Here is a 144,179-nt window from a genome sequence, read left to right on the forward strand (position 1 = left end):
CCACAACTTTTTCTTTTTAAGTCCAGAAACGCTGAGCAACTTTTCCAGTGGCCCTGGAGCCCCGCCATGGCCGGAGCCTCTGGTTCTTCCCATTTCAGAAGACCAGCGCATGACGAGGACCACTGAGCCCTGAGAGGTAGAGGGAGGAGGGCCGGGAAGCCCCGTAGTGCACACCCGCGCTGCCGCGCGCTGCTGGGGGTGGGGGGGTAGTGTGTGTGTTGGGGGGGGAGGGGAGGAGTGTCCAGGCAACCCCGGAACGCGCCTCGGTGGAGGTGCAGGCGGCAGCCTTGACCCCTCCAGCCTTTGGCTCTCGGTTCCGGTTCCTCGCTAGGCATCCGGCAGTTCGGCCGCCAGTTGGTGAGTTGATCTCACCGCATCTTCCCTGCGTAGAGCCAGGGGTGGCGGGTAGGGGGTGGGGGTGGAGGTGGGGGTGGGGGACATCCAAACCGAGAAACACCAGGGAAGCTCTAATGAAGAGGCCAGCCCTGCCCTCTTGACTTTCAATGGCTCGCCGAGTTTGTTTGTTTTGATGGCTACCTTTCTTACAAATGTGTGTTCTTTGTCTCCTGGTTGCTTGCTCGCTCATTCATTCATTCATTCATTCTTTTTGCTTGTTTGTTTTTCAGAGAGGAAGGGAGAGGAAGAGAGAAATAGAAACATCCATTATGAGAGAGAATTATAGATCGGTTGCCTCCTGCACACCCTCTACTGGGGATCAGCCCACAAACCAGCGGGGAATCAAGCCCTGACCTCCTGGTTCATAGGTCCATGCTCAACCACTGAGCCACACCCAGCCTGGCTCCCGGTTGCTTTAAATATTTAAAATCAACAGGTGCATAGATGAGTCCATATAGGGGAAACCACTCACCGGGCTGTCATCTCCCCTCCAGCTCCACAGCGACCTACAGGGAGAAGGTTCAAAAGGAAGGAGACTCCGGCATGACCCCGGTGGAGAGGGGACACAGTTGAGTTTAGAAAATGGGGAGGACCGTGTGTGGATTTGATCGTCATATCCAAGTATATTAAAGCCAGGAGACACCATTTCACGTTTTAAAGGAGGCTAGTTTGGGGGCATAAAACCCCCCACCTACTTGTATAGTAGCTTATGTCTTTACTAGAGGCCTGGTGCATGAAATTCGTGCACGAAGGGGTGGTCCCCTCAACCCAGCCTGCACCCTCTCCAATCCGGGACCCCTCAGGGGATGTCTGACTGCCAGTTTAGGCCTGGTCCCGGGGATCAGGCCTAAACCGGCAGTCAGACATCCCTCTCACAATCCTGGACTGCTGGATTCTAATTGCTCACCTTCCTGCCTGCCTGGTTGCCCCTAACTGCCCCGCCCCCCTGCTGGCCTGATGGCCCCTAACTGCCCCCTCTGCCGGCCTGGTTGCCCCTCACGCCACGCCCCCCCCCCCCCCCCCCCCCCCCGCCGGCCTGGTGGCTCCACGCAGCCTGCTGTTCAGTCGTTTAGTCATCCCTCACTAAACCCCCTGCCAGCCTGGTCATAGGCAGCCATCTTGTGAGGGTATGAGGGTTAATTTGCATATTATCTCTATTATATAGGATTAACCCAACATCTGTAAGGCAGAGAACCACATCAAAGCGGCGTCTCATAAATGACCTCTCTGGACCGCATAGCCCCTGGAGTATATTACAAATGAGTACAGGGAGCCAGGGTTTGACCTGCCCAGTGCTTCAGTCAATAAATGGTGAAGCTGGGATTTGACACGAGTCTTCTGGTCTCCAAAGTCCACAGTCTTCTTGGCTCAATTATTAGCAGATTTGTGGCGGTGGTTTTTTTTTGGATGGGACAGAACAGGTAGAAATTATGACCACTGTAAGGAAAGGTTTACATTAAATAATGGATGATAGTCCCACAATTGGTTCTTAAGACTGAGGAGGATGTTTGGGGACACATTTGCCTTGAGAGAACAGTGTCATGGAGCAGAACAGCCACAGTTTCTCAGAAAACGTCAGAGTGAGTATTTGCCCAGGATGACATTTACTTGTTATCGGTGAGTGGCCTGTGTGCTGCAAAAAGGGACTGTAAAGCCCTGACCGGTTTGGCTCAGTGGATAGAGCATTGGCCTGCGGACTCAAGGGTCCCGGGTTCGATTCCAGTCAAGGGCATGTACCCTGGCTGTGGGCACATCCCCAGTGGGGAGTGTGCAGGAGGCAGCTGATCGATGTTTCTTTCTCATTGATGTTTCTAACTCCCTATCCCTCTCCCTTCCTCTCTGTAAAAAAATCAATAAAATATATATTTTTAAAAAGGGATTGTAAAATATTCTGTCTTCCCCATCAGATCTTAGCTTGGTCCCTGGTCTTCTGTATGCAGGTCTGTGAGCTTTCTTTTGTTTTTAAAATATATTTTAATTGATTTCAGAGAGGAAGGGAGAGGGAGGGAGAGATAGAAACATCAATGATGAGAGAGAATCATTGATTGGCTGCCTCTGCATGCCCCCCACTGGGGATCGAGCCTACAACCCAGGCATGTGCCCTTCACCAGAATTGAACCCAAGACTCTTTGGTCCTCAGGCCAATGCTCTATCCACTGAGCCAAACGGGCCAGGGCCAGGTGTGTGATGTCTTCGTTCTCTTTTATAAGTGCAGGGAGAGGAGGGAGCTAGGACTCACCACAACCACTTACACGTGGGGCCAGTGGGGCAGGGGGCAGTGGAATCATTAATTGCAATGTGCCTAGGGCAGCGAGGAGAAAAAGTTTCTGAAATTTTAACTTTAAGCTCCAGACTTCTCTATAGTTTCCAGGTGGATCTGGGTTAAGGAGGGGGCTATTATTTTAAGGTGGGATAGAGGGGGGGCTCCATGTTTCTGAGTTAGGGGCACTAGCCCCTGAGATCTCCAAACCACAGATTCATGGCTTCCTTTTCTGCTCTGTAGGTATGTCCACTTAGGGGGCCACCCCAGAGCTCATGGGGTTCAGGAATGAGTGGCTCCAAAAACCAGCTGAGGATGAACACACAGCTGTGGGCGTAGATGCATTTTTCCAGCAGAGAGGGCCCATTGCTTTCATTACTTCGCAGGGGAGTCTGTGATTTAAAAAAAAGGGGGGGGGGTGGTTAAAAACCACTGTCCTAGATCCTCGGGTTATTTTTTGAGCAGATAAGCAGGTGTGGACACTGAATATTTAGTTAAAGAGTTTCCACATTAAGCTAACTTGGTTTGATGTGTCATTTTCTCCCTTCCAGACAGGGCTATTGTGCAGATCAGCTGAGATGACAAGTGTGTGACAGAGCCTTGTTATGTAAGGTGTTGTTCCTGCCTAAAGAAAGGGAAATAATGATTCCGAATTCTACAGATGGTACCAGAGAAACAGAACTTCTTCCAAACTCCCCTTTCCCCCCGGAATTCCTTTCTAGTCACCAGAACCATCACTGGGTCCTTTGGCTGCACTGTCTTTCTTCATCTCATAGTATTTTAGCGACTTGTCCGAGTTCCTTGTCTTACGGCTTGCTGGATATTTATCGCAGTCGAGTAGCAATTGTCATGATAAATGGTGACCCTTTGAAGAAGGATGCACCCAAGCTTATTTGTTCTTCACCCCAGCCTCGTGAGCTGCATAGGAGGTGGGGCAGCCCTGGGAGCTGGGCACGGAGAGGTAACTGACCTGCTTAAAGTTACTGGATGTGCCTCTACATGCGGGAGCATGGGTATTGGAGTGGAAAGCTCAGACCTTTCTACCAGAGCAGAGGTGGAGAGGCAGCTTGAGGCCACGTTCAAGTGTCTCCCGGTCGTGTTTGAGGCTGGGTTACTTCTGGAAAGATCCTGTAGTCAGTTCCATCTGGAGAACGTGCTGTTTGCCAGTTTAGCAAAGAGACTGCTCTTTTGTCCTTATCTGTCAGATGTCTTCCCTGTTATAGCAGCCACAGGCCTTATTTATTCATTCATTCGTTCGTTCATTTATGGTGAAAAACATATAACATACAATTTTCCATCTTTCTTTTCAATTATAGTTCACATTCAATATTATTCTGTATTAGTTTCAGGTGTACAATATAGTGGTTAGACAATCATATACTTTACGGAGTGGTCCCCCTGATATTTCAAGTACCCCCCTGGCCCATACATAGCTATTACAATATAATTTTCTCCCCATTGACCTCTCCCCGGCCACTCCCACCCCCCAGCACATGCCCTCACCCCCCTGGTGTCTGTGTCCGTTGGTCATGCTCATATGCATGCATACAAATCCTTTGGTTGATCTCTTATCCCCCTTCTCACCCCCCACTCCTTCCCTCTGAGGTTTGACAGCCAGTTCAATGCTTCTCTGTCTCTGGATCGGGATCTGTTTTTGTTCATCAGTTTATGTTGTTCACTATATTCCGCAAATGAGTGAGATCACGTGGTATTTATCTTCCTCCGACTGGCTCATTTCGTTTGGCATAGTGCTCTCCAGGCCCACCCATGCCACAGGCCACTTGTGTTGTCAAAACAAAACTTCTTAAACAAACAAGGAAACATGCCAAACCGGTAGATGTGATTTCACTGCTCACTGCTCAGGGTTATGTAATACATTCAAAGTTCCTCCTAAAACAAAACAAAACAAAACAAAAAAACTTGTGAAGGGACCCCTCTGATACCTTCTGTAGCAACCAATTCTTACTTTGGTGAACTTTCAAGTCCTCTAGTGGCAAATATACAATTAAAATGTTTACATGCTATGAAAAGGCCATAGCTGTTAAAGCCTATGGGCAAAATGATCATAAGTCAATGCTGTAATAAATAACGGAGAACTTATATATGAGAATCAACCTAGATGACATCTCTGCCCTGGATCTTATTTCTTCTCCACATGTGTCGGTTCTTTCTGCATCTTAGACATAAACTCTGTACCTTTTACATGCTGGCAGATATGTTTCTAGAAGTAGAATCATTGGGCCAAAAGCGCACTTCCCATAGCTTCAGAGGACACTGATGGCCAAAGGCTCCTTAGTAAGGTGGAGACATTTCCACCAGCAATGTACAAGAATGCCATTTCTCCAAGCGGGAGCAACCTCGGGTATTTGCAAACTGATGGCAAATAATAGTACCTCATTTTAAATTCAGCCTTTTGATTATTAGGAAAGCTGAACTTTTCCCCAAATTTATGTATGTGTGTATTTTATTTAATGAAACTAGGGGCCCAATGCACGAATTCCTGCACCTTGAAAGGAACTGTGGGCCACGAGGCTGTGGTGGGCCCTGGGGCGGGTCTCGGCCCACCCTCAGTGCCCCCACCTGGCCCCTCCCACCATGGCCTCCAGTCCCCTGTCTGCTGGCAGCCCTGCCCTGCTGCCACTGCTCCCACGCGCTGACGGCCCGGCCCCGCTCACACCCGCTGCCGGTGCGGAGCAATTGGGACCTGCGCCAGCAGCAGGTGCAAGCAGTGGCTGCTGCCCTGATCGCCCCTCAGGAGCAGGGGGAGGTGGAGAAGCCCTCAGGGGCGGTCAGGGCCAGCAGCCGCTGCTTGCACCTGCTGATGGCGCCGAGTGATCGGAGCCAGCACCAGGCACTAACAGCAGGTGTGAGCGGTAGCTCCGGTGCCAGCAGTGGGTGTGAGTGCTGGGCTGGACCGAGGCACGTGGGAGCAGAGAATTTTCAGTAACCGCCAGAGGCTCGCCCCAGTGACAGCAACCGACGCCTTGCCTTGGTCTGGTGCCCCCACTCACCTGCTCCACTACCCCACCACGGCCGGCGCCCGCCATGTTCTGCGCTCTGCAGCCTGCTGCTGATGTCCATCATGTTTCATGCGTGCCCCATGGTGGTCAGAGCATGTCATAGCGACTGGTGGTTTGGTTGTTTTGCAGTTCGATCTATTTGCATATTAGGGTTTTATATATAGATACCCAGTCATATCTTTTGCCCATTTTTTAATCTTTGGCTATTTATTTTAATATTAAACATTCATAAAAACTCATAGGTTGTTTCTGGCCTAGTGGCTCAATTGATTGGAGCTTTGTCCCATACACCAAAAGGTTTCTGGCTTGATCCCTGGTCAGGGAGTGTATGGTTGATGTTTCTCTCACATCGATGCTTCTCTCTTTCTCTCTCTCTCCCTTCCTCTCTCTCTAAAAATCAATAAAAACATATCCTTGGGTGAGGATTTTAAAAAAACCCTCATAACTTGTCATGCCTATTAACTCTTGATTTCAGAGAGGAAGGGAGAGGGAGAGTTTCAAGCTTATGGATGCTTCTGGTTGTCTTTTATTATTGATCTCTAATTGTATTGCATTGTGATCAGAGAGTGTGGAAGATTTTATATTTCTTGCCACTACTTTGGAGGCTCAGTATATGGGTGGTTACTCCTTTAGCTTCTGGGGACCTGTGCTCTCCTTTTCACAGCTCTGCTCCTTTCTCAACCCTCCACTGGGCTCCATTCCATCCCAACTACTCACACCTTCACTGTCCTTGTGGCTGCTCTGGGCCCTACAGCATGTTCCAGAACAATATGTTCTTTCCACACTTGTCTGGCCCTGAAAATCAAACACCTGAGGTGCTTTCTTGTTTTAAAAAAATACATTTTTATTGATTTCAGAGAGGAAGGGAGAGGGTGAGAGAGATAAAAACATCAATGATGAGAGAGAATCATTGATTGGCTGCCTCCTGCATGCCCTCTACTGGGGATTGAGCCCGCAACCAGGGCATGCGCCCTTCACTGGAATCAAACCCAGGACCCTTCAGTCCTCAGGCCAACGCTCTATCTACTGAGCCAAACTGGCCAGGGCCTGAGGTGCTTCTTAAACACACTGATTCCCAGGTCTTCCTTGGAAGATCTGGGTCAAAGCCCTGGAATCTGCATGTTATTGAACAAGGGCCCAAAGGTGGTTCTCATGACCGGCAAATGCGGGCCATACTGTACAGCTGGGAATCAAGGCGTAGGACAGGATGGAATGCAGTGCTGGGTAGGAGCACCTGTTTTGTGCCCGGCTGTGTTGTGAGCTACTACGATGGCTAAGACACAGGCTGGTGGGAAAGTTGTGTATATAAATGAAAGATGACATGACCATGTGAGGGGAACCCATGGGAGTTTCTGAGGACAGTTCTTTGGGTTCTGATCCCCAGCAATATTCATTAGTCTTTCCATGAACAAACCCTTCGGAAAATTGTAACGAGATGCTCAGTAAACGTACAGTGACGTACAGCTCAAGTCAGATCTTATCTCTCTCACTTAGTTCAGAGTAGACTAGGAGGAGGTGCAAGTAATAAACATAATGGTTGGGATTTTAGACTGTGCTGTCATGAGAACTGTGATCAGATCTGGGCCAAGACGTTTACTTTCTATGTGGTTTTAGGCAAGTTGCTTAACCTTCTGAGCCTCAGTTTCCTCATCTGTAAAATGGAAGGATAACAATACCTACGTCTGTGCGTAGTTATGAGAATTAAATGGGGAAAATGTGTGTAAGATGTCAACATAATATCCAGTACACAATATGTACTCAAAAAATGTTAATTAAAAAAAGAAGGCACTTTTACCCTTTGCAACAGCATAGGTGGACCTGGAGTGTATTATGCTAAGTGAAATAAGCCAGTCAGAGAAAGATAAATACCATGTGATCTCACTGATATGTGGAATCTAATGAACAAAACAAACTGACAAACAAAATGGAACCAGAAGCATGGATACATGGAACAGACTGGCCGGTGCCCGAGGAGAGGGTGGTGGTGGTGACTGGATAAAGAAGGTGAGGGGATGAGTTCCAGAACATATATGCATACCCCATGGACACGGACAGTAGTTTGGTGAAGGCCAAGGGAATGAAAGGTGGGGGTGGGGGGGGGGTGAGGTGGGCAAAAGGCATGGAAAAGGGGGACACCTGCAATTATGTCAACATTAAACATTTTTAATTAAAAATTGTAATCTAGGGAACAAGATAGAGTGGAAAGTATTGTCATTAATGTAATCAAGTGGTGGTATCTATGTGTTGCAGGTACTAGACACAAGGATTCTCTGGAGTCTAAGGGATGCTCTGCCAGCACAACACAATGTCCTCTGGCCAAAGGGTCAGCCCCTCGTCTCCTGTTGTCACAGGTCCAAGTGTCAGTGAGCCTCCGGGCCCCTGCGGAGTGTCTGCTCACCCAGCGTAAGTAAGGATCCGGTGAGGAGCCACTGACAGTGGGGCAAACTCTGACCAGGGAGCCAACAGTCTGACGGGTAGCTCGACATCTTTGGGAAGAACATGGATTCTGGAGCCAGGCCAGGTTAAAATCCCAGCTCTCCCTCTTAGCATCTGTGTGAATGTGGGCCAGTGATTAGCTGGCTCCCTGGCATATAATAAGTGCTGTGCCAGTGCTTGCTACTATGAAGTTCAAAAGCAGGTGAAACGAAACTCTGTTTTTTAGGAATACATACATACACACATAGGTGGCAAATCTTAAAGAAAAGCAAAGAAATGATTACTGTGAGGGTCCGAGTCAGGATAGTGGTTACCTCTCTGGGAAAGGTAAGCCATTGGGCTTCTGGGGAGCAGGCGGGGAGGGCTGGCCTTGCTTTGTTTCTTGTCCTGGATGTTGGCTCTATAATTATTTATAATAGTGTGTTTATATTTTATGTTTTGTGTATTTTTCTCTGTGTATATATCTTTTACAGTAAAAATTTTGAAAACCTGCCGGAACCGGTTTGGCTCAGTGGATAGAGCGTCGGCCTGCGGACTGAAAGGTCCCAGGTTTGATTCCGGTCAAGGGCATGTACCTGGGTTGCGGGCATATCCCCAGTAGGAGATGTGCAGGAGGCAGCCGATCGATATTTCTCTCTCATCGATGTTTCTAACTCTCTATCTCTCTCCCTTCCTCTCTGTAAAAAATCAATAAAATATAAAAAAAATTTTTTTTGAAAACCTTATTTTAACAAATTTTGTTATAATCAAAGTAATTTCAATTCATTGTGAAAATTTTGAAAATATAAAACCAGCATTAAAAAAAAATCACAATAGCTCGGCCAGTATGGCTCAGTGGTTGAGCATTGACCTAGGAACCAGGAGGTCATGGTTTGATTCCTGGTCAGAGCACATGCCAGGGTTGCACGCTTGATCCCCAGCAGGGGGTGTGCAGGAGACAACTGATCAATGATTCTCATCATTGATGTTTCTCTCTCTCTTTCTCTCCCTCCCTTCCTCCCTCTCTAATATCAATAATCCTATGTAATAAAAGCCTAATATGTTAAGTGTCCAGTTGTCCATTCCATTCAACCAATCAAAGCATAATATGCTAATGATATGCTAAGGCTGCTCAACCGCTCACTATGATGTGCACTAACCACCAGGGTTCAGTCACTCCGACTGGTAGGTTAGCTTGCTGCTGGGGTCTGGCTGATTAGGACTGAGTGAGATGGGCTGGACACGCCCTGGAGCCCTCCTGTGATCCCTCCCCAGCTGGCCAACCTCCCGCGTCCCTCCCTGACCGATCCCTGCAGGCCAGGCCAAGGGACCCCACTGGTGCACGAATCTGAGCACCAGGCCTCTACTATGCATATAAGATCTTTGGTTAATCTCTTCCTCCCCTCGCCCCTCTTAGATTCATCAGTCTGTTCCATGTTTCCATGCCTGTGCATTGATCGTCAGCCCCCTGGTCAGTGTGCATCAATCATAACTACAGGTCGAACAATCGGATGGTCACTTAGGCTTTTATATATATATATAGATAGTGATGTTTTTAATATGCATAAGAATAAGACTTTGATTTCTTTCTTATTCATATAAATATGCATTTATTTGACACAATTAAGATCATATTATACTATTCTTTTTAAAACCTGTTTTTCCCATGCTGTACTTACTCACTCTTCCACCATCACCTGTTTATCTGTCATGTCCTCTGCGCCTTGACTCTAAGCTCCTGGAGACCAGGGACTGTGTTTGGCTCCCCAGTGTCTAGAACACTGCCCACCACAAAATGTATTCAGATAAATGTTTGTGCAGCAAACAAAGGAGGTGAATACTTGTAAAGTTCTTCTAGAAAGTTTCCTCTATCCTTGCAATCTTTTAATGCAGTTGGTTTAGCAAAGCCTTTTCAAAAATATTTAGGGGAGATTTATTTTATCCCAATGTCAAAATGACCATATGTTCTGAACTGGGGGTTCTGAGTTATTGTATTTTTTATTTTTTGCTCTACTGCACACCACCAAAGTTCACAGATATGTTTATTTAAAACTTGTGAGTTATTGCACTAGGATTTGTTACGATTTTTGAAGCAACACAGTCTAGAGTGTGACTGCAGATCAAGCTCTGACCCTGCCTAGGTGTGTTTTATCCTTAACTTCTCTGAAGGTCCATTTTCCTTTTAGGTGGAAATGACTCTATTGGCCCAACGTGCATCACAAGATTGTTGGTAGGGAGCAAACACAAGCATATGAAGTTGCTTTGAAGCTATTCAAATATAAGGGTGATGTAATCTTATGAAAAAAGGGCCCACGACCTGATAGCAGATACTGAAAACATTGGCCAGGGCCATCCATCCCATGCAAAGCTGCTTACACCAGCTGCCTTTTCTGCTGACGCCCACAGTACCTTGCTGTAGGTCCTTTCGACTGCCAAGAAGTTCAGTACCAAGCATTCTGCTCCATTATTACAGAGCCATTTCAATCTAGGTTTGATTTTGAGTATTTCCTCTTCTTTTCATAGTTATTGCTTTTTAATTTCCACTTAATGGTCTTATTGAACATGCATCTTTTTTGTCTGCTACCCCCCAGCCTTAGGCAACCACTAATCTACTTTTTATCTCTACAGATTTGCCTATTCTGGACATTTCATATAAATGGAATCACCTATATGTGGGTTTTGGTGTCTAACTTTTTAAATCTAACACAATGTTTTCAAGGTTCATCAATGTAGTAACATGTATCAGTACATCATCCCTTCTTTAAAAAAATGTGGTAAAATATACATAGTCGAACATTTACCTTTTATCCATATTTTATTTATTTTAAAATATGCTTTTATTGACTTCAGAGAGAGGACAGGAGAGGAAGAGAGAGAGAGAAACATCAATGATGAGAATCATGGATTGGCTGCCTCCTGCACGCCCCCTACTGGGATCAAGCCTGCAATCCCAGGCATGTGTCCCAACCAGGAATTGAACTGTGACCTCCTGGTTCATAGGTTGACGCTCAACCACTGCGCCACACCGGCTGGGCTATCTGTTTTGAGTGTACAGTTCAGTGTCATTAATTACACTTACAGTGTTGTGCAATTATCACTACTATTTTTAAAATACTTTGACTACCCCAAACAGAAACTCTGTATCTAATAAGCAACAGTTACCAATTCTGCCCTCTCCTCAGCCCCTGGTACTCAATCTACCTTCTGTCTCTCTGAGTTTACCTATTCTAGATATTTAATGTAAGTGGGATCATACAGTATTTGTCCTTTTGTGTTTTGGCTTATTTCACTTAACATAATGTTTTTAATGTTCATCTATGTGTAGTATATGTCAGAACTTCATTCCATGTTATGTCTGTATAATATTCCATTGTATGTCTACGCGACATTTTGCTTATCCATTCATCTGTTGATGGACATTTGAGTGTTTTCTACTTTTGGGTTGTTATGAATAATGCTGCTATTAATATTTATGTACATATATCTGTTTGAGTGTCTGTTTCAGATTTTTTTTTTAAGTCCTCACCTGAGGATATGTTGAGAGAGAGAGAGAGAGAGAGAGAGAGAGATCAATGTGAGAGAGAAACATTGATCGGTTGCCTCCCCTATGCACCCCAGTCGGAGACTGAACCTGTAACCTAGGTATGTGCCCAGATGGGGAATCGAACCTGCAACCGTTTGGTGTATGGGACGACGCTCAAACCCACTGAGCTTGTTTTCAATTCTTTTGGGTAAACCCCAAATGCCTAGGAGTGGAATTGCTGGGTTTTATGGTAATTCTATATTACATTTTTGAGAACCCACCAAACGGTTTTTAAGCATGCGTCCTTTGAATATGTTTTAGTCTCTCAAATTGTGAGTAAATGAATTACATGCTCATGGGTGTGTATGGAAGGGCAGGCCTAATCATCCTAAGTGCGGGTAATTCTGGTGTAAGATGTGTAAGGTCGGGTTCTGAGCACCTGGAAGACTCTCACCCTTCCGCTTCCTTGCCAGCCCTGCTGCAGATTTGGACCTGAAATCCTCCGGCTCGCATTCTGATCACTCCTCTGAAACCTCATTGCCTGAAATCCAAAAGGATAAATACCTCAAGGAGTGTAGCCTGCTAAAGCCGCAGACAAGTGAGTGAGTCCTAGCTCCTCCTCCACGTGCCTCCAAGCCCAGGGTCTGTCCAGAAGTCCGCCATACTGCTGGGCACCATGCACCGAAGACCCACTAGGCGCCAGGCATTTGACACGCTTCATCTCTAACTCTCACAACAACTATGCTGGGGAAAGCATCGTCACACGTTCTCCAAAAATAAAATGCCTTTATATAAAAAACCATAAAAGAACGGTATCGAAATGCTAAAATAATAAAGTAGATAGCCCTGGCTGGGTGGCTCAGTTGGTTGGAGCATTGTCCCATACACGAAAGGCTGCGAGTTTGACTCCCCATCAGGGCATATACCTAGGTTGTGGCCTCGATTTCTAGTCAGGGCACATATGGGAGGGAAGCAATCAATGTTTCTTTCTCACATCAATGTTTCTCTCTCTTTCTCTCTCTCTCAAATCAATAAAACAAATCCTTGGATAAGGATAAAAAAAAAGAAATATATAAAATACATAAAGAAACCGCTTCCCCAGTGTTCTCCAGCAATATCCCCATTCTGCCCAAAAGCTGTGAAGAGTTTAATATATACACTATTCTTCCAAAAATGTGAAATGCGTATGTTCGTATGCATAGATCACTGATGGCGAACCTTTTGAGCTCAGCGTGTCAGCATTTTGAAAAACCCTAACTTAACTCTGGTGCCATGTCACATATAGAAATTTTTTGATATTTGCAACCATAGTAAAACAAAGACTTACATTTTTGATATTGATTGTATATATCTAAATGCCATTTAACAAAGAAAAATCAACCAAAAAAATGAGTTCGCGTGTCACCTCTGACATGCGTGTCATAGGTTCGCCATCACTGGCATAGATGGAGGGGTGGTAGTATTCGACCATATTTTCACTAGTAGAAAATAGGATACAAACTATTTTCACTCAAAGTAAATAGATCCTGAAGCTCTTTCTGTGTCAATACATATAGATCCATGCGGCTAATAATTTCACACAGAAGGAGTCTGAGGCTGGGAGAGATGCAGTGACCCACAAGTACACATAGCGAGCGAGTAGAGTGATGGGATCAGAACCCAAACTTGCCTGCTTCCAAAGCCTTTGTTCTTTCTTGGCGACCTCAGAGCCCAAGTGCTCAAGCAACCATAGAGCGTTCAGGGGATCTTTCATTGTGTAAAATCCCTTCAGCAATTTTATAGGGAAAGTATAGGATGAGGAGACAAAGGCACTGAGAGGTTCAGTAAGTTGCCTGAGGTATCGCAGCAGCCTTTCTCATTTGCACAATCACATGTACACACATTCCAGTGTCACTGTCGTGCATGCATAGCCCACTGCTGCTGCCAACACCATATTCCACCCAGTTAAGTTGTCAGGGCTGGCCCAGCCCTTCCCTGGTTTTTGGGCATTTCCTTCTTCCTACCCGCTCATCAGCGTGAAGGTTGGACCACAGGGGCTTGCAAAACTGTCTCTGAGCTTCCCAACCCATACATCACTTCCAGGCATAAAAATTGGCTTCATTTTTGGAGGAGAGGGTAAAAAGGAAAAAAAAAAAAAAAGAGGCCTCTTAGCTTTCTCCCCACTTCCCTTCCTTTCCTGTCTAGTCCCACAGTGGCCAACCTGCCCTGATGTAGGACCAAGGAATTCTGCATGTGGATAACGGGTGTACAGCCGAGGGTGCCCGGGGAGTTTTCTCGACCCCTGGTCGTCCCGTTGCATTCTGGGGCTGGCAGCGGTGCTAACGGAAGGCTTTCTGATGTCCTGCAGAAGACGGGCAGCGTCCAGAGTGGACATTTTACCCGCGGCTTAGCGGCAACATCCACACCTACCACGTCGGGAAGCAGTGCTTCTTCCAGGGCGTCTTCCTCGGCAACAGGAGGTCTCTGGCAGAGAGGACGGTGGACAAGTGCCTCGGGAGGAAGAAATGTGGTAATGTGGTCCCCCTGGGCCTTAACTGTGCAACGCCTGAAAACACCCTTGAGCCCTAACCGGTTTGGCTCAGTGGATAGAGCGTCGGCCTACGGACTGAAGGGTCCCAGGTTCGATTCCCGTCAGTTCGATTCCCGTCAAGGGCATGTACTTGGTTGCGGGCACATCCCTCAGTAGGGGGTGTGCAGGAGGCAGCTGATCGATGTTTCTCTCTCATTGATGTTTCTAACTCTCTCTTCCTCTCCCTTTCTCTCTGTAAAAAATCAATTATATATATATATATATATATATATATATATATATATATATATATGAAAACACCCTTGAGTGGTGGTTCGGCAGGCCCAGCATTTCGTGGCCGGGGCATCCCTGGGAGGCTACCGTGCCAGCCCAGTGCAGCCAGGATGATAGGCGAGTGAAGGGGATGGTTGGCAGGCTGCACTTTTCAGCAAAGAACTCACAGCAGACGCTGATCCACGTTTTTGTTTTTCTCTGAATCTCATGAAATGCTAATGTGACATTTCAGCCAGCAGATAAGTTCTCCCAGATACTTATTAATAGGAACCTTCATGGGAGTTTGAAGGAAATCATGTATGTTTCAGTTAGATGCTGTCTGTCACATGCATGTACACTGCACTTGATATTTTTCACAAGGAAAACATCCCATACACCTTAGCCTGAAGTGTGTATTATTACATAGCCTATTTAATTAAAGGTCATTGTCATGAGCATATCTATCTATCTACCTACCTATCTAACTTGGTGGGTTCTGTGTCTCATAATTTATTAAAGACTCTAAAGTGTTGCTGAGTACCAGCAGACCTTTTATGGCACATTCTTCTACAAAAATACCAGTGTGGGAGGCAGCCACAGTTTCAGGGATGAATAGAATCACTGTAGCAGGAATACAAAGAGAAAGAAATAGGAAGTTCTCATTTTTTGTTTTGTTTTAAAATAGGCTTTTAAACTCATATATCAGCAACAAATAGCTTTGGAAGCCAAGGATTTTGTTTAGGTATAAAATACATGAAAAGCCAGACTAGAGGAGGTAGGAGTGTAGTCACTGATAGGGGGGCGTTGAGGAGCCCAACTCCTGAGATCAAAATCTAGTGGGTGATTGGGACATGAAAATAGCGGGGGCTTCTGCCCCCGAGTGTGACTGGGGGTTGACCTCGAGCGTCAGAGGGAGGTGGCCTCTGCCCTGACTCTGAGCTGGAGGCAGTGGAAGCTGTGGGCAATGGAAGGACAGAAAGCCAGCCTCAGGGCTTGCCCGCCCAGGAGGTGGGGAAGAATAGCTGCCTTTCGGTGCCCTGTGAAGGCTGTGGAGGTTGGGACAGAGCGAAGGAATGAGGGAATGAGAGAAAGAGAGAGAACAAGCCAGGAGAGCTCACCCTGGGATGCGGGAGGCCCCAGTGTAATGCACCATGAATCGCCAGGCCAGGGATCTTACGAGAATAAGTTTATGCTTCACCTGATGCACTGTGGAGGGGATAGCTTCCTGAGGCTCAGACTGGATGTCACATTTCAGCAGACACAGAAATAAATGCCAACTCTCAGAGGAGCAGCAGATAGCAGTGTGGTGTGCAGAGAGTAGCCCGGGACCCAAAGCCTGGACGTCATGTAAGCCTGCTGTGCACACCCCTACTTCCCACTCCCAACTGAGATGTAGCCATAGGGTAGAACAAGACGGACAGATTTAACTGTTTTTCTAAAAAATATATTTCTCCCTTCTCAGAGAGGAAGGGAGAAGGAGAGAGCAACACCAATAATGAGAGAGAATCACTGATTGGCTGCCTCCTGCACACCCCGCACTGGGGATTGAGCCCGCAACCCAGGCATGTGACCCTGGCCGGAATCGAACCTGGGACCCTTCAGTCTGCAGGCTGATGCTCCATCCACTGAACCAAACTGGCCAGGGCAACTGGTTTAAATCTGAAACAACTGAGAAAAACCAAGAAGGGACCAAGTTTAGGTGTGTATTACTTAGGAATGCTCTTGGCTGCAAGTAAGAGAAAAGCCAAATTATCAGAGGCTTAAATCGTAAGATATTTATTATGTGTCTAATAAGAAGCTTTGACATCTAGGTGGCCTGTATGGTGTAGTTGCCCAGTAATGTCATCAAAGATATGGGCTCATTCTGTCTTTAGGCACTGTCATTCTTAATAGTGTTGGAGTTGGTCTTATCAAAAATGCTTATCATTTATGGTCACAAGATAACCATTGCTGTTCCAAGCACCGTGTCTATATTTATGACCAGAAAAAGAGGAAACTCTCTTGTTGCCGGCCCCTTTCAGGAGGAAGGAAACGTTTTACCATGTGGTCCTTAGGAGACCTTCTTCCACTCATGTCTCGCTGACCAGACTGGGCCAGTGACAGTATGTAGCCAAAGTGAATGGGATGCCCTGGCCGGCATGGCTCAGTGGTAGAGCGTCTGACTGCGCCCAGAAGGGTCGAGAGTTCGATTATCAGTCAAAGGCATGTACCTGGGTTGCAGGTTCATTTGCCCCAGGTGCGGGGGGGTGAGGTGAGGGAGGCAGGGAGGCAACCAATTGATGTGTCTTTCTCATATCAGTCTCTCTTTCTCTTCCCCTAAAAATCAATGGGAAAAAAATCCTCTTCCTCTCTAAAATCAATAAAAACATATTTTTTAAAAAAGTGAAGGAGATTATCAGTATGATCCAAGTCCTAACCCCAACCCATCACTTTCCTCCTAACTCAACATTATCCTAAATTTTGTGATTGTTCCTTTTCCTTTCTTCCTTTTATGTTTAAAAATAAATAAATACTGAGTTATATTTATTGACTATATAGAATAAAATTCCAAAACACGTATATGCTTCTCACTCCATTTAAGAACTGGCATATTATCTTTATATTTGAAGCCTCCAATAGGTCCCTCCCTAAATACAACACCTCTTATAAACAGATATCTGATTTGTCTTAGTTGGATTACTTCTTCTTAGGTGATTGTGCAATGACTTCTTTTTTGGTTGCTAATCCTCACTCCAGGATATTTTTCCATTGATTTTTAGAGAGAGTGGAAAGGATGAGAGAGACACAGAGAGAGGAACATCGATGTGAGAGAGACACATCGATTAGTTGCCTCCTGCATGCACCCCCACCCCGGCCAGGGATTGAGCCTGCAACTTTGACTAGAATCAAACCCCAGGCCCTTCAGTCCGAGGGCCGATGCTCTATCCACTAAGCCAAACTGACCAAGGCCTTTTAAAAAATATATATTTTGTATTGATTTCAGTTTGCTCCTTGATATGGATCTTTAATTTAATGTGTATGTCCATTTTCTACCTCCTGCACATCTTTCTCGATAGGAGATTGGCTGGTTTACCTGAAAGCATAAACAGGCACGATGTGTTATGGATCCATCAGCTGTTGATACACAGTGGCCAGCACCTTGGGCTGATACCCGTTTTTGTGGAATACTCAGAAATTATATCAGGATCCCATAATATACCTAACCAGAGTCCCGATGCACGAAATTCTTGCAAGAGTAGGCCTTCCTTCCCCTGGCTGGACTTCCCTCCGGCCCTGGCTTGGTCCGTCAGGTCTAATTAGCATATTACCCTTTATTATTATACATAGCTTAAACAAGTGTATGCTCTCAGAGGTGCTGTTTGGGAGATTTTCCCTAAAAGTAACATCTTATACTTGGATACAAGCCATTGGTTGTTTTTCTGCTTGCTGACATTATCTTGTGAAATTTAGTAGATTCGAAGTTGTCCTCAGACCATCTGTATCAAAATCAACTGAGAGTTTGTTTTAAAAAAATGCTGGTTCTGGCCCAGCCAGCTTGGCTCAGTGGTTGAGCGTTGACCTATGAACCAGGAGGTCAGGGCTCGACTCCCAGTCAGGGCACATGCCCAGGTTGCGGGCTCGATCCCCAGTGGAGGGCGTACAGGAGGCAGCCGATGATGGTTCTCTCTCATCATGGATGTTTCTATCTCTCTCTCCCTCTCCCTTCCTCTCTGAAATCAATACAAATATATTTTTTTAAAATGCTGGTTCTGGGAACAATTCCAGATCTTCTGAAACAGAATTTCGTAGGATCTAGGAGGTGGCATTTTTAACAAGTTCCGTAGGGGATGCTGAGGTGTGCTAAAATGTTAGGATTACTATCCTATAGTATATGGCATTTACCACCTAATATAATGTTCTTTAACTTCCTTATATACATGTCTTATTTCCCCGTCTAGATAAGATTCCCTAGGCAAAGGTTTATACCTTTGCTAGATGGTAATCGCATTTTCCAAATTAAAAAACAGATTTGGAATGGGGGTGCTATTAGCCTCGTCCTGATTTCCAATGATAATAACAAATGCTACCTGAGTGCTTACTACGGGGCCAGGTTATTCTCATTAAGTATTCATGACGACTCTGCAAAGTGGACATTTGAAAGAAACAATTTATAAACAAGGCATAGGGAAGTTACATAAGTAGCTGGAGGGCAGGGAACTAGCAACTGCAGAACTGAATTTGTACTCCTGCACGACTGACTCCAAAGTCCCAGCCCTTCTCACCACCACCCCCCCTCCCCCTGCTGTCACCTCCTCTTTACTTCTCAGTGTCCTGGTTTGGGAGTCAAAAGATAGGGTCACTCCACTCTCCCTGCTTGGAACCCTCTGCGCTCAGACCCAGCAGGCACTCCACACGGGGGTGTGGTTGATGCAATTGCATTACTCTTAAGAGCTAATAAAAAATTTAGGTCAAGAGTCGTAGCAACTGAAAAGGCTTTTGAAAAAGAATGGTAAAATAATTAAATTCTCCAGTAATTCCGCCTGTTGGGAGGTGGCTTTTCTGAGTCTGGTGGAGGAATTTGGGAAAGTTGGAAGCAGTTTATCAAAAACCTTCCCTAGCTCTTCCTTTGGTTCGCCTCATAGGTACAGTTGAACGGAGTGATATCCAAGCCAGCATTTAAAAGGAAGACAATGAGCCCTGTTCACCGGGTGCCTCTAGCCCTGCTTCTGATTGTAACAGCCCAGAAGCCGTATTTGTTTTAAATCTGCCCTTCCCCTTTGACTCAAACTGGCTTCACTCAGGGTCTTGGCTCACTCACCTCCTGCTCCCTTGCTTACGCATGAAGCCTCGGACGGTGAGGCCCTGGTCAGCATCCACTCGTCTTAGGAACAAGGTCCTGGGCTTACTGACTACAGAGTCAGAGTTTTCAGTCAAACGAAAGATAACGTCTTAGCCCTCGCCGGTTTGGCTCAGCGGAAAGAGCATCGATGCCAGTCAAGGCCACGTACCTCGGCTGCAGGCTCTGGCGGTAGGAATCCAATCCATGTGCCTCTTTCACCTCGATGTTTCCCTCTCTCCCCCTCCCTTCCACTCTCTCTAAAAATCAATGGAAAAATATCCTCAGGTGAAGATTAACAACAAATAAATAAACTAATTAATAAAAAAAGAGAGATGCTTAAAAAAAAAAAAGATAATGTCTTGGCCTCAGTTGTTAGCTCAGCGCCCAGAAAAGCAGAACAGATCACGATGAACAAATCCTTGCAAATTCAGAAAGAAGAACTCCATGGCTAACATCAGGACCAGAAGCAACGATCAATTACCCCTAGCCTCAACCCATCAGTAGAGATCATGATTGATGATTTTTTCTCTATATAATCCATCTTCCTGGAAGCCATCGGGGAGCCAGGTCTTTGAGCATTAGCACTTGTGACTCTTGGGCATGGGGCCATTTCCTTAATGAATCCTTACTTTCTTGGCTTCAAACTCCTGTTCGTGTCTTATTGGGCTTTGATGCGCACAAACGGACCACTTCCGTCCGGTGCCCGTAACATGATCCAAGGCCGGTTCGTCTTGCGGTCCAGGCTTGTTCTCTCTTGCATCTGGTGTCAGATAGGTGGGTTTAAGTGACTATCTTGTACCAGCTGTCTCCTTTCGAGCTCAGGTGATTACTCATCTGTTACTTGTTCCCGGGTGTTGGAAGGGGCTGAGTTGGGTGTCATAGTTCTAGCTGAACAAGCAGTGTGGCTCCTCCTCACGGGGAAGGCCACCTCCTGGTGCAGCACAGCCCCAGTACTTGAAGCAGAGGGAGGAGCAGGACTCTCGTTACCTATTTTCCCCCTGAGAGACACGGCCCCAAAGACAGTTGTTTCTCAAGCTTTATAGGATTCAGGGACTCAAAGGGCACTCATGCTCAGGGATGAAAGACTTAAGTTAGAGTTTTTAAAAAATGGCCCTGACCGGTTTGGCTCAGTGGATAGAGCGTCAGCCTGTGGACTGAGGGGTCCCGGGTTCAATTCTGGTCATGGGCATGTACCTTGGTTGTGGGCACATCCCCAGTAGGAGGTGTGCGGGAGGCAGCTGATCGATGTTTCTAACTCTCTATCCCTCTCCCTTCCTCTCTGTAAAAAATCAATAAAATATATTTTTAAAAAATGCATATTTTTATTGATTTTACAGAGGAGAGGAGAGGGAGAGATGGAAACATCAACGATGAGAAAATCATTGATCAGCAGCCTCCTACATACCCCACACGGGGGATCAAGCCTGCAACCCGGGCATGTACCCTGACCGGGAATTGAACTGTAACCTCCTGGTTCCTAGGTTGATGCTCAACCACTGAGTTATGCCGGCTGGGCTAAGCTCATGGTGCAGAGATGTCTCAGATCCATCATTCATTTTAATCCAAATCTCAGCTATTCTTCTTTCCCAAGGTGAGGTAATCATAACACCTTTCAGAAAATGTCCCCAACATAGGCTCACACTTTTGTCATCTTCTCAAGGGAAGCCACGTATAAACAGAACTTTAAGACACCCTTATGTACCTCACAATAAAGCACTACATTATCTTATTTCCATCATCACATCAATCCTTAAAGCAAATCTGTAGATCATTTTTAGGCATTTTAATGATTTTGTTTTAAAACATTGTTCACAGATATTGATCCCAGGAATGGAATCCCAACGTTAACTCCAGGAGATAATCCATATATGTACCCAGAACAGAGTAAGGACTTCTACAAAGTAGGAGCAACTCTCCCACCAGTGAATTTTTCACTGTAAGTATATGCTAATACTAGGGTTATTTAGTTAAATTTAAAGGAATTGTATCTTTCTTTACTACATATAAATTCTATTTTAAAAAGGGTAGATCTCAACAAAACATGGTTGCTGAAAATTCCTAAAAATGTCCATATGTAGTTCATTAGTGTATGCACACATATGAGTATATAATTAAAATTATACGTAGGATCTTTACTACAAAAAGTGGTTGTTAATTTTACTCTTATTATTATTACCACAACTTTTAAGACTTTTCTATTTTCATACTGAATCAGGTTTTTGATTAGTGACTACTAGTTGGGTTCACTTATACTTGGAACTAAACTTAGACCAAAGTGACTAAGGAAAAAGGGAGGGTCATTAAATTAAAAGAAAAATAGTTGGTGTATTACATTAAAAATACCAATTAAAGCCGAAACCGGTTTGGCTCAGTGGATAGAGCGTCGGCCTGCGGACTGAAAGGTCCCAGGTTCGATTCCGGTCGGGGGCATGTACCTGGGTTGCGGGCATATCCCCAGTAGGAGATGTGCAGGAGGCAGCTGATCGATGTTTCTCTCTCATCGATGTTTCTAGCTCTCTATCTCTCTCTCCCTTCCACTCTGTAAAAAATCAATAAAATATATTTTAAGAAAAAAATAAAAATAAAAATACCAATTAAAAATTAACTGTTTGATTTAATGATGTTCATTAAAAATTATAAAATAGGAATTACGGTCCTTAAAGTTTTGAAGCCCATAGATGACAATTAAAATGAGAAAATAAGACATCTTATTGAACACAATGATGTATTTACTTCTTTGCTGAAGATGCAAGTCAATTTTATGACCACCTTTCTGTTTTTTCAGAGTGCCTTATGAAAAGAAACTTGATACATTTATTCCACTTGAGCCTCTTCCACCAATTCCCAAGTGAGTTCTCCCACCACGTTTTTTTAAATTATCATATTAGAGGCCTGGTGCACAAAATTCGTGCACTTGCGGGGGCAGGTCCCTCAACCCGGCCTGCATCCTCTCCTAGTCCAGGAGCCCTTGGGGGTGTCTGACTGACGGCTTAGGGGAGTGGGCCTAAGCTGTCAGTCGGACATCCTTAGTGCTGCCACGGAGGCAGGAGAGGCTCCCACCACTGCCACTGCGCTCGCCAGTCATGAACCTGGCTTCTGGCTGAGTGGCGCTCCCCTGGTGGGAACACACTGACCACCAGGGGGCAGCTCCTGCATTGAGCTTCCTGCCCTCTGGTGGTCAGTGCACATCATAGTAAGCAGTTGAGCGGCCTTAGCATTCTTAGCATATCATTAACATATTACACTTTGATTGGTTGAATGAATGACCGGAAGACCGGACACTTGGCATATTAGGCTTTTATTATATAGGATCTTTATGAAAATATCAATTATTATTTTCTCCTATGGAGGAACTCATAGACACCCAACACACAGGGACCTTTTGAATCCCAGCAGGTAGTCAGGGCAGTTTGTATAGAGGGTTGTTGGTGAGACACTTGGAGGCAAGTCTCTGTGGATTCTGACAGCTGAGTTGCTCACAAGATATAACTGACAAACTACCAGATGCCAGGTGGTGTGCTAGGTATGCACTGTGTGTGTGTGTGTGGGGGGGCGGGGGCGGGGGGGCGGGCGTAAATGGAGCAAAAAGACAAGGTCCCTGATTTCTGAAACATAAGAGAATGTTGGCAAAGAAAGACACATCCTTAAATGAGTGCAGCCAGGGAGGATGGTTAGAGTGTGAAAAGGCAGAGAGGAAGCCATGGGAGTATTCCTGTATTTGAATAAAGTATCATTCATCTGATCTCATATTTTTGCTTAGTTCCATTCTGAACTTTATTTACTGAAGTAAGGTTCCAACCTAGAAAGAGTGTCAGTATATTACTTTTTGTTCTGCTATTTTTACTTGGGCTTCTATTATTTGGGTTTGTCTTTAAATGATAGCTTTAAATGATAACCTTCATGCCCAATATTGTCTACATCAAGCATGTCAAACTCAAAGACTAACACGGGCCAAATAAACAAGGTTTAAGTTTATGTGGGCTGCAAAAAAAAATCCAAAAGCTTCAGTTTTCAAAGAAACGTAGGTTTATTTCAATAGAGACAAGCTCAATACAAAGGGCTGAAATAAATGAGTCATCGTTAACATAAAATAATAGTACATTTTAATAAAAATTAATATTTTTTCTTGAACATTAATTTACCAGACACTGAATAACCGCACAAATTAATAAGCATAACACAAATAAACCTATTTTTCTTGTTCTCTAAAATCGAAATATTTCCTGTTGCGCACACCAAACAAGTCAGTAAAGACTAATGATGTGGCCATCGGCTGCTAAAATATTTGCTGCTAGTATTGGTGGAGAGAAATGGTGTGCCTGGATGTAAGGTACGTAAAGGAAATGAATGCAACACAGTTATGGTAATTGGTCATTAGCAAACATTGTAGTTTGTTATTAATAATTATGTAGAACAGGATATTGTAAAAATTAAGTTATGAAATTTTTATTAAAACGTATCTTACATACCGTTATATTGGCTGGGCCGCAAAAATATTCACTGTGGGCCGCATGTGGCCTTCGGGCTGCGAGTTTGACATGCTTTGGTCTACATGGTACTTCTCTTTCTCCTTGCAGGCTCTTCCCTACCCTCAACAGGTTTATCAGGGCCTTCCCCCACCCATGGTGCATTTCTCCTTAATACAGCGGTTCTCAACCTGTGGGTCGCGACCCCTTTGGCGGTCAAACGACCCTTTCACAGGGGTCGCCTAAGACCATCCTGCATCTCAGATATTTACATTATGATTCATAACAGTAGCAACATTACATTATGAAGTAGCAACGAAAATAATTTTATGGTTGGCTCACAACATGAGGAACCGTATTTAAAGGGCCAGAAGGTTGAGAACCACTGCCTTAAAATAATGGAAGTTCTGGCTACCAAAACATAAAAACATTCTTAGTCTCACTGCCTGATAGGGCTGCACACACAGCCCAGCCCAGCATATGTCATTTCAAATCTCAACAGGTCTGGGAGGACCCTGGGTGTTTGCATTAGCTGAAGTCCCGGCAGAAAACAGAAGGCACACTCAGCTGGGATTCTGAAGGCAGTTTAATGAAGGAAGTGTTTACAGATGTGTGAGCAAGTTTCGAGAGCTCACATGGGAGGGTGAAGCACCCAGGGGCTCCCGGCAGTGGGAGTTTTACTACTCCTAAGCTGAGTAGCAAGAGGGGGAATCATGGTTTGCAGAGCAGTGGGAGTAGAGGGGCTGTTCAGAAGGAGTTGTGGCAGTGGAGAATGTGGCCGCTGCCAGAACTGGGGTACCTCAGGAGACAGGGCAGGAATTAGGTCAGAAATATCCCACCCTGTCTCTTCACCTTCTCATCTTCGGTTGGTGCCTCTCATTAGCCAAGCCCAACTCAGAGAGGAGTCAAGCTAATGACAGCTGCAGGGGTCAGCTTCCCGGACAGAGAAGGGCAGAAGAAGAAAGATCTGGGTGTGGGGCAGGGGCAAATGGTGAACAATTGGCATGGTGTTTTATTTTGACACTGATCTTCCAAATGGGAGGCCTTTTTACTGACCATGCTTATAAATTTTGCATCAGACAAATGCAAACTCAGGGTGTTGTTTTCTCCTTACAGCTTGCCTTTCTGGGTAAAGGAGAAGGCCAACATGCTGAAGAATGAGATAAGAGAAGTTAAGGAGCTGGACAGTTGGCAGTCATCGATCCCTTTGATACAGAGTTTGTACTCGACTGGTGGGTTAAAAAACCTTCAAAAAATAGCATCAAAACTGGAGGCCAGCCCAGAAGAGCAGGCTTTTGAGCAGCTTCTCCGTGGAGAGGAGAAAAGGCAGAGCCTCTCCCAGAGTGGATGGTGTCTTTTGCCCCAGGTGGTCCCAGGTGGCCCCACTTCATGGGTTGAGTGTGTTGGTTGGGAACTCTTAGTCTTGTTGTTTGTTGTTACTCCTCACCCACGGATATTTTTTCCCATGCATATTTAGAGAGTGGAAGGCACGGGGAGAAACAAAGAGAGAGAAAGATGGATGAGGGAGAGACACATTGATCGGTTGCCTCCCGTATGAACCCCGACTAGGGCCAGGAATTGAGCCTGCAATGAGGTACGTGCCCTTGACCGGAATCAAACCGGGACCTTTTAGTCCATGGGCCAACGCTCTACCCACCAAGCCAAACCGGCTAGGGCAGAGAACTAAGTCTGTTAATGGAACACAACCTTTAACTCCATGCCTCTGTCCACAGGTACTTTGGACCTTCCAAGACAATCCTGAGAGAAACAGGCCCAGAGAGCATGCACCGGGCCCTCTGGGGAGCTTCTTCCAGTTGCTTGCATCTGTCTGTGTGGCTGTTCTCAATCAAATGTCTGACTGATAAGGAATCATTGTGCCTTGCCTTTTTTAACTTTATATTTTGAAAACTTTTAAACTTACAGAAAAATTGCAAAAATCTACAAATACCTACATATCCTTCACCTAGATTCTATGAATGCTGACATCCGTCCAAATTTGTATGCATGCTCTCTCTCATATTATTGCTATTATTATTTTGCTGAATTATTCTAGAGTGAGTGGCAGACATTGTAACCCTTTATCTCTCCACACCTGTAAACTTTAGTATATATCTCCTATGGTCAAGGATATTCTCCAACAACCACAATGCAAATATCAAATTCAGAAAATTTTAACATTGATACAATGCCCCCACTATACAGTCCATTCTCAGTTTTATTCTGTTAAATTTAATTTTCTAAGGATGCCCTCAAAGTGATGGTAAAATGCAGACATGTGAGCTTTCATTAATTTTGGTAAAATTATTTTTACTTCATTAATTCCTTTTGAGATTTTCTCTATTATCCACTCAATACATGTCAGAAAAACATGAAGGCTGGCTCTCCATCAGGTAATTAATGCTAGTAGCTCCATTCCCCACTTCCGTATTGTCTGCCTACACAGCCAAGCAGGATGACAGCTCAGTGAGCACCAGCCATGAGTCTTAGGATCTCTCATCAATCAGGCAAGAAGCAAACATTTGGAGGAGGTGGATACAAAAGCCACCCCTGTACAGCCAGGCTGTGACTCTCAGCAGTCAAACCAATGGCTCAGCATTTTCATAGCCAATCTCCTTCTCCACTGAGACCACACTGGTTGGCTAATGAAGGGCACAAATCTGGTCTCCCTAAAACCTTAGAGTGGAAAGAGAGAATTTGGCCCATGAAGAGACTCAGAGTACCCAAGACATGAGACACAATTTCTTTTCCTGTCAAACATTGTTTTCATGTTCTTGGTGGAAGCTGGGTATCCCTCTCCCCACTGAGTGCTGGGGGTTGGGTCCTTATGATATCTCGAGAAGGAATATTTTCTGAGACTTGCACGGGAGGATGAGTAATCTTTATTTGCATGGAATTACATCTCTAGGTTTGCGAAGTCCCATTACCCTTAAACCATCCTGGAAGATGGGCAGCTGGGGATTCAGAAGAGCTAAGAGTGAAGCCAGTGTCCAGAGTTTCCGTTCCATGGTAGAACTGGGTCCGGTGTAGCATTAGGCCAATTATAGTCCTTAGTCCATTATGTGGGGTCTACATGGCTGTGGGCGAATGCAGGTGTGAGAGAGTCCTGCAGGCCAGGTGTCAGGCCTGAGCAAGCAAGAGAGCAAGAGCAACAAGAGAGGGAATTCCTTAGTTTAGGTGTTTATATACCTCAAATCTTCCTGCACTTGCAGTGGCCATGTGTACTCTGGCCACTGACCTGTTCCCAGGTGTGATGGACAGGCAAGTACCTTCCCTAGGTCACCCAGACTTTACTGGGCATGCATCTATATTGCAGCGGTCTGGCAAAGCTGCACAAATGGCATTCCTATAAAATTTGGCCTTCCTTTTGCTCCTTTCCAGTTATTTAATAACCAGGTTCATTCCAACAGTGTCATTCAGACCCAGCCAAAGCGATGAGGCAGGCTTAGAGCACGGCACATTCATGCTCTCGTCATACATGCCTTCAGACAATGAGCATAAAACACGTGGCTACTGCCAGCACCCGCACCTGACCCCCCCCCCCCCCCCTCAGGTTAACATCAGCCTATCTCTGTGCTGATTCTCTTACCCCGGGACACAAGGCCCACCCTGCTCCCCAACAAAACCCAGGAAAGAAAATAAAACGAAATAATGTAGAAACAGGAAAAAAAAGAGATTGCCAACAGATTTTTCTCAAAGACATCGACTTCTGTAAAAACTAATATTTGTGCCCTTCTGTTACTTAAAGTTTAAGTATGTCAACTGCAGCCTCCTGTGTGGGTGGGTAAGGGAGAACGCAACCTACTAGTAGATGAGCACGAAGGCTCTGCAGGACACTCCGGATGGGATTATTCACGCAGAACAGGAAACTGCTTGGAAGGCAGGGGTCCCACACTGGAGCGGGATTAAGAAAAACAACCGAAATACACTTTCAGAAGATTGGTAGTCGTCTTTACATTCCCAAGAGGTCTATATAATTCCTAGGTGCTGTTCTAAGCTGGAGTAGATATGATTTAAACATATTATCAAATGCATACATTTCTGAAGTTGCAGGGCCACATTCCATCCCCTGGAAATCAGGGAAATTTTTACTGGATTTGTGAATTTCTGTGGGCACTTATTCTCCGTGGCCAGGCCTTCCTCCACGGCACTCCTGACCGCTGACAGGTGAAGAGCTCCATCACTCACCCTCACCCACATGTTTGTGCTCACCCGTGGGTGTTTTGAGGAGACTAAGTGTGGGAATAAACAAGTCATCCCTTCTGTCAAAGAACAGTTTAGACAGCTGCCATTTTGGACTGTGTGACTTGCAGCTCCCCTGGGGGCCAACCCCTCCCTTTGAATTAGCCAGTCACGAAAGACTGTGAGCCTGAGCGCCAATCAAGAGTGAGGGACAGGTTGTGTGTGTCAGGATTAAAAAGCCGAGCAGACCGCCTGCTCAATGTGCGCATGCTCCCAGACCACGTGCTGCATGCCCTCCTGCAGGAGTAAAGGTAGAGAAGCCTAAAAGAGAACAAGGGCAGACAGAGAAACGAGATCCCTTGTCCTGCCTTTCCCACCCTATGTGATTGGGGGACAATCTGCCTTGCTGCCTGGCTCCTGAGTATGCTTTGTGTTCTACCAGGACCTCTGAATTTGGGGACTCGCCTTATTTCTTACAATTTGGGGGTTCGTCTGGGATACCATTGGTCGTCATGGGGGAAATTGGACCCCTCTTCCGAGGAAGTGTGCTCCGCTGCCAAGTTGCGGTGGCCTTGGTGAGGAGGGACAGCCATTACCCCTGGGCTGACTACAAGCTTGGGATCGAGAGTCAGCCAGCAATGCAGGAATGGCCCAAGCAAGAACTGGGGCAGTCAGGTAACCTCATGCATGAGCCAAGGTGGGAAATTGGACTGAGTACTACTGTGGTGATTGTGTATCCTTGGAGGTCAGGTATATGTGACTGGGATGTGTGTTGGACATAAAGTGAGTGTGGAGTTCTGATCTGTGGTTCCATTCTCCTTCGAGGGAAGTGGCCAGAGGGGGACGAAGATGATCTTGGGGAGTATGAGAAACCTCCAACATAGGAGGTTGAGTACATAGTCACAAAGGACCTGCCGAGGATGGGAAACAGAAATTCTAGGCCTAGGGAATACATTCCTCTGAAATAGTCCATTGGGAGAATACCGAGATTCTGGGGAGGGGCAGTTCCTGAACCAGGGACAGAAGAGATTGCTCTGCGTTAGTGGTTCTTAATGTAGGGGATTCTGTGGTGTAAACTTTTAGTGTGTTGTGCGTGCCTGTGTAAGAATTTTTCTGTTGATATTTTATGTCTCTTCATTGTTTGTTTAATTTGTTTAAAGATGGGGCAAGTCCCACTTTGGGGAAGCCCAGTTATGCATGGTTAGGCTGAACACGTGACAGAGATTGCAGAATGTCCCATCAGCTGCCAAGAATCCTTAATCTTGGGGACTCTTCCTGTTCTCCCACTCAGGGTGTTAGCCACCAGAAACTCTTAGCTAGTGAGATTTCTGACTGTGTGTCTGTAATGTAATGTTGGCTTTCTATCTTTTAGTGACTTTAGTTCGCTCTTTCCTGGTTTATGAATATGGGGAAGTAAGCTATGCAGGCTGTGTTGGGCAACAAGGTTAATGCTTCCATGATAATAGGTAGTTCTTGAATGAGGATGGAACGCATTCCAAGGGTGACTCCCAGGTCCCGGAGCATACGACTCCCAGCCAGGTTGGTATGTCCTTTCTTTGAACAGAAAGGGCAATCATAGTTAACAGTATAATTAATACTTCCCATAACCATAACTAGTCATCAATGTTCTGTTTTTCCCCATAACACTGGGAGGAACAGATCTGTAGAAGTACCCTCTAGCAGTGAAGTAGGGGCAGTCCTGTTTTTATAGAGAAAAATAAAATAGTACTTTCACACTGAGTTATCCCTCTTACAAAATTGGTCAAGAAAATGCTTTAGGTAATAATTGGCTTTAAAATCTCATAGTTGTTAAGATATAATAAATAGATGTAACTAAAATGAGGGACTTATGATAAAGCTTTTTAGTAATAATTATAAATAATGTTAATAATAAAAGTCCAGTCACTCAAGAAGAGATTGACTATGCTCTCTGTTGGAGGGAAGGGCCAGTCATCCTTTTCCCTGTAAAAGTAGAGTAGCCTAAAAGAGAACAAGGGCAGACAGAGAAATGAGATCCCTTGTCCTGCCTTTCCCTCCCTATGCGACCAGGGGACAATCTGAGGGAACATCCAAGATTTACAATCCCAGCCTCCCCCTCAGAAGGAGGGCTGTCCTGATAAGGCTCCAACCAGCCCTGAGGCCTCTGCACCACCAGGAACCAGCTTTTCTAGGTTGTGAAAGGAGTTGGAGCCATGTAAAAAAACAAAAAACAAAACAAAACAAAACCAGAGTTAAAACCTCTGCTGGAAGACCCACCTGGCCTAGCTGACCAGCTAGAGCAGCCGTGGGCAAACTACGGCCCGCGGGCCGGATCCGGCCCATTTGAAATGAATAAAACTATCGAAATAAAAGACCGTACCCTTTTTGTAATGATGTTTACTTTGAATTTATATTAGTTCACACAAACACTCCATCCATGCTTTTGTTCCGGCCCTCCGGTCCAGTGTAAGAACCCATTGTGGCCCTCGAGTCAAAAAGTTTGCCCACCCCTGAGCTAGAGTCTAGCTGCTAGACCCATTTTTGGGCCCACAAGTGTATACATAGACCCGAGTCAATGTCTATCTTGGGAATGCTATTCTCAGGAAAAGAAGGGGGAGTGATTTGAAGGTCGGGTATGTCTACCTGGGAAAGGGAGCATATGGGTCACGGGAAAAAGGAAGGGACCCCTCATTGAGCCTTTAGATCCCAAGGCCACATTCTCACCCCCTTCCCAAAGAACATTTCTTTACTTAACAGTCCGGCTACTATCAGAAGCTGAACTCATCGCCCAAACCTTCGCATGTTATCTCTAAGGAAAAATGTGGCAGTTTTGAATCCAGGCAGCTAGAGGTCTGGGAACTGGCTGCGGGCCCTGCTCCCTTCTCCCCCTGCCCTTTCCTCCAGCCTCATAGGTATATACATAATTTTCCGAAGTCTTTGATAACTTAAGGCTATGTAGCATTGCTGGGTTAAATGATAAACATCTAAATATTTTGAAATAACAGGATACTGAAACATTAGTTAGTCTGAATTTGCCTCTTAGGGAAAATATAGAGGATGGATTTGAATCTATTAATGAATAAATCTTGTGTTTTATTTGAAACTAGAGGCCCGGTGCACAAAATTTGTGCACAGGTAGGATCCCTAGGCCTGGCTGGCAATTAGGACCGATCTGTGGGGTGACCGGCTGGGAGATTGGGGGCACCCACCTTGGCTGGCCTGGTGCTGCCTGCTCACCAGCCCCACCCACTGCTGCCACTGCTGGTCGCCTCCCTGTGTGGGGTGACCGGCGGGGCAATCTGGGGGGCCCCCACTGGCACCCGCCTTGGCTGGCCTGAGGCCTGAGGGCTGGGGGAAGCTCCTGCATTGAGTGTTTGATCCCTGGTGGTCAGTGTGCATCATAGTGACCTGTTGTTCTGCCATTTGGTCAATTTGCATATTAGGCTTTTATTATGTAGGACTAGAGGTGCGATGCACGAAATTTGTGCAAGGAGCTCGTCCCTCGAAGCCCCGGCAGGCTCTCGCAGCCCTGGCTGCCTCGGCTGGCCCTCGTATCCCCGGCTTTGTCCAGAAGGTCATCCAGACGGTCATCTGGAAGGTCGACTAGACAGTCATTCTGTTGTTTGGTCTAATTAGCATATTAGTGCTTTATTATATAGGATAGCTCTTAAAATGTGAATGTATTGCTAATCTGTGGAATATTAATTACTTACATGCCACCTAAAAATTAAGTTTCTAAGGGTTAAGAACTCTAAAATTATGGTTTTGGTATAATAGAGAAAGCATGAGGCATGAAAATACATTTTGAAGGAGGAAGAAAGTGGTTTCTAAAGCTGGTTATTTAATGTGTGTAAAAAAAATGTTGAAAAGAAATTGAATAAATAATACAGGCCAGTAAGCGGGGATAAGTAGAATGGGGAAATTGAAATAGTTAAACAGCAATTTGGAGCCATCTAGTAAATCCTATCTTCCCTAAACCAAGGACACTTAAGAGTAAATGATTTGCATTTTGCCTCCCTAAACAGAGAATAAATAGCTTATATCAATGTACTCAGGGAGGCTGATAGCAGAAATCCAAGTAGTGTCATTTGCTGACTGCACCCAAACACAAATGAAGTTAGAAAAATGAAGTGATAAACCTTATTTTGGTTAGTCCTTTTCTGAAGCAAAAGTTCTATATATTATTATATGTTATATTAATCAGATATTTTTAAAAAGGGAAGCTTAATTGGGGGAACTGGAGTTTTACTAGCTTATGTTTGTGGTGAATACCCTCTGTCACTTTGAATGCTGTATCATCTTTTGGTAGAATGGGTTTGACAGTCTTCCTAGGGTTTAAATTTTAATCAAAGTTTTTTTGTTTGTTTGTTTGTTTGTTTGTTTGTTTTTTACCTAGAGCTGACTATAGCTGATTCCCGTGGGCTCCGGAATGACTCGCCATCTTCCCACAGTGAAAATTAAGGACGGAATTTCTTAAGAACTGTACTAGGTATCTCTTCTACTTTACTCTCTCTCAGGTTCGAAGGCCTCCTGACCCAAAGCCCTCTTCTCGAGTTTCCGGCTCTTCACCATCGACCGGAAGACTGTATTTGTTCTAATCCAGACTTGGAAGGGAGGCAAGTTGCAACCCTCCTGGAAAGGACCCTACCTGTCTTGCTTTCCACAGAGACTGCTGTTTGGACTGCAGAGTGAGGTTGGACCCATCACACATGGGTCACGGGCGAACACAACTCAACTTGAATGGCCATACCAGGGCATATCCCCTTGAAATTGATTCTAAAAGCTGTGAGCTGTCTTAATAACCATCATGTACTGAGTTCTATTTGCTTTGGGGATCTGGCAAATTGCAGGGGCTTACAATGTGGGCTGGAGGAAGGTGTACAATCTAAATCGTGCTTACCCAGTTAAATTAATGGTTATAGATAACTTGAATGACTTGACTATTTCAGCCCTTAGGTCAAAAGATTGGCTAGGACTAGACTTAGGAATAGATGTCACAGGACAAGATCCCCTAGACCCGTGGTCGGCAAACTGCGGCTCGCGAGCCATGTGCGGCTCTTTGGCCCCTTGAGTGTGGCTCTTCCACAAAATACCACGTGCAGGCGCGCACATACAGTGCGATTGAAACTTTGTGGCCCACGCACCGAAGTCGGTATTTTGTGGAAGAGCCACACTCAAGGGGCCAAAGAGCCGCATGTGGCTTGCGAGCCGCAGTTTGCTGACCACTGCCATCGCCATGCAAATAGAAGTAGGATATAAGGGAATGAATGCCTGGGTGGAATGGATTAAATATTCTGTATGTGCCCTAAATAAAAGTGACTGTTATGCTTGCGTGGCAGGAAGGCTAGAGGCCCAAGTGGTCCCATTTCCATTTGGAGGGACCTCAGACAGTAATGGGATGGAATATGTGCTTGCCTTGTACCAGGAGGAAACTGCCTGGGGAAATGCTTCCTGTAAGACTCTTTCCCTGTTGTTCCCATTCAACAGAGGTAAAGAGCAAGGACCCCCCAAAACGATTCGGCCCTCATCCTCTGATGTAAATTATAACTCCTGCCTCTCAAGGGTGTGGGGGTGTGTGGGGGGAACAGTACTCGGAGTTTATGAGAAATTTATACTGATGCATAAATAGCCAAGTATCCTCAGAAGCCAACCATGCTGCACTGTTGATACCCCGTGCTGACGTCTGGTGGTGTTATGAGGGACCCTTACTTGTGGCCTTGCCCAGCAAATGGAGTGGAACTTGCGCTCTGATACAATTGGCTATCCCTTTCACTTTGATATATTGTAAACCTTTTTCAATGGACAGATAACGACTAGGAAGAGGAGAGAGAGTCCTGGAGGGTCCTTTGATCCCCATATATACACAGATTCCATTGAGTTTCCAGGAGTGCCAAAGGAGTTTAAGGCTAGAAATCAGATCACTGCAGGATTTGAATCTGTCCTGTTCTGGTGGCCACTGTAAACAGGAATGTGATTGGATTAATTATACTTACTACTAGAGGCCCGGTGCACAAATTCGTGCACCAGTGGGGTCCCTCGGCCTGGCCTGTGGGATTGGGCCGAAACCGGCTCTCCAAGATCCCCCGAGGGGTCCCAGATTGGGAGAGGGTGCAGGCCAGGCCGAGGGCCCCCACCGGTGCAAGATTGGGGCCGTGGAGGGATGGGGGAGGTTGGCCAGGCAGGGAGGGACTGTGGGAGGGCTCCAGGGTGTGTCCCGCCCATCTCACTCAGTCCCAATCAGCCAGACCCCAGCAGCAAGCTAACCTACCAGTCAGAGTTCTGCCCCCTGGTGGTCAATGCATGTAGTAGCGAGTGGTTGAGTGGCCTTAGCATATCATTAGCACATTATGCTTTGATTGGTTGAATGGATGACCGGACACTTAGCATGTTAGGGTTTTATTATCTATAATAATAAAAGCATAATATGCTAATTAGACCAGACATCTTTCCAGATGTCCTTCTGGACGACCTTCCAGACAAAGCTGGGGCTGCGAGGGAAGGCCGGATCCTGGGTACCAGAGGGAAACCGGTGCTGGCAGCTGGGGGAAGGATGGCCTACTCTTGCATGAATTTTGTGCATCGGGCCTCTAGCATAGGCTTGTTAGCTATACTTGAGACACAGTTAAAGGCATAGCTGGACAGCTAGATGCCACCAGCAGGGTGACCTGGGAGAATAGGTTGGCCTTGGATCTGATTCTGACAGAAAACGAAGGAATATGTGTAATGTTGGGGGTCAGTGTTATACATTCATCTTGACAACACAGCAGACGGACTATCACTGAGGCCCCACAGGCAACAGCAGCTTTAGCTGACGAGAGAGCTGGAGCTTGGGACTGAGGATCCTTTCTCTGATTCACTAGAGCCGTGGTCGGCAAACTGCGGCTCGAGAGCCACATGCGGCTCTTTGGCCCCTTGAGTGTGGCTCTTCCACAAAATGCCACGTATGGGCGTGCACGTACAGTGCGATTGAAACTTCGTGGCCCACGCGCAGAAGTTGGTATTTTGTGGAAGAGCCACACTGAAAGGGCCAAAGAGCCACATGTGGCTCGCGAGCCGCAGTTTGCCAACCACTGCACTAGAGCAATGATTTGGAAAGTGGAAGGGAGCAATGGTATCCACGTTCACCCCTGTGATTAGGAGTTACAGCGATGGGATAGTACATCATCCCATGTATTATCCAAAGGTTAATTGAAACTGCACTGACCAAACAGCAACTTAGTCTTCTCCCTAGACACTGTAGAGCATGAAAGTCAATGAATATTAGTCGAGTTTGAAGAAAACAGTTTAAATAAAGAAAAGGGGGGAGTTGCAAGAATAAACAAGTCATCTTTTCTGTCAAAGAACAGTTTAGACAGCTGCCATTTTGGCCGCATGAGTTGCAGCTCCATTGGGGGCCACCATCTTGAAACAGCAAAGGCCAACCCCTCCATTCAAATTAGCAATTGTGAAAGACTGTGCGCCTGAGCTGCAATCAAGAGTGAGGAACAGGTCACGTGCATCAGGATTGAAAAACTGAGCAGACCACCTGCTCCGGGTGCGGGTGCTCCCAGACCACGTGCTGTGCACCCTCCTGCAGGAGTGAAGGTGCTGGCCTTGCTGCCTGGCTCCTGAGTATGCTTTGTGTTCTACCAGGACCCCTGGATGGGGGCTCGCCTGATTTCTTACACTAAGGCACAGACAAAGGCCAAATGGGAAAAATATGTTACAGCTGTTCCAGCCCTTTCTTCTCCTTTTTAAAAATCCTTACCCAAAGATACTTCTTTATTAATTTGAGAGATGTGAGAGAGAAACATCAGTTGCCTCCCATATGCAACCCAATTGGGGATTGAATTGGCAACCTGGGTATGTGCCCTGACCAGGAATCAAACCCATGACCTTTTGGTACACGGGATGACACTCCAACCAACTCAGCCACACTGGCCAGGGCCCAGCCCTTTCTTCTATCTCGGCACAAAGAGGTTGAACTTCATGGATGAATATCCCCTTCATCTCACTTTAGGTTCTTTGGTAAATAATAATGTATGTGTACAGGTGTGTGTGTGTGTGTGTGTGTGTGTGTGTGTGTGTGTGTGTTCATTTTTACTTTATTTAACTGAAGTTTGGAGGTTTAATAAAAACAACCTTTACAGGACATTGACAAGTAAATTCATTAGAATACTGACTTAGAATGCACATAAGGCATTCTACTTTCAGATCCTGAGAAAAATGAAAAAATGGCCTCTGTGGATCAGAGGGAAAATTGTTATACAGCTAGTGGCACCAAAGTCCAAATAAGCTAAAAGAAGACAATTCCAAGACTGATTCTATAGTCTCTGCCAACTACATTTTCAAAATATTAAGTAATTAGGGTATTAAACTTTTTAAATCCCACAACTGACTTAGGGATATTCTGCATGAGTCCATTGTCAATAGTTCTAGTTTCAGGTATTCAGTTTAGTTAGACTGTTTCCTTCTGCTCTTAGGTGTTTGGCTAGGTAGCTCAGTTAGAGCATTGTCCCGGTACACCAAGGTTGGGGGTTCGATCCCCAGTTAGGGCACATGCAAGAAACAATCAGTGAATGCATAAATAAGTGGAACAACAAATCTCTCTCTTTCTCTCTCTCAAAATCAATTTTAAAAAGCAGGTAGGTAAACGCCTTGTTTGTACGATTTGGGTCGTTGAAGTATTTTAGCGTTGGATACTTCAAGATCATGGCAGTGGCTTAGAGAGGCGTTCCTTTCCTGGCTGGACAATCAGGAGCGCATGATACCTCGGCAATGTGCCAGACATGGGTGGTGCACCTTTAAGGGGGATACTCGCCAAGTTCCCAGTGGGCTCTGGGAAAGGATGTGGGAGCCTCTTTGAGATGCCTGGTGTCCTTTCCATGTTGGGAAACTCCAGGAGGGGTTATAGCCTGACTTCACCCTGGGGGAGGGGTAGTCACTAACTTGAGGAGCCAACACCTGGAGTTGGTACAAAATACATACATGACAAGTAAACATTTCCTGTGCATGGAGGGACTCAGCCTAATATCAAATAAGAAACCCTATACCCAATGACTTGTTTTCTGAGGAAATGTATACACCTCCACAAAATATAGAGAGGGTGTGGGGGCAGCTTCCAGTGGTGGTGGTGTGAGCATGGGTATGATCATCTGGCTAGAAATGTGTTCTTCTGGTTGCGTGCAGTGTGGGCGGCAGTAAAAATTGGGGTTCTCTTAGGAAAGGAGGACAATGGATGCATGAGGCATAATTGCACTAAAAATTACTTGTTTATCTGAAGTTTAACTGGGAGTTCTACGTTTTTATTTGCTAAATCTAGCAACTTACAGCCAAGGTGGCACAAACGAGAGGGATTTGATGGCTAACGAGGAGGTAAAAGTGGCTAGACTCGGAGATGGCTTAGATATGGGTGGGGGAAGGTATGGGAGAAGGAGAAGTGGCCAAGGTGGATAGTGCTATTGCCAAGGCAGCACGTGGAGTCTAGCCCATGTGGTATCTTTATAACCTAGAGAAGGATGCCCTCTTTGTGGACAGTCCTGTGGATGTACCTCTTGGTGAGCAGTGTGCAAGACTTCAACTCCATTTGTCCCTGGAGCAGTGAACCACTGACACAACCTGCAGCCTGTGCTATTCACTGGAATAAGAAGTGCTGTGGGGAAATACAGGTTTTCTGTGGGGAGCTCAATTTTGGGAAGTTGAAACCGGGGAAACTGTGACACACACAGGTGAACTGTCCAGGATGTCATTGGGCATCTCAGTCTGGGGTCTGTCACATGCATGTGAAAAAAGTCTCTTGTGAGAAATGAAATCCCAAGCCTGTACCATGTGGATGCAGGGTCTACATGTAAATTACCTGACTGGACTATCAATCCCAAACTGAGAAATGAGTTCAAAAATACTCTTGAACTTCTGGGAGAAAAGCATATTCTGAGAAAAAGCAAATTCTTTTTGGGGACATTCCCTCCTTTCCCTACACACACGCTGGGTTCAGTTGACTCCTTAGAAATAATACCCATGAGCCCTAGCGGGTTTGGCTCAGTGGATAGAGTGTTGGCCTGTGGACTGAAGGGGCCCAGGTTCTATTCCGGTCAGGGGCACATGCCTGGGTTGGGGGCTTGAACCCCAGTAGGGGGCGTGCAGCAGGCAGCCAATCAATGATTCTCTCTCATCATTGATGTTTCTATTTCTCTCTCCCTCTCTTTCCTCTCCGAATTCAATAAAAATGTATTTTTAAAAAATAAATAATACCCATGAAGATAAGTTTCTGAGAAAAAAATTACAAACTATAACTGGACCCACCACAAGGAAATCTCAGTAGGTGAACTGCAAGCCAATTAACATGACTAACCATTTCACATTAATTTCTCCCAATACTAGCTGAGGAATTTCTAAGTGGGAGGGAGGGGTTGAGGGATGGCAATCTGGTAGATGGGGTGGGGGCTAGAAGATGTGTTTTGAAATTCAATTTGCAAAGCAGCATAATGTTGCTACTTAAATTCCATCTGTTTATTGGTGGGGAGGGGGCACGGAGGTTAAGATTATAGGGGTGGCTGACCCCAGTCCCTAGCCATGCCTTGTCCTCACAGGCTTTGGACTCTAATTTTAGCCCTTTCTTGGACAGTTTCTTGATGGCAAAAACTGGATGAAAGGGAGACTAAATTTTGTTGTTTTCTCAGCTAAGCATAGTTAGCTCAGTCAGAACCAGCCCCCCAGAAAGGGATGAGGGGTGGGAAAGAGGGGGGTAATGCAACCTACAAAACCCTCCCACTTACATCTCTCCTTACACCTTGTAAACTGATGGACCTCCAACCTCCTTTCTCTGGGCCAGACCTTCCCAAACTGTGTTTCCTGCATATCAACGGATATAAGAAAAATGGCTTCCAGGGTCAAATGAGCTTGGAAATGTTATATTGTAAAGGGAGTGTATTCATTTCCCAGGGCTGCTATAATAAAGTACCGCAAACTGGGTGGCTGAAGGCAGGATACATTCATTCTCTCATAGCCTTGGAGGCTGGAAGGCTGAGATCAAGGTGTCAGCAAGGTTGGTTCCTTCTTGGAATGCATTCCATGCCTCACTCTTAGCTTCTGGTGTGGCTGGCAATCTTTGGCATTCCTTTGGCTTGTAGACCCATCTCCAACCCATGCCTCCTTCTTCACATACTGTTCTCCCCGTGTGTCCACGTCTTTTCTCATTTAATTAAAAAAAATTTTAAGTCTTCACCGTGGATATTTTTCTATTGATTTTTAAAGAGAGGGAAAGACAGAGTGAAATAATCGATGTGAGAGAAACATTGATTGGTTGCCTCCTGCACATGCCCCGAGCTGGGCTGAAGAAGCCTGCAACCGAGGTACGACGTGCCCTTGACCGGAATCGAACCCCAGACCCTTTGGTCCGCAGGCTGACCACTGATTCAAACCGGCTAGGGCAGTGGTCAGCAAACTGCGGCTAGTGAGCCACATGCGGCTCTTTGGCCCCTTGAGTGTGGCCACGAAGTTTCAATCGCACTGTACGTGCGTGCCCACATGTGGTATTTTGTGGAAGAGCCACACTCAAGGGGCTGCAGTTTGCTGACCACTGGGCTAGGGCAAGACTTGTTTATTTTTAATAGAGTATCCCAGTGTTCTGAGGAACGTATTTGGGTGAATGAGAAAGTGGGTGTACAATGCATGTCTTGAGGGGACACAATTCACATTGTAGACATGGTAGATCCAATTTTCTTGTAATGAGAGTGTCCTGTTCTCAAAACAATTATTTTGTGACAATTTTCCAGTAGGTGTCAATAAACTGCCTTGAAGAAGGGGCACCTTTTCCAGTTGATACAAAGGTGACATATGGTCCTGAGTAGGACGGAGAAGCCATCATCACGGACTCTTGGATGTTAGATCTGAAATGGCTCTTGAGAGAGGCCTGGGTTTGTTGGGAATCTTGCTTACGAATAATAGAAACCCAACTCCAACTGGCTAAAGCCAAAAGGGGAAGTAATCATTGAACTCAAGAATAGGCATGCTTCCAGGGACTCCCACACAGCCAGGACCTGCCTGTCTCTCTGTACTCCCCTTTCTGCTTCTCTCAATGCATCTGGCTCCTGCTGTCTTCCCTTTCTAGCCGACATAGTCCAAAAGATTGCGGCAGACAGCTCCTGGGTGTCACAGTAGAGATTCATAGGCCAGCAGAGCCACTGGCCTCTTCCAGGTTCCGGTGTCAAAATTCCGGGGAGGAGACTTAACTGGCTCAGTTTTGATCACATCAATCACATGGCCAGTATGTGTGTGTGTGAGAGACACATAGCAACCGAGTGGTGTTGGGGATGGAGTGGACAAGAGGTAAAGGTCACCCACCCTACAGGGCGTTTCTGGCACAACCACGGATCACTGAAGGTTGCTATTAAAAAAACACAAAACACCTTTCTTTAAAAAAAATTCTTTTTATTGACTTTAGAGAGAGAAAGGGAGAGGGAGAGGGAGTGGGGGGGGGGGCAGAGAATTATCGATTGATTGCCTCCTGCACGCTCCCTACTGGGAATTCAGCCACAAACCAGGCATGTGCCTTGACTGGGAATTGAACCGTGACCTCTAGGTTCAGGGGTGGACTTCAAGCACTGAGCTGTACCGGCTGGGCTATAGCTGCCATTTTTTTTGTTTGTTTTTTAAGCAGTTATTATGTATCAGAGACTGTGCTTGGTTTATGAGATTTAGTCCTTAGGACAACCCTATGAGGTTGGTACTACTATCTCTACAGGTTAGGACATTTAGGCTTCAATAAGCGACTGTCTTTTCCTGAGTCTTCTGTGCATACATTCCTATTAGTTAAACGCCTAAGCAAGTGCTAAAATTTAGCAGCTAAATGGATCATTAACAAAGCTCTTTTTAAACCGACTGGGCTGAAACTCCACGCGCGTGAGGTTCCCACTCTCTGCCACTAGGTGACGTCACGACCTGTCCACCCCTACATTCCTTGCGGAGAGCCACGGCTGACCTTTCGCCACCTCCGTGTTGTCCGCCAATCAGTTTCGGGTGTGCGCGCGGCGTCCCGCGCTGCAGCCGGAGCGGCCTCCCGGTTTCCTGCCGTCCTCCCGGACTGCCGCCTGCACCACGCTCCGACTTTCCTTTCCGCCACACGAGTTCTCGCGATACTTGCTGCTGGCTGCCCCGCCCACCGCCTTGCGCCTGCGCAGGTCTTCAGATAGCAGAAGGTCGCGCCTGGAGAAAGTGGAGGCTTGGCGTCTCGTGGCCGCGGCGCCGTTGCTACCTCTCGGAAGCTCTCCTCGGCCGCTTGCCGAGACACCCGGCCGCCAAGATGCCTCGAATTATGATTAAAGGGGGCGTGTGGAGGAATACCGAGGTGAGTCCCCCTTTCCCGCCGTCCGCTGCCCTTCGCCCCCGCCGGCAGCTTGTGCGCAGGCGCGTGGAGGTCGCGGAGGCGCGGAGACCTTGCAGGGGGTCTGGGTTGGGGGCGGCGCCGGGCGGACCCTCCGCGCCTTTCCCGGTCCCCGACCCTGTGTTGTCTGAGCACTTCCAGGACAGGGACTGTGACTTAGCCACCTGGGTACCTGCCAGGCACTTGCTAGGCCCCCCAGTGAGCATCCGTTGAGTAGAGGATGCACCCCCCCCACCGGCCCCCCACCACGGAACTCAGTCTGGAGGGGGCGGTAGGACCTCAGCGAGAGTTGGTCTTCTTGGGGGGCACCCTTGCCCCTCAGCCCGGGCACCGTGCCTTTCTTCGATGCTCAAACATAAAGAAGTGCCGTGGCCACAACTTTGTTTCTGTTTTGACTTCCGTGCAGAGGGGAAGCGGCTCGAGTGCCGGGTTTGAAGAGCCCGTTTGTCCCTCTTGTTATCTGTTATCCAGGCGTAACTTTGCCAGTCCTCCCGACAGACCCCATGCGTGTCTCGTCCTGTCGTTCCTCCGCCTGGAAAGAAGGCAGATGGGGCAAACTGATGACAGTAGTTTCGTTGCTTCCAGAAATATAGTGGATCATGCCAGTGGTGAGCCCCTAGAGCAGCGGTTCTCAACCTGTGGGTCGCGACCCCTTTGGCGGTCGAACGACCCTTTCACAGGGGTCGCCTAAGACCATCCTGCATATCAGATATTTACATTACGATTCATAACAGTAGCAACATGACAGTTATGAAGTAGCAACGAAAATAATTTTATGGTTGGGTCACAGCATGAGGAACTGTATTTAAAGGGCCAGAAGGTTGAGAACCACTGCCGTAGAGGGAGAGGAAAAGGAGAAAGATGTCAGTGCAGCTCGTGTTCAGAGTGCACGAAATTTGCCCGTTTCTGGAGCACATTGTATCTTTTCACGAGCTGTGTATTTATACATCTTGTACTTTCTTTAAATAATCCTCCTCCTGCTTGGCCTCTTTCCGACCATCCTTCAAGATCCAGTTTAGAAACTCTTCCTGGAATTTTTGCCCATTTTCCTGTAAAAAAATTAGTTCTACCCCGAGAGTTCTCATCGCCCCTCTTTCACCCGTTTGTTATAGCTTGCTTTGACCTTTTCCAGGCATCACATCCTGCTCTGTGATCCTGGGCAAGCTTCTTAACCTCTCAGAAACTGTTTTCTCATTTTTCTAATGATAATCATTAGTATTCTTTCAGTAAGTGCTGGTTGCTACTGCTTTCCCCCAGCAGACAGCATTGCAAGAGGACCGGATCTTGGTCTCCCTAGAACCTAGGACAGGAACCAACATGATAGTAGGTTGCTTAGTAAAATGTGGAATGCATCTAGTAGGTAGAAAACTGCTAAACAGAGGTGGGCAAAAGTAGGTTTACAGTTGTGAGTACACAAAACAGTTTATTCTTGTATTGTTATGTATTAATTATTGTACTACTTACTTGTATTACCACTTTGTAAACCTATTTTTGCTCATGCCTGTATATACGAAGTTGAAGGAGTGTTTAAGTATAGCAGTACTGCAACAAAGTTACAAGTAAAGTCAGCCACCAGACAACTTTGCCCCACAGCTTGCTCAGAGGGCACCAGGCTGTTTAAATCGGAGAAGAGATGACTTCTGGCGGACAGACAGATGTACAAAATCACGTAGCAGCAGGATTCTGCTGCAGTGGCCTGAGCTCTGAAGTCTTTTGAAGTCTGATGTTGGGAAGGTGCGGTGGGGTGGAGCAGCTCATGTGTGAGGTGTATAGCTCAAGTGGAAAAAACCCTAAAAGCAAAATGCCCAAGTGCATTAATCTATGGCTTTTGTTATCTTTGGTGTCTATGGCTTATCTTGCTGGGCTCCCTTGAGATTGGTGAATTCCATATCAGAATGGGTACCCTGGTGAAATAATATCTGGAGGCTGGAGGGAGAGCCAACTGGTGGGGTGGGAGAGAAATAATTCTCAAGTTACACCTGGATGTGTATTCTAGGGTCAGAGTGGGGGTTATGGGACTGGAGAAAAAATGCTATTCATAAACTGGAGGCAGGAAGCCTGGATTGGATAATGGAGAATCTTGACTTAGGGCTGGGCGTGTCCTGTTGGATTCTCTTTCTCAGGAAATGTCTTTTGATGGAATAAATGTGTGAATGAACTGTACTCTTTTGAGGAGAATAACATATTGGAGAACAGTTTTTTGTTAGTCTCTTTCAAAAGTAGGGTTTCTCAGTTTGGGCTGTTTCCATCCCAATGTATTATGGGGTGGGGTGGGGTTCTGTGTAAGGGAGGGTAGACAGCCTTTCTAAGAGGTGTCTTCTTAATTTCTTGCATTTGGCTGATTCTGGCTTTCTGTTTATTATGATAGTAAATGAGGACTTTGTACCTTTTTAAAAAAATCTAGGACAGTGATTTTCAATTTTCATCTCATGGTACTACTAAGATTCTGAAGCACACCAAAATTATATTATTTTTTTGCCAATTTGACACACACACAAAAAGTATAATTTTGATTCATTCACCCCAGACAGCTATTGTTATGCTGGCTGTTGTCATTTTTTTATTTGGCAATCTAAGGGGAAAAGAGGTCAGTCCCCCTGACTAAATAGTCAGGTACTGCATGTTTTAAAAATTCTTGTGGCACACCGGTTGAAATTCACTGATCTAGGAGGTATGTGTGTGTCTTTCTTCGTCTTTCCAGAAACCCTCTTAGAGTTCATTTAAATTTTGTCTTTTCTCACTTGGAATTTTGTGATTGATTATACTGTTTTTCTTTGACAATTTTTTTTAGGATGAAATTCTTAAAGCAGCGGTAATGAAATATGGGAAAAACCAGTGGTCTAGGATTGCCTCACTGCTGCATAGAAAATCAGCAAAGCAATGCAAAGCCAGATGGTATGTATCAGTTAATGAATGGAAAACAGAAAACAACTTTAATTATTTGAGGAAAATGTCAGTTCTTTGACCCTTACCAAAGAAAGAAGGTGTTGTGATGTAACAGAAAGGATGAAGTGGGAGATGGTAATTTATTTTTTTAATTATGTTTTTATTGATTTCAGGAAGGGAGAGGGAGAGAGAGATAGAAACATCAATAATGAGAGAGAATCATTGACTGGCTGCCTCCTGCACGCCCCCTATTGGGGATCAAGCCCGAAATCCAGACATGTGCCCTGGACTGGAATCGAACCTGGGACCCTCAGTCTGCAGTCTGACACCCTATCCACTGAGTCAAACCAGCTAGGGCGAGATGGGAATTTAGATTTAAGACTTAACTGTCACTTGGTTTCTATGAACTTAGGCAAGGCATTTTTCTATCCTCTATTCTGCCCTGTTTTATCCCATTTGGGGATGATAATACTTGGCTCCATCTGGTGGAGATATGAGGCCCAAGTGAGTTAATGTGTTTGAGACTGCTTTGTGAAGCATAAAATAAATCTGCTTTTAGGTAAAGATGGACTCAAGCTTATAAGTGGATTGTGCTCCAGAAGTTTAAAAGTTGATTAGAACTTTCTTCCCCAAAGAAATGAATGATAAATAATGGTTAACTTCTAGACTGGCTCACAATAGTTGAGTTTCCTCATATTACAGTTGAAATTTTGTATATTTGCTACCCCAAAATGTAGCAAAACCCATCATACACCTGTGGTATCCCTTTTTAAGTCACAAGGTAGTGGACACATTAAACTTTTTACATGTGTCCTTGGCACGGATGATCTGGCCCCAGCCTTGACCTACTTGGTACTAGGATCATATTTTAAATTGTACAAGAAGGACCTAATTTCCTAGGCACCTGAGTAGGGGAACATTATGAGCCACCTAGGGGAAAGGCTCATAATGTAGGGATTGGACCTCAAAGAGGAAGATGGTCCTCAGCCTGAACAAGTGGTTCTGATTTCTGCTTCTCTTAGTGGCGCTAAGTCCCTGCCTGATGTTTGGTAAGGGTTATATCTTACTTGCTAGCCTCTCATCCAGCTAAATAAACTGGATGGAAAAGGTGGGTTGGGTGGGTTGGGAAAGACAGATAATGACAATAGTTCACTTAAATTTAAAAACACCAAACAAAAGCAGTGACTATTCTGTTGTAAAAAAACAGCTTTTATAATTGAAGGATGAGAGTTACCTTTTGTTTTCAGACACTAGAAGTCAGTATATCTAATATGTAAATAGCATATTCATGCTAGGTGACTGATTAATGTATAAAATTGTATGTTTTTAATAGGTATGAGTGGCTCGATCCAAGCATTAAGAAAACAGAATGGTCCAGAGAAGAAGAGGAAAAACTCTTACACTTGGCCAAGTTGATGCCAACTCAGTGGAGAACCATCGCTCCAATCATTGGAAGAACAGCTGCCCAGTGCTTGGAACACTATGAATTTCTTCTGTAAGTGGATCTCCAAAAGCAGTATTAAAATGTGTGTATATCTTCTGAATGAGTCTGAATAAAATTTTAGCATTTTCTGTCTTTAAACATTTAGTTACAGATTTGAGTAAAGATAAAGGAACTAAAGCTATTGGATGGTATACTCCAAATCTCATGTGGTTGATCAGTGTTATTTACTCTGTTATATTCCTTTTTAAAGGAATAATTTAAAAATATACAAACCATACATGTTCATCATAGAAAACCTAGGGAAAAAGTAGTAAAACAAAAATCACTCATAATACTGCTGAGAGTTAACCATTGCAACATTTTATTTCATCACTAATAGTGTGTGTGTGTTTCTTGTATAACTGTACTGCATTTGTGATTAAGGGACTGCTTGGATCCTATTTTATAGTGAATGGAAACATTGAAATTAGAGGTAATTTTAATACCATTTCTTTCAGGTGAAGCAATAGCAGAAATGCTTTATTTTGTTAATGCCCATTCATTGGGGTTATCTTTTTTTTAATTGAATGTATTGGGGTGACATTGGTTGATAAAATTACATAGGTTTCAGGGGTATAATTCTACAACACATCATCTGTACATTATATTGTATGTTCATCACCCCAAGTCAAATCTCCTTCTATCACCATTTATCCTCCCTTTACCCTTTACTTCCTCCCCCCCCAACCCCTTTTTCCCTGGTAATCATCATACTTTTGTCTGTCTATGAAGATTTTTTTTGTTTTGTTTGTTTGTTTTTGCTTAATCTCTTCATGGTTTTCACCCAGCCCCTCTATCCTCTCCCTTCTGACAGCTGTCAGTCTGTTCTCTGTATCTATGAGTCTGTTTCTATTTTGTTTGTTAGTTTAATTTGTTCATTAGATTCTACATGTAAGTGAAGTCATATGGTACTTGTCTTTCTCTGACTGGTTTATTTCGCTTAGCATAATACTCTCCAGCCCATTTATGCCATCCCTTTGGGTTTTTGAAAGAAAATAGTTCCAACGCTAAGAAATTTGGTATTTCTAAGACTAAATGATGTGGTAGAATTACTAACTCATCTGGATTCTTTTCTAGGGATAAAGCGGCCCAAAGAGACAACGAAGAGGAAACAACAGATGATCCACGAAAACTTAAACCTGGAGAAATAGATCCAAATCCAGAAACAAAACCAGCACGGCCTGATCCAATTGATATGGACGAGGGTAAGTGTATGTTTGTGAGGAATTTATTTCTTTGGTAACTTACACATTTCTCAGGCTTCTTTTTAACTCTTTTAATTCCTTCCTAAACACCTCTGACTTTTTAGAATTCCACTTCAATCTGATGTTATTCTGTCTCATTTTAAATGTACTCATTTTAAATGTATAGAGTATTTGTACTCTATAATTTTTGGACAATGTCCCTTTATCTCCTCATTTTTCAATTCATTTAATAAGGTAAGCAATATAATACTACAGGACACATTGCTTGGAGGCTAGAGGTGAGCACTTGAGATCCTGTATTCTTATACCCATTCTGTGGAGAGAGCCAAGAAGTCAGGATATGGGCTCCAGTCCTATTAACTACTTCTTTGACTTTAGGCAGGTAACTTAATCTGTGGATAAGCACTACCACAAGACTGTGATGGAGATTTAGGATGACTCCTTGAGACATTGAATCCAGAATCAGAGGAACTGGATTTTAGACCTGTGTCTGCCATTTATTAGCTGTTTGACCCTAGGCAAGTCGTATAATATCTTTGAACTTTGATTCTATTTCCTGCCAGATGGAGAATAATATCTATCTTACAGGATTGTTGTGAAGTATTCAATGAATATTGAGTTTTTAAATTTCTTTGAGGGTAGTGGTTCCCAAAGGCTTACAGTGGCTGGTCTGGCTGCATTATTGTTACATGGGGAACTTTTAAAAATATAGGTACTAGAACCTCCCCTGGAGATAACCGAGTCAGTAATTTCAGGGTGGAGGGGTGACCCTGGAATCTGAGATTTTTCAAAGTTCCCTTATGAGTTCATTGGACAGCCTTGAATAGGAACTGGCCTAAGGCATCAGTAATGAGGAGAGAAATACGTCTGAGGAAAAAAGGTGTATCTAGTGAAGATGATCAGTTCCTTTATAATTAAACTATAGGCCCAGTGCACGAATTCGTGCACCAGTGGGGTCCCTTGGCCTAGCCTATGGGATCGGGCTGAAACCAGCTCTCCCAGGGACCCCACCAGTGCATGATCGGGGCCAGGGAAGGACATGGGAGGTTGGCCAGCTGGGGAGGGACTGTGGGAGGGCTCCAGGGCGTGTCCGGCCCATCTCCCTCAGCCCCAACCAGCTGGACCCCAGCAGCCAGCTAACCTACCAGTCAGAGCCTCTGCCCTCTGGTGGTCAGTGCACATCATAGCGACCAGTCAACTGCCCCCAGGTGGTCAGTGCCCGTCATAGCGAGCAGTTGAGTGGCCTTAGCATATCATTACCATATTACTCTGATTGGTTGAATGGGTGACTGGACACTTAGCATATTAGGCTTTTATTATATAGGATAGTAGTTGTGCAATATTTCACAATTTGTGCTTTGCCAGTTAGTAGATGATAATGAAGGATATAATTATAGCCACTTTTTACTGAAAAGTTGCTAGATGCTTTTTCTAATTTCATTTTACTTAGCTCTTCTCAAAATACCTGTTATGTAGGAGTTGTTGTGTTTATTTATAGGAGATGATTTTTCTCATCTTATGCACTAGAGTATGTCTCTCACATACCTTGCTTCTGTTGGAGAAGAACTTAGGTTTTCTTCTCTTTATTTTTGTAGATGAACTTGAGATGCTTTCTGAAGCTAGAGCCCGCCTGGCTAATACTCAGGGAAAGAAGGCCAAGAGGAAAGCAAGAGAGAAACAGTTGGAAGAAGCAAGGTATGGTTGTTTCCATTCATAGTTGAACAATTAGTCTGTGCAGCCTTAGTCTGATAAAACTGCATGATTTATCCAACCCTGTTGATGAGTAATAATTAGAATTGTTCAATTCTAGTTTTGGTAATATTCTTTATTGCTTTGGAAATGTCTTACTTTTCCCCCTAATCATTTCAGAATATAGAAAAAAAGACAGATTAAAAGTTTTTTTTTGGTAAGATATGGCAGAAGTAATGCCCAGGTAATCTATTCAGCATGTTGGATTTTTCTGTTAGCACAGGAGTACTTCTTTGTTGTAGCCATCTTGGAGTCGGATGGCTAGAGGACACACAGGCTGTATGACTTTTGCATGATTGCTAGTTAGTTCCTCTCCTTGATTAGTTTTGGGCAGGCACTGACTTAAAACAGGAAACTTGACTGAACTTAGAGGGAGTTAATGATCCTTAAACCATATTTTAGACTTTCACAGAAATGTTTATTTAAAAAGTGAGTTTAGTGTTGCCCTCTATTCAAGGTTTTCTCCACTTTCCCCTTCCTTTTTCCTTTTGATGAGAGCCATGATTGACATCATTCGTAATAGCCCAGAAGTGGATAAAGGGAAGACCTGAACTGTAGAATGCTTATTAGCTTTTGGAGTTTAGGCATTGTAATAACTTCCCTAGCCTACACAGCTGCCTTTTATGGTCCCCAAACCAGGAAGTGCTTCCTCACCTAATGACTAGCATTGTGTTGATGGTTTCCCCAATAATGGCTTTGTAGTGCCAGATCCTGGGATGGAGGATTATTTCATGCTTGAGGATGCTTGTTGGCATAGCTGGCCAGTGACTAGCCCAGAATAGTTATGTATGATGGGAGAATGACTGGGCTGGGACAGGAAGCAAAAACCAAGAGGAGGTACTAAAATTTCTGCCCAGTCTCAGCCACCTTTCTGTATATTTGTTAGGATTAAATAATTTGAGTAAGGTTGAAAAAAATCACTTTTCTGTTTTTGTCTATGGTTGGTTGGGAAACATTTTTTGAGCCTTTTAACCATGTGGATTGGGCTCAGGATGTGGCAAGTGCATATATGAAAAATCTCCAAGTATGGCTGACATTGCTTGCTTTAATGAAAAATTTCCAGCTTGAGCTCGGCCTGCATGGCTCGATGGTTGAGTGTTGACCTATGCACTAGGAGGTCACCGTTTGATTCCTGGTCAGGGCACATGCCAGGTTGCAGGGTTGAAACGTGCAAGAGATAGCCGATCTATGATTCTCTCTCCTCATTGTTGTTTCTCTCTCTCCCTCTCCCTTCCTGAAATCAATAAAAATATATTATAAAAATTTTCACCTTTAAATTTACCCTACACCTTCTTGTAGATTTTCTTGGATGGTCTACACATCTTTATAAGTTATTTTCAACCTTTTTCATCTCATGGCACACATAAACTAATTATTAAAATTTTGCAACATACCAAAAAATATATTTTTTGTTGACCTGACCAAAAAAATAGGTTTAATTTTGATTCACTCACACCAGATGTCTGTTATTGTGTTGGCTGGTGTCATTTTTTAAATTTGACAATCTGAGGCCGTGGTTCTCAACCTGTGGGTCGTGACCCTTTTGGCAGTCGAACGACCCTTTCACAGGGGTCACCTAAGACCATCCTGCATATCAGATATTTATATTACGATTCATAACAGTAGCAACATTACAGTTATGAAGTAGCAACGAAAATAATTTTATGGTTGGGTCACAACATGAGGAACTGTATTTAAAGGGCCAGAAGGTTGAGAACCACTGATCTAAGGGAAAAGAGGTCAGTACCCCTGACTAAGTAGTCAGGTAGCACATATTCTAAAAATTCTTGTAGCACACTGGCTGAAAATCGCTGGACTAGAATGGTCTATATGCAAAATGCAGTGCAGGACTATTTAAATGCTAAATTACTTATCTGTTTTATAGCTTAAAGCTATTTATTGATTACAAAAATAACATTTTTCCTTTAGTATTGTTCTATTTTTCTTTTTGGGGCATGGTTGATATAATGCTATAGAGCTTGGCTATATTCACTTAATATTATATTGCAGAGGTTTTCTAATGTCATTTGAAGTCTTTATTTCCTTTATTTAAAGCAGGGGTGGGGAGCGTCTGGTCTGCGGGCCATATAAGGCCCGCAGAATCATTTGGTCTGGCCCTACTAAGGCATTAGGGGTGAGTTAATAAAATGTTTGACCAAATATAGCAGACTAATTTTAAGGTGATAATTTCTTATGGCCCGTGAATGATGTTATAAATGTCCAAATGGCCCTTGGCAGAAGAAAAAAGGTAACCCACCCCTGATTTAAAGAATGAAGTTATTTTAACTTTTGAAATGTGTCCTTTGAAACCTTCTTCTTTTTTTTTATTATATAGGATTTTATTTGGGTGACATTAGTCTACATGAACATATAGGTTACATGTGTGGGTTACTAAAACCTTTTTTAATATACATGTATATTTATGTGTATGTACACACAAAATAACATATAAGATTAGATCAAACTACGTATAGTGTTTTTTTAAAAAAATTGATTCTTAGAAAGAGGAAGGGAGAAGGATTGGGAGAAACATCTGATCGGCTGCCTCTTGCATGCCCCCTACTAGGGATTCAGCTGGCAACCTTTCCATGCTGGTCAACACCCAACCAGCTGAGCCACACACACTGGTCAGGGCCTATGCATATTGTTTTGATGAGAAGTCAGCTGTTAATTTTGTTAAGGTTCACTTGTAAGTGTTGAGTCAGTTCTCTCTGTTGCTGCTTTCAAGATTTTCTCCTTGTCTTTGGCTTATAGCATTTTTTAAATATGATGTTTCTGTTTGTGGATTTCTTTGTTATGTTTATCTCAGAGTTTTGAACTTTATGGATGTGTAGGTTAATGGTTTTCAGTAAAATTGGGAAATTTTCATTCAGTACTCCTTGAAGTATTTTGCTCCCTTTATTCCTCTCATCTTTTGCTACTCCTTTTGTGTATATATTGGTGCACTTAATGGTGTCCCACATTTCTGTGAGGCACTGTTCATATTTCTTCATTCTTTTTTTCTCTGTTCTTCAGATTGCATAATCTTTGTTTGCTAATTCTTTTGTCAGTTTGAATCTACTGTTGAACCCTTCTATTGAAGTTTTCATTCCAGCTTATACTTTTCAACTCCAGAATTTTCATGTGGTTCTTTTTTTTTTTTTAATCCTCACATGAGGATATTTTTTCCCATTGCTTTCTAGAGAGTGGAAGGGAAGGAGGAGAGGGGGAGAGAGAGAAACATGGATGTGAGAGAGAGATATCAATTGGTTGCCTCTCATACATGCCCTGACCAGAGCTGGGGAACTTGGAACTGAGGTACGTGAGGTATGTGTGGTATATGTTCCCTTGACCGGGAATTGAAAAGTGCATGGGCCGATACCCTAATCACTGAACAACACTGGCCAGGGCTTCTCTTTACTTAATCATTGTTTCCTTTTGTTCTTGGACAATATTTATAATGGCTCTTTGAAGTCTGTCTGTTAAATACAACATCTGGTAGCTCCCACAGACATTTTCTGCTTATTTACTGATGTATGAGTTATGCTTTCCTTTTCTTTGCCCTATCTCGTAACTTTTTGTTGAGGACTGTAGAACTTAGAGGATATATTATAGTAATCTTGGTACTGGTGTTCCTCACACCTTGTTATTGTTATTTGCTTGTTTACTTGTTTGGTGACTCTATTTAGTACAGTCTGTTCTCCCCTTCATCTCAGAAATGTGAAGCCTCCTATCTTACTCCTCTTGGGTATGCCCACAGTCACCCTGGGGTAACATGGTTTGACAGGACTTCATTTGACACCTTTTTTCCTGGGTGCACCCAACTCTAAAATTGCTAGCTGATTGCTTTATTCTTTTCAACAGTGTTTTGGGGCATAAATTACTTCACAGACTGATCCAATCAAATTTGGGCTCCTTTGAAGGGATAGTTTCTGGCTGATATTTGTTGTGACCCCAGGGGGCCTTCTCCCACCTGTCTCTCTGTTTCTCTCTGGCAAACTAGTGGGCGTACTGTTTAGTCTCTATAGTCAACAACAGTTTCTTCCCAGTTACTTCACCCCAACTTTCAGTGTTTTTGAGTACTCATAGGCTTAACTCCTCCATGCTTTGTGGAGTGATTTGGAATTCCTGTTTTACTGCTGCACTCTGATGTGCTTGTCTGAGTGACATCCTTACTTTAGGAGCTGAGTGGTGAGGCGGTGAAGCACTCCAGCTTTCCTCAGCCTGCCTCTCCCAGCATGGAACCCTCATCCCACAGTCTGGGCAAAGGCAGTTGGGGCTCTAGTGTTCTCGGAACCAATGTGTCTGGGCAGAAGAAGGAAGCCAGGACTTCTCAGCTGCTCTGGACGGGACTAGCCTCAGCAGTAGGCGTCTGGAGGCAGGATGAGAAATGCTGCTCCTGGATTAAAAGCCCTCCTACTGGGAGCTGGAGAAGAGACCCAAGAAGCCTGTGTTCTAGGCTGCACTAGTGGAGTTTCCATCTCCCTGAGCTGGGAGGGAGGAAGAGAAGGAGTCTCGCTTTTCTTACCAAGTTTTAGTAGGTTTTCTTGAATAAATGTTTCTTCATTTGTTGTATCCCCTTAGGATCCTTTGCAGAGACTTAAAATTATTTAAAATAAATTTTTTAAAACTAATTTTTGTCTGTTCTGCTAGAGGGGGGTCTACAGAGCCTCTTCAAGCTGGAACTTGCTCCTATACTTGATTACCCCCCCTTAATATTGTGAATAACTTTCTCACCATTAAATCATTAAAATTATGGAATCATAAGAAAGTACAAATAAAGTAAAAAATTAAATAAAATCGCAACTTCCAGTGATAATCACTGTTAATATTTTGGTGGGCATCCTTCATATCTCCCCACACATATATTCATTAATAGATACACATATACTTTTACGTGTTGCTCTGTAACATGTAAACTTGAAAGTTTTTACACGCAGTGTGTCTTCGGCATCTTTCCATGTCAAAATAGATTTAAAGACTTTTTAAAGGTTATATGGATGGCTGTATAATATCCTATCTTATAGCTGTGTATAAATTCATTTAACTAGTTTCTTACTGTTGGATGTTTAGATTATGCTAGTAATCTGCCATTAGAAATAGTGCTTAAAGGACAGTTTTATAGCTAAGTCCTTGTTCATGCTCTTATTTCCTTAGGCTAAGGTTGGGTTAAAAAATGTGAAAAACATTAGTGTTTTAATGTATATTTCTAAATTCTCTTGGGGAAAGCTACACCAGTTTACTTTCTTAACTGCCAGTGTGGGTGAGTGTCTGCTTTTTAGCACCATTGCCATTAAAACAAGACAAAAAGCTGAATGCTAGTAATTAGAAACACAGAAATGGTACTTGTTAATTTAATTCGTGACTTTAAAAGTATTAGTTAAGTAGACCTTTAGCCATTTCAGCAATTTGTATTTTTTTTTCCTTAGTGAACTGTTTATTTCAGTTGGGTTGCATAAATTCTTTATATCTAACCATTCCTAATAATTACAAATATTTTCTCTATTATTTGCTTTTTAATTTTGCTTTATGATTTTTTAAAAATAGTGCTACAGCCCTAGCCGGTTTGGCTCAGTGGATAGAGCGTCAGCCTGTGGACTGAAGGGTCCCAGGTTTGATTCTGGCCAAGGGCACATGCCCGGATTGCGGGCTCGATCCCCGCCAGTAGGGGGCGTGCAGGAGGCAGTCAATCAGTGATTCTCTCTCATTGATGTTTCTATCGCCCTATCTCTCTCCCTTCCTCTCTGAAATAAAAAAAAGAAAGAAATTTCAAATTACAGTTAAAAAAAAGAAATGCATAAAAAATATAGTGCTACAGAGATAAAAAATTTAAGTTTTAAAGCCTTTGTTCTTTTCCTTTGTCTTTTATTTATATTTGGTGAGTACATTTCCACCCAGAGATAAGATACATATTTATTTATACATAGTTTCTTCTGATTTTAATTTTGCTTTTGTGTGTGTGTACTTTAAATTGAAACTGAACTTTATTTTGGGGAATGGAATGAGGTGAGGATTCTATCTCTTTCTCAAATAACCAATTAGTTTTCTTAACACTATTGGATAATCCATCCCTTACCCATGGCATATGATTTTTAAGGTGGTCTTGTGTTCTTTTTCTTCAGACGTCTTGCTGCCCTCCAAAAGAGAAGAGAACTTCGAGCAGCTGGCATAGAAATTCAGAAGAAGAGAAAAAAGAAGAGAGGAGTTGACTATAATGCTGAAATCCCATTTGAAAAAAAGCCTGCTCTTGGTTTCTATGATACTTCAGAGGAAAACTACCAGGCTCTTGATGCAGATTTCAGGAAGTTAAGACAACAGGATCTTGATGGCGAGCTAAGATCGTAAGTGCCTTTCTGATTTTGACAATGGAAAGGTACAGTAGGAATTTAATGGAGGACCAGGTATTATCCTTGTCAGAGTCAGGTTTTTATTATTTAGCACAATGCAGCCTATGTATGCTTTTATTTATTTAATGGGCTCACCTTTCTGAGAAAAATCAGTCCTGTGTTTGGCATAGAATGCTCTTTGGAGCTCTTTTTTTTTTTTTTTTTTTAATATATTTTATTGATTTTTTACAGAGAGGAAGGGAGAGAGATAGAGAGTTAGAAACATCGATGAGAGAGAAGAATCGATCAGCTGCCTCCTGCACATCTCCCACTGGGGATATGCCCGCAACCAAGGTACATGCCCTTGACCGGAATCGAACCCGGGACCCTTCAGTCCGCAGGCCGACGCTCTATCCACTGAGCCAAACCGGTTTTGGCTACTCTTTGGAGCTCTTGAAATGTCAGCACTGCTCTTAGTGAACTGTCTACTCACTGAGTCACAATCTTAATTTAAGATTTATGTACTTTCATAAATAGTTTAGTTGTTTTACTAATAGCCTGAAGGAATCTGTCAATATCAGGTTTATTTTGTTTTTTGTCTTGCATTCTAAAATTTGTACTTAGTGGGGATAAGTAGGTATATTTATAAAATGTTTGAGGGTGCAGAGGGTTTTGCCTATTTCAAGAGATTTTTAGAGTTTCTTTAATCCTTATATCTGAAAATTGTGGGGAGAATCATTTATGATTGTCAAAGATTTTTAGTTTTTCATTTCCTGATTGACATATTATTTTTATTGCCTGAATTATTACTAAACAACTGACATTAGCCATTCTAAAACAGGGTTTTCTTGGATATACTCCATTATATTTATTTCTTAAATTAGGTAGCTTCAACAAATAAAGAGCTTAAAGATGAAAACATTTGAAAGGAATAGACTAGATGGGGAAAAGATGGCACACAGTAGGGAGGAGGCATTCCTGGGCTTCAAAAGTCTGCCTTGAGCCCTGACTGGTTTGGCTCAGTGGATGGAGTGTTGACCTGCGGACTGAAGGGTCCCAGGTTCGATTCTGGTCAAGGGCATGTATGTTGGTTGCGGGTACATCCCCAGTACGGGCTGTGCAGGAGGCAGCTGATCGATGTCTCTCCCTCATCGATGTTTCTAACTCTCCCTCTCCCTTCCTCTCTGTAAAAAAATCAATAAAATATATATATATAAAAAAAAAGTCTGCCTTGAGCCTGTCTTTCAGTTTCCTAATAACTTTTTGGTATAATTTGTCACGACTTAAATATTCTTTTTAAAAATTTTATGAATTTAAAAAGTCAAACAATTGAATAAAAGTTTTAAAGGGAAATTTAAAAATTCACAATATTTTAATTTTATTCCCTTTATATAATTGTTTTTATTTCTATATACTTTATCATTTTTCTATGTACACATATTTTATATAAGTATAATATGATATAGGAATCATTTTATGTTGTTTTGATGTTATATGTAACGCTTAGCTTATAGTCTTTATAGTATACTAGAGGCCCGGTGCACGAAATTCGTGCAAGGGGCTCAGCCCTCGCAGCCATGCTGGCTGCCTCTGCCTCAGCCCTCGCAGCCACGGCAGGTCATCCGGTCTAATTAGCATATTATGCTTTTATTATTATGGACAGCTTTTTTTTTTTTTTTTTAATATCTTTTTATTCATTTCAGAGAGGAAGGGAGAGGGAGAGAGAGAGAGAGAAACTTCCATGATGAGAGAGAATCATGGATCAGCTGCCTCCTGCACGCCCCGTACTGGGATCGAGCCCACAATCCGGGCATGTGTCCCTGACTGGAATCGAACTGGGACCCTTCAGTCCGCAGGCTGATGCTCTATCCACTGAGCCAAACCAACCAGGGCTATAGATAGTTTAATAGTTAATACTTAAATTACTTAGTATATTGTTTTCTTAATCTGTTATTATTCTAAGTCCTCATTCTTCTTGAATTAGTGGGTAGGTAATGGTGTAGGAACCAACTTAATATATATAGTTTTTGTCTGTTAATTAGTAATTTTCTTAGAAATGGGATTATTTTGTTCAAAATGTATGAGTATTTATATGGCTTTCAATGTTATTGCTTTTATGTAACTTAAAAATCTCTTCTCTACCTTGACCCATGACAGTGAAAAAGAAGGAAGAGATAGAAAAAAAGACAAGCAGCATTTGAAAAGGAAAAAAGAATCTGATTTACCATCAGCTATTCTTCAAACAAGTGGTGTTTCTGAATTTACTAAAAAGAGAAGCAAACTAGTACTTCCTGCCCCTCAGGTAATATGACAAAAGCATATTTTTCATTGTGTGAACTCATATACTGATCATTTATTCAGCAAATAATTTGAGGCCTTATATGCTAAGTTTTTGTTAGAAGCTAGATGTCCTTAAGAAATTGACGGCATAGCCCTGGCCGGGTGGCTCAGTTGATTGGAGCCTCATTCTGTACACCAAAATGTTGCCAGTTCGATTCCCGGTTAGGGCACATAACTAGGTTGCTGGTTCGATCCCCGGTTGAGGGAGTGGATGGGAGGCAACCATTTGATGTTTTTCTCTCACATTAATGTTTCACTCTCTCCCTTCCTCTCTCTAAAAAAAATCAATTAAAAAATTCATGGTGTAATTATATCAGGCCTGAAACTGCTCATATAATTCAGTAATTGTCAACTTTTAGCAAGGTGTCAGCAGGTTAGGACTCTAGGCCTTTTTCTTGTGGCAGACCAGAATAAAGGTATTGTTTGACTTTGTGGACTTGAGGCTGCTTACTTTTGGTGAATGTTTTGTCATGTCATATTTATATTTCTGAGGCAGTAGCAGTGAAAACTCAGTGTGGGAATTGTGAAGAAGAGAGAGAAACATTCCTTCACTCAGCTTACCACAGTCTCTATGCTTTTGACTTCATTATGGTTGGTTATTGGGGATATTGAATAAGCTCTTATTTTTTTCAAAGACTCTGCAGATGAAAAATAACTTTATTTAGTTATTTTTTCCATAGGAGTGGAACCAACTAAACTCTTGTTCTGTTTTGAGTAGTACAGCTCTGTAGAATTTATTTATTTATTTAAATATTTTTAATGACTTCAGAGAGGAAGGGAGAGGGAGAGATTGAAACATCAGTGATCAGAATCATTGATTGGCTGCCTCCTGCTCGCCCCCTACTGGGGATGGAGCCCATATCGTGTGTGTGCCCTTGATTGGGAATCGAACCTGGGACCCTATAGCCCACAGGCCAACGCTCTATCCACTGAGACAAACCAGCCAGGGCTGGCTCTGTAGAATTTAGCCAGTTTAGTGGAGCAGAGGGATGGACTTAGGAGGCCAGCGGATCTTCTCTCCCCAAATGAGTGCAACTGGCTGCATCAACACAGTGTTCTTTGGCACAAGCAAAATAATTTGCCAGATGCTGCCATTTCTAGTAGTGATTTTTCTAAAATTGAGATTTTGCCTATTATTTTTTTTTCTTAATACTTCTTAGAATATGTAGTTTGGTAAACCTTGTGGAGGAGTGGACTCTCTGTGTGATATTTTAATTGTTTTTCAGTCACCCTCCCCACCCCCCCAGTATAATAGTTTTGTACAAACACAAGTTTTTGGTATATTAATATGTTGCTTATTGTAAAATATTTTTAGTGTGGAAATACACTCAAGACTTCGTAGCTTGATACCATGGAATTCCCCCCTTCACCCTCTGCCACTCACATTATATAGGAAAGACTTTAAAAAAACTGTGTTATGGAAATTTTCAAATCCACAACAATAAAGAGAGTGGTACAGTGAACCCTGTGTATTCATCACACAGCTTCAGCAAGTTTATCTTTCTGGAATATGGACGTTTTAAGTTGTGTTGTTTTCTGGTTAGAATACTGTTTACTGTGATAACTTCCTTTTTAGATTTCAGATGCAGAACTCCAGGAAGTTGTGAAAGTAGGCCAAGCAAGTGAAATTGCACGTCAGACAGCTGAGGAATCTGGCATAACAAACTCGGCTTCTAGTACTCTTTTGTCTGAGTACAATGTCACCAACAACAGCATCGCTCTTAGAACACCACGAACACCAGCTTCTCAGGACAGAATTCTGCAGGTGAGCTGTCATACAGTAGAATGAGCCTTTCCCTTTTTGTTATTGTAAGGATTATGACGCAGAACGCTGAGTGGTTTGGTTTTGTTTCTTTACAGTTTGAAACTGAATCCTGAATGCATGGATCCTAGAGATCTCTGTAGTAGGGAAGCTAAATCAGCAGATTCAGTAGTTAGGCAGTTTTCTTCCTACGTTTATTAAGTCTTAGTTTTTGGGGTTTTTGTGAAGCTAACCCTTCAATCTTCATTAGTCTTTAGTACCTGTCAGTAAAGCACTGCATTTTAAAATGTTGCCTAGCAATCCTAGAAAGAAGTCAGATGTGTGTGGTCAGTAATTTTTAAAACTTCCGTGCATTTCTGTACTTAGCTTGGCATAGGCTGCCATCCTCCTTCCCTCTCCTTAACCCCTGAGGTATACAGCTCTGTGTGTTTCTAGGGTGTCTGCATTTCAGAGAATAGCCAAACCTAACAAAACACCATTGAGTCTTATTACCCTTACACCTCATTTTCTTTTCTCTAATAGAAATACCGTTTTGTTTTTTTAAAAATATATTTTATTGATTTTTTACAGAGAGGAAGGGAGAGAGAGATAGAAACATCGATGGGAGAGAAACATTGATCAGCCGCCTCCTGCACACTCCTACTGGGGATGTGCCCGCAATCCAGGTACATGCTCTTGACCGGAATTGAACCTGGGACCCTTCAGTCCGCAGGCCGACGCTCTATCCACTGAGCCAAACCGGTTTCGGCAGAAATACCGTTTTAAGGTCTTGAGTCAGGAGTCAAGTAGTCCTGTATGGCTTAGTAAGAAAACAGTTGTGTCCTTCATCACTTGTTCTCTAGAGGCACCAATTACAATTCTCTGTTTTCATTAACTTATTGCTAAGACACTTGTTACATGTTGATTTCCCCAGTTTTAGGCATTATTTTCCAACCAGAAGTTGAACATGTGGCTCCATTACATTCTCTGCCTCTATCATTCATACACATTCTTTCCATTTCCTCATTCTCCATTATAGTTATACTAGAGGCCTGGTGCATGAAAATTCATGCACTGGAGGGGGGTCCCTCAGCCCGGCCTGCCCCCCCCACAGTCCGGGAGCCTTCAGGGGCGGGAGGCAACCCGGCAATCAGGGGAAGGCGACGCCCCATCACACCTCTGCTGCTGCCACTGCCAGCAGTGCAAGCCTCGGCCGGTCCTGGGTACCTGAGCCTCGGGCGGCTCTGGGTGGCTGGGGAGCTGAGAGGACTGGGGGTCTCCGGAGGCAGGCGCGCAGAGGCTTGCTGTGTGCCTGCCACCCCAGTGGGGCTGAGGGGAATGGGTGTCGCCATCTTTGAGGGCTGGGCATTTAGCATATTCCCTCCTTATTGGCTGTGGGCACCACCATCTTTGAGGGTGGGACAGTCACTTAGCATATTCCCTCTTTATTAGATAGGACTAGAGGCCAGATGCATGAAATTAGTGCAAGGGGCTTGGCCCCCACTGTCCTGGCAGCCGTGGGCCTCTGCCTCAGCCCCTGCCTGCTGCGGCTTTGTCCGGAAGGACGTCCAGTCTAATTAGCATATTATGCTTTTATTATTATAGTTATAGTTATATCATGATTTTGGTTAGCTCCACATTCATGGTTTATCTTATGATTATGTAAATCATAGTCCATTATGAGCCACAAAGTGCCTTATAATTACTGCACAGTATTTTCTTTTTTTAGTTAATAACTTGTTTTATCCTATTGTTAAATTATCTGATTACTGAGCACTAATTCAACTCCAGACTATACATTAAGTGTAAATCTCCTATAATTTAGGTATTATTGCCTTTTTGAAGAAGACTTTCCCCAAAATTCTGAACGTTCTAGTCTGGACTGATTACGCTTAAGATCTTGTTTACAGCTTCTTCTCTTGATTTCTTTTCACTGTCACCCTAGAGCAGCTGTGGGCAAACTACGGCCCGTGGGCCGGATCCGGCCCATTTGAAATGAATAAAACTAAAAAAAAAAAAAAAGACTGTACCCTTTTGTGTAATGACTAGAGGCCCGGTGCACAAAAATTTGTGTACTCGGGGGGGGAGGGGGGTCCCTCAGCCCGGCCTGTGCCCTCTCGCAGTCTGGGACCCTTCGGGAGATAATGACCTGCTGGCTTAGGCCTGCTCCCGGGTGGCAGAGGGCAGGCCTAATCCCTAGGAGCAGCCCCTGGTCGGGCTCAGAGCAGGGCCGATTGGGGAGTTGGGGTGCCGCCCCCTGTCATGCACAGAGCAGGGCAGATTGGGAGGTTGCGATGCCACCCTCAGTCACACTCAGGGTAGGGCCGATTGGGGGGTTGGGGCACCGCCCCCTGTCACACTCAAGGCAGGATCAATGGGGAGGTTGCGGTGCCACCTGCTGTCACGCACAGAGCAGGGCCAATCGGGGTTGGGGCGCTGCCCCCTGTCACGCACAGAGCAGGGCCCATCAGGGGGTTGGGGCTCCGTACCCTGTCACTCACAGAGCAGGGCCCATCGGGGTTGAGGAGCTCCCCCCTGTCACACACACAGAGGGCGGATTAGGGGGTTGGGGCGCCGCTACTGTCACACTCAGGGCAGGGCCAATGGGGAGGTTATGGCTCTACCCCGTCACACACAGAGCAGGGCCTGTGGGGTGGGGGGGTTGGGGCGCCGCACCCTGTCACACACAGAGCCGCAGGGTGATCAGGGGGTTGGGGAGCTCCCCCTATCAGGCACAGAGCAGGGCCGATCAGGGGGTTGGGGCGCCTTCCCCTGTCAGGAACAGAGCAGGGCCGATAGAGAGGTTGTGGCCCTGCCCCCTGTCACAGAGCTGCAGGGCGATCAGGGGGTTTGGGTGCTGCCTCCTGTCACGCTGATCCCGGTGCCAGGAGGCCTCGTGGCTCCGCTGATCCTGGTGCCGGGAGGCATATTACCCTTTTACTATATAGGATAGAGGCCTGGTGCATGGGTGGGGGCTGGCTGGTTTGCCCTGAAGGGTGTCCTGGATCAGGGTGGGGGTCCCCACTGGGGTGCCTGGCCAGTCTGGGTGAGGGGCTGAGGGCTGTTTTCAGGTTGGGACTGAAGCTCCCAACTGCTCCTATTTTTCCTTTTTTTTAATTCTGGGCCAGCTTTAGCTCTGGCTCCAGCTCTGAGGCCTCAGCTGCTGAAAGTAGGTATCTGGTTTGTTTAGGTTCTATAATCGAAACTCTGTATCAACTCCAGCTCTGAGATCCCGGGCTTGCTGAAAGCAGGTTTCTGGGGTTTTGTTTAGCTTCTATATTTGTTACAATGTTTCTTAAACTGCAGGCTCAGAGGCCGGCAAGGCAGGTGGGGAACGTTGGTTTCCTCTGTCACTGAAGCAGGCAAGCCTCATGTTAGTTTCAAGCTGCCTGGCTGCCGGCCGCCATCTTGGCTGGCAGTTAATTTGCATATCTCGCTGATTAGCCAATGGGAAGGGTAGCAGTCGTACGCCAATTACCATGTTTCTCTTTATTAGATAGGATGTTTACTTTGAATTTATATTAGTTCACACAAACACTCCATCCATGCTTTTGTTCTGGCCCTCCGGTCCAGTTTAAGAACCCATAGTGGCCCTCGAGTCAAAAAGTTTGCCCACCCCTGGCCTAGACAGTCCCTTGGATGTCCTCTTTCCTGGCTCCCTGTCTTTGGCTGTCTGGGCTTATTCCCTTGTTAGTGAAGCATACCCTTCAGTAGCTTTCTGAGGAGGCGTTCATTGAAAACGGAAGTTTTGAGACCTGGCATATCTGTGAATTACTGTTCTACCTTATATAAGTGGTAGTATAACGGTTTAGAATTCCAAATTGAAATGGTTTTTGTTCAGTTTTGAAGGCAGTGCTCCAGTGTCTTCTAGCTTCCATTATTGCTGTTGAGACCAGTGCCATTCAGGTTAATAGGAAACCTGTGTGTTTCTTTTTGTGGAAGTTTATTTGCGCTTCTCTTTTTCACAAGCATGCTTCTTGGTGTGGGTCTGTTTCTAACCATTGTGCTAGGTACTCTGGATCTTTGCATTCTGGAGACTCATGGCCTTTTATTCTGGGAAGTTACTGTATTTTGAAATTTAACAAAATTTCCTCCCTTTCATTGATCTGTTTTCTCTATGAACCTCAAATTTTCTTATTTGTTTCTATCTGGTTTTCTGTCTTAATTGCCTTTTTGATTTATTGCTAGGAGATTTTCTGAATTTTATCTTTGTTCAGTTTTAAAATTTCTGTTATCATATTTTTAATTTCCAAGAGTTCTTTTTAAAATGTGGTCAATTTTTTAACATTGTGTTTTTATTTATGAATATCTCTTATGTCTCTTAGGCTATTAATAATGGTTTTGTTTTTATAGGTTTTCTTTTCCCTGCATAGTTTTTAAATTCCTTTTGTTAGTTTTATTCTCTATCTTTCATATGAGATGTTTCCTTAAATTTCTTCTGATCTTTGGCTCTCTGCCTATATCTAGGGGGTAGGGGTGGGGCAATTAAAACTGATTCAAAGTTCCTTAGGTGAGGGTGGGGCTCCTTGACTTTAGGCTTGCTTATGGGCTGAACCTGCTGGGTGTTTCACTGGGGAAGCCTTGATGTCAGTATTTCTAGATCTTTTTTCTTGGGTTAGTTGGATTCCCCAGAGAAGTAAGTAGCTTCCACTCTCCTGCCTGGAAGGCATCAAGCTGGCCAGCCTTTTGGGAACCTAGATGGGGAAAAATGCTTTGTACTTGGAATAGCAGAAAGAGCACACACAATTGATAATGTGAAATGTAAGGTTGTTTTCATTAATAACGAATAACGAATTAAGCCTTGCTACAGTTACCTTCATTTGCCCCAGAACTTGGTGGTTTAAAAATTGTTATACTCATGGTTTCTGTGGGTCAGGAATTCAGAGAGGGCATAGAAGGAACAGCTTGTGTCAGCTCCATGTGTCTAGGGCCTCAGCCAGGATGACTCAACATTTGAGGTTGACTTGATAGCTAGGGGGCCTGGAATCATCTTTCCATGTTTGGTGTTTCCTTCTGGCTGTGCTGGGAATGTGGAGTAAATTTACATGTGGTCTTGCCTTTCTCACAGCATGGTGGCATCAAAAGTTGAACTTCTCCCGTAGTCTCTGAGTGCTCCAATGTGAGTTGTTGTAGTGAGTGTGTGGGAAGCTGCATTTTTTTTTTTCTTGCCTTGGAAGGCAAGCAATGTTATTTAGCACTGTGTTCTGTTAGTTATAAGTGAGTCCACCTAGATTCAAGAGGAGGGGATGTAGACTTCACCTCATGATGGTAGGAATGTCAGGGTTGGATTATAACAAGAACATGTGAGATGAGAGATAATGATTTGACTATCTTGAAAAATAACAATCTTACAGACCCTAAATTGGGTATTAAGATACTTGTAGGTATAGTGATAGTAATGAATACAGGCTTATAGTGGAGGGAATGAGTCAAGCAAGACTTCAGAAATGAACCTGCCCATGTGAGTTTTCTTAAGAAATGATAGGCCAGCCGGTAGTGTCTTCACTTCCTAGTGCGAGAATCAGGTTCAAGAGGCTAATGAAAACTAGATATACAATTAATTAGTGATAACACTAGATTAAAGTTTAGTTGTTCTGACATTTAGCCCAAGCTCACATTGGGAAAATTGAATTCTTAGTTCTTTATGATTATAAAGAGGTTTGGCACAGATAGTAGGAGAAGCTTTTAGATAAATGGTAATGCCATATATGAGGCCACAAAAGCAGTTCTTAACATATAAAAATTTGTTCTTAAACTTCTGAGGTGCCATGTTAGGTTGACAGAGGAATGGAAGTACTGAATCTGCCATGACCTAGTAGTCATTTTCTCTCCTGGTTTTAATTGAGAAAATGTATTAGAATTTTGTTTGTTTTAAGATTTGCATAGTAGCACCAGAAACGAGGATTCTGTCTTCTGTCTAAACTGTTGAAATACTTTATTTTCTCATTAATCAGGAAGCCCAGAACCTCATGGCCCTGACCAATGTGGACACCCCATTAAAAGGTGGACTTAACACACCTTTGCACGAGAGTGACTTCTCAGGTGTGACTCCGCAGCGGCAGGTTGTACAGACTCCAAACACAGTTCTTTCAACCCCATTCAGGTATCTATCTTCTATATATATAAAAGGCTAAGCAACTGTCCACTAGCTATGACATGCACTGACCGCCAGGGGGCACTCAACGCAGGAGCTGCTGAGCTGTGGTGACTTAGTGGTGGTTCTTGGGTGACACACCCCGGAACCAGAGAGGAGGGAGCCTGATTCCAGGGTGCGCCACCCGCGAACTGGCCTCTCGAAATCCGGGACCCCTTGGGAAATGTTGGAGACCTGGTTTTGGCCCAATCCCTGCAGGTCAGGCCAAGGGACCCCACCTGCTGGAGGGACCCTGCTCACTTCACAGATGCCCTTCGAGCCTTGGCACCACCCCAGGTGTGGTCGGCTGGGGAAAGATCGTGGGAGGTTGGCTACAGGGTGTGTCCGGCCCCCTCGCCCAGTCACACCCCCCCCTCCCCTAATTAATTTCCTTTCAGTGTGCACGAATCCATGCACTGGGGCACTAGTTATGAATAAGCAGATGTTTTCTCTTTTAGATAAACTTGAATCTGAGAACTTGGACAACATGTTTCCTTTAGTAATGTTAACAGAGTATGGAAATAGTGATCAACTTGTCTTCTTGACTTTTCCTCACTCAGTAGTAAATACCATAATAGTATCCAGGAAATGGTTAAATACTATATGGAGCTTCCTTTCTGCAGTTTCTGATGCTTAACACCTTGTTTCCGAATACGTTTTATCTGATTTAAAAGAGCAAATAAATCCATTATTAGTAATCATTTGGTGAATTTGTTAAAAATTATTATCCTTTTAATGTATGTACTACTATTGCTTTTCCCCAAACATTTTATTATGGAAATTTATAACATGCAAAGAGGTTGAAATAATGGTAAAACAAACATCCCTACACTTACCACCTAGGTTTCTATAGTTGTTAACGTTTTACTGTATTTGTTTTATCACATATCTATTCATCTATCAATTCATCTTATTTTAATGCATTTCAGAATAACTTGCTGTATCAGTTTATTTCACCGCTAAACACTTCCTTGTGTATATCATTAACTAGAGTTTAGAGTTCAGTATCTGTTTGTAATTCTTTTGTTTTAAGCTACTGTGTTTTAAAGAAGAATTTTAAAAATACAAATGTTATAGAAGCAAGTTGTATTAAAATGGAATTTGAGCTTTTAAAGGTTGGAAATATTTGGGGTTTACTTTTAATTTTAAACATTAGGATATGTCCTCCCACTGGTTATTTAGGTAGAAAGCATCTGACTATTATAGCCCTGCATGACAGCACAATGAAGAACCATTGGCAGCCAAATCCTCATTTAATAACACTTGCAAGGCTTGTAAGAGAGCCTAATTCCTCTCTTTTCTGTATATGTCTTGTCTCTCAACTACATTGTAAGCTCCTTGGGGGCAGGGACCATGTCTGATTTGGTAACACCTCACCTCACCTCACCTCTGGGGAACAGCTCTCTGGCAGCATTCACTTGTCTGGAACACAACCAAGATACAGGAAGTAAGCAACCAAAATAAAAAAGGCTTGGACAATTAAAATTTAAGTTGCAAAGTCTATTAGGATTTTATTCCTAAGAGATTCTCTTAGCTCTCACTCAGAAGTATTCATATTTAGATATGATTCCAAAAGAAAAAGAAATGTAAGGAGAGGAACATATTAGAGTATGCACACTGATGATAACGATGTGATAGCTAATAGAGGCAGGCATAGAAATGATAAGAAAAAGGCCCTGAATTAAAACTGAGAGTCTGGGGTCTTTGACTGTGGTGGCTCTCCTTTCTGTCTCCTGTATGTTCTTAACTACTGTACCGTATCAAGAAAAAGTTGAAATAATGTTTGGGGGACCTATCTTAGGAAGGTAAGTAATATCAAATGTAGTGACTTTATTTGAAGTCATTAAAATAAAAATACTGTGTGTAAATAATAAGCTAGTTGAGCCAAACCTTTATTTTAATCTAGAGTTCTAACCTAAAACCAGATTAGGGTGACAGAATTTCTGGAATCTTTATTTATTGTTTTCCTTGTGAAATAATTTGTGAAAAGCATTTGAAAGCACAATATAAGTAAAAGCGGTACTTGTATTAATTAGAATTTTTGTCTTTCTAGGACTCCCTCTCATGGATCGGAAGGGCTTACTCCCCGGAGTGGGACAACTCCCAAACCTGTTGTTAACTCCACCCCGGGTAGAACTCCTCTTCGAGACAAGTTAAACATTAATCCCGAGGATGGAATGGCAGACTACAGTGATCCCTCTTATGTGAAGCAGATGGTACATGTCAATTCCTGTTTAATACTCTTAAAAGAAAAAAATTTTTTTTTCTATCTTATGGCTACCAAATTAAAATTCCCTCCCTCCCCAGTCAGTGCATATTATTTCTTAATCTACACACCTATGGATGTCAGCAAAGGAAAATGATTTGCAGTACTTAATCTCATGCCTGTTTTTTCTTACTCTTAAAATGTTTGTGAGTATTGATTATGTCTGTAGTAATACTTGTATCTTTTGTGATTTTAATTTTTATCATTTACTAATCAATACTTGAATGGTACATTTATTTTTATATGTTTTATTATTATTTTAAAAATTCTTTTTAATTGATTTCAGAGAGGAAGGGAGAGGGAGAGAGAGAGAGAATCATTGATTAGCTGCCTCCTGCATGCCCCACACGGGATCAAGCCCACAACCCAGACATATGCCCTCATCAGGAATTGAACTGTGAGCTTCTGGTTCATAGGTCAATGCTGAATCACTGAGCCATGCCAGCTGGGCGATACATTTATGTATTTCTTTAAATTTTTATTTACATAAAATAAATAGTTAGTTTTGAATACCTCAAATCAGATTTTAACCCTTGATTCCTGTTTGCTCTCTACTTCTTCAAGGACAAATCTATATCTCAAAGCAAAGTTAATTTGAAGCTTATTGCTGATCTTAATAAAGATTTCTTTCATATGTTTTGCATGGTGATGTAGAAAGGTAATGATAAAAATGAAGGTCAGCCCTAGCCAGCATGGCTTAGTGGATAGAGTGTTGGCCTGTGGACCAAAGAGTCCTGGGTTTGATTCTGGTCAAGGGCATGTACCTTGGTTGCAGGCTCCTCCCAGACCTGAGCCCTTTTCTGGGCTCATGTAGGAGGCAACCAATCTCTGTGTTTCTCTCACATCGATGTCTCTCTGTCTTCCTTCTACTCTCCCAAAAAAATCAATGGGAAAATATCCTCAGGTGAGGATTAACAAACAAAAATAATGAAGGTTGCAGTTTTGCTCAGCCTATGGTAGTGCTTTTATTACATCACTATTAGGTCTTATTTTGATGCCACAGAAAATCATTGTGAGATATTTATAATAAGTTCTAATGATGGCCTGTTTTCAGTTTACAAATTCTAACTTCATATATGGATTTGGTTAGGGAGTTTTTTTTTAATGGTGAAAACTGATAGCAACTAATGCCAACTCTGAATGGCTACGTAAGAATTAAACAAATGAAAAATATGTGTGCAAAGCACAGATCTGGACACTTCTAGGGATCTAAAGTTGAGTAAAGATGTCCTTTGTCTTAAAGAAGTTCATACTCTGGAGAGATTGGCAGTACTTAACCAAGTTAAAAAATAATTGTAATATAAGAACAGAGTAAGCTCTTTGAGTAAAACCAACATGCTTATTTAGGGCGGCCAAGGAAAGGAATAACAGTTGGTTGGGAACTAGTAAAGCCTTCATTGACAAGGTACGCTCAGAAGGAAGGTGGTGGCTGTTCCAGAGGGAGGTCACAACATGAGTATGTGGAGCATGTTTTTAGCAACTCATCATGTCTACACCTAGCAAATGTGTAATGGAGCAGTGGGGAGTGAGATTGGAAAGATGAGCTGAGGATATACTGGGAAAACTTTGGGCCCATTGGATTGTTTTTTTGGCTTGCATATGATCTAGTCTTTCTATTAAAAATATACGTACACACACACACACACAAATTCAGGCATCTTTTCAGGTTAGATTTTATTAGTCCAAGGACAAATTGACTTTTGAACTTGTTCTTTTGATTGCTATTAAATTTGTGTCAGCAATGTATTCCTTAAATGGAAATCCTGAAGGCCTTTTTTTGCCCCTGTAGAGGTACTTCCCAAACCTTCTATTAGCATATGCCAGAGTAACTCCCACTGATTCCAAATTGATTTGTCTTAATGTAGGGAAGAACCGGAGATAGAAATTTAAAAACTTGTCTCAAATCTGAAGTTAGGGATCATTTTTTAGAATTAAAATTAGGCTAATTATATTTTAGGAACTCATAAAATATTGGTTGTTTACTTAAAGTATATGAATTAAGAAGGATTGATTTTTTTTTTTTTTCCTACAGGAAAGAGAGTCTCGTGAACACCTCCGTTTAGGGTTGATGGGTCTTCCTGCCCCCAAGAATGACTTTGAAATTGTTCTACCAGAAAATGCTGAGAAGGAGCTTGAAGACCGTGAAATAGATGATACATACATTGAAGATGCTGCTGACGTGGATGCACGGAAGCAGGTGGGTAATTGTGCTGGAAAGGAAGGACGCGTGGGTTTGCTGAATGTGTCAGTGGGCTGAAAAGAATGTCCATGAAATGTCTCAAGATCTCTACCTATTAGGTTTTTCAATATTTAAAAAACCCTAAATCACATCAGTAATAATATATACTCACATCCTATATAATAAAAGGCTAATATGCAAATCAAATGAATGGCGTAATGACCAGTCACTGTGACGCACACTAACCACGAGGGGGCAGCCGCTCAATGCAGGAGCTGCCCCTTGGTGGTCAGTGCACTCCCACAGGGGGAGCACCGCTCAGCCAGAAGCCTGGCTCACGGCTGATGAGCGCAATGGTGGTGGTAGGAGCCTCTCCCGCCTCTGTGGCAGTGCTAAGGATGTCTGATTGCCAGCTTAGGTCCGCTCCCTGCTGTGAGCGGGCCTAAGTCATCAGTCAGACATCCCCCGAGGGCTCCTGGACTGCAAGAGGGCACAGGCCGGGCTGAGGGACTCCCGCACCCCGAGTGCACGAATTTCGTGCACTGGGCTTCTAGTAATTAATAATATACTCAGAATATCTTGATAGGCATTCTTAAAATGTGTGTGTATCTATCTATCTATCTATCTATCTATATCAATTTAAATATCCTTTGTCAAATTCATTATGCTTCCTTAAAATACACATAAGTAGTCTTTTAGACATTGCTTTTTACTCTAGCCAAGAGTTACTGATCAGTATTAAAAACAAGTACATTGTGGATTGGTTGAGTAAATGGTTTTAGATCAGTGTACACTAATAAAAAATGTGGATTTGGAAATTTAGAGAGAGTGCCAGAATAATAATAGTAACATTTTGTATTAATATATCTTATAGTTAATTACTTTCTCATTTGCACATAGCAACTTGGTGATTTAAGTAAAATAGCTTCATTTTAGAAATGAGGAAACAGGCACAGGTGAATTAAGTGAACCTCAGCAGGTCTCGTGGCTGGAAAGTGGTGGCTCTTGAACTGAGACTGAGTGGCCCCTTTTAGGGATTCTTGCAGCCTCGTTCAGGGTGGTTTTGGAGTTGAATAATTTCATCGGATTAGAGTGAGAATGGCATCATTGGAAATCGTATTTTAGAGGAAACCACATGAATATGCTTTTTGGTGGGAATATAGGGCAATACTTTCTGTGTTTAGTTCTTTTAGTGACTTTGAAATACATTTAGTCAGAAATGTGAGATTCTAATGTGCTATCCCACATGATTCATAATTTGAGAATCAAACACCTTCATTGGCCAGATTTTTAAATTTAAAAAAGTAGCTTTGGGTGGATGAAAAGGGTTGTGTTGCAGAGAAATAGTCACCTCCAATTTGAGGATTCTGATTTACACAAGGAAAGGATAATTATCTGATGGACACAGCATGTAAATTTGGAGCGTACTCTGGTAGATGTTGGAAGTTCTTAATTTCTGTTTTACTGAGAGAACGAATAGATTAATTTCTGTTGCCTTATTTGGCCTTTCTGCAAACTTACAGATGTCTAGATCTTTAGCTCTTGAACATATATGTTCTTATAGACTGAAGTGTTTTCAACTTTATTGAAGTGTGTTAAATACTGTATAAGGGCAATAATGTATATAAAAATAATTTTTTAGGCCATACGAGATGCAGAGCGAGTGAAGGAAATGAAGCGAATGCATAAAGCTGTCCAGAAAGATCTTCCAAGACCATCAGAAGTAAGTGTTAGAATTTTTGGCTGGGGAAGTTTTAAGTTTTTTTTTCATGTGATTGATTTCTTTTTAATATCATTCATAAGTCTTATAAAACAAAGTTTTATCTACTGCCTAGAATATAGTACAGAATTTCTCAGTTCTAGTCACTGGAACAAATAAGTATTTAAAAGGGGGAAAAAAAGAGGATTTCTTTCGAAAATGTATAACTGCTGTTTATGCTAGAACAAGTCATGTTAGTATATTGCAGTGAATATGTTTGGTAATTTTACTTGTTTTACAATTTTAGGTAAATGAAACTATTCTAAGACCCTTAAATGTAGAACCGCCGTTAACGGATTTACAGAAAAGTGAAGAACTAATCAAAAAAGAAATGATCACAATGCTTCATTATGACCTTCTACATCACCCTTATGAACCATCTGCAAATAAAAAAGGAAAAACTGTAGGATTTGCTACCAATAATTCAGAGCACATTGCCTATCTGGAACATAACCCTTATGAAAAGTTTGCTAAAGAAGAGTTGAAAAAGGTATGATTGAGCGGAATATTTCTCTTTTGAGATTTAAGTAGTTGTTTGATGCCGTGTATCATGGACAAATATTAACTTCTTTCCCCATACTGATATTCATGGGTATTCTCCTCCCCCCCCCCCCGTCCCCCCCCATCCCAATGTTCAGCGATAGGTCTTTATTATATCAACACTGGCTCTGGTGATGGTGTTTTTGTTTCATGGGTGTGCATCTGATTGATAGTTGCTACAGCTCAGCTATGTCTCTGAATAGAATTGAATGCCTTTAATACTTGAACTTCATTTATTTAGACCAATATAAAATACAAGGATATATTAAAAATGTTTACAATTTAAGCTCTTTATCTATTCAAAGAAAGGAAATATTTTTTACTGAATTTATTTCCCTCACATGATTTCTCTCTGTCCTTTTGGATATAAGGAAAGAAATATTTTCTTGTATGAAGTCTGTCCTGCCTCTTCTTCCATATTATTCTTTCTGCTCTAACAGAACAAACAGCTGTGAATAGAAATTGTGAATTTCTATTGTGTGTTAAATACTGTATAATGGCAATAATGGATATAATGGATTTCTGTTGTGAATAGAAATCTGTACAGTGGTGTAAGAAAATACAATTGGTTTCATGGTTGGAAGCAGAGTGGTCATTAGCTTAAAAGTCTTTATCTCTGAGGGTTAATGATTGGAATGGCCTAAATGTAAAACAAATAAGATTCTTTTTTCTGTCTTTTCTCCTGCACTTTTCCTCTCTCTCTTTCTTTGTCTTACTTTGTATTTTTCTTATTGCATAAGTGATACATATTTATTATAGGATTTTTAGAAAGTAGAGAAAGGGAGGATTTAGATTATTTCAAAATTTGCCCCTGATTTCTGAGTAACCTCAACTTACTTTTTTTAAGTGCGGGCAGTTGGAACTTGACATCTGCTGAGTGACTTTGCTGCAGTAACCGCATCTAATTATTGAACTGGGTTTGAGAATTAGACAGTGAACTTGATACTTGAAGAGTTTTTTCTCTTTTTAGAGTAAAAACATGAGGGAAGATGGCATTTAAGAAATAAGCTTTTCTACACCCTAGATGGTTTGGCTCAGTGGATAGAGCGTCGGCCTGCAGACTGAAGGATCCCGGGTTTGATCCCGGTCAAGGACACATGCCTGATTGTGGGCTTGATCCCCAGTTGGGGGCATGCAGGAGGCAGCTGATCAATGATTCTCTCTCATCATTGATGTTTCTATCTCTCTCTCCATCTCCCTTCCTCTCTGAAATCAATAAAAATATATAAAAAATAAATAAAGCTTTTCTAAATTTATTGTATGTATGGACACCTGAAATAAGGAGCACATCTGCCCTGGCTGGTGTGGCTCGGTTGGTTGGAGCATCATTCCATACACCAATAAATTTCGGGTTCAGTTCTCAGTCATGGCACATACCTAGGTTGCAGGTTTGATCCCTGGTTGGGAGAGCGTAGGGGAGGCAGCTGATCGATATTCTCTTACCTCGGTGTTTTCTTCTCTTTCTCTCCCCCCTTCCCCCTCTCCCTCTCCCTCTCCCCTCCTCCTCCTCTCCCTTCCTCCCTCTAAAATTAATGCCTGTTCTTGGGTGAGGATTAAAAAAGAAAAAAGGGATCACATCATTGCTAATAGAGATTCTGTAGGGGATAGATTTTAATACATTTTTTAATTAATAATTTTTTTTTGTTAACCCTCACCTGACGATATTTTATCCTTTTTTAAATTTTTTTTAGAGAGAGTGGAAGGGAGGGAGTGGGGGGAAGGGGGGGGGAGAGAGAGAGAGGGGGGGGGGAGGGAGAGAGATGTGAGAGAGCGACATCGATTAGTTGTCTCCCGCACCTGCCCCATTCGGGTCAGTAGGGGATTGAACCTGTAACCCAGGCACTTGACTAGGAATGAAACCCGGGGACCCTTCCCTGCTTGGGCTGATGCTCTAGCCACTGAGCCACACTGGCTAGGGCCTAATGAAATTTTTGAAAGTAGTAATTGTAAATAGTGTTTTAGAATTATTCAAAACCATTATAAATTAGTTTAAATATTTTTTCATATTTTATTTATAGTCCTATTTGTTCCAAAAAGATTTAAAGCAGTTATTTATCTAGCAGATTATTATTTTATTTTAAGTTCTTTATTGTTGAAAGTATTACATATATCTCCTTTTTCCCCCCATTGATCTCTCCCCGGCCACTCCCATCCCCCTATTTAGCGATTTCTGTATGGACAATTTAAAGATTACAAAGGTGTATTCTCTCCTAATAATGATAAGAGCTGAACTTGTAAATTTTTATTATGTACAGTTTCAGAGTGGGATACCATTTCTCTTACCATAAAGTGTCAACTTTTCGTTAAGCGTGTTAACATTGGTTTGTTTCCATTATTTTCTCTAAGAGGTATTGTTTAAAAGTATTTATTCTTGCCCTAACCGTTTTGGTTCAGTGGATAGAGCGTTGGGGGCATGTATCTTGGCTACGGGCACATCCCCAGTAGGGGGTGTGCAGGAGGCAGCTGGTCAATCTCATCGATGTTTCTAACTCTCGATCCCTCTCCCTTCCTCTCTGTAAAAAATCAGTAAAATATATTTTTTTAAAAGTATCCATTCTTTAGCTTACATAGACATGATTTTTATATTTTTTGTTTAAAATTTTTTGTATGCTGATCATTTCTCTTAATTTTACCTATTTTGATCTGTTTATTTTCTGATATTACTTAGAATGATTGAATGCTTTCTATAAAGCATAAAAAACGATTGTCAGTTTTTCATGAGCCATGAAGCAAAGGGCTGGAAGGTTCATGTGGTATGCTCACAGAATCTGGGTGTCTGGTGTTGGGCTAGGCACTCTATTAAAGCTGTGGTTTGAATCCAGGCCTGCAGAACTCCCCCAACCCCCTCATTCTTAGTGAGCAAAAACTGGCCTATGATCCATCAATATTTGACTGGTGCCCCCAATCTCATTCTCTAGCAATGTCAGGGACATTCTTTCAGATGAGAACAAAGGCATGTGTAAAAAAATGCCTAATTCCATGATCATGTGAAGTCCTTCATGTAGATAGGGGTAGTAGAGTGGAAGCCTTGGTGGTGTTTGGCTTGAGCACGATCCTGCTTTGTCTGCTAACGATATGTTTTTGAACAAGGTGTTTCACCTCTTTGAACCTTAGTGTCATCAACATTAAAATGAGGTTAATATTGACTACTTTCTAAGATGGCTGTGGTATTTGGAGATAATATACGCAAAACTATTAAATTCAGTTCCTGGCACATAGTAGACACCTGAGAAATGGTAGCTGTTGTTATAATGAGTGAAGGCAAAGGATTGTTTATATTATTGGGGCTACATGGATGCTTGGCTTTTCAGGTCAGTCTGCATTGACTTACAGGCTTCCTTACTCATTTTACTTAGGCACTTTTCCCCTTCCAAGAAACAACCAGTCAACTAGAACTCCTTGCCTTTGTCCAGAGGAGGAGGAAAAACAGTCTTTAAAGCTCCCAGTTGATGGCAAGTCTTTCTAATACTCAAACTTATTGAAATTATTATCTTAAACAGGCCCAAGATGTTCTGGTACAGGAGATGGAAGTGGTAAAACAAGGTATGAGCCATGGAGAACTCTCAAGTGAAGCTTATAACCAGGTGTGGGAAGAATGCTACAGTCAAGTTCTCTATCTCCCTGGGCAGAGCCGCTACACACGGGCCAACCTAGCAAGCAAAAAGGACAGAATTGAGTCACTTGAAAAGAGGCTTGAGGTTGGTATCCATTTAACATTCTAATTTAAATGTACTTTGATTGAAATAATGAGCCAAGTAATATCCCTGGAAACAACTTCAGAAAAATAGACCTGAGGTGATTTGCCTTTGCAGTTCTTGAGGGAAAACTACACTGAAGTGTTTGGTCCTCTTTGGCTTTCCTTTTCCATTGGATTTTCACGAGTTGCTGGCCTTCATGATGAAGAGTAACCTCCCAGTTGGCCACAGGTCAATCAGAACCTTTAAGATGTGGGAGCAAGGAGCCAAGACATTAACACTAGCCCTAGCCAGTTTGGCTTAGGGGATAGAACGTGGGCCGGCGGACCGAAGGGTCCCAGGTTTCATTCCAGTCAAGGGCATGTACCTCGGTTTCAGGCTCAGTCCCTGGCCCCAGGTTGGGGTGCAAGTGGGACGCAGCCAATTGATGTGTCTCTCACCTTGATGTTTCTCTGTCACTCTCCCTTCCTTCCACTCTCTCTAAAAATCAATTGAAAAATATCCTCAGGTGAGGATTAACAACAACAATAAAGTTAACACTAGTCACTCAGAACAATGTAGCTCAATGCCAGAGTAGCTTGTTTTCTCTAAGAAGGAAACTCAGTGGTTCCAAGGAGCCTTTTTCTATAGCCAAAAGAGCACATTTAGCTCTAGCTGGTTTGGCTTAGTGGACAGAGCGTTGGCCTGCGGACTGAAGGGTCCCCGGTTTGATTCTGGTCAAGGCCACATGCGCCTGTTACAGGCTCGATTCCCAGGAGAGGGCATGTAGGAGGCAGTCGATCAGTGATTCTCATCATTGTTGCTTCCATCTCTTTCCCTCTCCTATCAATAAAAATGTATTTTGAAAAAAGCACACTTAGAAAACTTTGATAGCTTTTGTTCATCCTCTCTGATTCCTGTGAGTTTGTTACGGAGAGAGCGCCGAGTTGGATTATCCAGACAATGGCTTCCATGATTTTTCATGTTTGTGAAAATGTTGAAATGTACCAGATGGGAGTTTCATTACATGTGGTTTCTTAATATTGTCTGCATTTTTTGAATTGCAGAATCCGTGTAGGCATTTTGCCAGTGGCATGCAAATTGTGGTTCATGGACCACTAGGCTGCCTTGTGGATTCTTAATGGTGGTCTTCAGGGATGTTTCTGAGGCCAAGTTATAATGGGAAGGAGAAAGGGTGCTTCATGCAATCACATTATGCAATTTTCTCTTATGTGATTGCCAGTTTCTCTTTACAGCAAGCATATTTGAAAATATTTTTATTTAGGGTTAACATAAAAAATGATAAAATTACTGGGGTGGTCAGGGCTATGTAGGGCTAGGGAAATGAGCAGGAAAAAGGAAGAAAGCAATACATTTTTAAAATTCTGGAATGTAAGGTCTTTTTTTTTTTTCTTCTCACCCAAGGAGAAGGGAAGGAAGAGAGAGAGAGGGGGGGGAAAGAAACATGATTGGTTGCCTCCCATATACACCTCAACTAGGGTTTGAACCCTCAACCTTTTGGTGTATGGAATGATGCTCCAACCAGCTGAGCCACCTGGCCAGGGTATAAAGGTCTTTTTAATTAAAGTATAGTTGACATACAATATAATATCAGTTTCAGTTGTACAACATAGTGATTTGATTTTTTTTTTTAAAATATATTTTATTGATTTTCCACAGAGAGGAAGGGAGAGGGATAGAGAGCCAGAAACATCGATGAGAGAGAAACATAGATCAGCTGCCTCCTGCACACTCCCCACTGGGGATGTGCCAGCAACCAAGGTACATGCCCCTGACCGGAATCGAACCCAGGACCTTTGAGTCCGCAGGCCAATGATCTATCCACTGAGCCAAACCGGTCAGGGCAGTGATTTGGTTTTTATGTACCTTACAAAGTGATCATCACGAGCAGTCTCGTGACAATCTATCATCGTACAAAGTTACCGTGATATTATTGATTGTATTCCCTGTCTCTGTTACATCCCTGTGACTTAAAGTTTGAATTATAAGTTTGTACCTCTCAATCCCCTTCATCTTTTTGCCCATCCTCCCATCACTCAACCCTCTGGCATCAATCAGTTTGTACTCCGTATGAGTCTGTTTTGTTTGTTCCTTTGCTTAGTTTCTTAGAGTCCACATATAAGTGAAATGTTTGTCTTTCTCTGACTTATTTCACCTAGCATATACCCTCTAGGGCAGTGATGGTGAACCTTTTGAGTTCGGTGTGTCAGCATTTTGAAAACCCCTAACTTAACTCTGGTGCCGTGTCACATATAGAAATTTTTTGATATTTGCAACCATAATAAAACAAAGACTTATATTTTTGATATTTATTTTATATATTTCAATGCCATTTAACAAAGAAAAATCAACCAAAAAAATGAGTTCGTGTGTCACCTCTGACATGCGTGTCATAGGTTTGCCATCACTGCTCTAGGTCCATACATGTCACAAATGGCAAAATTCCATTTTTTTTCTGTGGCTAAGTAATATTACATTACATACATACACACACACACACACACACACACACACACACACATACACATACATAAATATAATCACATCGTCATTTAAAATGTTTTTTTTGATTGCCCTGATCCAGCAAACCGTGACCTCCTGATTCATAGGTCAACGCTCAACCACTGAGCCACACCAGCTGTCAGTCACACCATCTCTATCCATTCATCTATGGATGGACACCTAGGTTGCTCCCATATCATGGCTGTGGTAAATAATGCTGCGGTGAACAAAGGAGTGTGCATATCTTTTCAAATTATGTTTTCATTTTCTTTAAATAAATGCCCCAGCTAAAATTGCTGAACTATATGGTAGCTCTATTTTTAATTTTTTTGTGGAACCTCCATACTATTTTCCATAGTGTCTGTGCCAATTTACAATTTCACCAACAGTTCACATAGATTTCCTTTTTTCTACCTCTTAACCATTGTTACTTGTCTTTTTGATGACAGCCATTCTGACAGGTGAGATGATATCTCATTGTGGTTTTTATTTGCATTTCCCTGATAATTAGTGAGGTTGAGCCTCTTTTCCTATGTCTGTTTGCCATCTGTATGTCTTTGGAGAAATGTCTATTCATTTCTCCAAATGTCTTCTGCCCATTCTTAATTGGATTATTTTTAATGCTGAATTTTATAAATTCTTTATATATTTTGGATATCAACCACTTATCAGATATATCATTTGCAAGTACCTTTTCCCATTTGGTAGGTTGTCTTTTTGTTTTGTTTTCTTCACTCTCCAAAAGCTTTTTGGTTTAATGAATCCCATTTGCTTATTTTTGATTTTGTTGCCCTTGCCCGCCTGAAGAGACACATCCAAGAAGCTATTTTTTTTTTAAGTTATTCTAAGTTTTTATTTTTAAGATCACAGGTATAGGTATGTAATGGCTAATGTTTGTGAACCTCTTTTATCATTTAGTGGGAAATTAGAATTTGTTTTTGAAGTAATTCTCATCGTGGATGGAATCCTAGCAATCCAGTGTTGCTGGTTATTCTGGTTGTATTACTAACTTCCAGCAGGGTGTGCTGTTGCTCTGTTTTAATTCATAGAGTCAGGGAAAGTAGAACATCAGTGGTTAAATTTTATGTTTTCTGTTGTGTAGGCTTCATTTCTTATAAATGGTAGTTAGTGTAATTCTGATCTAAGGTCAGCATCATAGCTGATTGGAAAGCTATTTGGAAGCTTCTTGTAACATTTATATATAAATACTTAGGTCTCTCACTTAGTTAGAAATTATCTCGTTTGAGGTGGGTAAGCTCTTTTCTGCCTCAAATGGTAAGGACATTTTGTGCTATTTAAACTGCAAAAAAAAGTTTTTTCCTAAATCTCGTTTACTTTGTTGAGGCACTAACTTTCATGACAGCAAATAAATGTGTCACAGAGTGAGTGGTGCCATAAAGTACAGTAATTTTTATGTCTATGTCGAATTGGTCTTGTGAGTTTTGAAGGGAAAAGTACAGAAAGAACCACTGCTGTTCTTTTGGAGATTTATTTGGGTCATTTATAAGCCACCATTAAAAACATGTGGTTCTCTTTGTTCATTTCAGTACCAGGAACTGAAATCTTCCGTTGAACTATTTTTGCTGAAGTATTGGTGATTTTGGAAGAATATTCATAAAACAGTTTGAAATCATTTTTCTTTTCTTGACTCCTGGATGCTGTTTACCCAACTAGTTACTTTTAAAGGATATGCAATCAAACCCTTTAATTCAGTAAGCTGTGCTTATTTTAATGAAAGTTCATTAAACCTTTAAAAAAGAAGAAAAGAGACTCAGAAACCCACGTAAACAATTCCTCATTTTACTTGTATCCATCCCGAATTCAGAACTAGGTTTGTCTGAGCTTATTTTAGTTTTTGAAGATACAATTCTACTGGTTTGAAATACATAAATATTTTATTTCAATTGTGGTAATTCTTTCATCATTTCAGTTGATTGCTAAATTATAAACATTATTCAAAGTTTGTTGTGGGGAAGGAACTCCAGTTGTATTATACAAACTAAATGCTATACTTAAATTATCCTTTCCACTCTTAGGTTCAGGGAGATAGGCCTTTCTGTGTAAGCACAGTGTACCATAGCAGTCAGTGTGTTTGATTTTTGATGCCATGAACTTTGGAACAGTGAATTTAAATTATGGCTCTATCATAGTATATCAAGCACGATGAAATCCAGCTTTGTCGTGGTTGGTGTCTCCTAAATGGATTAAAAAAATATACCCAGAGGTTTCTATTGGAGCTAGTCTTTGAACTGTTACTCATGATTAATATAAGATAGTCATTTAAAACTAATAGAACCACCTCAGGTTTTATGAAGAATGTGGTGGGTGGTATAAGAGTCTGTTAAATCAAATCAGAATGTGGACACAAGTCAGAAGTAAGTGGGAAAGACTTCTGAATTATAACCAAGTCCATGTATTTTTTTCTGCTTTGGAGGCAGAATCAATTTTAGAACCTTGCCAGACATTTGTGTGTAAAATAAGGCAGTAACAGCAAATAGAAATGACAGCTAATATCAGAAAAGGAAAAGTTAGAAAGCATGGCATGTTGATGCCACTTAAATATGGTGGCAAAAAGCCGTATGAATTTTAATAGCTTCTGTGAGGGCATTATAGGTATATGGTAGGAGGGTAGAGCGATTGCTGTTTATAGAGAAACCCCAAATAAATAAGAAAAGCTTAATTTCTGTTCAGTGTCATGTTTTTTATTTTATTTTTTTAAAGAGGGATGGCTATAATTGTAGAAAAGTTTTCACCAAATGGTTAAAAATAAGAGCTTTAGTACTTTATTTAATCACATGTTCGGTGAATGTTACTGGGCATCTACTATGTGCCAGCCCCTGTTCTAGGCCCTGAGGTACAGCAGGCAACAAGGCAGATGAACGCTCTGCGCCTGTGGACTTCAGTTATCTGGGAACCCTTCATGTGGAGGACCTCCTTTTCTGACGATGCCAGATAAATGAGTCATTACTGTATTTGGGAAGTGCAAATAGAATTTGAAGTGTTCTAATTTGTTTCCACTTTAAGTGGAAATAGGAAATCATCTGAAGACATAATTATTTTGAGTGAAATAATTTCCAGTAGGTGCAAAAGTGAAATGAGAAGTCTGAATTTAGGCCTGCTATTAAATTTAATAGTATTTGAAATAGTATCTAAACTGCTGTGTTTAGGAAGTTTGGCTGAAAAGTAGATTTTGTCATGTTAGCTATAAAAATGGAAAGGCTTTCCTTAGAGGTGGAAACTAGGTCCAGAAGTAATACTTCTCCCTGTATTTTACTGGCACAGTCAACTTAGTCAAGAAATATTATGTAACATTGACTTCTTGGAAATAAAGTAACTTAAAGAACACAGATAACACATTTAAAATTCTTCTCAGTGTATTTGTAGAACTCTTTGAGGACCCCTGCCTTTACTGAATGGTTATGTTTCAGCAAAATTGGCTGCATAATGGATTCCATTTTCTCAGTGACTTCCATTATTATAAAGTCAGATGTTTCAGTACAGGAAAAATATTCACTTAATACTTTAGTGAGAACTTAGGGTAAGGATTAAGTTGGTGGACAATTCTGGGTGGAGGACTATATGTTGTGTATCAGCAGGCTTATGTTTATATTGCTTTGTGAGTGTGTGTGTGTGTTGCGGGGGGGGGGGGGGGCGGGGGGGTGCGGAGGATGGGGAGGGAGGCAAAGTCTTCAGGAGAAAAGTTCTCAGAACTTTGGAATGCTCTGTTTCTGAAGTTCTGGTCTACTGTGACCCCTAAAGGCACTGGCAGATGTCTTGGTTGTTCCTAGCAAGAACTCTAGAGCTAGACCAGAGATCTCCTTGGTACATCTATGTTGCTTCTGCTATGCCTCAGGATTGGGTTGAGTTGGTTTCACACACTTTGTGTTTCATTTCCTAACTTGTGCAAATGTCAAGTGCTAGGCCACTTGATTGCTTTGTTGGTACATTCCTGTCCTGCAAAGGTGTTTAGTAAGGTTTTGCCTTACTGCTTACCTTGCTTTGCAGGAGTACAATCTGACAGTTGCTAACTCTGATAGATGTGACAATAATCACTTACTTGGACCTGCATCTCATCAATATAGAGAAGGTTTGTTGATAAAATTTAATGTTAAATAAGCTGTATAGAGATAAAAGAGCCACTCATGGACTCTTGTTTGCAAACATTTCGATGGTTGAACCACATCTTTACTACTATAAGATCATATTGCTGAATGATGGACTGGGAAGTGGAGCTGCTATTAACTCTGTATTTATTTTGGGTATCCTTAAACCTGCTTTTCCAGTGGTATAAAGTTATATTATGGGCCCCAAAGCAAGAGTTTCAGTGAGGGATGCTCTTAATGTTTCTGAACCTCACTGTTACAGACTTTAACTGAAGACAGTATTGGAGACCCAAGGATAATGTGTTTATTTTGGAATTACTTAAGCTTAGTAACCTTAACAAACTTAGTGAGTTTGAAAGTAACAATTACACTTTTATAAGTCCCATACAGCCTCCTTTTGTAATGACCCAAGGAAACACTTATGGTTCCACTGATTCATCTCCTGGGGACCATCAGTTTTCCATTGGTCTCTGGCCAGTCTTTTTTAGACAGTTTCTTTTCTATGCATTTAAAAATAACATTTGGGGTGCTTTTCTAAAAATAATACCAGTACTTTAAAGAGAAATTTAAAAAGAAATTTTAAAAATGAAGAAAAGAGCCTACCATCTAGACATAATCACAAAATGACATCTTGGGAGTGTGTACTTTTATTTATGTGTGAGTACATATTTATAAGATTACATATGACAGGAAAAAAGTTACTATACATAGCATCTGTGTGGCTGAAAGGAGGAAGGTGTTTAAATTGGGATCATCATATATTACTTTGTTCACTGAATAGTATCCTATCTAATAAAGAGGGAATATGCAAATTGACTGCCACACCATCACAAAGATGGTGATGCCCACAGCGGAGGCGGGGTTTCCGTAACACAAGATGGCTGCACCCACAGTGGAGACTGATTTCCCGTAACGAGCAATCAGCAGGGACCTGAGCTGCGCCCCCTGCCCGGTGGGGCTTGACGGGACCCCTTGGAGGATGTAGTAGTGCGCGAAGCAGCAGGCGGCTGGGGAGGGGCCTGGGCCGGGCTACATAGCGCTCCGCTCCTGCTCATCCCGGCCCCACTGTGCTTGCTGCTGCCACCACCACCGCTGCTTGGTAGCGTTGCCACAGAGGCAGGATAGGCTCGCGCCACCACAGCTGCGCTTGCCAGCTGTGAACCCGGTGTCTGGTGCCCATCGGTCAGCTGAGCAGCACTCCTGCTGTGGGAGTGCACTGACCACCAGGGGGCAGTTTCTGCACTGAGCATCTGCCCCCCTGGTGGTCAGTGCGCATCATAGCAACCAGTCGTTCAGTTGCTTAGGCATATATATATATACCAGGGGCCCGGTGCACGAAATTCGTGCACTGGGTGTGAAGGGGGGCGGAGAGTGTCCCTCAGCCCAGCCTGCCCCCTCTCACATACTGGGAGCCCTCAGGCGTTGACCCCCATCACCCTCCGATCGCCTGATCGGCCCCTTGCCCAGGCCTGACGCCTCCGCCAGAGGTGTCAGGCTTGGACAGGGGACCCCCATCTCCCCCCGATCACTGGCTCTGGCCCCCGCCCAGGCCTGAGGCCTCTGGCCCAGGAATCATGCCTGGGCAGGGGACCCCCATCTCCCTCTGATCGCTTGCTCCACCCCCCGCCCAAGCCTGATGCCTCTGACCCAGGCTTCAGGCCTGGGCAAGGGGACCATCATATCCCCCCAATGCCCGGCTCCGCCCCCCACCCAGGCCTGATGCCTCGGCCAGAGGAGTTGACCCTCATCACCCTCCGATCACCAATCACCGGATCGGCCCCTTGCCCAGGCCTGAGGCCTCCGACAGAGGTGTCAGTCCTGGGCAGGGGACCCCCAGCTCCCCGCGGTTGCAGGCTCCGCCCCTGCCCAGGCCTAACGCCTCTGGCCTAGGCGTCCGGCCCGGGCAGCGGGGACCTGCAGTGGCAGCAGGGGGCGCTGCGATCGTGGGCTTCGCTTTAGGCCCAGGCAAGGGACCCCTAGCTCCTGGGACTGCCAGCTTCGACCGTGCCCAGCTCCCATCGCTGGCTCCACCCCTACTTCCTGCTCTCACTGGTCAGGGCGGCAAAGGCGCCTGATTCTCCGATCATGGCCGGGGGGCAGGGCAAAGGCGGCCCAAGGGCCGCCTTTGCCCTGCCCCCCAGCTCTTAGCTCCCCCCTGGGTTTCTGATCACTGTCAGTGGCAGGGGGCTTCTTCCTGCTTTCCCTTTCGCCTCCCTCCATTGTGCCTACATATGCAAATTAGCCGCCATCTTGTTGGCAGTTAACTGCCAATCTTAGTTGGCAGTTAATTTGCATATAGCCCTGATTAGCCAATGAAAAAGGTATCGCCGTACGCCAATTACCATTTTTCTCTTTTATTAGTGTAGATATATACTTGAGGCCCGGTGCACAAAAATTTGTGCACTTGGGGGGGGGGAGGGGGGGGTCCTCAGCCTGGTCTGTGCCCTCTTGCAGTCTGGGACCCCTCGGGAGATAAAACCCTACTGGCTTAGGCCTGCTCCCGGGTGGCAGAGGGCAGGCCCAATCCCTAGGTGCACCCCTGGTCGGGCTCAGAGCAGGGCCGATTGGGGAGTTGGGGCACCGCCCCCTGTCATTCACAGAGCAGGGCGAATCGGGAGGTTACAATGCCACCCTCAGTCACGCTCAGGGTAGGGCCGATTGAGGGGTTGGGGCACCGCCCCGTCACACTCAAGGCAGGGTCAATGGGAGGTTGCGGCGCCACCCCCTGTCACGCGCAAAGCAGGGCCAATCGGGGTTGGGGCACTGCCCCCTGTCACACACAGAGCAGGGCCAATCAGGGGGGTTGGGGCTCCTTACCCTGTCATGCACAGAGCAGGGTCGATCGGGGTTGGGGAGCTCCCCCCTGTCATGCACAGAGCAGGGCCCTTCAGGGGGTTGAGGAGCTCCCCCCTGTCACTCACAGAGTAGGGCCGATAGGGGAGTTGGGGCACCGCCCCCTGTCACACACAGAGCAGGGCAGATGAGGGGGTTGGGGTGCCGCCCTCTATTACCCACAGAGCAGGGCTGATCAGGGGGTTGGGGTGCCGCCACTCTCACACTCAGGGCAGGGCCGATGGGGAGGTTATGGCTCTACCCTGTGACACACACAGCAGGGCCCATGGGGGGGGGGGGTTGGGGCGCCACCCCTTGTCACACACAGAGCCGCAGGGTGATCAGGGGGTTGGGGAGCTCCCCCGTATCAGGCACAGAGCAGGGCTGATCAGGAGGTTGGGGCGCCTTCCCCTGTCACGAACAGAGCAAGGGGGGTTTGGGCGCTGCCCCCTGTCACGGGAGGCCTCACGGCTCTGCTGATCACGGTGCTGAGAGGCATATTACCCTTTTACTATATAGGATGAGGCCTGGTGCACGGGTCGGGGTCGGCTGGTTTGCCCTGAAGGGTGTCCTGGATCAGGGTGGGGGTCCCCACTGGGGTGCCTGGCCAGCCTGGGTGAGGGGATGATGGCTGTTTGCAGCTGGTCACACACCCTTCAGGGTGGGGGTCCCCACTGGGGTGCCTGGCCAGTCTGGGTGAGGGGCTGAGGGCTGTTTTCAGGCTGGCGGGTGACTGACGCTCCCAACCGCTCCTTTTTTTCTTTTTTCTTTTTATTCTGGGCCAGCTTTAGCTCTGAGGCTTGGCTCCAGCTCTGAGGCCTCAGCTGCTGAAAGTAGGCATCTGGTTTGTTTGGGTTCTATAATCTCGAAACACTGTATCAACTCCAGCTCTGAGATCCCGGCTGCTGAAAGCTGGTTTCTGGGGTTTGTTTAGCTTCTATATTTGTTACAATGTTTCAAACTGCAGGCTCAGAGGCTGGCAGCAGCAGGCAGGGAACGTTGCAGTCCTCTGTCACTGAAGCAAGCAAGCCTCATGTTAGTTTCAAGCTGCCTGGCTGCCGGCCGCCATCTTGGCTGGCAGTTAATTTGCATGTCGCCCTGATTAGCCAATGGGAAGGGTAGCGGTCGTATGCCAATTACCATGTTTCTCTTTTATTAGATAGGATATTAGTGGCCCGGTGCACAAATTTGTGCACATTAGGGAGTTAGAGGAAATATTTTAATATTGCTATTTTCCCTTTCTCTATAATATAAGTGTCAGAGATGAAAGAAAATTAGTAAAATGTATATGAAAATATCAATCGCCTTAAAGTGGGAGGCCCAGGCTACCTGGCCGGGACTCCACGATCAATCGCTGTGCAGAGGGAGGACCCACCCACCCGCCACAGCGCCACCGGCTGGGTGGTTTGGGCCTCCCTCTTTGGGATAATCAATCGTAGAGCCCCCACACCCCACCCCCCCTCGATTGCCCCATAGAGGGTGGCCTGGACCTCCCTCTTTGGGGGTGATTGTGGGGCGATGTTGGCCCCCTGACCAATCGCATCGCACCTGCCTTGGCTGGCCTGGCGCCAGTGTGTGTCATAGCGAGGTCTTCCAGACAGTCGTTCTGCTGTTCGGTCGTTTGGTCGATTTGCATATTACACTTTAATTATTATAGATAGATGTTATCTCCTTTTTGAAAATTGAATTTCACTCTTTTATTAATGGATATAATCAGCTTTAATTATATCAAGTGTCCTACTTTAAATTTGTAATGTTATAATGAACTTTATTTTATTTAAGATTGTTAGAAATTTAGATGTGATACATATTTAAAGCATAAACTTCCTTCCATTGTAACTATATTTGGGAGGCTGGTCTGGTGACAGGTGAGCAATGTATTTAATCCTAGCTCCATACCAGGTTTGTTAGATGTTTGAAGAAGATTTTGAAGTGTATCTCCAAGTGCATAAAATGATTTAAAAACATTTTTTGAGAACTTTTGGTAAATCTGCTATCAATGCAGTGACCTAAATCATTTTTTGGGAGAACTTTTGGTAAATTAGCCATAAGATGCAGTGCAAGCTCCTTAAGCAAGGATTGTTTAAGGGCTTAGAAATGTGAATCTGATTACATCAGCGTCTGGTTCTTCCTGAGTCTTTCTTTTTAAACAAAAAGGTTTTATAATCTGTTGAACACTACTGTTATGTTGAGGGCAGGGGAGTTGGGACTGATTGAAGGTAGTCTGTCCCATGTATGCATTGGCTAGAAAAAGGCTCATGTTTTAGGTTAAGTTTTCCTCCTAAAGTGCATTGAATAGTCATAGGTTGAGCATATTATAAAATATATAGATGTCTTCTTTAACAATTTTTTTCAATTACACGTTACTATCAATATTTTGTACTAGTTTCAGTTGTACAGCATAGTGGTTAGTCACCATATACTTTACTTACAAAGTGTTCCCCCCAATATTTCCAGTACCCACCTGGCACCATACATAGTTGAGATTCAGTATATGTATTATTGACTATATTCCCCATGCTGTACTTTACATCCGCCTCACTGTTTTGTAACTTCCAATTTGTACTTCTGAATCTCTTTATTCCTTCACATTTTAATGATCAGATGGCAGATGTAAGATAACTAACTAAAATTGAATATTAAAAGCAGTATTATAGCCATAGCTGGTTTGGCTCAGTGGATAGAGTATCAGCCTGGAGGCTGAAGGGTCCCAGGTTTGATTCCAGTCAAGGGCACAGACCAGGGTTGCAGGCTCAATCCCCAGTAGAGGGCATGCAGGAGGCAGCCAATCAATGATTCTCTCTCAACATGGATGTTTCTATCTCTCTCCATCTCCCTTCCTCTCTGAAATCAATAAAAATATATTTTTAAAAAAGCAGTATTCCACTTTTAAGATATTTTTAGTTACTAACTTGATATAGTTGCCTAAATTAAATTAATTTTTCCCCATACTTAAATATTTTTAGTATAATTTTCATATTTCCTTGGAATCTTTAGCACAATATTTTTTAAGAGCGTTTAAAGAGAAGAAATATTTGGTATGTTAATAGTTGAGAGTTTTCTTTTTACACACACACACACACACACACACACACACACACACACGAGGCCCAATGCATGAAATTTGTGCAAGAGTAGGCCTTCCTTCTCCCAGCTGCTGGCACCGGCTTCCCTCTGGCACCCTGGACCCAGGCTTCTCTCAGGCCGCCGGCAGGCACCCTGGGACCCAGGCTTCCCTTGCAGCCCTGGAAGGTCATCCAGTCAAATTAGCATATTATGCTTTTATTATTATAGATTTTTATTGATTTCAGAGAGGAAGGGAGAGGGAGAGAGAGATAGAAACCTCAATGATGAGAGAGAATCATTGATCATATGCCTCCTGCATGCCCCACACTGGGGATGGAGCCAGCAACCCAGCATGTGCCCTTAACCAGAATCGAACCTGGGACCCTTCAGTCCACAGGCCAATGCTCTGTCCACTGAGCCAAACTGACTAGGGCTTTAGCATAATATTTGAGCCAAAAGACTTTCATAAAGCTCGGACTAAATTAAATATAATTGTTGATATTAAATGGAAGCTAGCAACTTTGCAGTTTTAAAATCTTTGGTAGTTTGGGAATAATAAATGACTCAACTGTGTGTGAGGTGGTAATTCCCAGATATAAGGTTCCAATCATACTCAGTGTGCCTTCATGACTAGATAAACACTTTCTGAGCATAAGTATTATGCTGTTATACCAGACTAGAGGCGCGGTGCTCGAAATTTCATGTACTGTGGCGGTGTGTGTGTGTCCCTCAGTCCTGCCTGCACCCTCCTGCAGTCTGGGACCCTTCGCTCCTTGCTGCCATTCTGCTGTGGAGGTGGGAGAGGCTCCCACCACCGCTACTGCACTTGCCAGCAGTAGCTTTAGAATTTTGTTCAAATCTTTATTCTGCTAATTGTCCTTCTCCTGTTCTTTTGTGAGTTTATACATTTTTAATTCTTTCCCTTTAATTTTAGAATGGTCTGAGGAGGCATCTCACCTGTGCTCAATATACATATTTAATAGAAAACTATCATTTTTTCTTAATTTCATGGTGTTCTTTCACTTCTCAAAAATTAGAAAATTGTGTTGACAAATGTGATATTCTTTTTCCTTAATGGGTTATATGCCAAATTTAGGGTTTTGACATTATTAAAAAATTTTATAGTTTGAGGAGTTATGTTCTGATCACAGCTATTAAAAATGTACATGTGTAATGTAGAAGTACATTTTTGAGCTATAGGTGGTGAAGATGAGTCACTGCCAGTTCTAAAATCAATGCAGATTAATGATAGCAGAAGTTATTTTCAGAAGTAGAGATTACTGCGATTTTCCAGTAATTTTCATAGAATTTCCATACTATGAAATTCAAGCCTGCTTTGCCATTGAATCATGGGTGAAATTATTATAAATATGTTACTTGGGACTAATCTGTAAAATCCTTCAGGTGCAAGACAGATCCTTCTTAAGCCTAATTTTGTGTTAATGATAGCTGAAGTATAAGGAACTGTAGTGTGCTGCTGCTTTTAACCAGTACTGCCTCTGTAGTCCTGTTATTTAGCCTGCTTTTCTCATGTGTGCTGATGTGATCTCCCCTCAGATAAACAGGGGTCACATGACGACAGAAGCTAAGAGAGCTGCAAAGATGGAAAAGAAGATGAAAATTTTGCTTGGGGGTTACCAGTCTCGTGCTATGGGGCTCATGAAACAGTTGAATGACTTATGGGACCAAATTGAGCAGGCTTACTTAGAGTTACGCACTTTTGAAGAACTCAAGAAACATGAAGATTCTGCGATTCCCCGGAGGCTAGAGGTAACATCATTGCCTGCAGCTTTGCTCGGAAAGAGCCACAGAGAATTGCCCAGGGCTTTCCTATTTTTATTTCTTTCCTGTGCAGGGAGCTGATACTGTCTCGCTTTTTCCAGTGAGAGCCTAAACTGTCTGACCTAGAATTGCCAGGGGTTGGTTGGATAGAGCAGGCCAGTGGAAGATAAAGAGGCTTTTCCTTCACTAATTTTCTGTTTTGTGTAAAGATACGTTATGAAATGGAATAAGTAACCTTGAGATTTTTCCCCTGAAACTGAATTGTATCCCATATAGCTCTCCAAGGTACATTAAACTGATGTGTTTTTGATTGGTAATTTTGGGTGCTGGGAATATAGATACTCATTCCAAAGCATCAAGTTGCTTTGGTCACATTTAACTTGATTTCCTCAGTGTACATGATAGCCCCTGCCAAGATAAAGTGCATTCGTGGGTATCAATAGGATAGTAATGGCTTGTTTATTTGAGATAGAAGCAGAGACTTTACAAAATGATGGTAGACATATGACTAATCAAAGAATGGCCTTATTTGTGTATTAGCAGTAGTTGTGTTATAGCTAAAGTAGCCCCTATTTTTGTTTCTCTTTGGGCAATGCTTGCCTCTTAAGAATCAGGACTGAACTCAGCTGTTTGTAGGATGATAAAGTACCATAGATCTTTTTAATTTTCATTACTTACGTATGAAATAATTATTTAATATCTGTCTCTTCAAGTGTCTAAAAGAAGATGTACAGCGACAACAGGAAAGAGAAAAGGAGCTTCAGCAAAGATATGCTGATTTGTTGCTGGAGAAAGAATCTTTAAAGTCCAAAATGTGAAGCACAGTGTGTATTCTGTCACAAGATGAACTAATGGCTGGTTTTCGTACTCTGGGAGGCTGAAACTGATGTTTATCTTCATTGACAAATTTGCCCATAATCTGTGGTCTTTTGATTGTTTATTTTAAATGATATTGATCTAACACATTCTGTGTATAAAGCCTTTCACTCCACAGGACATTTTAGGGTTTAAATTATGACAATCATTCTTTTATCAGTGTCACATTTGAAAAATTTTTTTTTTCAGTTTTGGCCTTTATTTTAAAAGCCTGATTTTTAAGTGCTGCCTATGAGTATACTCTTGAATAAAAACAAAACCTAAAAAATTGAGAATGTAGCCTTTTGTTTGTAGTAACTGGATACTTAAAAGTGCCCACAAACCAGCAAATATGTGCTCTGTATCATATTTAATGAGTAACTCTGGGATAATCAAATGGTGAACTAGCATCTTAACTTAAATCCTGAATAGGCAATCCTTTTGTGGCTTTGTTTTTACTGTTTTACCATAGAATGGTCATTTGTCTGTACACTGACAAGATAGATTAACTTTTTAATACCTCTTCTTTTTTCTCAATATAATTTTAGGCTTGATGTCTTCTCTGCCCAGCTACTTACATGTGTAGTTTATGGATTAGGGCTCAAAAGATTTCTTGACCTGTTATTTTCTTGTACATATTTTTTGACAAAGGCATTTTAAAGATTAATTTCAACAAGGCTAGTAAACTTTAATTATTAAAGCTCTGTGTTTATCTTAAGTCAGTCAGACAAATGTAGAATTTGGGCACTGGATGGGTAGAAGTGAGAAGATTTAACTTTATAATAATGCATAGGAAATCATTTAGGACAGTAGCTGGCTGTAAGTTTCAGTATAGGTCAGAAATGTGTTGAACTCACCAAAAAAATTTGCCTAATCTTAGAATATTAGGGACTTAAAAGGGAGGGAGGGATACGTTCATTCATGAGATATTTATTGTCAGAGTCCTGGGGAATAGAACAATTAATAAAATAGGCATACTTCCTGTTTTGTGGCACTTACAGCTTATTTGACAATGACAGACAACTAAAATTTAAATGTTTACTGAGTGACTCTTACGTACCAGGAACTTTAAAGTGTTGAACAGTTATTAAGACACAGTTCTTGCTGTTATGGAGGCGGCATTGTGGGGGAGATAATAAATATTCAGGGGAAAGTATCAGATCATGAACTTTAGATTCCATAGAGGGAATTAACAGAGTGATGAGAAATAGCGATTGGTGTCTGCTCTGGGTGGGATGATCGAAGAGCTCTAGGGAAGAACAGTTAAGGTAGGACATGACTACATCTTAGAAGGAGCCATCCCGTGAGATTCAAGTAGAGCTCAAGGCCAACAAAGTGAAGAGCGAGCACAAAGGTGTGTTTGAGGAACAGAAAGTCAGTGTGGCCACTGTCCAGATGGCATTTGTAAAAGGCCTGGTGTATAGGGCCATATTTATAAGGCCGTAGGAAGGAATTTGGGTCTTATTCTAACTATGATGGGAAACTTTCCTTCTAAGAAAAGGAATGACATGGTCAGATTTGTTTTTGGAATATCCTGTGGCCCTACTGTGTGATCTCTCCCCAGGTTGAAAATAAGGAATCCAGTTAGTTCAGGAGCCTGGTGCAGTAGTAGTCCAGACACACAGGAGCGACTCAGGCTAGGATACAAGCAGTCCTGAGGGAGGCATGGAAAGATCTGAACAGCAATAGTTCTGGCCAAGTCATAAATTTATATTTCCTTGGTATCTACTTAATTCTAGTCCTTTCCCCAGTAATTTTGCCTGGGTTTTCTAGGAATTACTTTCATAGCTATGACTGATGATGTTCTTCTAATAATCTTATTTAGTTTGTATTGCATGTTTTGTTGGTCGAATTGTTTAGAACAACATAAAATAATGACTATAATGGTATTTGTTTTGTTTTCTGACTTTAATGGGAACATCCATAGCAGTGTTTTATCTTTAGGTTTGCTGTTTTTAGTCAGATATTCTTCATCTAGAAAGGAAATTTCCCTCTATTTTTAGTTTTTAAAGAATTTAAATTAGGTATGGCTCAGGAATTTGGTCAAATATGCTTTTTGGGTACCTATTAACATAATTATATAATTATTAAATTTGATTTGTTGATGACATTTTTGAAAATGAGAATACGTACATTTATTAAAGCTGGGGATAGGGAAACAAGGAAGGGCTTGGGAGAGAAGAAGCAAGAGGAGAGAGCCCAGGTGGGCTGCCGCCGCTCTCCAGAAATGTCAGAGGAAAGAAATGAGCCAAGACCGGGCGGCTTTAGCTCGTTGACAAGTCCAAGAAAAGGGCGGCCTTGGAGGCAGGGTTAGGGGGTTAGCCCAGGACGAGCTGCCACTGCCTGTTTCTCCCCTGGTTGCAAGTCTCGTGGGGACCCTTCGAGTGTAGGAGATGCAGGACGGGGGGTGGGGGGGGGGGGGAAGAAAGGCGGGCGTGCTCCCGGAGGAAGAGCATTGTTGAGGACATTTTAACAGATTTAACAACATTAAACCAGCTTTGAACTCCTAGAATCAGGTAGAATAATTAAAAATAAAAGATTTACAGTTTACCTGCATCTTATGTAGACTTGAATTATACCGATTTAAAATTGTTGATCTAATAATAGTAGTGAAGACTCACTTTGATTTCAACATTTGAAGTAATACATATACAGTAAACCCTTGATTTAATGGACTTTGGATTCAACAGACAAAATTTCCAGTCCAGATGTCATATGTGAAGATTAACACCCTGTTAATTTTAAAATGCTTTTAACCAAGATTTGCATATAATTAAATTAGTGGGTTATTTTGTTGTTATTAATTCCTGTTATTTTTAACAAATTTTAGTGGATAGGCCATATGTTGGAAAAAATACTGTAGTAATTTCACCGACATAAATAAATATCACATACCTACAACTATAGTCTACATATTTAAATCCAAGAATCACTGCTTGTAAACAACGTTCAGCAAATGATTAGCATGTGATCACACCGCATCCAGCAGGAAACTGGTTCTGTTGTCACGTGGTGTGACTTTCTGCAGCAGTTTTCATATGGGGGCAGGTGTTCTGGGTGCTGAGCCGTGCCCCAGCCACATGCATTTCTTTACTTGTGGTGACTGGTGAATGCAGTGTACCGTAAACTTAAGATTACAGTAGTACATATAGAAAACGTTTCTGTGAAATTAAACTTTTCACACAAACTTAATTTTAATCACAAAACGTATCTTCAGAAGTAAAAGCAGGTAGACTGGCCCTGATCGGTGGTGCTAAGTAACCGGTTGGAGCATGGCCCACGCACCAAAGGATCGTAGGTTCGATTCCTGGTCAAGGGCACATACTTAGGCTGTAGGTTCAATCCCCAGGCCTGGTCAGGGCTTATGCTTGGAGGCAACCAATAGATGTGTTTCTCTCATATTGATGTTTCTCTCTCTCTCTCTCTCTCTCTCTCTCTCTCTCTCTCTCTCTCTCTCTCTCCTCTCCCCCCCTTTCCCTCCCTCCTACTCTCTCTAAAAAAACCCCAAAAAAACAGTCAATGGAAAAAATATCCTCGTGTGAGGATTAACAAAAACCCCCACAAAATACAGGGAAATTAATTTGTCAATTTTTTAACACCCATTTGGAAAACCTACTTTATTATATAATTGACTTTTGGCTTTAACAGTTACACCCCCTTGCCCAAATTAATCTGCTTTATTGAGGTTTTACTACTTATAGCTTAAAAAGTGGCCAAGAATTGCATTGCATAATTTCAGAACTGGCATCTCAGTACATTTGTAAACTGTTCATGCTTTTGCCACATAGATACAGCTTTGGCTAGTAAGTAAACATGCCATCACTCTTTGTTAGTATCCTGTAAAGCGCCAGGTTCTTTACCAGCACCATTCTGAGAGCGAGAGTCACATTTATCTGTTCTCTCACAGGCATGCATTAAGTGGTAGTGTTAAAACTAGTGTTGAAAAGGATGTTCAAGTCTCAGTAACTTTGGGACAGAAATTAAATGTGATCAAGATCTTAAAGGCACTACCACGATGAGCAAGAGTCCTTTTTGAAATAGTAAAATAATGGTGAAATAAGAAAAAGCAATCTCAAAGAAAAATACACCGCAGTGATTGTGGACTTGCTGTTGCAACTGTGCACCCCTGCTTTTACCTTTATTTTTCTGGGAAAATTACTTTCAAAATACGTGGTGTCCTCTGGAATGCAGTTTTCCTAAAATATGACTGCCTTAATGGTTCTATAGAATTTGATTTGCTAATATTTTACTTAGGAAAATAGCATTTTTACATGAGTGAGTTTGGCTATTGTCCAAGTTTTGACATAGGGATTTTGCTAGCTCTATAAAGCGGATAGGATAACTGTATATATTTTTCTATGCATTAAGCAGTTATATTATAGCACAGGAGTGATTTGTTCCATGAAATATTGAAGGACTGTGCTTATAAAACTAGAGTTCAGAGCCCTTTCTGGAAAGAATTTCTTGATAACTATCAGTTTCTTTTGTGACTATTAATATGTCATCTATTTTTAAATTTAAGTAACTTTAAAATTTTGTTTCCAACTGCATTTTCCTTTTGTGTTTATTATTTACTAAATTAGGTAATTTATACTTTTCTAGCAAATTTATTTTTTTTGAAATGCAATGCATTTATTAGCATAGAATTTTAATAGAAAGAAAAAATTTCTATTAAATTTGCTCCTTCTAGGACTAGGTTATAAAAAATTTACCTTAGTTCTACCACTTATTTTTTTCTTGCTAATGGTATCTTTTTTCCCTTCAAAACAACCATTTTGGATTTTTCCAATTGTGATTTTCTATTAATTTCTCATTTTATGTTTATTATTTTTGTTTTCTCTAGATGTCTTCCCTATAACTTTTGAGTCTGATAATTTTTTTTCTCGTTTGTATACAAATTAATACATTGAAGGCTTTTATTTTCCCCTAATTTTAAATATGTTCACATCCCAGCTATGTTGATGTGTTTTATAAGTAGTTTATTATTGTTTTAAAGTTTTGGCTTATTAAGAATATTTAAAAATTTCTGTGTGGTTGGTTTTTTCTTTATTTTTCAATTTTTGCTACTTGTAGGGTTTTTTTCCTTGTGGAAAGGAAATATGGCTTACATACTTTTTGCCTTTTAGAATTTATTGAGGTTTTGGGGCCTAGCATTAAAAAAAAATATTCAGTGGGTGTTTTAAACAAAGGTTTAATCCATTGTGTGGGACAGGTGAGCATGTGTTTCACTGCATTCAGCCACTTTAATTACATTATTCCAATTTTGTTTTTGGTTATAAACTATCATAGACTAGTAATGTTAGCTTAAAGTCTTCTACTATAGTTATTCTCTCAATTTTATCTTGTTTTAGCTTTTGCTTTGTGTGGTTTGATACTATTATTTAATACAGATACTTGTGTCTGTTAAGTACAATTTGTAAGGAAGACTTGCTAGTCTGTAAAGTTATTCTTTTTGTCCTATTAGTTTTTTTGCTTTGAGTTTTACTTCCTGGATATTAGAATATTTCTGTCCTTTTTGTTTATATTTGCTTGATAAATTAATTTTTATTCTTTTATTTTTAACTTTGATATACTTTTTAGTTGTCTCTTAAACAGCATGTCTTTTTATATTTCAGCACATTTGGAGAGTCTTTGTGTTATATTAGGGGAGTCTAATCCATTTGCTTTTGTTAATTACTGACTTTGGTCTTCTGTGATCATGTTTTATGCTTTCTCACTGACGTCTCTTATTTCCTAAAAGGACTGTAATTTCATGGCTTTAATTTTCTTAGTGATTTGATTTAGAAAATACACATCCTCTTTTTTTTTTTCCTTTAAATATTCACCTGAAGATATATGCTTTTATTGATTTGAGAGTGAGAGAGAGAGGAAGGGAGAGGGAGAAACATTAATGTGAGAGAAATAGCGATTGGTTGCCTCCCTTACGCACCCTGACCAGGAATCGAACCCACACCTTTCCGTGTATGGGACGTTGTGTCAACCAACTCAGCCACACCGTTATACGCCCTCTTTTAAACTTTACAGATGATTAAGGTACCATTTAGGGTTCAAGACTATTCAGGAGAAAGAAAGCCTACCAGAATTTGAACAGGGAAAATTCAGTATGAAGAATTATTAACTAGTAATGGGATTGATTAAGCTCAAAGAGAGGCCAGTACATCTCTAAAGAAGGCAGGACTAGCAGCTGCAGGGAGCAGCCGTTACTTGCAGACTGAGGGAGAGGACCCAAGGGAGGGACAGACTTGGACGAGCCCTTTCCCTGCCCACAAGGCTGAGGTTCGGGTCTCATTGAAGGGGATGTGTGGCCCACTGGATGCAGTGTGCTGAGGTGCCACCGTGAGGTGGCAGGCAGGGCGTCAGGGAAACGGTAGGAAGTCATTGGCTGGGCTCCAGTGCCCTTGGGAAAGCTGCCTCTGGGGCCTGCACAGCTGGAGAATGTGCACCACTGGCTTTCACGTTGCTGGCAAGACAGGCACATGCTGACAGAGGCGCAGTAGGACCACGAGGAAAAAGCTCTGGAACCAGGAGATGGAGGCCCCTTTCCACCTGCAGTGCCCCTCCAGTGCACCCTAATACTGTGTCCACTGGCAAATGAGACATGTTTGTAGGTCACAACTCCAGTACCACAAAGCAGGGAACGAGGGTGGCTTTGCAGCTGGCCCAATAATCATTGTTTTCCAAAATCATACTCAAGCCTGTATTTTTCTTAGGGGTTGAATAAGGAGTGAAGCTGTTGTCTGAACCACTTTTAATTCCATTAACGGCTCCTTTATACCATGGTAAGGGGACTCTTTCTATTTTTAGTTGGGGAATCTTCAGGGAATGTGTGCTAGTTCACTATTCAAAGCTGTTTCATCTGGTTGATTCCCCTGTGGGCAGTCTTTGGGTTTGGATTCAACCTTTCATCTGTCTTCCCAGCCTCTTGTGCTCAGGGCATTCCTTGGAAGTGTTTCCTTGTTCCTTATCTTCCCTGCCATCCTACACTATTTCTTTGGGTCCCCTTTATTCCACATTTTCAGCCAAAGATAAAAACAAGAAGGAACATTCAACAATATTCTCTCTCAAAAAAAGTTTATTTTTATCAGTAATATGTGCATATGTTTTACAAACTAAATTCTTGGATGATGGTCATGGCTGGAATATAGCAACCAAAAACCCCTGGACAACATTTACAACATAACTAGATGACAAGCTATTCATCCCCATGAACTCCAAAATACGTGTGATGTGGATAAACCACCAATAGGCTGTGGAGTCTGTGCAGGAAAAATCACCTGATAACACCTAAGAACAGGAGAACCTTAAAGTAGCCAATGGGTATTCATGGAATGCGTAGTAGACCAATTAGAGAACAGTGGCGAAAATTTGCAGACGAATCAGCAACCTCAATGATTAACGTCATATTTCTTTTTAGGTAGGTCTAAACATTTCAAAAGTCTTCCTGAAGGCAAGATGTTTTTCCTTTGGGGAAAAAAGTACAACATATATGGGTATTAACATCATCAGCTATAGCATATTTGTTAACTTGCCATGTTGATTTATGTGGTCCCATTTGCTAGCCACTAGCCATGTGACTGGAGCACATGACACATGGCTGGTTCGCATTGCTGTGCTGGAAGTAACCGATTAGGAAGACAGTATGAAAAAAAAATCTCATTTTAAAATATTGCTTACATGTTGAAATGAGAATATTTTTGATAACAGTGGCTTAAATAAAATATATTATTAAAATTAAGTCCACCTGTTTCTTTTTACCTTAAAAAATGTGGCTAGTAGAACATTTAAAATTACATGTGTGGCTTGCAATATATTTCTACTCACAGCACTGTTTTAATTTTTTTTTGTTATTGATTACTAATTTAATTCCATTGTGGTTTGAGAACATACTCTGGATGATTTCAGCCCTTTTAAATTTATTGAAATTTGGTTTATGACCCAGCATATGGTCTGTTTTGGTGAATGTTTCTTGTTCACTTGAAAATGTGTATTTTGCAAGCTATAATGTTCTATAAATACCAATTAGGTCACATTGGTTGGTAGAATTCAAGTTTTCTACATCTTTAAATGCTTTTTTTCCTCTCCACTTGTTCTGTAAGTTGCTGAGATAGGTATGGTGAAATAACCAACTGTAATTGTGAATTTGCATATGTCTCTTCAGTTCTTCCTTTTTTTTTTTTTTTTTTTTGCTTCTAAACAGAAGAGTTTAGAAATTATTGTCACATTTAGGGTTATTATGTTTTCTTATTGAATTGTTACTTTTGTCATTATGAAATGTCCTTTATACCTGGCAACATTCTTTGGCCTGAGTCTATTTTGTCTGATATTAATATTGCTACTCTAATAATCTTATGATTAGAGTTTGCATGATGTATCTTTTTCCATACTTTTATTTTTAACCTCTCTGTATGTTTTAGTTAATGTGGGTTTTTATATGTATCATATTGTTGGGGTAGACATGTATTTTAGACTGCTTGATATTCCACAGGTCATTAAGATTTTATTCTTTTTAAAAATTCTTATTCTTTTTCTCCTCCATTCTTCATATTATATAAATCATGTTGCAGTTTTTCGAGTTTCCTGATTGCTTTTTTCTGCAATGTCTAATTTGTTGTTATTCCTTTGTAGTGAAATTTTCATGTCAGATATTATATTTTTGTCTTTAGCAGTTCCATTTTCTTTTTTATATAATTTCTCTTTATATTTATATTTTCTTTTACATCCTTGAACATATAGAGCATGTTTATAATAAGTGTTTTAATGTACTTATCTGCTTATACCATTATCTGTCATTTCTGGGTCTATTTCTATTGACTGATTTTTCTCCTGGACCCTGGTCATTTTCCAAGTTCTTTGATTTAGTACTAAGAAAGATGACACACATTATGAATGTTATATTGCTGGCTTTGTTATCTTTGTATTGGGCTTTATTCTAGCAGATAGTTAATTTACTTGCAGATCTGTTTATTCCTTTAAAGGTTTGTTTTCTAGCAAACTGGCCCATGCCTGTTTTTGTAAATAAAATATTATTGGAACACAACCACGCTCATTTGTTACTTATTGTCTGACTGCTTTCACACAACAACAGCAGAATTGCGAAGTTGTAACAGAGACCATATGGCCTGCAAAGCCTAAAATATTTACTTGCTTGACCCTTACAGAAAAACTTTGCCTACCCCTGCTCTAGTGAAGTATTTATTTTAAAATGAATTTGTAGGCAAATATCTAAAAACATTCTCATTTTTAATTCCTACTACAGTAAATATCAACAGGTATGACCCATATAAAAACGTTTTGGGATCCTCAATTTTTAAAAGTAAAGAGGAATCCTGAGATTCCAGAATCAAGTACTGTCAATTGAGATTAAACTTGTTGGACGTAAGGAATGTCTTCTGCTCAGAGACTCCGCAGCTCTCCCTGGTCTTTGATCAGGAGTGCAGTGTGCCCTGCTCTGCTGGGCCGTGCAGCCCACCTGTGCCTGGGGAAGGTGGTGGAGGCTGCGTCTTGTGTGTGCAGTGAGTCACTGTTCTCGCCTTACTTGCATTATTGAAGTCTGAGGTATTCAACGTAAATAAGCAGTAGAAGCAACGGGCTAGATCAGGGGTGGGCAAACTTTTTGACTCGAGGGCCACAATGGGTTCTTAAACTGGACCGGAGGGCCGGAACAAAAGCATGGATGGAGTGTTTGTGTGAACTAATATAAATTCAAAGTAAACATCATTACATAAAAGGGTACGGTCTTTTTTTTCAATAGTTTTATTCATTTCAAACGGGCTGGATCCGGCCTGCGGGCTGTAGTTTGCCCACGGCTGGGCTAGATACTGTTTTATGTTTACTAATCCTGGAGAGGTGTGCAAAATACAGCCATGAGGGAACATTAAGCAATCTATATAATAACCCGGTGGTCGTAACGCTGTAATGACCAAAGACCAGTCACCAAGAGGTGCATTGATGGGTCCCGTGGTGCCAATGGGTCTTGACGCTGGGTCCCGCAGCGTGCTGGGTCTGGGTTTTTCACGATTTCGCGAGCTGGACCCCCAGTTAATGCAATAAAATCTTATTTGCAGATGAGGTGACTGAAATCTCAGGAATGGATTTGTTCAAATAATGAAATTAATGTTCAAGCCAAGTCCAAGGTCTAGCCTTGTTTTTCCATTGTAGCCAGTACCATGGGATCTGAAATTTCAGACCAAAGTAATCCCAGAATACTCACTTGTTTTTAAGTAATAGAACCAACCCTTTGTATTTCTGTATGTAATGAAGCTGAGGGACTTCTCTGGAAAACTGGCATAAGCTGAAGGTTTAAAGAAGTCCACATGTTTGATTCATGAATAAGTTGGAGGTTCTTTCCTGTATCTTGGGACTATAGTATATTGTCCTGATAACCTTTAAACTGAATTCATGGAAGGGCAATTGCCTTCCCACCAAGCATCTGCCCCCTTTCCCACCAAGAACATTTGGCTGAATGTACTGGAAAATGTCCTGGCATTAGCAGCACTATTTACAATAGCTGAGATCTGGGAACAGCCCAAGTGCCCATCAGTAGAGGAGTGGATAGAAAAGCTGTGGTGTATTTACACCATGGAATAATATGCAGCTGTAAAGAAGAAGCACCTCTTACCCTTTGAGACAGCATGGATGGACCTGGAGAGTATTATGCTAAGCAAAATAAGCCAGTCAGAGAAAGACAACGATCACATGCTCTCACTCACATGTGGAATCTAATGAACAAAATAACCTGGCGAACAAAACAGATCCAGAGACATGGAAGCATGGAACAGACTGAGGAATCTCAGAGGGAAGGAAGGGTGGGGGGTGAAGGGGAACAATGCGGGGAGGGGGACATCTATAATACTTTCAACAATAAAGATAAAAATTTAAAAATTGTCCTGGTATAATGACATGGCTAAACCCAGATGTTGGACAGATTTTAGAAGCGATGCATATGGCCTGCCTCTAGGAGGTGTATCAGAGTAGCCCCTGAGTGTAGAACTATTCAAAATATGTGGGTGATGCTTACTCAGCTACTCCAGCGAGAACTCTCTGCTTCCCAACAGAAAAGGAAAGGTCTGCCAACTATAGTTTTGTGTTTAAAACTCTTTTCCTGAGGAAGGTGAGGTCAAGGAAACCTGTCCAGACTTAGGATTTGCTCGCCTAAGAAATCTAGAGAAGACATTTTTTGACATCCATAGAGGTGTCTAGTGTCTGTCCCCAAAGTTCAGAATTGGCTCATGAAACTGGTAGAAGAAGAAAGAACAGCAGCCTCATGTTAACCCGATGTTCTGCTGGCAGGAAACTGAGGCTTAGTATGAAGGAGCCTTATCTCTGATGAGTTAGGAGGAGCCAGGTGAATGAATGAACAGCCTCTGACTATTACGGGATTGTGCCTGGGAGAATCGAGCTCAGAGGGAAGGCGAGGATGTTAGTGATGAGCCTGCAGGTGGGAACAGGCACTAAGCTAGAGGGATTTGGGGAAGTTAACCTGCAGAAGTTGTCATTGTCAGGGGGAGGAGGGATGGAGCTAGAGAGTGAGACGGGAAACTTGTGTGAAATTATTTTTCAAGTCACGGGTTTGGTTTTATTTTCTGCTATCGCTGTGGTGATAGTCAAGTATTTTGTTCTTGCCTTTAATAAGAATCGGTCCTGAAGTGACATGCCTTGATGGCTGGTTAAGGAAGTGGTGGCACACCTCTTCCACATTCCAGCTGTCTCCTCTCTTTCAGGGGTGGTCCTGACCTTGAGCCAGCTGGCTCAGCGTGCCACAGCTCAAGTGCCATCTCGTGGTTAAATAGAGGAATTGCTTTTACCTGAGGGACCAACCAGTGGTCCTTGAACAAGACTCTTTGGACCTTCAAATTTGAGAAATAGAACATGTTCATTTTCAACAGTGTCATCACTATTTTCAAGTGAACTTGCTTCTTTGGAAACCTTTATTTTGAACTAGATGAATTACAAAATAATACTAGGTCCCCAAATCCCTAGCCGATAATGAAGAAATTAAAAAATGATTTTGCTTGATGATGAAACCACAGCAAATACGTAGAGAGAAAGACCTAAACAAAACCAGTGCTTTTTGACTAATAGTTTCATCCAACCTGAGGTTTAAGTGCCACCCAGTAGACTGAGCGGTCAACACCTCAGCATCCAGCCTCAGTAGAAGCTGCCTGAGTGTGGATGTGCCTCTAAAGTATCACAACTGATCGTGGGCAATTTCATAAGCATCAGGGCGCATGTGTGTGGCCTTTTCCCACGTAGTCCCCTGGGAAGCCATGAACGATTCCATCAGTGTTGCCACTGCTTTAAAAAATGCCTTTGGAACTGCTTTATAGGAATTGTTTTGAATACTTCTAACAGTGCTTAGGCAAGACTGACTTGGAGCTCCTGTAATGGGGTTGGGAAGGAGAGAGACCAAGGCAGGAAGACTGGCGAGAAGTTAATGCAGGCGTCCAAGAACAGGTGATGAGAGTAGAGGCAGTGGAGACAGAAGACAGTGGATTCAAGAGGCTTTGTGAGGTATGATTGAGTGTCAGTGCCCGGATATGGATGCAAAAAAATGGCTCTGGTTACTTGTCTCTGACAGGGACAATGATGATACCTCTGACTAGATGGTGAGGGGAACTGATTTTGGGGAAAAGATGAAATGTTCGTTTCTAGTGGAACTATCAAGCAGGCTTTGGGTCTGGAGGTCAAGAGGGAGGTTGTTATTGGAGACTGATCTGTCTGTACTTATTCATGGAACAAACATCACAAAGTACCTCTTACCATAACAGCTTGCATGCAGTAAACATCTGTCATACTAGGGACAATCGTAAACCCCTCTGTGCACTACTTTGATCCTCACAAAACTGAGAGAGGTGTAGGTGCTCTATTATCTTCACTTTATAGAAGCAGATTAAGTGGTTTGAAGGGGAAAATTGTAGCTGGGGCATTTTGTTCCCAGTTAAGGCTGAATTAAGTGAAAGTAGGAAACAAGAAGAAATAAATGAAAACATCAACACCATTACTAATGAAACCGGACTGGAGGATGGAGCTTAGATTTGTGGTAACAGTGGCTTCCTAGTGGTACCACCACCCCCAACTCTCAGAGCAACCCCCTTCGGGGCCAGTGTGAGTGTGCAGAGCAGATGCATTTTCCCAGGCTGCTGCCTCACACGGGTCTCTCAGAGCTTTGGCCCTATACATTTGATGGGTTCTGGCAACTTCGCAAAGCAGGCAAGTTTATAAAGCATGGCTGAATCCCTGGGAGACAAGCTCCAAGATGACCATTTCAAGAGAACCTTGCCCTTGGCAGGCAGGCTGGGCTGGGCGTCAGGGCGCTGGCAGCCAGCTGCCAGATGTTCAGAGTGGCCGGTCTCTGTACTTCAGGAGCGTTGAAGCCTCGAGCCTCACTGTGCAGAGTGCAGTCTCTGCACCAGTGGCCCTGCTGAATGGGATCTGCATTTTAACGAGATTCCTCAGGTCGTGTGGGTGCACATTAAAGCTTGGGAAACGTATCCAGGAGCTGCCTTATTCATGAAGGAGAAGCTTGTTTTCCTCCTGGTTCCCCTGCTCGCGGGAAGGCTTGATTAATATTCTCCTCCCTGCAGAGGCCTTCCTGCTCCAAAGGCTGCCAACCAGCCCTTCCTTCGATCACTCATTATATCAACAATTTGTCCGTTATTTGGGAGCAGTGAAAAAAGCCTTCTCAAAACATGCCCTGAAGCTCATGGGGCATATGTGATAACTTACTCAAACCAACCTGATACTTATTTCATTTCCCGGCATAGTCCACTCCAAAGAGTTTTTAAAAAGTAATTTTCTGAAACCTTTGGATAGGCCATTTGTTTCACTACAAGACTTTCTCCCCAGAGGGATTTGTGATTATAACTGGACTGAGAAAGCTCTGTTATTAGAAATAATATTTGGTCCTAGAAAACTCTAGAGGACTTGGGTGGAAGGGGGAATGGTAGAGAGGGCAGGGGGAGTTAGGGGGTGAGGACGGGAGAACAAGGGCTCTTGCTCTATCCCCAGTTCCCATTTTTGTACTTTGACAAAGGGGGAGAGAAATCCACAGGAAAATAAAGGTCCAGAAAGGTGCTGGTTCTCTTAGAACTGTGCTATCTAGGGACATTAGCTATATACAACTAAAGCGAGCATTCTAGCAATTAAATTTATTTATTTATTTTATTTTATTTTATTTATTATTTTTTTTAAATATATTTTATTGATTTTTTACAGAGAGGAAGGGAGAGAGATAGAGAGTTAGAAACATCGATGAGAGAGAAACATCGATCAGCTGCCTCCTGCACATCTCCTACTGGGGATATGCCCGCAACCCAGGTACATGCCCTTGACCGGAATCAACCTGGGACCCTTCAGTCCGCAGGCCGACGCTCTATCCATTGAGCCAAACCGGTTTCGGCTCTAGCAATTAAATTTAAATAAATTTACATAAAATTTACATTCACTCTCCCTAGCCACATTTCAAGTGCTCAGTAGCCACATTTCCACCACTGAGAAGTTCTTCTGGCAGCTAGTTGACACAGAGAATAAATCCAGGGCCCATTTCCTCTGTCAGAGTGACAAGGAGCTGTGGGCCATGACTGTGCCCAAAGCCGGAAGACCCGGGTTCAGGCCAGCACGCTTGTGTGCCGGACGGATGGTGTGACTCTGAATCGCACATGAGGCTGAGAAGATGAAACCCTTTACGAATCCTCATTCAGTTAAATAAAACAGCAACAGCCAAATTCACCACCACCCACCACCAAAATATACCCCCGTCAGCCTGCTCTCCCAATCATGTGCATCTGGTTCTGGCTAGAAGAAAACTCAGAGGCGAACATCTAATTGTATCAGAGGATGAAGTTGTACAAGTTTAGTATTGCTTTCGAGACTGAATTTTAACAGGTGAGAAACTAACCCGCTACAGGCTGTTTTACATAACAAAACCTTAGTTTGGCAGCTCAGCCAAATGATTCCTTAAAGCACAAAGGTATTTACACTCTGCGTTAGCCCAACATGTTATGTGAGGGTTTGCACACCTCACAGGTGTCTAGATTCCCTGCCTACATTCCGAGCCTTGTCCTTGCGATAAGAAGCTCTTTTTCTTTGGACTCATTGAGTCAACACTGTTGGTTCTTCCTCGTGTACACAAGTGAAACCGTGTCTAAGAGTTACCTCTCTGTCTGCGTGTTGGTCTTTGCTAGCATATTTCAATGTATTTCACACTCAGTTGCCATCACAACACATAGACACTATGCATAACATCGGCGAAGACTTCCATACTGTACTGATGGGGGCGAGAGCGAGAAGGGACAAGGTGAGTCTGGCAGCGAAGTCTCGGAGGCCTTCACAGTTCAGCCCAGATCTGCGACCGCCCAGTTCCCAGTCTTGCGCCTGGTTGGCCATCTTCGGCCTGGGGATGTGGAAGTCACGGCCAGAGGACGATGTCCTCCCTCTGCCCCTTGAAACAAGCCCCACTAATGCCAATCTATCTGAAACCTGGACGTTTCCCCACAGCATGTAATAAAGAGATTGTGCACTTATTCAAGAGTCAGTGCGGAGTTTACAGCTGCCTAGGCTCCTAGTATATTTGAAAGGGTTAGAATCTGCTTATGCACCTTAATTTCTCTGCATTTCCTCAAGCACACCGTCAGGACACCGTTGACCACGGCCCTGAGCTGGGCAGAAGAGGCAGGACCCCTCTGGGGCTGTCTTAGCGCAGTGAACACAGCGGGGAGCCTGTAGAAAAAAAGGAATCAAACCCTGCAATACAGAACCTGATAAGAATGCCCGAAAAATGCTCTTTGAGTGAGCAGTTCCACATCTGGGGATTTATCCGACAGATGTGTCGACAATGCAAGGGAAATCATTGCAGCTCTGTGTGCAAGAGAGAGACTGGGGCAGCCTAAACGTCCATCGATGGGTTAAATCCATCGGACACCTGTTCCGAGGCCTATGCAGCCTGTGCCCTGGGGCCAGGCGCCCTCCCCCCCCCCCCGGGCCCCGCCCCGGGCTTCTCTCCATTCTCCCAAGGGGCCCTCTCATTCTCCTTGCTGTCCACATCCCGCCTGGCCAGCTCCAGCCTCCTGAGTCACCCGCGGTGCTGACATGTGTTTGGTCTCCTGTGTGCTAGACTCATTTGTGGTTTCGTTCTGTGTCATGTCAGCTCCTTCGCTCGATCAGAAGCTTCCTGGAAGCACATCTTCTAAGCATCTGCCTCGAAAGAGGACGGCTCGGCCACTCTGCTCTCTGTGCCTCTCTTCGGTCTTTTCTCTGTGTCTCCGTGGTCTTCCTCTTATGTCTGGGCATCTCTGGCCCACAAACACCAGCTCCCTTGTCAGTCCCCACCCCGGGCACCCACTCAGCACATGAGCCTTCCATCTGGAAATGAGCAAACATGACTTTTGCTGTGCTGGGCAGAGGGGAATGGGGACGGGGGAGTCATGGCCCAGGAACTTCTTGGGAATGTGAACATGTTCTGTTCCCAGAGTTAGAAGTCCCGAGTTCGAGTCCTGCCTCTGGTGGTTTCAGGCTGTGTCCCTGGGGGCAAATACTTGATGTTTCTGAACTTGGCTTCTCTCTGTGACATGCAGCTGTTCGCTTCCATGGAGGGTCATCTCCATGTCAGGTCAGCCTCCATGGTCGGGTCAGTGCGGGGTGAGCCGCTGAGCACCCACACCCGCAAAGCTTTCTTCCCCTTCATGCTCTTCATGACTTCTGGACTGTAGCTCATGGAGAAAGATACCAGAGAGCCTCACACCAGAGTCAGAGCCAAAACATGGAGGAAGAGGGGACTCGCTGGGGCTGGGAGCGCTGGCATGGGCCAGCCTATGGTGTTGTGACTCAGATGCCCTTGGCATTGGTTTGTATCTGAGGGAGTGAATATGCTGATTCGTTGTACGTGGTGAACCAGAAGCACAACCAAAATATGTTCCTCTGTGGGATTTAAAAATATGAACAGGAAGAGCAGTGTGTGGTGATGAGTGTGGAAACACATTTCAGTTTTAGTTTTCAACCATCGACACGTAGGTTCTGAAAGCCAGTCTGGGAAAACGGAGTTTTGTCAGCTGTTCAGTTAGCTGGGTGACTGAACAACCCCCTCGCCCCTTAGTGACGATGGGGGTGGGGGTGAGGCCTGGGCAGGGGGAGTGAAAGTGTTGCTTGTCTCCGGTGGAACAGGCGTTGGAGTGGAAAGAACTTTTTTTAAAAAATATGTTTTTATTGATTTCAGAGAGGAAGGGAGAGGGAGAGAGAGATAGAAACATCACTGATGAGAGAGACTAATTGATTGGCTGCCTCCCGCATGCCCCACACTGGGGATTGAGCCCCGAACCCGGGTATGTGCCCATTGGCCAGAATTGAACCTGGGACCCTTCAGTCTGTAGGCCAGCGCTCTATCTACTAAGCCAAACCGGCTAGGGTGGAAAGAACTTTGGGTGCATGTACGCTCTACTGCCAAGGAGCTGTGTGACTTCGGACAAGTTACCTACCTTCTCTGAACTTAAGTCTCTTCACCTGTAAAGTGGGGATCTCCTGTACAGGGAGGGTCTTGTGAAGATGAAATGTCAAGTGTCTAGGACCTTGCCTGGCACACAGCAGGCCTCCAGTCACTTAATCCATTTAGAAATGGGAAACAGAACCAAACCACTGTTACTTTGGGGTTTTCTGTTACAGCTGAATTTAATCCCGCCTAATACACTTTACAAATAAATTCCCCACATCTCTTAGGGGAGGAAATTAAAGTTACAAGCCCCAAACTTCCTACACATGGCCTGGCCTTTAAGCCTGTTTTGTATTTTTCCTAAATAACTACCACTCTCTCCATGACCATCCTCAGCACTCTTTAAGGGTTTTCAGAGTCCATATAAAAAAGCTATGTGTCTCAGTCCTGGCTGGAGGGATGGGAGCAGAAACGTATGTAAGAGATGTGTTCTTAAAAAGAGGGGGTGCCCGTCTCCCCACTTTCCGCACTGTTTTTACTTACAACACTTACTCGTATAGCACCAAATGCATGGGGTTTTGTTTCCCCACGCCAACCAATTCTCTAGACACCAACTGGGTGTCCTATGAGCCAATTCAGTTCTGACAGATTGACCTGGAGATAGCGTCAGATTCCTCAGGTGAAGGGCCAGCCCCCCATGACTGCCCCCACCTCAGACACCAGGCCCAGCTTGCCATCTATACTTCTGACTGAATCATCAGTCATTCTGACTGGCTATAAACTGGGGATTCCCAGGACTCCCTTCTCAGACGGGACAATTTGTTAGAATGACTCACAGAACTCAGGAGATCTCTTTGCTTACTGCTGCCGGTTTACTGTAAAGGCTGTTATAAAGGACTAGAGGCACGGTGCATAAAATTCGTGCAAGGAGAGGGGGGGTCCCTTAGCCTGGCCTGCACCCTCTCCAATCTGGAAACCCTTGGCTCCTAACCACTCTGCCTGCCTGCCTGATGCCCCTAATTGCTCCCCTGCCTGCCTGATCACCCCTAACCACCTCTGCCTACCGGCCTGGCCACCCCTAACCACCTCTGCCTACTGGCCTGGCCACCCCTAACCACCTCTGCCTACCAGCCTGGCTGCCCCTAATTGCCCTCCCCTGACGGCCTGGTCACCCATAACTGCTCCCCTCTGCCAGCCTGATCACTCCTAACTGCCTCTGCCTCGGCCCCTGCCACTGTGGCTTTGTCTGGAAGGACGTCTGGATGGATATCCGGAAGATGTCTGGTCTAATTAGCATATTACCCTTTTATTAGTATAGATGCTAATGAACAGCCATGCTGGTGAAGAGGTTCATACAGTGAGGTCTGGAAGGGTCCCAAGCACAGGAGCGTCTCCCCCATGGAGTTGGGGTGCAGCACCCCCTGACACCTGGGTGCATTTGCACACATCTGGAAGCTTTCTGAACCTCGTCCTTCAGGATTTTATGGAGGTTCCACTGTCATCACAGTTGATTGAATCATTGGCCATTAGTGACTGCAGTCAACCTTCAGCCCCTCTCCTCTCCCTGGAGGTGGGGGGATTGGGCTGAAAGTCCCAGCTCTCTAATCACAAGGTGGGTTCCTTTGGCAGCTGGCCCCCATCCTGAAGCTGTTTAGAAAACCAAGAGTCACCTTGTTAGCATAGACTCAGATTAGGGTTGTTATGAATAACAAAAGACACTCCTATGATCACTGCCACTGAGGAAATTCCAGGAGGTTTAGGAGAGCTGTGCCAGGAACTGGGGACAGGGACCTGGCACAGTGGCTACTGTACTGAAGGAGATGATGAGAAGGGAAGCCGGGCTTGGGAGAGAACAAAACAGAAAGTACCCAGGTCCCTGACACCAGGGAGGGCCACACTGGCCCCAGTCTCATCATTTCTTTCTTTCTTTTTTTAATATATATATATATATTTATTTTTATTGATTTCAGAGAGGAAGGGAGAGGGAGAGAGAGATAGAAACATCAATGAAAGAGAACCATTGATTGACTGCCTTCTGCATGCACCCCACTGGGGATTGAGCCCACAACCCAGGCATATGCCCTGACCAGCAATCAAACCTGTGACTCCCTGGTTCATAGGTCGATGCTCAACCACTGAGCCACGCCAGTTGGGTCCCAGTCTCATCATTTCTGACTTTCTGAACGTGCAAAGATATCCCTGACAAGGATGATTTTTTTTTTTCTTTTCTAACTATAAAAGAAGTGCTGGCACATTGTAGAAAAATTGGAAATGCAAAAGAAAGTAAAAAGAAGGGGAAAAACACATAAGGATGATTATTTACCCAATGCACAACTTAAAATTTCAGTAGGTGTCTTGGCCAGTGTTGCTCAGTGGTTGGAGCGTCATCCTGGATACCAAAAGGTGGTAGATTCGATTCCCGGTCAGAGCATGTGCAGGAGGCAACAAATCAATTTTTCTCTCTTTCACATCTCTTTCTTCCTCTCTCTAAAACCAATAAAGTAAAATAAAAAAAATTCAGTAGATGTAACCAGGCTTGTAGTAGCACCTGGTGAGGTTGGGCAAATGTGAGTAAATGAGAGAAACTGGAAGAGTCAACACTCCAGTGAATGTTAGGAATGGTGTTATTCTCAAGGGCGGTATTGGGTGGTATGCCCTAGGCTCTGACCTTGACCCTGGTCTGCTTAACATAATAACTTGTATGAAGACCTAGAAGCATACTTACTGCATTTGGAGATGATTTGAAACCTGTTAGGAGAGCTGATATATATATATTTTAATTCTTTATTGTTGAAAGTATTACATATGTCTCCTTTTTCCCCCATTGTCCTCTCCCAGCCCGCCCCTGCCCCTGCCTCCCAGCCCAGACCTTCATCCCCTTATTGTCTGTGTCCATTGATTATACTTATATGCATACAAGTTCTTTGGTTGATCTCTTATCCTTTCCTCCTCCCTCCCGCCACTCCACCCAACCTCCCTGCCTTCCCTCTGAGGTTTGACGGTCTGTTTGATGTCTATGTCTCTGGATCTATTTTCTTTTCTTTTTTGTTTCTTTTTCTTTTTCTTTTTTTAAAGCTTTATTGTTCAGATTATTACATTTGTTCCTCTTTTTTCCCCCCCATAACTCCTCTCCACCCAGTGCCCACCCCACCCTCCTCCCTCACTCCCCACCACTGTCCTCATCCATAGGTGCACGATTTTTGTCCAGTCTCTTCCTGCATCCTCCTCACCCCTTGCCCCCCGTGCCCCCGCCCCCACCCAAGAATAGCCAATCCACTCCCTTTCTATGCCCCTGATTCTATTATAAACACCAGTTCATTCTGTTCATCAGATTATTCACTTGATTTTCAGGTTCACTTGTTGATAGATGTGTATTTGTTGTTCATAATTTGTATCTTTACCTTCTTCTTCTTCCTCTTCTTAAAGATACCTTTCAGCATTTCATATAATACTGGTTTGGTGGTGATGAACTCCTTTAGCTTTTTCTTATCTGTGAAGCTCTTTATCTGGCCTTCAATTCTGAATGATAGCTTTGCTGGATAAAGTAATCTTGGTTGTAGTGTCTTGGTATTCAACACTTTGAATATTTCTTGCCACTCCCTTCTGGCCTGCAAAGTTTCTGTTGAGAAATCAGCTGACAGTCGTATGGGTATTCCCTTGTAGGTAACTGACTTTCTTTCTCTTGCTGCTTTTAAGATTCTCTCTTTGTCTTTTGCTCTTGGCATTTTAATTATGATGTGTCTTGGTGTGGTCCTGTTTGGATTCCTTTTGCTTGGGGTTCTCTGCGCTTCCTGGACTTGTAAGTCTATTTCTTTCACCAGGTAGGGGAAGTTTTCTGTCATTATTTCTTCAAATAGGTTTTCAATATCTTGCTCTCTGTCTTCTTCTGGCACCCCTATAATTCAGATATTGGTACGCTTGAAGCTGTCCCAGAGGCTCCTTACACTATCTTCGTATTTTTGGATTCTTTTTTCATTTTGCTTTTCTGGTTGGGTGTTTTTTGCTTCTTCGTATTTCAAATCGTTGACTTGATTCTTGCAATCCTCTAGTCTGCTGTTGGGAGTCTGTATAATATTCTTTATTTCAGTCAGTGTATGCTTAATTTCTAGTTGGTCCTTTATCACAACCTTGAGGGTCTCACTAGATTTCTTATAGATCTCATTAAGTTTATCAGCAGTTTCTAAAAAATTCTTGAAAAATCTTAAAAGTGTGGTTTTGAACTCTATATCCAGTCATTTGCTTTCCTCCATTTCTGTCATTTGTGTCCTTTTTCTTTGTCTCCACATTTTTTATGCTTCCCTGTGTTGATAAAGTGATTTTCTGTGCTAAGTGTCCTCTAGGGCCCAGTGGTTCAGCCTCCCCAATTACCTGAGGAGGACACTCTTGGTGCACCCCCTTGTGGTCTTTGTGCACAGTCTTGTTGTAGTTAAGCCTTGATTGTTGTAGTTATCACTGAGAGGAATTGACCTCCAGGCCAATTGGCTGTGAGAATCAGCTGTCTGCAGTGGGAGAACTTCTGTGCTGGAGACACCCTTCTGGGGCAAGACTTGCTTCAGTGGGGCTTTGGTGCTCACTGAGTCTGCCCCCTGAATGTGTCTTTTATGTTTCCATGGAGCTGCAAACTGGATGGTCCCACTCTGACCTCTGGGTTTCCTGGCTCCTGGATCTGTAGGGAGGTGCTAATCTAGCCTTTGACTGAGGCTATCCAGCAAAAGCCTCCCTGCAGGGCTTGGGTGGGGCGGGTCCCACAGGATCAACAGGGCAGGGCTAGCAGTTATGGCTTCTCCACTTCTCAGTATCCTGGAAATCCCTGCCAGCCCCTCCGAGAGAAAGCTGCCCTCGAGTTCCAACTGCTGCCAGATAGTCCCGCTTCTCCCGTATGAGTCTGGGTCCCTAGAGACTCGCCTGGAACTGGAGTTCAGAGCCTGAGACTCCCTCCCGATTGAAAACGACAACCATGCCCTCAGCCTCCAGCCCGCTCCGCGTGTGCCTCTGTACCTTAGTATTTTACTTCCACACTGCACCTCCTCTGAGCCTCAGTATGCTTTTCTCTTTCCTTCTAGTTGTAGAATTTCCACTCAGCCAGCCTTCCTGTGGTTCTGGATGATGTCCGTTCCGTCTTTTAGTTGTATTTTTGAAGTGGTTGTTCGAGGCAGCAAACTCCGGTGTTTACCTATGCCGCCATCTTCTCTGGATCTATTTTCGTTCACCAGTTTATGTTGTTCATTATATTCCACAAATAGGTGAGATCATGTGACACTTATCTTTCTCTGGTTTATTTCACTTAGCATAATGCTAGGAGAGCTGATATTTTGAAAAATATTACAAAGATGCAAAAAACATTTTGACCAAACAGAATGTCGGAAGAGTTGGCATGCTTTGGGGCCCATCCGCCAGTGACCTTGGTTAAGACTACTGAGGGAACTGAGTTCAGCTGTGAATTTTGGGGAACCATGGCCATCAGGGTGAAGAGACTCTAACAGGTGGTCTGGGAGTACTGGTCAAGGAAAGAGCTGGGTGTGGGGTGGGGATGAAAGGACATGCAGCCCCGTACATATTAGTTTCCTAGGGCTGCTACGCAAAGTACTGCCATGTCTAGGTGGCTTAAACAACACACACTTACTATCTCACAGCTCTGGAGGCTGGAAGGCTGAGATGAAGGTGTTGGCAGGGTTGCTTCCTTGTTAGGGCTGAGGGAGTGTCTGCTCCATGCCCCTCTCCTAGATTCGGGTGCTTTGCTGGCAATCCTTGGCTTGTAGACACATCCCCCCATCTCTGTCTTCACCTTCACATGGCGTTCTCCCTATGTGCATGTCTCTGTGTCCAAAGTTCTCCCTTTTAAAAGGACCGAGTCACATTAAGCTAGGGCCTGCACTAATGACCGGATTTTAGCTTACTCATCTGCTAAGACCCCTATTTTCAAATAAGGAATTCACAGGTATTGTGGGTCAGGACTTTAACATCTCTTTTGGGGGGAAGACAATTCAACCTGTAACAAGCCCACTCCGGGTGTTCCCCAGGGAGAGAGGCGGTCCCATGGAGACAGAGCCCAGCCAGTGAGCATGTGCAGGGCGGGGCCTCACAGTAGGAATCTGGCTGCTCTCTGTGTCTCCACGTCGATCCCTTCTCTCACTTGTACCCGCTGTCATTTTTCTTCTCCCAACTCGTATAGCAGCAACAACCAAGATGGAGAGACACTATTGGCCATATAATTCATCATAACCTGTCACGTCGGAGAGTGATAAGGGAGAGGATGGTAGGAGCAGTCCAGCAAGGGAGTACATTGACTAAGGAAGGACCTCCCTCCCAAGAAAAACCCAAGTAAGGTCAGCTTTTCATGATCACCAGGCTCCAACAATCAGCAATTCTGGACCCTGTCAGGGTTAACACACTCCGCCTTTTGTTGGCTTAAGTCCTAAACAGCTGCTATAGGTACTGTAGTTTTAATAGACACATAGCTTCAAAATAGCTTATTTTAATTCCTTACCCTTTAATAAGTGAATGTTATTTCTACATGGAAGCTAATTTGGAGGACACCCAGTTATACAGGTGGCCCTGCCACACAGGAACGCGCTCTGTCTTCATTCACTTGGAGAAGCTCATAATTATTCAACATCATTCAGGCTCAGTGAGTAACTTAAGTCTCCAACCCCTGGGTTTAAACAATAGATTTGAAATAAGGATTATAAAGACGAAAAAACAGAACTTGAGTGACTTTAATTCTGTTATTCTATATGACGACTTAGAGTTTTTATTTTTCGTCAAAATTTAAATAGTGAAATGGTACAAATGGTGAGTTGTAATCTTTTTTGTTTGATAAGTGCAAATTTTAGCTCAATGATTTTTTAATATGTAAAGAGTGGGATCTGTTAAAATATGATTCACTCTGGGTATCAAATATGCTGAATGAAGAGGGATGGATGTTGGTAATAACTGCAAAATCAGGGAGAACTGGGCTGTCCCCTGGGACATCCCATTATTGACCAAAGGTCAAAGGGTACATCTTGGGGGGAACATTTCTTCCCTCTGAGGGACTAGAAAAGTCCAATTCTGGGAGAAGGTGGGGTAGGGGAGGAAGAAGGACCATCAGGAGGGGGGAGGAGGCCCAGGGTGATCTAGATATATATTCTTCAAAAACATGCATATTTATTTAATAAGAATGCAATCATAATGTACATGCAGTTTTGTAATTGGCTTTTAAAAATGTAGTGTTATATGGTAAATCTTTTAATGCCATTTCATTTTTTTTTTTTTGCAATATTGTTTTTAGTGGCTTCCATCTTAAATGGTGTCTCCTTGCCTTATCTCCCTACCTCACACCATACACAAAATTACTTTCCAGATGATATAAGAAGTTTATTTAAAAAAAAATTCTAAAGCTATTAGAAAAAAATAGGAAACTATTTTTAAGATCTTGGGTAAACAAGCAAAATAGAGACAGACTCGTAGAGAGCAGGCAGACAGCTCTGGTGCGGGGGCTGTTGGGGTGTGTGTGGAGGGACTGAACAGAAAAAAAAGAGAGAGAGAATTCATGAACATAGATAACAGTCTGGTGATTGTGGGGTGGGGAGGGGATGGGTGGAGGTCGAAGAGGGCATAGATGGGATAAATGACAATGGGAAAAAAAAAGATCTTGGATAGGGAAGGTGCTAAGAGAAGATTCACACTTCCACCCCCCAACCTCAAAGGGAAAGAACAATCAATTTGATTTCATTTTCAGGATTGCCAGAGAGATTACAAAAAACGAAAGACAAGAAACATATTTGTAATGTATATAGAAGACAAAGGATTGCTAACCAGACTTTGTAAAGAACTCTTCCAATAATTAAAGAAAACCACAAATGGCTTGATAAAAAAAAATATGAACAGGCAATTTGCAGAAGAGGAAATCTCAATGGCTGATGCACATAGAGAAAGATGCCCAGCCACACCAGTCATCAGGGGACTAAAGAGTAAAACAACATGGAGATACCATTTTCATTCATCAGAGTGAAAATAAAATAAAATCTATTAATAGCAAGAAGTAATGAGGATAAAAAGAAAAATGGTAATCCCATACATGAATGGTGGAGAGAGTACCTTGTCAGAATCTAGTAAAGTGGAAAACGTGTGTATCTTGTGGTCCAATGATTCTATTTTAACATTCATACCCAAAAGGAACTCTTCCACCTGTGCACAAGAAGTGTATATGGTTGAAAACAACCTGATTGTCCATGAGAAGAGGGAAGGCTAAGTAGAACATGGGAGGGTTTCAAGAGGAATTGCTGGGCAGCAATGGAAAGAAATGGCCAAGAAAAAATGGCATGCTGAATGGTACACTTAGCAAGGTAGCATTGATGACAATCTACCCCACTTACTTATTGGGTAAGGGCAGGAGTTGATACTCAAACATTTACCTAGAATGATAACGTAAATCATACAAGTCAATATACACAATTAAATAAAGAAAAATTAAAAATATTCTCTAAGTTGTAGCACAAATTGTTCATCAGCTAAATCTGATAATTTCCAAATTATTTGTTCAAGCTTCGGAATTGCTGGGATGAGCTTTTGTTTGATGTGGTTGACCCTTGTTAAATGATGTACCAGTCAGGGCCATGACTTGATACAGGAAATTGCCTTACCCTCTTTCAACAATTACCTGATTAAATTATAGTCATTTGGTAACTTGTAACCTCAATGAGTGAAAAATCTTTCTGAATGTCGAAAATATCATAAATGGTGATGATCTCTTCTCAGATCCTGCTAAATTAACATCAATTAAATGAAACATTTTCCATGCTTTAATAAAATCATTTGAGCTTTCTTTATATCCCATATCTCGGTCATTGACTAAATCGTTGAAAATCATTTCTTGAAATGCCATGTTTAGGGCCAAGTCCAATCTTTCTGGCAAATGAGAGGTGGTGCAGCATGCTAGCTAACTAAATGCACGGGCTCTGTTGCTAGATGGCCCTGGGCTATGCTACTTGAATTTTAAACATCTCTGTCCTCAGAATCTTCATCTGTAAAAAGGGAATGAGCCCTAGATGGCTTGGCTGAGTGGATAGAGCGTTGGTCTGCAGACTGAAGGGTCCTGGGTTCGATTCTGGTCTAGGGCACATGCCCGGGTTGCAGGCTCGATCCCCAGTAGGGGACATGCAGGAGGCAGCCAATCAATGATTCTCTTTCATCACTGATGTTTCTATCCCTCTCTCTCCCTCTCCCTTCCCCTCTGAAATCAATAAAAAAAATATTTTTTTAAATAAATAAAAAGGGAATGATGATCATGATATTGATGTACTTAGTGAAGTATAATACATTTAAAACGGTGCCTGGCAGTGAACAGGAACTATGTGTCAGCTCTCATTTTCATGAATTAAATTAAGATTATTAAGGCCAGTGATGGGCAGATGCTTAAGGAGTTTTCATAGTGCTCCATTAAAAGGAGGTGAAATTCCACAGGGGCTATGGGAAGAGGGACCTATACTGGAGGTGACTTCTGGCCCTGAACTGCCCCTACAGATCTGGTCCATCACTTCCTTCTGTCACATGGGGGTTCACCTGTTCTGCCTTTCAGCGTTAGTCCTGCAGAGACGGCAGCTCCTGCATGTGACCATGTGAGTGCGACTCCAGAGGAGTGGCAGTGAGCAGGGGTGGGTGCAGCCTTCGGGGGTGGGGTGGGAGGTGGTCGTTTCCATGCAGGATGCCACCACCACTGCCAAGGAGGTGGCCAAGGAGGCATGTGGAGGTGGAATCTTAACTCAGGAGCTTCCGAGGGCTGGTGGGCAGTAACCTCGGTCTTGGGGGCCCTGGGCTGTGCCAGGTGCTAACGCCTCAGGAGCTGGGCTGTGGACAGGGACAGGAATCTCCCTGAAGCGCCCAGGGCGAGGACTATTCGCCAACCGGTATGTGAGAACCTTTTGCCAACCAATACATGTGGGCACGACCCAAGTACAGCTCTCTTGTCATGGGTTTATGATAAAAGCCAAGCCCTAGCTGGTTGCTCAGTGGTTAGAGCGTCAGCCCATGGACTGAAGGGTCGTGGGTTCGATTCTGGTCAAGGGCAGGAACCTCGGTTGCAGGCTTGATCCCTGGCCTCAGTAGGGTGCGTGTGGGAGGCAACCAAATGATGTGTCTCTCTCACATCGATGTTTCTTTCTGTCTCTCCCCTTCCCTCCCACTCTCTCTAAAATTCAGTGGGAAAAATATCCTCAGGTGAGGATTAACGACAACAACAAAAAGCCAAGTAAATATGATCAAAGCAGCTCACTTCTCATAGTTATGTTCCCCCAAAATAAACAAACTCTTAATTTAGGGTGGTATGAATAAAAGTGCTCATTATTATTCTTTAAACTCATTTCTGCATTAAAAAAATTCCCAGAAAGAGAAAACTTGGATCATCTGAAACATTTTTTGAAATATATTAATATTTTAAAAACTAACCAACATAAATAAATCTACTAAGGTGTCATTTGACATTCTTTCACAAAACTGTGAATGAGGTACATTTTTAAAAAATATATTTTTAATTAATTTCAGAGAGGAAGGGAGAGGGAGAGAGAGATAGAAACATCAATGATGAGAGAGAATCATTGATTGGCTGCCTCTTCATGCCCCCTACAGGGGATCAAGCCCGCAACCCGGGCATGTGCCTTTGACCGCAATTGAACCCGGGACCCTTCAGTCCTCAGGCCGATGCTCTATCCACTGAGCCAAACCAGCTAGGGCCAAATTAGGTACATTCCTTTTTTAAAATTCCTCACTCCAATTTCCGTGCCCTGTGGGCCTCCCACCCCTGTGACCACTGCCCCCAGGCCGATTTTCTGCTTGGCACTGTCTGCACTCCCTCCCCACCCTGACCTTCTGTGCAGGAGGGAGGTGACCAATGGTGTGCAATGTTCTTCCTCTCGCCCAGCCCTCAGCTATTTCATTTTTGCTTTGGGGCTCAGCATCACTCCTTCCTTGAGGCTGTGCGAAGGACATGACTATCCAAAGTCTTGCTCTGTAGTAAGAAAGATTTCTTCTTTTATTATGCTTTTTTAAAAAATTTAAATGTTTAGTTGTTTTTCTTTTCTTTTTAAAAAAAATAATATTTTTTTATTTTTTTACTTAGAGTTAAGGTACAGTATAGTTTCAGATGCACAACCCAGTGATTGGACATTTACATAACTTACAAAGTGATCATCCTGATCAACTAGCACCATCTAACACCATACGTAGTTATTATAATATTATTGACTATATTTCCTATGCTGTATTTTACATTCCCATGACTATTCTGTACCTGCTAATGTGTACCTTTTTTTAAAAAAATTATGATTTTAAACCATTCTTCAGAAACTGACAAAGGTTAAGATGTAGATTTATATAGAATTAGCAGCCATAGCCCTGCTTTTCGCACACAAAAACGTAAAAAATAAAATTCCATGAGCAAATTTGTTATTATTTTCTGACCAAATTGTACATTTAAATTTAATACAGAACTTGGAGCTGAATAACTAGTTTGTACACTTGCCCTACTCCAAAAAGGGTTGGCGATCATAGCGAAGGAGATGATCCATTGAGCAAAACGCAAATTAGAATCATAAAATAACAGAATTATTTCACGCCATGACCCCCTGCTCCCTGTAAAGCTCCATTTCCCACTTTTACTCTTCATCTTATCTCCTCCATGGTTTGCACCGTAACTTACAGTTTTCAGAACGGTAGAGTCCTGCACAGAGAAAGAAACAGTTAACATTGTCATTCCAGGCACGGACACTGCAGTTCGACCACTTGGGGTGGGCGCTCCTCCCAGCGCCAGGCAGGCTGAGCCGGGCAGGGACAAGGCCTCCCTCTGGAAATGAGCTGCCCAGCACCATAACCCAGCCTCAGGGGCAGCAGACCAGCGGAGAGACGGCCTGGGAGGGAGGCAGAGGGCCAGTGTTAGGCCCTGAGCTGCTGGGTGCAGGGCAGGTGGGAAGTGGCGGGGGGGGGGGGGGGGGGGAGGAGACATGCTCCGCACACCTATTCCCTCTCTGGACTCTGTTAGGGGTGGAACTGTAAGCACACGTGCAAACAACCGGGCCAGGAGATAAGAGGTGGCCCTCCTATCAGAGGGGACATTGTCCAGGTGTTGGGGGAGCTCACGTGCCCCAAACCTTGCCTGGGGACCTCTCTGCCATTGGCCCTGATTTGGTAGATCGGCTGCTTTGCAATTAGGTTTTCCTGTCTCCTTTGGCCTCCTCCTCCTGGCACCACCACCTCCATCCCTCCTCCTGGAAACTCTCCAAGGTCACCCTTTCCCAGAGCATTTCTATGTTAAAAGGAGACAGCGGGGCAGCAGCAGAGGGCCATGCTCCAAGACAAAGAATGCGGTGAAAGCTGGGGTGTCCTGAGCACCTACTGTGTGTCTAGAGCTTGCACAGCACCAGCCCTGCCTCCGCAGCCACCCTGAAAGGTTTCGCTTTCCCACCTAACGGACAGGGAGGTGGGGGTTGGGGCTTGAGAAGGTGCAGTTACTTGGTTGAGATCACATAGCTGGTGGCTCTCTCCTGGGGTGGCACTTGCCAGCACATTGGGGAGAGTTTCAACCCCCAGCCCTTCCCCAGCACAGTCCCCCTCCCTGCCCTCGCCTGGCCTCCGGAGCCCACCTGGGAGCCAGGCCCCCGCCCCTCGCCCACGGCGCCTGGGCTGTGGTGGGTGGCGAGGAAGGGCTTGCTGGTCCTGGTTGCCCTTCTGCGGCTTGAACAGGAAAGAGACAAAGGTCCCATTTTAGGGCTGCCGTCTGTTTCCATGTCTCTAGTTGCCGAACCACCAGGAGGAAAAGCATTTGAGGTATTTCCATGGGAAATGGTAGCCAACCAAAGCGCTGTTGGGTGGTATTCTAGTTAATTGCAGGAAGGCGGGCAGCCCTCCAGGATATTACCTTTCTTGGGCTGGAAAGTGTTTCTTTGAAAAACGTTTCGGTTCAGCCAAGTCCTCCTAAGTTTTCGCAGATTTGCTTGTTCATAACTATGAAGAGAGTCACCGAGTCGGTCCTTCGGGGGCTGGGAGGGGTAAGGTGGGAGGCAGCGTCGGGCGAGAGGAAAACGCTCCGATGACAACTCTTTGCTAAATGATGGCTGGAAAACACCGGATTATATTTCCCAGCCGGTAAAAATTCCTAAAGGGGGCCCATTCCCCAGAGGCCTGCCCCCCCTCCCCCGCCCCCCACGGAAACAGAATCTGCGACCCTGAATAAAATGTCTCTCGTACCCCTGCGACAGGGAGAGGCAGGAAATGAAGAGAAGTGATCACTCTTCTTAAGCACACGTTAAAAAAAAGAAAAGAATGAAAAGAAAAGCATTTGCAAAGGCGCATGAATCCAAGCGTGTGACTCCTGACACGTTGGGCTCGCATGTGCCTGTGCCCCTGCAGTGCTTCCAATTCCCAGCAGCCCTGGGGGGGAGCGAGGCCCCCATCCATCGGCCCTGGGGAGACAGGCCACACCCCTGTGAGACATAGAGCTCAGGCTGCCATGAGGGCCCATTTCCTGGGCACCTCCTTTGTGCCAGAGCTGGGTTGGCGAGGAGGTTGAGGCGGCTGCTTCTAGCTGTGGATAAACGTGCCTCGTTGAAGTGGAACAACCCAACGTGAGCCACAGTCCTTCACAGTCCTGGGGCCCTGAGCAGCCAGGGAGGAAGGTGACCAGAGTGGGAAGACAGGGGGCACCTCTTGAAGGAGGTGCCCCTCCTCACACAGGGCTCACCCCATCAGAGCTCGCTGAACTCTGTACGCTGTTTCCCAAATGGAATCTTTTAATTACTGTTGAGGGCTCTCCAGTTCCTGCAGGGAACTTGTTGTATATACATTCAGATACAGGGGGTAAAAGGTTAAAGTGTCATTCCCCCGACTCCCGGCATCCCCTCGCCTCCGCACTCTGAGCACACGCGCGCGTACCCTCTGGGGCATTTCACCTGTGTGCAACCTTCGAGGGTCTCTTCTGGGGGCACTCCTCCAGGCCCACGCTCCGCCCTGCTCTCCCTGCGGGACGGACGTGGGCAGGGATGTTTATTCCCTGCCTGGCTCCCTCTCGGAGGCTGGGAACTGGCGGCAGCCCTCTGCCATGGGGCAAGGCTCCTCTCTCTGGATTCCAGAACTGCCTCCTCGCTTTACCCTTCCGCCCGAGGCGTGGCTACAGGCCCCTGGGTGCTTCCTCATTCCTCCCCGATTTCCTTAAACCCTGGAAAGAGACCCTTTTAGTAAACTCTCCTCAAAGCACCCACTGCAGGTTTGGCAGGGCCTGGATCGCTACGCACGTGTATTGTTGTGTAACCTGCACACGACGTAGCTGTGGGAGTAGAAAGTCGTAGCATCTAGTGAGTGCCAAGCTCCAAAATGGAGACCGAGGCACTTATTTTTAGAATTTTGATAAGTATGTAATCACCTCAAAACCACGATAGTACCTATATTTACATACATGTCTGTTCGTGTATATACGGCTCCTCGTTTTTAAGGTGAGCCCAGCGTTCTCCAGCACTGCATTGAGGGGAGATGCATGCTTTACGGAATCAGGCCCCTATGGCTGAACACTGAAGGTCGTGTGCAGGTTTCCGCTCTGCTATGCGGGCTTTCCCAAACGTGTCTAGGACTTCGTCCGGTGCCGGGAGCCGGTCCATCCTTGCTGTTTCAAAGGACCTGGCATATATGGCATACTGTTCTTAATATGTTTGCTTACCTTCTTGGCACTATGTGTTTTAACCAAGGTCTCCTCTCTGAGAAAGATTGTTTCCCCAGGTAGGGATTTTCCCCTGAAGTTAGGGAGGGAATAAAACCCCTCAACTAAGTGCCAGGCGGGTAATTAATCACTTTAACTACGAACAATCATGCTTAAGCTACATAATCTTTACTCCCTGGAATGGAGATAAGAAACGCCCTAACCTTTGTAATAGAGATTGATAGGATTGAATCAACTGGTATAAATACAGTTGTAACAAGACAGCAAGAGACAGAGGGAGACAGAGAAGGAGACAGAACCTAGGCACAGAACCTACACGGAGCGTTCTCTGGAGACAGAGGAGCTTCGCTGGAGAGAACATGGCGAAGGATCCTGGACAGAGATTGGCCTCAGAGCCTGGAGACGGAACCTAGCGAGAGAACATGGCAAAAGATCCTGGACTGAACCTGACTACAGAAATTGGCAAGAGAACCTGACTAGAACCTGGTGGCTGAACCTGGCTGGAGAACCTGGACAGAACCTGGCTGGAGAACCTAGCGAGGGAACATGGCTACAGAACCTGGCTGGAGAATCTGGAGAACCTAGCAAGAGAACATGGACACAGAACCTGGCTGGAGATCCGAACCAGAACCTCTCTGGAGATCGAGACCAGAACTTTGCTGGAGAGCCTGGCTAGGCTGCTGATCAACTGAACGCTGTCTCCGTGTCATTCCTTCCTCGCCGACTCCGTCTACGCCTTTGGGAACCCCTGGACCTGCTGGGGTTGGACCCCGGCAGTCCGGGGCGTGCAGCAGTGGCAAGGCACCTCGCTTCTCCCAGCCTCAGTTTCCCCATCTGCCTGAGGGGACAGCACCCTGCCGATCGCTACTGGCCCTGCGGGGCTGTGAGCCTGTGATTTGGCTGAGGTCTTAGTTTTGAGCAGCGGCTGTTGTGAGCCTGGGGTGCAGGCCGTGGCCAGTTGGCCACCAGGGGAGGCAGCTGATGGCCGTGTCCCCACCTCAGCCCTCCGTCTGCACACCGGGAGCACCTCCCATCTGCTCACAACCCGCGGAAATACTAATTTCTGGAGACAACCCTGGAGAGCAAACCACCGATTCGTGTGGAATTGAAAGAGAAAATGAAGACTCAGAGAAAGTGCTGATACTCAGACGCAATTAGGAAGTGTTGGAGGAGAAACGGCGTGTTCTTGGGGCATTTGGGGCGCTCGAGGAGGGAAGGGTGAAGGGGGAGGGGGTGTTTTCGCCCGCAAGGCCGCCGGTGCGCCCCTCGGCTCCGCCCAGAGCCTCCTCCTCGCTCTTCAAGGCGGCGGGGGGCCACGCTCCGCTCCCCGAGGACAGGCGCGCGGCCAGGGATCCTTCGCTCCCCGGGGACGCCGAGGCCATGGCTGCGGGAGCATCATCAGCTCCGCTGCCCAGACGCGCCGCCCTCGCCCCAGGGCCCGCGGAACCCGCTCCTGCCCCGGGGCTCGAGGCCCAGGGGGGCCGGGCCTCTCCTCTGCGGCCAGCGAGGGTGCGGCGAGGCTCCCGGGGGCAGCAAACGGCGGGTCCCCTGAAATCCCCAGCCCGTCGGCGCCCACGGAGCCCGCAGCCCCGCGGCCCCGGCCGGCAGGTGTCGCTGCTGCCCCAGCGAACGGGCGGACCGACGGGGCGCGCCGGGGGTTTGTCTTGTAAATGACTCGGACCCCCTCCTCCCGCCTAAGAAAAGGATTGGAATCCCCTCTCCTCCTTCTCCCAGGAGGCTAGGAGGGTGCAGTCGGAAGAGAATTCCATGCAGGCTCGCTGGGCTGCGTCCTCCTGCCAGGTCTGCCCGGGGCGTGTGGGTCTCCCCAGCGTCCACTGCCTGCTAACCCGGGAGCTTGTTGGGGTGCAGGGACAAAGGGATGTGGGGGACACAGCTCTTATGGACTTTATAATCCCGCAGGGGAATGGGACAACCTGAAGGGAAATTCACAACGAAGTGCAACAAAGAGCGGCCCTGCCCGGGCCTAAGTCGTGTCCGGAAGTCGTGTCCATCTCCTCCCCTATTTTCCTTTACTCCAGAGGCTGTCCTGAGGGTCCAGGTGTCCAGTAATGTCTCTGGAAGGAGGAGAAGAAGCAGCAGCTCAGCTGATTAGGGCTATAGGGTGACCAGTTGTCCCATTTGCCAACATTTGGGAGGTTCCTAGGACGGAAGACTTTGGTGCTTAACCCTGGGAAGCCCAGGGCAGCCCCTGGAACAACTCGGTCATCCTAATTGGGGGCCAGCCACTTTGCAGGCATGGTCTCATTTAATCAGCATTGGTGGCAGAGTTATCACCCCTCCCCACGGTATAGAAGGAGGACCTGAGGGTCAAAGAGGGCAAATGAGCTGCTCAAAGCCTCAGGATGGGGAGGGCAGAGCTGACTTTGGAATGAGCATCCACTTAGCTTGTGTCCTTTCTGCTGCCTTCACCGTCTCCCGCACGCCTTTGAAGTTGGGAGCTCAGTGGCTTTCCCAGGCAGATCTGTGAGGCCCAAACAGAAGGCAGCTGTGGGTCGTGGGCATAGATAATTGCAGTGTGTCCTGCGGTGGTTGCCTGAGCCGGGGCAGCATCCCAGAGCTCCTCAAGGGCTTGGAGCCAGAGGAAAGCAGCATGTGGGAAAGTGGGGGAGAGGGGTCCTGTGTGGACCAGCAGCCAGGGCGCAGCTGCAGAGAGGCCCACCGGGGCGCTGGGCCAGGCTGAGGGGCACTTGGGGCTGACAGGGCTTGGGGGGCAGCAGCAGATAGCACCAGTTGGAGAGGGGCAGACCACACCACCAAGAAGGCCCTGGTAACATCATCTACCTCCTAGGTGGCCCAGACACTTATCTAAAATATCTTTTAGTACAAGAACAGAAGCGCTGAGCCCACTGAACTCAGGACCTGGTGTGGCAGCACAGGGAACGGTCGGTCTGGCCGAGCTGGGCAGGGACGGGGTGGGCAGGAGGAAGCAGATCTGAGGAATTCACCGTGATCTCCCCTGCTGGACAGACAGGGACACCACCGGCCACCTCCCCAGCTCATCATGAAATGGTGTCAAGTTCTGACCGAGAAATTGGAAAAGCACTCAAACTTGAACATGAAAACCCAAATGAAGTCATTCACAGGGTCCTCGATTCACTTGGCCTTGGTAATGCCAGCCCAGCTGGGTGCGGCGCTCAGGCCTAGCTACGGAGATGAGCCCCAGGCTCCCATCTGCCTGCGACAGCGGCCAGCCCAGCAAGCCACTGCCACTGGGATGAGTGACAGCCGCTCCAGGTGCCAATGCCCACGGGTTCTGCACGTGCCTGCGGAGCAGGGCTTCCACTGCCCTCATGGGTGAGAACTAAGGAAAAGAGCCCCCTCTGGATGGGCACAGGTCTCAGCAGCGCAGGTCAGCAGGCAGGCTTCAGCCCCGACTAGCGCCCTCCGCTGGATGCCTTTGTGCAATGCAGAGACTGAACATGGTGCGGCCCACAGAAGCCTGTATGTGTCAGGGACCGAGGAGCCCTTCGGGAGAGAGTTTACCGGGGAGGAGGAGAATGCCAGGCAGTGGGTGGTACAGGAGTGAAGCTGGAGGTGCCTGAGACCAGGAGGTGCTCTCCACACCTGTCCCCCTCTGTGCACAGAACAGTCCATCTGCCTGGAAGCACCTGATGACGTTATTCAGGACAAGAAGCCTCCTGGGCAAAGGAATGACATGTGCAGGTGAAGGGACAGAAAACCTCCAGGCTGCCTGGCAAGGAGGATGCAAGGTGGGGACATGGGAATGAGATGGGCTGGGCCTGGGATTCGGTGAACTGTTATGTGCTTGAGGCCAGGTGAGAGGAGCCAGCCTGAAGAGAAGAGGCAGCCAGAGAGGGCAGGTGGGGAGGTAACCCTTCTTTCTGTAGGTTCCCCTGATATTTACTCCCATATAAAAGGGTAATATGCTAATTAGACTGGACATCTTCTGGACATCCTTCCAGACGTTCTTCTGGACAAAGCCAGGGTGGTGGGGGCCAAGGCAGAGGCAGATAGGGGTGACCAGGCTGGCAGGGGAGAGCAGTTAGGGGTGACCTGGCAGGCAGGCAGAGTGGTTAGGGGCAATCAGGCAGGCAGGCAGGCAGGCAGGCAGGTGAGCAGTTAGGAGCCAGTGATTCCAGATTGTGAGAGGGATGTCTGACTGCTGGTTTAGATCCGATCCCTGGGATCAGGCCTAAACTGGCAGTCAGACATCCCCCGAGGGGTTCTGGAATGGAGAGGGTGCAGGCTGGGATGAGGGACCTCTCCCCACCCCACCCCCGTGCATGAATTTTGTGCACTGGGCCTCTAGTGCTACTCCCGAAACCTCCATGAATAGTTCTGAGCTCTGACTTCCACCCATCCCGTCTTCTCTCTCTCTCTTTTTTATAAGGGCTTTAAAAATTGATTAATTGATTTTAGAGAGAGAGAGAGGACGGGAAGGAGGGAGGGGGAGAAAGAGAGAGAAACATTGATTTTTTGTTGTTCCACTTATTTATGCATCATTGGTTGATTCTTGTATGTGCCCTGAAGGCAAATCGAACCCCCAATCTTGGAGTATCAGGACCACACTCTAATCAACTGAGCTCCCTGGCCAGGGCCACTGCCTGCTCTTACCGGGAGTCTAGGAAATAGATTTGGGAACCTTACTCTCAAGTCTGAAGAAGAAAGTCATGACACCACACATGTGCCTGCTGTGACTGATGGGCCAAAGGGTGCAACGGGCCCTGGAAGGAGGCAGCCCTGTGCTTGGGTGTCTGGAAGGACTTCTTATGCCCGCCCACTGCTGTGTTGACCTGGCTGTGGGCACAGTCTCCACCCCTGACTAGGGCACTGGGTTCTGACACTTGCAGAACAGCACAGCGCTCCCACCCCCCAGTCCAGGGTATAGCTGCAAGATGTCATGATCGTTTGCTCTTCCTCCTGGTGGGTGGCGGTATCTCAGGGACCATTGGCTGCCTCTCACCTGGGTGTGGATCCAGGCTGGACTGTTTTCTTCCTCTGAAGTTCCGGTGTCTCTTTTCGGAAGGCACAGGAAAGAGGCCGGAAAGGGCTGCCCCGACCCATCTGATCTGGAAGAGCTGACCTTGTGCGGACAAAGGCTGGTGGGCCAGGCCAAGCCCCACGCTGGGCTGTTCTAACAAGAACTTGAGCTGAACCAAACCATGACCCCCGAATTGGAAAACACTGCCCCGATTCACTGAACCCAAAACCGAATCCAAATATTATTATTTTTTGACTGAACTCTGAGTTGAACTAATGTTTTTTTCTTAAATACCTACCAAGCCAGTTTGAACTAGACACAAACATATGTGTTTTCTGAAACTATTGAACCTGAACTTCAAAAATAATCTCCTATGTGAGGGCAGAGTGAGACTTTATTTGCTCGAGCTTCCTAGTCACAGTGGCCGCCAGAGCTACTTCACGGAGGAGTGGCTTTCGCTGGTTCAGCACCTTAACTCCGCCTCTCACCTTTAAAAACCAGGGCGTAATTTATATACAGTGGGATGCACAGATCTTAAATGTATAGTTTGACTAATTTTGACAAATATTCAAGGAATTTGCATCAGCTCAGACAGTGCCCTGTCCGCCCCTTCCCTGTCCATCCCGCTCTCATTCTGTCCCCTTTGCTTCTCACTTGAGCCTTCTGAGCCACCGCCACCATCCCCCCTGGAAAGAGGGGAGGACAAGTATGATAACACCCATCTTATGCCTAAGAGAACAGAGGCTCGGAGAAACGCAGGCGGCTTGCTTTGGCAGAGAGAGCGAGGAGTGGCAGAGCTGGGATGACCCAGCTTTCTGCTCTCCCAGCCGTGTGCTCCCGCTTTCTGTCGGAAGCCGTCTGCTGAACTGGATACTGACAGTGGATTTCATGCTTCTACGGGCGTCCAGGGAACAAGGGACCCGATCACCCCCAAACAGGGTGGTTTCACCCATAGTTAAGGCCCTCTTGGCAGGGCGGGCCCGGTGTGCTTCGTCCAGGGCTGGGCTGCCCCTGCAGATAGGACCTTCTCCTGCGGCCTCCGTGCCCACTGTGGCCTCCGTGCCCCCTGTGGCCTCCGTGCCCCCTGCGGCGGCCGCCTGCACAGGGGCGCCTGCCTGTGTGTGGCTGTCTGTCGGTGTCTCTGGCCGCCTGTGTGCAGACAAACTGTATCTGACCCCCGAGGAGCAGTGTCTGTCTCCCGGGCAGCCGAGCTGGAGAACATTGACCAGGTTCCCAGGCTGGTTTTCCTGGGGAAACATTTTCCAGAGCCTACAACAATGTTGTATTTGATTTGATTTTTCCCCCCTTTGCAGGCGATTGTGTGGTTTGGGGTGTTTTGCTCCTAGTTATAATCCAATAAAGAGCAGCTGCTGAGATTTTTCCAAGAGTGCCGCTTTCAACCGCCCTCGTTGAAAACGCTGTAATTTATTTCAGTCGCTTGTGGGAAAACCAGCCTCAGCTCAAAACAAAGGCGTTCTGTGCTGATGTAATTGCCCCACGAGCCTCTCCTTGGGCCCGGCCTGCGCTGGTCACTGAGGCGGCCCAGGAAGGAGCCTCCTTTCTTGACGGTGGAAGTCACCCAGAAGGACCCCGCTCTCTTCCCACCATCTCAGGGTGCGGGAGTCCCAGAGCCCAGTGGGGGTCAGGAGCCAAGACGCTCATCCGACTCACTCACTTCCTGTGGCTCACAGAGGTCAGTCCATGGGATTATCACACCTTCACGTGACTTAATCTGATCACTTTTCTTTCTACTTAGTACATAGTCCAGTCCTGCCCATCGAGGAGCTAAAAGTTTGGGTGAAAGGACTGACTGAGAGAGAGGGGATTCAGCTACAGACCTCCAGCGGGGCCCTGGTGTGGTGGGCCCTGTAAGAGGGGTTTCTGGGCACTTGGGGGTTGGGGGAGGGGAAAAGACACCGAGGAGGGGGAGACCTCGGGGCTCAACCTGCTCTCAGCCATCCAGGCTGGTCTGTTCCGTCTCCCATCCTTTCCAGGTGCCACTGGCCCTGGGCTAAGTGGCCACCGGCCACCCAGTCATCACTCGGTTTGATGGAGTGCGTTCTTCTCCAGAAGCACTTTCGCCTCCTGGACTGACACTCAAAGTGGTGGCCCCTCGGCCGAGCCACGTGGGAACGCTCTTTGTTCTTCACCAGCTCACAGAGAAGACTCTGGATTACACGGGTGGTGCCACCTGCTCGGCTATAACTGTGTTTCCGAGGGACGGACTTGAGGGGTGTGCTATGGGGCTGGCCGTCTCTCCAAGGCCCTGCTTTCCATTTCATTTGCAAAGTGATTTCCATCGGCCACAGAGGTCTGTTCTCTGGCGTGTAAGAGGAAGTCACATGCCAGCCAGCATTTGCCTGGGAGGTGCCCTTCCTCGCCCCTGAGTTCCCCTCTCTTCTCAGCCATTCCTTTCCCTAGAATCACCCGGAGGAGCAGAATGAATCAGGTGGCAGAACCCTGCACAGGCGGGAGCAAGACCTTTGACCCTAGTAGTGAGTTGCAAAGCACCGGCATGGGAGGAAGGGGAAGACCCACACGCTTTGCAAGCACAGGTTTCTAGGGTCCACAGCCCTCAGAGATTCTGGTCGAGTCTGTCTGAGATGGGACTCAAGCATTTTTATTTTTATTTCAAAAAATTCTTGCCCTGCTATTGCTAGCCCCATTGAGGATGGGAAATGAGGTCCTGATAGATTGAAGGATGTTCTGGTCACACATGGAAATCCCCGGCAAAGCCAGAGATTGAGTAAAGGTCTGGGCTACATCAGAGTCACAGTCTACACTGCTTCTCAGCAAAGGTACCCGGTGTGGATGTCAATCAGGTGCTGATATGTCAATGTCTGGAATAAATTAATAAATAAACTAACTAGTGTTTGTTGAGCTCTGATTTGATACCCACGCTGTGCTATGGAGGTATAATTTAAATGTCATGCAATTCGCCATTTCAAGTGTATGATTTAATGAGTTGTGCTACCATTGATGTCAGTCACTTTTGACTATTTAAATCTGCTTTATTCCCAGTGCCTGGAAATAGTGCCTGGTATATTATCCTATACTAGAGGCCCGGTGCATGAATTCGTGCACCAGTGGGGTCCCTCTGCCTGGCCTGTGGGATCGGGCCAAAACTGGCTCTGACACCCCCCGAGGGATCCCTGATTGAAGAGGGTGCAGGCCAGGCTGATGGCCTCCCCCTGCCCCTCCCCAGTGCACGATCAGGGCCTGGGAGGGATATGGAAGGTTGGCCAGCAGGGGAGGGACTGCAGGAGGGCTCCAGGGCTTGTCCAGCCTGTCTCACTCAGTCCCTATCGGCTAGACCCAGCAAACTAACCTACTGGTTGGAGCGTCTGCCCCCTAGTGGTCAGTGCACATCATAGCAAGTGATTGAGCAGCCTTAGCATACATATCATTAGCAGATTATGCTTTGATTGGTTGAATGACTGGCCAACCGAACACTTAGCATATTAGGCTTTTATTATATAGGATAATGAAAGGATAACATGCAAATAGACTGAATGGCAGAACAACCAGAACAACCGAACGACCAGTCACTATGAAGTGCGCTGACCACCAGGGGGCATGCGTGGAACATGGCAGGCATCGGCCATGGCGGGATGGTGGAGCAGGTGAGCAGGGGTGCCAGACCAAGGCGGGAGGAGGGGGGCCAGTCACTGTCATCAGAGCGAGCCTCTGGTGGTTACTGAAAATTCTTTGCTCCTGCATGCTGCGGTCCTGCCCAGCGCTTGCACCTGCTGCTGATGCAGGCCTCACTTGCACCTGCTGCTGGTGCCCAGCACCAGCTCTGATCGCTCAGCGCTGTCAGTGGGTGTGAGCAGCAGCTGCCGGCCCCAATCCTCCTCAGAGCTTCTCCACCTCCCCTTGCTCCTGAGGGGAGATCGGGGCCGGCAGCTGCCTCTCGCACCCACTGCCAGTGAAGGCCCTGCTCACTCCTGCTGCTGGTGCCAGAGCCGCCACTTGCATCCACTGCCAGTGCCAGCCCCACTCACACCTGCTGCCGGTGCCAGGCACTGGTCCTGATCGCTTGGTGCCATCAGCAGGTGTGAGCGGTGGGTGGTGGCCCTGATTGCCCCTAAGAACTTCCCCACCTCCCCTTGCTCCTGTGGGGCGATCAGGGCAGCAGCCACTGCTCACACCCACTGTTGGTGCTGGCCCCAATCACTCTGTGCCATCAGCAGGTGCGAGCGGGGCCAGTGAGCCATCAGCGCATGAGAGCGGTGGCGATGGGAGCGGGGCTGCCAGCAGACAGGGGACAGGGGGGTGGGAGGGGGGCTGTGGTGGGAGGGGCCAGGTGGGGGCATGGAGGATGGGCGGAGACCTGCCCCTGTGCCCACCTCAGCCTTGTGGCCCACAGTTCTTTTTAAGGTGCACGAATTTGTGCACTGGGCCCCTAGCGTGTTTAATAAATATTTGTTGAATAAATGAATAAAAAGTAAGATTTAAGAAAAAAAAATTCTTGCCCTGGCTGGTGTGTCTCAGTTGGTTGGAGCGTATTACCAGACACTGAAGGGTTGAGGGTTTGATGTTTCTCTCTCTCTCTCCCTCTCTCTCTAAAAAAAAGTCTTATATACATCTTCCTTGAGACCATTTAGAAAATTAAGATATCTGCTACAATCATTCCTCCCTCCAACAGTCACGTTTCTGCAAACTTCCTCCCACCCTTTATGCTGTGCATACACTCATCTCTGGATCAGGATCACATGGTCACTTGGGTGTCCTTGCCTTTTGAGCATCATGAGTATTTTCCCATGACATTCAATATTTTTTGAAAGCAGGGTTTGTACAGGCTGCACAAGGGAATCTTTGTTTCCACATCTGATTGCTTTCTCAGGCTGGGTTCCTGGCTGTGTGAGAAAGGTCTAGAGTGACTTAAATACCCAGCTTAGCTCATTCCCTTGTGTTGGGTTCCTCTCCCCCTGCCCCTCCCAATATAGAGCATTGTCTTCATTTTAAAATGGCAAAAGCAGCACACACTCAAGAGGAACCAGTCTGGCTATATGAAGGGATGTGAAACGAAGCAGTCTTCTGGTTTCTCCCAAGGGATCTGTCGGTTTGGGTACATCCTCACACACTTCTCTCTTCAGCCATTTTTCCTTTTCAGAAGCTCCTTGGGTGGTTTGCTGCTGGGAGCTGTTGGTGTGGGGAAAGGACAGGCTGGGAGTCTGAGGACCTGAGGTCCTGTCTGGAGCCACACGCACTTGCTCTGAGAGTGTGGCACAGTACAAAGTCCTGGGGCTCACTTTCCTCCTTGCAGCCTGATTATCCAAAGATTGCTCTGGGGTTAGATTTTTCATAGTTAGCAAGTGAGCAAACAAACAAACAATAAAACAATAGAAAACCAAACAGAATACCTAGTTAAATTTGAATTTCAAATAAACCATGAGCAACTATCTATATATATAAAAGCCTAATATGCTAAGTGTCTGACCAATCGTTGACCACTCGACCAGTTGCTATGATGCACACTGATCACCAGGGGGCAGATGCTTTGACTGGTAGGTTAGCTTGCTGCTGAGGTCTGGCCAATCGGGACTGGGTGAGATGGGCTGGACATGCCTTGGAGCCCTCCCACGGTCCCTCCTCAGCCGGCAGGCCCCAATCAGCCCTGATGGCTGGCCAGGGCGAGGGACCCCACCTATGCACGAATTTGTGCACCAGGCCTCTAGTTTAGTATAAGTGCGTCCCATGCAATATTTTATCTGTGTTTTACCTGGCAACCCTGCACCAGATGGAGCATGTGGAAACGACCTGGAAGTGGCTTCTGGGCCTCACTGACCCCTTCCTTTGGGTGGAGAGTGTTCCTTTCTCCAGGGGAGATCAGGGCTCCTCCATCCTTGGACTTGAGACATCCTCTCAGTCACTGACAAGTACAGGATGGCAGAGGCCCTGAGCAGCAGGGCTAAGGAGGAGGCACCTACTATGTGCCAGGCAGATGGTGAACTCCAGTCTCCATGTTTGTGCTCCTGTGTGTAGGTGCCAACCCTGCCCCTGGCTCTCTTGCCCTCCTGGTCCTCACCTCCCACTTCTCTGTCTGTACCTCATGGCCAGTTCCGCCTCACCAGGTGGTATGTTTGGAATTGCTTCTGGGCCTTGAGCCCCTGGCTTTCTGTCTTTGTCTTCAGGTTGTGGGCCACAGAGGCCCTGGATCAGGGGTGAGTTCCCCCAAAGACCCTGCGTTCTAGCTTCCCCCCGGGCTCCTCTGCTCCCGCTAGACTCAGTCTCTCATGCAGGTGTGAGGGGTGCATTGGTGCTGCAATTAGACAGCACCTGTGATTAGACAGCACCTGCATTAGACAGTGTCCCTGGACCCCGACCTCTACCTTCCTTCTGTGATGACTCACATAGACTGGCTCTCCTGAGTGTTGCTGGGCATGACAGGGGTCTCCCAGAGTGCCTATCCTCTCCCGAGGCCACGTCCCAGCTGCCAGGCACAGTGCTCTCCCGTAGTGCCCTCTGACCTCTCAGCAGCCCTCGCTGAGAAAGGAACACTCTCCACCCAAACAGTGAGACCTCTGTTACCTGGGCATCTGCCTCATGATGAGTCAACTTAGAGAAACGCGTTCCTGTCTGGCATTTGATGTGCAGAAGTCAAACCTTATCCTCCACTTCACAGATGCAAAGCCCCAGCACAGATGGGCACACATCCTGTGGCCCGAGCTAGTGAGACACAGAGCTGGCTTGCTTGTGAGGCCCAACCCAGGCCTTCTCCACTTCCCCATGGCTGCCCCTCCAGGGATCAGAGTGACTGAGACCCTGCCTCTCACACGTCAGTGTGGACATGCATGCCTTGTGGGGGCGGGGGGGGGGAGGTGTTACAACTCAGATTCTGATCTAGTCGGTCTGTGATAGGGGCCTGGGATTCTGCATTTCTAACAAGCTCCCCTGGGCTGCTCATGCCACGGATCTGGACCACACTTTGAGCAACCAGGCTTTAGTGTAGACAGCATCATAAGTGTCAGAAAACATCTGCGGTGTGTGGGCCTTCACTGACCTCCAATCTGGTGGGCACTTTGACCACAATCACATTAAGCATCAAAGATCAGAAGTATCCACACACACAGTGTTAGAGCTAGAAGGGCCCTGAGAGGTCAGCTGGTTCAGAGGACTGAGGCTCAGGTCCAGGAATCAGGCCTGGGCCAGATGCCACCAATCTGGATCCTACGCGGGTCTTCCCACGTGGGTGCTGCGACTGGCTAGCACAGGAGGCCGTGGGGGTGGATCCCAATCTCAATCCCCTGTCCGAGTTCCTTCCTCCTATGTCTCGCCATTGTGGCTGCAGAACTAGATTTGAAGAGCTAACCAGGGAAATGGTTGTGGCCTCAGATAGTGGAGGTGTTGGGGAGCCCCATTCTGTGCAGAGAGGTACTCTACCAGGCTTTTAAAAAAGACTGACATGGATTTAATGACAAATATACCATATCGGATACTGAACGCCAGAATGCTGTCCATGCTTTTGAACCTTGGCCACAGGAGGGCCAGCCACTCACTGGGTTTGGCAGCCAAAGCTCCTTCATCCTCTGCTTCCCAGCATGCCTGCTGCACCCTCTCCACCGTGGATCTATGCATCCATCCATGCATCCATCCATCTATGCATGCAGGCATCTATCCATGCATCCACACATCTACTCATGCACGCATGTGTCCATCCATCCATCTATCCATGCATCCATCCATGCCTCCATCCATCTACTCAATAAGTGTCTTTTGCTCTCATATCATGTGCTTTGGCCCTCAATACTATTGGGGGATTCAAAGATAAGTGAATCAGGGTTTTTGCCCTCAAGAAGGAGAGATAAGCTCTGGCTTGTGTGGCTCATTTGTTTGGGCATTGTCCTGTGCACTGAAAGGTTGCTGGTTCCATTCCCCGTTAGGGCTCATAACCCAGATTTCAGGCTCAATCCCTGATGGGGGGCATGTAGGAAGCAACCAATCCATGTCTCTCTCTCTCTCTCTCTCTCTCTCTCTGCCTCTGCCCCCGTCTCACCATTTCTTACTTCACTAAACCTCAGACTCCTGAGAGGGTGAAAAGAGGGTGACTCCCTCCTGCTGCCTGTGGGGAAACTGAGGAAATCCGAGCCAGGGAAGAGATTTGCCCAAAGCAACCAATCCATTTCTCTCTCTCTCTCTCTCTCTCTCTCTCTCTCTCTCTCTCTCTCTTTCTCTCAAAATCAATAAAAATATTTTTTTTTTAAAGAAGGGGAGATAAGTTAAGATACAAATAACTCTAAGAGTATTACTCTAACTCTCCCAGTTTCCAAGTCACATTCACATCCTCACTTCATTTAGTCTTTAAAATCAAAGATTATATCCTCAAGAGAGATGGTGGTTAAGCCTCGTCACCTGTCTCCAGCGGTGACAGGTGTGTCATGCCTCATTCCTCTCCCTGCCCCGCCCCCCCTCACTTTCTGGTTGTTAGTTCTGTGGGGGGAGGCGCGGAAGCCAATAGGTGGATCGAGGATCTCAGAGGGAGGAGGGACAAAGGGACAATGAAGGTGACATCAAAGCTCCTGTGGAGGGTTCAAGGGGGAGAGTCTCACAGTCTGGGTGAGTCAGGACCCACGGAATACGGAGCTGGCAGGAGAACATCCCTTTAAAGATCTGCTAGTCCCTCCCTGGGCAAGGAAGGGAGCCTGAGGCTGAGTGGGGAAGTCGTTTGCTCAAAGTGGTGCTGCAAGTAGGGGCTGAGCTGAGGCTGGCAGCCACTTCTCCCTCAGGGCCATTTCTCCACGGTGACCAGAGTCTGAGTAGGCGACCGCAGCGGTGGAACTTGGGGATCCCTGCACACCTCTCTGGGCTGGCCTCCCACTGACTTCTTCCTTTCAAATTTAGGGTTGAATTGAAGTTTTAAAGTTGCGACATTGGGTTAATAATCTTGAATGGGTCAGGTGAAAGGTCAATTCCTTACTAAGCTGGTAAAGTCACTGATGTTTGGGGGGGTGGGGCTTCTGAGAGCCTCATGAAGGTCCAGACAGGTGTCTGGGTAACTGGGGGCATGAAGATCTTAGATGGGCATGTTAAGAGCAGGGAAGTTGCTTAAATTGTGTGTGTGAGCTTTGGGAGTAGGTGGTGTCTGCCTAAAAGACAGGCTGGTGAAGGGAGTGGGGGCACCGCAGCAAGCCTCGCTGCCTCACAGGTGCTCCCCACGACCTGTGCACCCAGCCTCTTCCAGAGGCTCCTGTGAGAGCCAGTAGGGGACAGAGCCCTTTCTTTGGCATCCATGCCCACCTCCTGCTCCAACGGCGGGAGCTGGGGGTGGAGCTGAAAGAGGTCCCACCTGTGGCGCTGATGGGTTCCAGCTGTGCTCCTGCTCCCCTGACGCTGTGAGCTGCAGGATGGGGCTTGGGCTCCAGCTTCCCGCAGGGGGGCCTGGCGGATCTTTGAGGCCTCATCCCCTGTTTAATGAAAATTAACACTCAGCAGACCCCAGCGTTTCCCCTGCCTCTGAGCCTGGCGCCTGGGGGTTTGGAGTTTCGAAGGGTCTCTGAAATAGCTTTGCTGTGCAGACAGCCGCTGTGACACCTGCTGCAGTCCATGCACACACACATGCACACGCACATGCACACGCACAGGCACAGGCACAGGCACACACACAGGCACAGGCACACGCACACGCACACACACACGCACAGGCACACGCACACACACATGCACAGGCACACGCACACACACGCACAGGCACAGGCACATGCACAGGCACAGGCACACGCACAGGAAAAGGCACAGGCACACACACATGCACAGGCACACGCAAACACACACGCATAGGCACATGCACACACACACACACACACGCACACTACCGAGGCCTGCACCTACCTCCTCTCCTGTGATGCTCTTTCACAGATGGGGAAGGCAAGGCCGAGGGAGGCCCAGGAACACAGGCAGTCCACACAGCTGTGGGAGGCAATGCGGATTCAGGAGGTCACCCAGCCCCAAAGCTCGTGCTGCTTCCACTGGATTTGCAGGGTTTAGGTTAGACGTGGGAGAATGTTCCCGCCCCGAGTGCCTGGTTCCCCGCGGCCTCGGCAGCTGTTGTTTGCTGTAGACTGAGATCCCCCAACCTGTCAGTCATCCGGGCCGAGGAGGAGAGGGACAGGCCGAGGTGGGTCGCCGGCTCTGCCTCTGCCCCCGTCTCACCATTTCTTGCTTCACGAAACCTCAGACTCCTGAGAGGTGGGAGAGGGCGACTCCCTCCTGCTGCCTGTGGGGAAACCGAGGAAACCGGAGGCAGGAAGAGCTTTGCCCAAAGCAACTTCCAGGGGAGGTTTGAGAAGTTCCAGCTCCAGAGAAGTCTTGTCTGATTAACTGTGGATCTGGTCCCAGTTCTTCCATTCTGGTTCAGCTGTTTGATTCTTTAACCCCTGGCTGTGTGTGTGTGTGTGTGTGTGTGTGTGTGTACATGGGCATAATGAGCATACATGTGTGTGTGGCACCTGGGGAACCCTCCCCCCTGACTTGATGGAATCTGGGAATGAATGTTTCTTGGGAGCAAGAACCAAGCTTGGAGTTGCCTGTGGGTCTCCATCGTGGCCCAAGAGCAGGTGCGTTTTGCTGTGTTACTAGGTTTTCTGAATGCCCACAACTTAATGCACTTGAAGGCCAGGGAGAGAGGAGGGGTGTCCCTGCGAAGAGAGGAACCCTTCTGTATGGGGGGTAAACCTCAGAGGTGATCTCTGAAGAAGACACTGGTTGTCTTAAAATCAGAGGCACCTTGACAATGATGGGCTTCTGATCGTTGCTGGGACGGGGTGTGGGCCACAGTGAGTCAGCGGTCCCGGGTTGGGGCCGTGATAGTCTTTATCTCTGGTGAGTGGTGTTGCTCTGGGCCTCAGGTCCCTGATCTGAAGTGAGGCAGTGAGGCCAGCACTTCTCAGAGTTTACTGTGCACACGACCTGGGGATCGTGAGGAAATGCAGGTTTGAGACAGTGGCTCCGAGAAAGGGCTTGAGTCTGCGCTTCTGACCAGCATCAGGTGGTGCCCATGCAGCTGGCTGCGGGCCACACTGGGAGCAAAGCTCCAGAAAATCCCTGAGAACCCTTTAAAAAAATCCTCACCACAGGGTATGTTTTTATTGATTTTAGAGAGAGAAGAAGGAAGAGAGAAACATCTACGTGAGAGAGAAACATCCATCGGGTGCCCCCCTGACCGGGGATCAAATCTGCAACCTGGGTATGTGACCAGGGATTGAACCCGGAACCCTTTGGTGTACGGGACAATGCTCTAACCAACAGAGCCACCCAGCCAGGGCCCAGAGAACCCTTTCAATGTGAACCCTTTCAGTGTGAACAGCTGGCTCCAATTTTGAAGAGCTGGGCCCAGAGGTCACACACACATGTCACACCAAGAGAGACAGAGGTAGAAAGAACGGAAAAACAGACTGTGGGTGCCATGTGGCCGGGGGGCAGACATAGCCAGGGATGCCGTGAATCGGAAAAAGAAGGAGAGACTTGGGAACTGAGAGAGATAAAGAGACCCAGAGACGAGGAAGACAGCGAGACACAGGTGGAGGGGGAGAGAAGTAGGCGTGCAAGGGAGAAATGGAGGGTCCCAGCTCTGCCTCCATGGGGGGTGGAGTATGCCACGGCATCCTGGTGCCCGGGCCTATGCTCCCTTCAGCTTTAATCAGGTCTGCTTCAAGCCCTGAGGGGTCCCATTACTTTATTTCTCAGGTTTATGTTTGAAAAAGGATCTTCCCTTCCCTTCACCCTCCCCTCCCCATCACTGGACTCCAGCCACCATCCCAGCCCCACAGAGGAAGAACCCTCCCCCTCTCCCCCATTAATCAGAGCAGAGGGAGGGGACTGGAAGCTACTGTCTGATTGAACATTAGTCATGCTGCATGCTGTATTCTCTAATGAGAAAATTATTCCAAATTGCCCCGGGGGATGGTTGTGATTAAACTATTTGCCTTGACTTCCTCTGCTAAATTGAACGCGTGCGTACACACACACACACGCACACACACACACACACACACACACACTCCCCCTCCCCAATTCTGCACACCCAAGGCTTTGGGACAGACCGTCCGGAGGGATGGGTACAGCCTCTAAATTCCAGAGGGCGGACACTCCCAGCCTGCTCACAGCTGGCCTGCTCCTGCTGCGCTCTGAAGCCAGCTAGGCACCAAGGGAGAGGGAAGCCGTTCGCGGGACCCTATCAGCGCCCCCCCCCCACCCCATTCCTGCAAGACCCTAATTGCCCACAGTGGGAAGGGGCTCCTGGTGTCAGATGTCTGTCTCTTAGGAGGAGAAGCATTTTTTCCAGGCAGGAACCTGGAGCTCTTTTCAGATCCCTCTTTATTTTCTCTGCTCTGAAATGCCAATTTTGTTTGGACCTCCTTCCTGTGCGCAAACTGGGCCAAGCCATGAATATGCAGCCCTGTTTGCGGGTGCAGGGTTTTGAAGCATATTTCAAAAGAGAACCAAAGCAAGCTATTATACAAGGATTCATGGGAACGAGAAGGTTTTTATGCAGCATTTATAACACAAAAAAGGTGACACGTCATTAGAACGTTAACGTCTCACTTCCCCAGTTGCCTTCTCTTTAAATCCTGGCCAGACCTCAAGGTCCAGCACAAATGTTCCCTTTCCTCACCATCGCCTCAGTCACAACCGAGCCCTCCCCATTCTGGGGTCTCATTGCGTGGTCCCGAGTCGATAGAATTCAGTGACGGGGAATTGAGGGCCACATCAGCCAGCTGTTGCTAGGTTATACTGTGTCAACAAATGGCCCCACATCTCACTGGCTCACAGTTGCCGTCCACGTCAACCCCAGGCTGGCCGAGACACTGCCCGCTCATTCTGGGATCCAGGCTGAGGAGCAGCCTCCACCTGGGACCTGCCATTCCCAAGCCCGGGGAGAAAGGGAACAATGGCGGCAGCACGTAAAGCTCCTGCTCAGATGTGGCACACAGGACTTCCGTCCACACCCTATTGGCCGAAGCAGGTCACACAGGCGAAGGGGTGGGGAAGGCCCTACTGCCTACACCTCTGTTTGCTGGTGTGCTGCGTCCTGGGAGCACAAGGAAACATTCAGCACCTTCAGACTCACCACCCAGAGCAGCGTGGTGTCTGTCCATTTTACCAAAATGCTCTCACCACAGCCACTAGGCGTCGCCGTCACCACATTTACTCTAATGATCCTTTTTTGAGGGGGCGGGGGGCAGGGATTGTGTATTACTTGGTATCTTGGCAGCATATGGTTCTGTCAACACCTCTCTTCTCTCGGCTTCTAGGACATAGCTTTCTCTGGGTTCTTCCCGCCCTCTGGCCACCTCACCTCAGGGTCTTTGGGTGCATCCACCTATCCTTTAAATTCCTTTCAGTGTTATGGTTCCTCTGGGTTGGGAAATCTTTCTTTGAGTTGATTTCAACTTCCTCTTCCATCTATAGGACCGTAGACTTGTTTTCTCTGTTAAACTGGGTATTCCTCTTCTGTCACAGGTGAAATACAGCCAGACCTTCTTTGCAGCTTCTCCTATCAAGAGGGAAGTCTCTCCACCCTTCTTCCCCCTGGATATGGTCTGTCCTTGTGACCTGCGTGGACCAGTAGGAGGTGGTGGAATGGCATTGTGAGAGCTCTCAAGCCTAGGCCACAGGAGAAGCCAGCTGCCATGAAGGAAGCCAGACTGGCCTGCTGGAGGATGAGGTGGGAGAGACCTGAGGTGCCCCTGGTGACAGCCAGCACCACTGCCAGGCTTGGGCCTTCCAGCCCAGCGGACCCTCCAGCTGAATACCGCTGAGTGAGTGAGCCCAGACAAAGCCAGCAGGGACGCATCCAGCTAACTCTCCAAATTACGACCGATAATAAATCTTTGTTGTTTTAAGTCACTACATTTTGGGATGGTTTGTTATGAACAATAGATAACTGGAGTACCCTGCATTCCCCAATTGATTAATGGCATTGCCACCTAATCAGTCTTCCAGCTCCTCAAATGTGGGAGTCACCCCTCTCTCCTCCTTCTTAAACTTAAAAAAAACCCACCTATATTTTTATTGATTTCAGAGAGGAAGGGAGAGGGAGAGATAGAAATATCGATAATGAAAGAGGATCATGGATTGGCTGCCTCCTGCATGCCCCCCACTGGGGATCAAGCCCACAACCCGGCCGTGTACTCTTACTGGGAATCGAACCTTGGCCTCCTGGTTCATAGGTTGATGCTCAACCACTGAGCCATGCTGGTGGGGTGCCTCCTCCTTCACCCCCACATTCAGTAGGTAAGATGGGGAGCTGTTGTTCAATGGGTAGAATGATGAAAAGTTCTGGCAATGGGTAGCACAACAGAGTGCATATACTCAACATTACTGAACTGCCCACTTGAAAATGCTCAAGATGGTAACTTTTGTGTGCATATTTTACCATAATTTAAAAAGTGATTAAAATATCTCCCAATCCTGCTGCTTCCTTTCAATCCCCATCCTCCACATTGCTCTCTCTCTGAGATGCAGCTCATGTACTTTAAAACCCAGGGTCCTCCCCTCTGCCCTCAGGGTAAAATGCAAACCCGGGGCCAGGCAGGATGTGGGGTTACCTGCCCATCCTCCTGTCTACCAGCTTCGGCCCTCACTCACCTTCTCCCGGGTGTGTGTGCATTCCAGCCCCTACTTTGCCTCCATGCCCCCCAGACTTCACACAAGAGAGCCTCTTATTAGGCATTAGCAATATCCACTGGGTCTGGAAAGGTGCCTATTTTTTTAAAAAAATATATTTTATTGATTTTTTACAGAGAGGAAGGGAGAGGGACAGAGAGTCAGAAACATCGATGAGAGAGAAACATCGACCAGATGCCTCCTGCACACCCCCCACTCGGGATGTGCCTGCAACCAAGGTACATGCCCTTGACCGGAATCGAACCCGGGACCCTTCAGTCCGCAGGCCGACGCTCCAGCCACTGAGCCAAACAGGTTACGGCTAAAGGTGCCTATTTTTAAATACAATTTAACTTACTAAGATATTCAAGCCCTTAACTTTTTCTTTATCCTAGTAATTTTAATTATAAAAATCTAACCCTTGAAAATAACACGAATGCCTACCAACCTGTAGACACCTTGGGATGATAGTTGGGAGGAACCGAGAAGCCGTGGCTTATTGTGATGATCCTGCCGTGTCACAGGAGATCAACACGGGAACATGTTTTGTCGTGTGAAGCTTGAGCAGGTGCCCACTCTGTGATAATATCTCGCTGGACACTTTCCATTCATATCGCTCACCCTTCTCACACACCCATGAGGCCTAAGGTGTTTCTTACTGTCCCTGTGGTACAGGTGAGGACATTGAGGTCAGAGAGAAAAGGTAACTCGGTGCCCGTTTTATTAAGATAATGGACAGACAGCGCTGTGTGAGTGTCAGGTGTGCAGCATGACGATTTGACAAGGTGATTTTCTGAAAGAAGCTTTTGATGGAAGCATGGCACACACACAGGGAAGTACACACATCCTGCGGAGGAAGCTGAGAGGAGAGGCTGGTTGGCAGAATCAGATGCTGCCAAGACGTCAGGTAGCATGCAACTTGCCGGGACAAAGAGCCATCAGATTTAGTGACGGAAACCTCTGAGGGACAAGCACAGAGTGAACTCACCCAGAACACGACGGGGAAGGCGTCGCTGTGGCCCAGAACGCCCCATGCCCTCCTGGGCACGCGTCCTCTCCCCTCCGCCAAGCCCGCCATCATCCTGGCTTCCAACAAATAACAAGGCCGATGGCCTGAGGTTACACCTGAGTCGAGGGACCATGCCCTTTCTGTGACCTGCGACCTGAGCTCCCAGGGTGGGCAGCGTTCCTGCGAGGGCAGTGACGGGAGCCATGGGGCCGACCTCACAGTTCTGCTCTAGCCTGGCCCTGACTTTGCCAATGCCGGCATGGCCATCAGTGTGTGGGGGGGAAGGCCATGCACTCCCAGCACTCAGAGGAGGGCCTGTCAGGGGAGCAGCCCTCTTTCTGTCTACCCAGCCAGGGGCTTGTCTTTAAGGCATGAGCATGCGCTTACACACACACACACACACACACACACACACACACACACACCCCTCCCCATGATCTATCGACAGCGTGAAGTCAGATGGCAACTGCAAACCTTCCTCCTCCGTGCTGATCTCTCTCGGAAAGCCGCTGTGAACCCAGTGGAAGGAAAGCTTTTAAAGTGACCCTCCACGTAAGCCCTGAGTCAAAGCCCTGTGTGTTTTCTTTCCTTTTCTTAACTGGAAGGTTATGTGTTTCTTAGCTACTGGTCAGGCCGGATGGGACTGCCAAAAAGCTTTCAGGGAATTTCCTCACATGTAACAAATTTATGAGTCATACGAAAAGCTGGGAAACGCTTCAACCAGCTGCCTCTCATGGACTCCGAGCCTTTTTACAACACCTTGGTGCTGGGCCTTGGATGGAGCCCGCAGAAGGGGTTAGTGTAACGGCAAATGGCCCTGCACGGCCCGGGAGGAGACCACGATCTCCCTTATCTCCACTCCCCTGTCCTCCCAGCAGACA

At 45.0% G+C, this 144,179-nt stretch overlaps 2 protein-coding genes across 2 annotated transcripts; both read left to right on the forward strand.

Moving 5' to 3' along the window:
- Window positions 1-6,945: 6,945 nt before the first annotated feature.
- Window positions 6,946-28,744, forward strand: SPATS1 (spermatogenesis associated serine rich 1; the record flags this gene model as incomplete). The annotated part of the gene is given in 10 exon segments (XM_081094642.1): window positions 6,946-6,964; window positions 7,927-7,976; window positions 7,979-8,079; window positions 12,088-12,212; window positions 13,962-14,123; window positions 21,031-21,151; window positions 22,001-22,063; window positions 24,798-25,031; window positions 28,303-28,535; window positions 28,686-28,744. Coding segments are annotated over 10 exon segments (1,167 nt in total).
- A 12,024-nt stretch (window positions 28,745-40,768) lies between these two features.
- On the forward strand, window positions 40,769-91,639 carry CDC5L (cell division cycle 5 like). Its single transcript, XM_081094365.1, has 16 exons — window positions 40,769-41,163; window positions 43,991-44,094; window positions 45,419-45,580; window positions 46,646-46,773; window positions 48,369-48,468; window positions 54,624-54,842; window positions 56,985-57,129; window positions 58,744-58,932; window positions 64,863-65,011; window positions 67,095-67,257; window positions 69,340-69,504; window positions 71,129-71,209; window positions 71,493-71,735; window positions 75,286-75,483; window positions 89,541-89,753; window positions 90,479-91,639. Exons 1-16 carry the CDS (start codon window positions 41,119-41,121, stop codon window positions 90,581-90,583), a joined length of 2,409 nt encoding a protein of 802 aa, XP_080950491.1. The 5' UTR covers window positions 40,769-41,118; the 3' UTR covers window positions 90,584-91,639.
- The last annotated feature ends 52,540 nt before the right edge of the window (window positions 91,640-144,179 follow it).

This window comes from Myotis nattereri (assembly GCF_964212035.1).
Source record: "Myotis nattereri genome assembly, chromosome: 6".
Classification (NCBI taxonomy): domain Eukaryota; kingdom Metazoa; phylum Chordata; class Mammalia; order Chiroptera; family Vespertilionidae; genus Myotis; species Myotis nattereri.

What these genes read in the sequence shown, in the direction of transcription:
- CDC5L (XM_081094365.1), top strand. Translation starts at nt 41,119, where the DNA reads ATGCCTCGAATTATGATTAAAGGGGGCGTGTGGAGGAATACCGAG. An exon ending in ACGTGGATGCACGGAAGCAG is followed by an intron (nt 69,505 to 71,128) that starts GTGGGTAATTGT and finishes ATAATTTTTTAG; the next exon opens with GCCATACGAGATGCAGAGCG. An exon ending in CTAAAGAAGAGTTGAAAAAG is followed by an intron (nt 71,736 to 75,285) that starts GTATGATTGAGC and finishes TATCTTAAACAG; the next exon opens with GCCCAAGATGTTCTGGTACA.